This window comes from Fundulus heteroclitus, chromosome 20 (assembly GCF_011125445.2).
Source record: "Fundulus heteroclitus isolate FHET01 chromosome 20, MU-UCD_Fhet_4.1, whole genome shotgun sequence".
Lineage (NCBI taxonomy): Eukaryota > Metazoa > Chordata > Actinopteri > Cyprinodontiformes > Fundulidae > Fundulus > Fundulus heteroclitus.
This window is the reverse complement of record NC_046380.1, coordinates 35,319,017-35,458,412: the sequence shown is the minus strand read 5'-3', so window position 1 is coordinate 35,458,412 and position 139,396 is coordinate 35,319,017. Positions and strand designations below refer to the sequence as shown.

Genomic DNA, 139,396 nt, shown 5'->3' with positions numbered 1-139,396 from the left:
CAGAGAAGTGCCTGTTTTGCATGGGAGCTGTCAATTTCAGGACCCGCACAAGAAAAGCCTCAACTGCCATGCAAATGGGAGGCAAATAGTATTCAAATCAGGCCGATGTAAAAACAGGATGGGGCGAACAGGTGACACCGTGTCAGTGTTTTATATACTTGTATGGTTTAGGGCTGGGGAGCGCAGCAACCTTACGTCAGTTTTGTTGACTTTTGGCTAAAAGGCCAGACCAGCTTTGCCACAGCGGCCCTCTGGGGAAGGACGAACTGTGACGTCAGAACGGGGGGAGCAGCTCCCGAAGACAATAGTTTACTGTGCAGGATGAGGGCCAAGGCGTGGCCTTGGTGGACAGAGGCTCCTCTCAGGGGACCGGCCCCAGCAGCTGTCTCAGCCTCTGGATCTCCGATATGCACACAAGATTTCAATTCAGCATGAAAGCTGAAAGGATCCATGTTTAATCCCCCCCCCTGCGCTCAAGTTTCCCTCCACGCGGCGTGTGCGTGTGTGTGTGTGTCCGGGCCATTGTGTGTTGGTGCGTGAGCGTGTCTGCGAGAACACCAGCCGTTCTCTCCGGGCTCTCAGGAACGCGGGGACGGAGGTGGAGTAGGAGAGCCCCGGGGAGGAAGAAACGCAGCTCATGAACACGAGCAAAACAAAGGAGCAATGGACAGAAACCCTTCGCCCTCCCGATGCTCGCTGAGATAAACGTGAGAGCGTGTGTCCGCGAACAGGACACTGTTTACTCTCTGTTTGTGTGACACTGAGCAACTCAGCCCGACCTCGTGGCAGAAAGCCATCACGGTTTTGCGGGCCGTGGCACGGAGGAGTGAAGAAACTCACCGCAGAGCTGAATTTCACGTTAGGAGAGGAACGAGTTTTGTGTGAGGGATGGGAGCTGAAATCCCCAGAGTGTCAGGGGGGGGGCCTGCCTGGGTTTAAGCACACTGGTGGCAGCATCATGCTGCTGTAGCGCCGTTTTTTTCTTTATTTTTTTTGGCAGGGACAGGGAAGGTGGCTGGAAGAGGAAGGGAGTTAAATACAGGTCAGTCTCATAAGAAGGCCTGTCAGAGGCTTCCCAAGACTTGAGACTGTGGTGGAGGCACTGAGCTATATCATACACTGGAGAACTAATCGCCCGCTGTTAGAACGAGTCGCTTTGAAGCCACCAGCCGCCATATTGGTACTCCCTATTTCCCCCCAGTAACTAGGGAATATGTGCGCTGCAGCATCAAATAACGAGGATTTTCTCATGTTCAGGGGGGGGCTTAAAACTTTTAAAATGTCAGATGCCTTATACTTTTATGTTGTGTTCTAAAAATATCAAGTACTGAGAAAGTCATGTGCTGAAAAATTTTGCATTATATTTATTTAAATATACATATATAACATTTATAAATATATAAATAACAATATACAAAAGCATATATTTACATATATGTATACATATATATACATATATACATGTACAAATATTTATATATATATATATGTATATTCAATATGAATAACATGTAAAATATTTCAGCACATAATTTCCTAGTAGTTGATACTGTTAGTACATCCACTGACTGTAGAATTACCTATGAAACGTTTTCACACAGCCAGAAAACTGCTTGTTGTTGCAACCAAATCCTATGGGATTCTGTGAGAGTAGGGAGTAGCAAGATGGCGGCCAGTGACTTCAGTTTTTCGGCAAAATCAGCACTCCAGTGTATTATATAGCTCAGTGGGTGGAGGGTCGTTGACCCTAAACGTTACAGGGCTGCCTTTATAGGGACTGGATTTATATGGGGCTTTTTTTTTTAGCTAAACCGCCACTCAAAGTTCTTTAGATTTGCTCCATTTTTGACACAACACACAGATTCACACACCAATACACAGATCTGTAGGCAAAAGACCTAAAACTGGGGAAGAGGTTGACCTTCCAGGAAGTCAACAATCCTAAACACAGTCGGAGCTACGGCGGAGAGTCAGATCAGAACATGTTCCTGCCTTAGAATCACCCAGTCAAGACCAAGACCTGAAACTAACTGAGAACCTGTGGCGAGACTAGAACATCAATGTTTGCTCTCCCTCCAATCTGACTGAGCTTGAACTGCTTTACAACGAGGGCCGGGGACAACATTTTCATCTCTAGTTGCAGAAAGCTGGTAAACGTGCAGCTGGAGGCTGAAAGTGTATCCCCAGAGCATAAGGGACGTACCACCTGGGTCGTCAATAGGGAGCAGGGCCGGTCTTCTTTTTTTTCTTTTTTTTTAAGCGACAGCTCAATATGAGATGTGCAAACAGTTGCTGAGCATCATTAAGCATGTATGAGCGGTGCATTAACACAAAACCCACCTGCCCTTCAGCTAAGGTCTAATGACAACAAACGCAACAAAAGCCTTGGGTGATACTCCCAGCCTCGAGGGGGGCCGGCGTAGCCGTCTATTCAGCCTCTCATTCACCTGTGAGAAGGGCTCAATGGGGCCTCGTGTTATTAAAAGCTTTCACGCATGTGGGCTGATAGCATTATGATTTGCGTAGAGGACACCCGCTCAAACCGCGGCTGGTTTCCACACGACGATCGAGCTTTTGTCGAAGCATCCAGCCTGGCTGCGAGCTCTCACCGGCTCAAGGACACCAAACATCTGTTGTTGCTTTTTTATATTTTTCATTTATGGGCTATTTTAATGTGATACTGTCATTTAGCAGAACTAGTAATTTTCCAACGTGGATCTTGTACAATATTCACCACCCAAAGACACGTATGTAGAAAATGTAGACAATACACGTAGACATTTTTTTTCTTTTTTTATATATAAAAGACAAATTGGACTTGTTCAATTGTTTGATTAACTTTAATTAAGGTAGCACCATTTTAAATCTAGATAAAAGCAGTTAGATCATGTCAAGGGATCTACATTGAATCTTTATTCTAGCATCATGATTTTGTAACACTGTGAAACCTTTATGGCAGGTTTTACATACCTTCAGGGTCTCATACCGGCCCATCTTATTGGCTGATGAATGCCTGAGAATACTCCAAGCCCTGCTGAACATTTAACGGCGAACACCAACATGCCCCAGACAAACCTGTCGTCTGTGTGCGCTCCCTCTGTTTAAAATGCAAACAAGCACGCGGCATCGGTTTTTTTTTTTTGCCCTAAGGCACAAAGACTTGGGTGTCGATAATGTTTTCCATCAACAAAATAATGATGTGGGGGATTCTTTGGAAGAGGTTACCTGTGGGCGAGATGCTAAGTTGTCAGCTGAACAATAACATTAATATCACATGGAGTTTTTTTTGTTTTTTTTTCTATATCCTAGCCCAACAAAGGTGACTTTCACAGAGAAGCAGGACTCCCATGAGGTGGTCTGAAACTTGACCGTCAACGGTGGGCATGCTCTGCTCCTTGCTGAGCTTTTTCTCACTATAATCCAGTCAAGTGTTATGGGGGTAGTTGCTGTTCCTGTGATCATGTGACAATTTGGTCAGGAAGCAGATCTGTCCTCTGACTGCTGTCAGGTCAGGGTGAACCGTGTGACCCCTGACACACAGCTGCTCAGGGTGAGACAGGCAGGCTCCAGCTTGGTCCTGGCCTCAGCATCAGCGAGGATATGTTCAGCTGAAGCCTGGACGCACACACCACGATGACACACGTGGTGCCAGGCAGGGAGTAATGTCAACCTTAGGCCTTCCAGAGCTGTGCAGACTGCAGCACGGCTCGGCTTGGTCGCAAAGCTGTTGCTGCCATCTAGTGGTGGAGGAGCGCTGTTGGTTCCAAAACACGAAACATTGCTTCCTAAAAGGGGAAATTATTCATTTCTAAATAATAAAGCTACAAATACTAATAACTTTAAAAAAAAAAGTGTCCACTAACAATTTAACACCCGTCATCTCAGATCAGAGCATAAACTGAAGAAATTGGAATTGAAATTTCGCTGTGCAGGAATCATTCGGTGCAAACAAAAAGCCTGAGATGCTGACACACACCAAAAAAAAAATCTGTTTTACACAAAACATGGAAAGTCATGGAAATGTGTCCGTGGCTGTCAACACATTATTGAGAAATTTAGCTCATTACTTCGGTTCAGTTCATTAAGGCTTGCAGAGAGTTATTGGTGCGCAACTCTCATAAAGTCCCATCACAGGGTTTAAATCAGGTTTTGTGAACTTTAGTGGGACAAATCAAGACTTTGTTCCCTTTCTTGTTCTTCTACAGTGGCTGACCGGAGCAAACATGCAGTGTAGAGAGGATGGATGGACTTGCTGCTGTGTTCGGGATCTTTCTCCCCTTTTCATGACCCGCTTTCAGCCAACTTTCAGCCGGCAGACCGAAGGCCCCCAAATTAAACTCTGGAACGCTTTGGTGGCCTGTATGAAGACAGTCACGGTCTACACAATAACTGCAAGGTGTCCAAGTCTAGTTGCAACAAATCGAGCCCAAATCATCACCCCGCCACCACCGTGCCGGACAGGTGGCTTCACGGGTTTTGTCCAAACACAGCATCAAGAATTACGGCCAAAGTATTCAAACTCTGGTCTCATCTGTCAAGAAGTCTGGTTCATCTTTTTAGAGAAAAGAGTCCGTCTTTTCAGCAGACTGCTGAAACTCCTGCTTATTACAAAGGTGGTCCCGTGTGCAGATGAACATTCACTGAAGTCCCTTTGCTGTGTTAATTTCTATTAAATGCAATGGAAACAAGGGCATGCTTAGTATTCCCCATGATTGTGTTGCCGGATTAATCTTGAGCTAAGCTTTTATCACAGATGCATAACTCAGTTTAGCTCATCACATTTCAGCTTTTCCTGATCTTTATTTGGGCAAATTGGTCATTTTAAACAACATAGCTAAATAACAAAAGTTTTACAATTAAGGCTAAAAATGTTTTCTTTGCACAATTCATGCTATTAAACTGCTCTGATACAAGTCTGGCATCAGCCATAATACCTCCGGTAAGGCTTCGTTATGGATTTAGTGTTGTGTAATGCCACGGTTATACTTCTATCACAGCAGTTATAATCTAATTAATTAACAGACGCTGTAAGTGACAGTGAAATGATTTATTTCTTGGAAAAATGTATGTTTATTTCAGATTATGTATTTTAAGTTGTTTAGTTCAAATTTTGAGGTTTATGTAAAATTATTGTATTTTATTTCTTTTGAAACTATTTGTTGAAAAGTTATCGCGAGATTTGCGTATATAAGAAAGGTAGCGAGATTTGCATGAGAGGAGCAGAAATCTGGGAAAGAGTAGCAGTCTCGTATTTGCTGTAGCTGAAAAGGTATTGTATTTATGTTTGTAATATTTTGTAAATTTATTGGTTATGGTGTTTTAATTACTTAATATTTAATTTAGAGTGGACAAAGAAGAATTAGTCTATTAAAGACCTCCGAAGTGGCAGGCGGTCACGAGGTAACTTTGTTACAGTATGTGTCACCTGACTGTCTGTAAATGTATCCATTTCTAAAGCTTGTCTTTATTTTTGTAGTTTTCACGGCATTTATTAAAGAGCCCGTTTTGAAGGAAGCCGTGCCAGTGTTGTCACTTTGGAGCAACAGACGCCGATGTGAAAACAGACACCAGTGAAACAAAAAAAAGCCACAACACGTTTGATCTTTATTACTGGAGAAGGTGGGACAGTTTGTTACCAGCCTCATGTTGTGTGTCCTGAGGAAGAGACTGCAGAACATGCACTTTTTCCTCAGACTTGTCTGTACAGTCGTTATTTAAAAAAAAACATTTAGCTGTTCTGTTTCATACCCAATAGTGGTGTATTTTTTTACCATGACAATCATAAAAAAAAAGGGGGCAACACAGAAAACAAATTCCAACAAATACTGTACAAAAAGACATTTACTCAAGGCCGAGTATCAAAATGGACTTCCATGCTATTAGAACTACTCCACATAAAACTATACTCTACGGGAAAGTTTCTGCTGTCTGCGTCTGTGAGGACGGGCCGAGCTGTGGGTAAAAGAGAAGAAGAAAAGCAAAGGAGGACGCTGCTTCTTTTATCCATCTAACAACTTGAGAATGCTTTCCCTCTCCTTCAGCGCCTTCCACGCCTGATCTTTCTCCTTCTTGGTCGGCGTGCGCTTCTTCTGCCTGGCCGCCATGATCCGCCGGAATCCCTCCATCACCTCGTTGTCCGCCACCCTCACCCTCTGCCTCAGCTCCTGCTTGCGCATCTCTTCCTTTGCCAGCCTGGGGGGGAGACAGCGGCGCAGCGCACGGTCACGTCAACGTTTCACCGAGGAGAACGACAACAAGTAGGGTCCTCACCGGAGCAGCTCCTGCTTCCTGGCTCGGTTGTGGGCGATCAGCGCTTTGAGCTCCGCCTGTCTCTTCTGCAGCTCGGCGAGGACCTCGTCCTCAGAGTCTCCTCCTTGTCCGGGTCGCTCCTCGGAGTCCAGCAGCCCCTGAGCTATCAGCTCCTCCTTGATGCGCGCCTCCAGGGACCGCGTGTGAGGGACGCTGGGAGGAAGGAAGCACAACGCACCTGGATGGAAACTGCCAATGCGCCACCACCACAATTACGCCGATGCCATCCAGTCATCAACCTTTCAAATTGATGAACAATTTGAAAGATTCTCTCTCTGGAGTAAAATTGTCATTTAAGAAGTTTAATTTTTTGGATCCACACAGGGTTATGCACATACGCTTTACTACAGAGATGCGTCCTTTGTGACGAAACACACTGTTTACAGCCACCAACGAGCTTCTGGCCCCACATCCACCCACTCTTCCTGGCAGAATTTGTAAAGAGTCCAAATAAATTGGTTGATTTTAGACACCCGACTTAAGGGCTGAGATGAAAACAGAGTTCCTACAGCATAAGACTTTTTAAGACTGTTTAATGCCACTTGAAATAAAAAGTTAAGACCAACTTCACGATAAACAAGATAAACCTGGTTGCGACAACTTCACCCAAATGTTTATTTTAACATAAACCATTACTTTCTGGCCCAGTAGACATGTTTAAAAATTTAAAAAACATTCCATATAGGAAGAAAGCTAAAAAAACACAAATTACACATATTTTTAACAACTACTGAACTGAACTCACAAACTTTGTTTTGTTCTCTACTAAAATAAACTATAAATCAGTTTTAAAAAACCACAACATAACCGGTGCCAACTCTTTTTCACAGCTATGGTCCGGCCGCAACAGTTTTTATTGGTTCTATCGGGACGGAACCAATAATGGTTACATTGAGCCATTCATTAAATTAAAAAAATATATAATTGTGTCAATTATTCTACCGTTTGGTAAGGATTACAAAAATAAAATCCTATTTATGACCTGGTAACAATTTTAAGACCTAAGAAAGACTGATTTAAGACATTTTAATGCTAATTAAGGCCTTAGTTTTATATTACAGAATTCAATGCCTTTTAAGACTTTTTAAGGATCCGCGGGAACCCTGGAAAAGAGCTGAACAGGATGTTTGAGTAGAGCGGGGCCAAGTGGGGCTGGTGGAAAAGGGGCTAAAGCGTGTGGCTGAAATGCTATTTGCTACGGGACAGCCAACCAACAGGTGGGTGTCCCTTCAGGGTCAATTTTTAGATTTAAACCTGTACGTGTCATTTTGATCCTGTGTGTACAAGAGAAAATCCACAAATAAATCCAGCTTGTATGTTTCCATACAAGCTGTTATGTTGTCTTAAGGCTGCTTCACGGGGCAGGATAATTAGCCGGAGAAATAAAAACGGCTTAAATCGTAGTGCAGCAAACCTAGAAGCCCCCGGTCGCATCGTCTCCACTCCTTTAACCAACAGCTTTTCTTTCCGTTATTCTTTTTTTCTCTGTTAAAAATAGCCCACAAACTGCCACCACACGCTGTACGAGCAAATCTGTTTTTATCGTTATGTGTGATGTCTCTCAGGCTTTGAAAAATCGGCAGACTATTTTAAAATCCTGTCGTGTGAACCAGTCTTTATTTTGTGGAAGGGTTGCAGAATTGTTTTGCTGCACCAGGAAATCGACCTGTAATTAACGAAAGACACTAAACGGTCTAGTTATTATCACAGTTCAAGGGAAACAAGAGACTGGGTTCAAAAATGGTGGAAAGGGGCGTTTCACAGCTGCCGGTATCTGCTGATGTTGGGCCGATTATGTTCTTGTGCTTTCATTTGATGTTGCAAATACCTAAAAGCTTTCCCCTGACTCCGAGGAGAAGTCCCCGCTCCGTCGTTAGCATCCTTCCCTGAAATGTCCGGTATGGGAGAATCCTCCATGGGGGATATAATGTTCTCCTGAAACATAACAAAATGAATGAATGAGTGAAAACCCGCTGCAAACGTCGAGATGACACGTGTAGATCTGACCTCCTGTTCTTTTACATTCAAAAGAGGAAAAAAAACAAAATCCCCCAAGCTTTCTGCTCAGGCTTTTCTTTAGATACCAGCGATCACATGATTTATGAGCGTAACAAACGTGAATCTGACCTCTACAAGGGCCTGAAGCAACCGCTGGGTGAGAGGACCAAAGGGACAACCATCTTCCGGCGAGTCGTGCTGGGATTCGGATTTCTTCAGCAGCGAGTCTACGTCTGCGTTGAGCACAAGGAGGACGACTGAAATGGGTATCCTGCCGTGTGCCAACGTTTGAAAAAACAAACAAAAAAAAAAAAACAAAGGCAGCGCCACCTCACCTTTTGCGTCCAGCTCGGACAGCGGCCCTCCCATGAGGCTCTTCTTCTTGTCATTGGCTCGGGCCCCTTCCCTCTGCTCCTCCAGCAGGTCCTCCTGAGCCCACCGCTGCGAGTAGTGTTTCCCCAACGCCGGAATCTGCAGCGAACACAAGCAGGAAGCAGAAGCTCAGTCCGCGCCGGCTGGTCGGCCATCGCCTTCGACTGGAGGAGCGCCGTTTGTGTTCGGCGTCGCACTTTAAAATACTCGGCCTCGTCCTCCGGAGGTTTCAGAAGCTCCTCCAGCAGTCGGATCTCTTCGTTTGTTATGTCGGCACAGTAAGGTTCAACCGATGCCCAGAACCTGAAAAAAAAACAAACAAAAAAACAGTTTCTGGTTCAATAATAAAGTAGCAGAACGGCAGCGGAAGCACTTCGTTCAGTTATGACCGCTAACGTGCCATGCTGAGGAAAATCCCTTTCTTCTTCTAGGCCAAGGCGGCGCTGATTACCTGTTGGGAGCGTCGTTTTTTGGAGTGCGGGGGATGTCTTGCGGATCATCCGTGAACTCGTATTCTTGAACCTTGGGCTGCAGGTTCTTGGATTTGGGCCTGCCGGGCCCGGGGCCTGCTCCGTGGCCGCCCTTGCCGTCCAGCTTCTGCTTCTTGGGCTTGTGGCGCACCGGGGCGGCCGGGGTCCGGGTCCTTGCTCAGCTTCAGAAAACGCTTGTCTCCCTTCTTGTCCTGCCAGTCCGTGAGGATCTGGGCGGCGAAGGCGAGAAATAGTGCATAAATCAGACAGTGGGAACTGGATACATGGATTTATTTAGTTCGTTTTTTTTACCCCCAAATGTTTATCAGGAAATATTGACATGCACTTGTACTTACAGATACTTCCTAGCATTATCCACTGCAAGAAACTGCCCTAACTCAACATGTGTGGTGGAAATCTTGACACTGGACCAAACCATTGCACCAAAAATTATGCGTATGGCAGACTTCTTTTGTTGCATTTATTTTTTTCTAATAATGTATGAGGGAGATAAATCATTAGGAAAAAAAAAAAAACGTTTCCACAGTGATTTCTGCCTACGGCGGTGGCAGCATCATGCTGTGGAGATGCTTTTTTTTCAGCAGAGGAAGGAAAACTGGTCATATTTAACGTGGACGATGCATGGCACTAAACTGGCTGTAATAAAAAAGGCAAGGCTGGGGTGAAGATTCACCTTTCAGCAGGAACACTACCCTAAACATCAAGCCAGCACAACGTTGGACGGCTTTGGAACCTGTCTACTTGTTAGAAGGGCCCAGTCCAAGTTCAGACGACAAACACTGGAAAATAGGTTCCCACAGGTCTGACTTGACAAAAGCCAGAGCTATTTTAGAGAGAATCGTGATCAAAAAAGCTACTTGCCGTTGATCTTTGACAATAAATCCAGGTAAAAACGCATTAAAGTCTGTGGTCAGTAATGGAACAAAATAAAAGGTCTCTATGGTATAGAGGGGGAATATAAAGCCCTTCATAAAACGGGTGAGATTAAGGATCAGCGTGGATAAAGCCTCCCACCTGTCTCTGCTCCTCCAGGGCCCGGAGGCGGCGGCTGGCTGAAGACAGCAGGGTCTCCAGCTCCAGCTGCAGGGTGTCCAGCTCCTCGATGCCGATGCCATCGTCCTCGGAGCGGCCCAGCACGGCGGTGTAGCGGGGGCACAGCTTCACATGCTCCACCGGCTTGAAGTCGTAGTATTTCAGCGGGGGACAGTCCTTCAGCTCGCTCATGGTGCTGTGTGCCGGCGGCGGCGGCGGGCGGATGAGGGGGGCGTCTGATCACAACGGGCAGCGTGGTTAATTACACACCATCAGTCCCACGGACACACACACATAAACACAAACACACACACACACAGAGAGCTCAGCGCGGCTGTGCGCTTCTCATTGGGAACCCGAAGCACGTACAAGCGGCGCTGCCTGCTTCACACGGCCCCTCGATTACGGTTCCATTCTCCCGAAGGCCAGTCCACGGTTCCTGCGACGCACCCGGCCAGCAAACACGCGAATGTATTCAAGAACGTTGTTCTAACACGTCCGGAGCGGACAGACGCCCAGTTTAGACGTTGAAGAAGGAGCAATATTTACCGTCAGTGAAAAGAGTCCATGATGGGAAAATCCATTGCACCGAGAGGGGTGTCTGAAACGTATCCGCGAGACGTCATGGCCTTGCGTGGATATTAAAAAAATATTTAAAAGTAAAACAAGATATGACTCAATACGTGTTAAATAGTTCGCTTATTGCAATATAGTGTGAAACTAGTGAGCTAACTTAGGAAGTTAGGACCTCAACGACTCGCGAGGCTAAAGTGGTATATTCAGCGCAAACCATTTTCCCTCCAAGGTGTAACTCCGTCGGTATTTCACCACTAAATCTTTAACCGCAACCTTTCTAACTCCTCTGTACTGTGCAACATGAGAACTTGGCGTGAATAAGTCCCTTAAAACGTCGAAAAGATCCTAAATCGAACCGCCAAAAGGCAACGTCTTCTCCCTTAACGCGGAGGAATGGAGTCGTCCCGGTGTGTGCTCGTTTTATTAAAAGACACGTGTCGCATGGGCGGCGCTATAAACCGTAGCCATGTTTTTTTTAGGTGGCCCGAGGATACCCGCCCCTCCAGAGAAGGAATTTGTAGAAAACAAACGCGGCTTAGCTGTACTCTACTATGTAGGATTTACGGAAGAGTCGTCCCAGGCGTGGCTGAGGAACTTCCTTCTTGTACAGATCAAAAATGGTAAGTCTCCTGCACCACACGTACCTTTATGTTTCAATATTTAGTCGTTTAATTCAGCAAATGGCGGTTTCGATCAACGCGACGTTAGCTAGCTAGCTAGCTTCTGCGAGTGTTGGCCGCCGGCTGGAGTAAAATCAAAGCACGGACATCCTTGATGAGCCGATATGCAGAAAACTAAATGGGGATTTAGCTGAGCTGTCTTTTTTTTTCGCGGAACCTCATTCCTCTCATTTCTGTTGCGCGCTTCTTTTCTCAGAATTTGCCCATCCCACGGTGAAAATGCGCGATCTTTCCATAGTGTCGGGGCTCCGCTTGAAGAATAACGACGAGCTACCGTCACCTGAAGGCATCACGTCCACCGCTACGAATAAAACCGACTACTTCCTTAAATCCACACGTAGCCTAATTATATCTTAGTAATTGGCTTTTTCCTTTGGTTTTCTAATATTCGCATGGTTAAATGAAATCTAAATGTGGAGAGTAAATAAAATCCGGCCATTTAGGTGTAAATTGTGTCCCTGTATCTCATACCAGTCAAAGCTGACCTCAGAGGTCACTCTCTGAGCTGACAGGTTCACTTGGTTCCTACCCTGATCTACACAACATAACTTAGCAGGATCCCTCCCCCCCTCTGCAGCCTCTGATCATCTCCCCCTCTTTCTCCTCAGACGGCGACTCTGCGCCCCTACCTGAACGCTGTGAGGGCCACCCTGCAGGCGGCCCTCTGCCTGGAGAACTTCTCCTCTCAGGTGGTGGAGCGTCACAACAAGCCCGAGGTGGAGGTCAGGTACGTTCACTGGCACCGTATTATGTGGGGCGACCCAGTTAGTTTGTTTTTATTTATTTATTTATTTATTTATTTTGCTCCCTCCTGTGGATAATCTGCAGCTCTCCCGCAGGTATGGGCTTGAGCTGACTTGCATAAGAAAGTATGGAGACGTAGCACGGGCGTGAGCAAGGCTCCTGGTTTTTTGTTTTTTTGTTTTTGCCTGGAAGGGGCTTGCCGCAGCCTGTTTGCAGGTGTCTGAGGCATCTGTAAGGGATGAATTATCTGAATGCTGAGAATGTTTTTCTTTTTTTTTTTTTTACTGATGTGGTTACAGGAGCAGCAAGGAGCTGCTTCTCCAGCCGGTGGTGATCAGCCGTAACGACAAGGAGAAGGTTCTCATCGAGGGCTCCATCAACTCCGTGAGAGTCAGCATTGCTGTCAAGCAGGTCGTTTAGCACTCTCCTCCTCCTTTTTGTCTTTTTTTTTTTTTTTTTTTTTAAGTCGCTTTCAAATCTAAAAGGCACTTCTAATCGATCGCAGGCCGACGAGATCGAGAAGATCCTTTGCCACAAGTTCATGCGCTTCATGATGATGAGAGCCGAGAACTTCTTCATCCTGAGGAGGAAACCAGTGGAGGTGAGCGATTAAAGCCAAGAGGGGAAATCCTGTTTGCTTTTTGGTTTTGTTTCTAGATGGACCTGAACCATACGCACGCAGAAGGTAAAAGGTGGCTTTGTCAGCTTGTTTTGAATTGAAATGAATCCCATCCCCGCCGGCGTGTTGCTGAGGAGGGAGACGCGCTTGGTTGCGGATAAGCAGCAGAATTTGAATGACCTTTGTCGCCGCGCCGACCGCCTGTCACGTCCTCTCGTCTCTTCGCCAGGGATACGACATTAGCTTCCTGATCACCAACTTCCACACGGAGCAGATGTACAAACACAAGCTGGTGGACTTCGTCATCCACTTCATGGAGGAGATCGACAAGGAGATCAGCGAGATGAAACTGTCCGTGAACGCCAGGGCCCGCATCGTTGCCGAAGAGTTCCTCAAGAACGTAAGTGGTGCTTTTCACTGCGCCTGGAGATGGGCCGGACGGAGCTGCCGAGACTAACCCCCCCCCCCTCCCCTCCCTCCGTCTCTTTCACAGTTCTGATGATGCCGTCGTCTTTTGGACTCTCCGGGGGCCAATCAAAGCACGAGCGGAGAACGTCAGGAGCAAACGGCCAATCAGCAAGGAGATGAGATAGTTGTGACCAATCCGACACTCTTTGTGTCCATCTTATATATATATATAAATATATATCCCTGTGTTCATGGATATGAGTTCCTGTATATAATGAAATATCTACCAGTTTCATTTTCAGCCTCTCTGAACAAATCCCCAAACAAAGGCGGGTCCTTAAAAGTATTAATCCGGTCGATAGCCATGAACACAGGGGCCACCGAGGGTTTCGCCCGTCGCGGATAACACGACCAGGTTTTTGTATCGTCTGACAAGAGTCTGTATGTTTCGTCGCTGTTGCTTCAAATTTGCCTCCAAAGTTGTTGTTTTTTTTTTTGAACAGGAACGTTTCAAGTGGTGCGACCCGTGCGGCATTAAGCCCGCGCCGCGAGAAGCGTCTCTGTAAAGTTGCCACGCTAACCAGTGTAAGAAAATAATGAGAGAGAAATAAAGTCGCTTGTTTATACGCGTGTGTGTGTGTGTGTGTGCTGGAATTCAGATAAGGCCATACATGGCCCGCACTGCTGCTGCACCTATAAACGGTTTCACCCAGGCTTTTGAGGAAGTCGTTTATAGAAGACAGTGAGGTCACATCTCGCATCGAGCGCCGTCGATGTGAGGAAGGGGAAGTGCTGCAGACAGCGTGTGAACATGCAAGCTCTTTTTTTTTTTTTTTTTTTTTGTTTAAGCGGGGTCGAGGGGAGGAGTCTGTAATTGTCAGTGCCCTGCCTGCAAGCGAAGCGCTGTCGGGTTAACTTCAGGTTGAAGCAGTGAGCAAGTTAAGCTCAATAGGACGGCATCTGAAGCTGCATCCAATTGCTTCTGTCGCAGCTCCATGATGGAGCCTCCTGCTGGAATTCAAGGTGCGCTTCCCCCGGTTTTGTCCTAAAGCAACTAATTCCTGGTAGCAAAAATGAGTAATAATCTAAAACATTGACAATACACTTTTGAATTTTTTTTATTTATTTTGGCACGTTTGCTGCAGTCCTCTGGTCAAACAGTGGGGGACACAGAGACGAAGACCATTTCATTTTTAATAAGAGCTCGCCAAACCAGGAATTTCTAAAGAGGACCTATAAGAGTTAATTTACCAACATTTACAATGATTGAAGTAGACCTGTACAAACCTTTCGGTACCAACAACCCATACACACACGGGAACATCCCTGATGATGTTGCTCAGCGGACGTGATTTACTCGTACAAGGAAATTGGTTTGTGAGAGTACAGGGCTCAAAGCGGTAAAAAGGAACACCGTGTGAAAACGCGTCAGATCTCGGTCGTAAAAGGAGTCCAGCTGGATGTCGTGCTGATGTGGAGTGGGCAATGCGTCCGGCGCAAAGGGACGCCGCATTGACCCACAGACGGGTTCATCCTTCATCACAGAGAAAGTGAACCTGCTCTCAGCTGTGAAAGGAACAGGGCGTCAGTGCTGAACCATCCAGGTCTGGTGTTTTCTGGCATGTACCAGCTGAGCTCCATGGTGCTGAATAGTGAGCCCAGGACCTGCTAGAGAACATCGGGTCTTCAGATCACCCTCATAAAGTCTGTTTCTAGTGGCTTGGTCAGAGACGTTCACTCCAGTGGTCCGCTGGAGGTCCCTTTGTAGGGGCTCCGGCAGTATTCATCCTGTTCCTCCTTTCAAAGAGGAGGAGATACCGGTTCTGCTGATGGGCCTGGAGGAGATCGGTCCTTGTTCCAGCTCTCCTAGAGCAACCTGCCTGTCTCCTGGAATCTCCTCCATGCTGTTGAGACGGTGCTGGGAGACACAGCAAACCTTCTGGCAATGAGACGCGTTGATGTCCTTCCTGGTGGAGTTGGACGGCCTGTGCAACCTCTGTAGGGTCCAGGTATCACCTCATGGTACCAGTAGTGACACTGACCCTGGTTAATGCAAAACTGCTGAAGGGCAGTCAAAGAAAATGAGCAATGAAGCTTCCACCTTTGAAACTAGTCCTTTTTTTCTGAGGTTGTTGCTCCTTTAGTGCTACTGTTGTTAGTTTCATCAACACTAGATCAGCCGAACCCGCTCTACTACAGAACTGACCAGATCAAATACTCCACAAGCTTATCTGTGATATTATACTCTTAAATGCTGTTTTATTTATTTTTTTTAGCTGTAAGGTTTAAACTACATGAAGGGTTTTAAGTTAGCTATTTTAGGTTAGTTTGCTGTTTCAAAATTCCCTTTTGAAATAGTTTGACTCATGGGTGAGAATGTCATCCTGGTTCCCCAAACAGACTATTTCAAAGAAAAGTATTTAAAACTGGAGTTAAAAAAATATTAGCGGTAATATCGCATATATTCTAAACATCGCCAACGTCTGTGGAGACGAATCACTCGTCTTCTGCGGCAGATCCTTTAGGTCATACTTTTTAAACTTTTTTTGTTTAATGCTCTACAAGCGTATGAGGAACACACGCTCAACTTCCTGTTGGAGGTAAGGCCAAGTTATTAAACAATTCATTTAAGACCAAAGTGGGGTCACTAGACATCATAAATCTTTCATGTACTTGTGTAGAACACACTATTCAGTGATAAGCCTAATTAAACAATGAGAATATTTGACAGGTATTACCTTTTGTTCAGCAGACGAGCAGGTTGGGTTTTTTTTTTGTGGGGGAAAAAAAAAAAAGAGTCTTCAGAAAACACAGTGAGTGACTCACTAATAAAATAAAAGAGTGGTTTAAAAAAATAACATCTTTATTGCAGTAGAGTCGGAACATACATTTTCAAGTCAAGATCAGCACAACCAGTAATTTGGCTAATGATCCTCTTTGCATTTCTATTGCTTAAATGTGTTGCGTCACAATGATATTTCACAGGCGGCCTTTATTTTCACCCAATCCAAGCGACAGTGGCGCTGCTCTGCTCCGTTCTCTCCTACCAGCACGGGGCTGTTTTTTTATTTATTTATTTTAAAGCAGGTTAAAAACCTACAAAATTGCACAATATCACTGCGGCCACCTTCATGTGAAATTATGATTGCACAAAGTCAAACATGCAGCAGACAAAAAAACAAAACAAAAAATCACATGATTATTGGAGTAAAACCACATGGTTAATATTCGAAAACGTCACAGTAACTTGCCAGTGTTAACAACTGCTGTGCACGACAACAACACACTGAAAACGCGGTGAGTTTAAAAACCATCGGAGCGGGCCTCGAGCACGATGGTCTGCAACTTTCACATATGAACATTTGGGTCACGACCGATCAAAGTGTTCCGGTTAAGCTCCTTTTTAACCCCTCGAACAGGACAAACACGGGGGGGGGAACAGGAGTTATACATGGCGTGGGCGGTGGCGTGTCGTCCTCCCCATCGGTCAGAGGAGGCCGGGGTGACTGGAAGGGTGAGAAACCAGCACGTCCGTTACGGGGCAGGAGGCTTCGACTTCAGCGATCACCGGAGAGCGACACGACAGGCATCAGAGGTGAGCAGGGACCGTCTGCAGGGCGTCTCTAGTGGTGCGATGGATGTCAACGTTCTGGAAGGAGGAACGCATCTGGGTCAGAGGACTTTTCATGCACAGCTGTGTACCAACAGTCGTCGGCGCTTTGCAGCCAACGTGCATTTACTATCCAACACTGTTTTGGCCAGGGGGGGGGTTCACTCATTGCACAACATCTTGTGTTTTGATGAGAAAGTTTTATGAAAGGTTAGCATAAAGGCAACGAGTTTAGATCAATCCGGATAATTCACAATGGTTTGGTTTTTCTCTGAGACACATTAGTCTGTTTGCATCAGAGGATTTCCTCTATGGGGGATTTTTAGCTTCAGAACGCCACACACGCCATTGGAGCCGTGGTTCTCTGCTTTCGTCTTTGTTGCCGTTAAAATAATCATGACTCCGGTCACATTATTTACAAGTCAAAACTAAATGCCAGGACTATGCCGAGCATAATTCAGCAGCTCTGAGCAGACAGGAGTCTGTTGTGGGCACAGTCAGCGTTCTGTTCAGGCTCAATGACAGCGCTGTTATTCAACCCCAGAGGAACCTTTGTGTATGAATGAACGGGAAGTAGCCCAGTCCTCAGTGAGAGCAGCACAGGAGAGCAGTATGTGGACAGTGGAAGGTATCAACTATATTGCTCTCCTCCACCCCCCCCCCCCCCCCCCCGATCCCCCATCTCAAAGTAATCTCACTCAGAGACCTGATTTTGTAAATAGTAATCGCGCCTTCATTAAGTCAGTAAGGCCCTATATGGATACATGTCTTTATCCAGGCCGCCCTGGTCAAAATGGCCGCATGAACATAAACTAAAACATGTTTGTTGTCAGAAAGGTCAAAAGAAGAAGGCTGGAATAAAGTGATTACACACACAACATTCCTTAGCTTTCTATAAGGAGGGTACTATTGTATAAAAGACAGTTCTATTAGGATATACATGTATTTTGGTTCCAGTTGGTGAACTCCTTTATTTTTTTACCTTTATTTCACACACACACACACACACACACACACACACACACACACACACACACACACACAAAAAGGCAAAATTAAAATAGAAAGGAAAGGGGGGCTAAATTAGACCCCTGGGGAACACCCTTGCGCAGCTAAATATTAAATATTTGGACACTGAGGTCTAGCAGATAATTTGGTACTTTACAATAAGCTACCCTTGTAGATGGTTAATAGCTTAGTACATATGTTATTAACAAATCTAAACACTAACTCATTCATAAGCGTTTATTGTCCAATTAAGGCCGAGCAAGAGCCTAAACTGATTACAAGCAATGTAATGTTTCTGATTACAAGGTAGTAATTTAGGCTGAAATGTCTAATATGAGCAACTCTAGATGAAATATATAGTTGAACAGATCAGGCTCACTATCTAATAAGAAACCGCTCAGTTTTATCTCTGGCGTTCCCTTAATTAATGCAGAAAAAGCACTTATCACTTATAAAGTGTTTACAGAAAAAATGAATAACATCTGTAGCAGCTATTTGTTAGGCCTCTATAAGGGGAGCCTTATTGTAAAGTGGTCTAGATTTTATGTATTTTTAACAATTTAGGTTTTAACCTCTAGACAAAATAATATAACAGCAAGTCTATAAAACAGAAATGAATACTCTAAACAAATGCTTTAGAGGAAAAAATAATAATGTTGCTACCCGTTTAGTGATTGTATGACTTTTCTTTTGTTGTTTTCCTCTGTCTCTATCAGAGCAGCTGTCAATGGAGAGTTTTTTTTTTGTTTTGTTTAAATGAAGCACAAGGAGAGTTTGGTTTGGATCAGACGATGCTTGGGTCAAGTTTATTTAGAAACAGCACACAGAAACATCTTTCTCTTCATTCTGATCATCAATATGGATATACTCTAAGATCTTTAACATTTATCAAAAATAACAACATACTTGTATATCCAGAATCTTTAATTTAACACTGTTTCACAGACTGAAAATGATTGTTAGGCACAATTTTGCAACGTTGTGTAGACAGATTAGAGTTTTCTTAAAAACTACGAGGCACTAGTAAAAAAGAAACTGACATTCTTAACCCAGATCTACAGACAAGATCAGTGAATAAATTAGCTACACATAAAGGTGCTTCCTCAGACAAGGTGCTGGAGCTTCATTGCTTCATAGTTTGGAGTGCAGTGTCATTTAAAAAGACCTTCGCTTGCTTTTCGTCCGTTCTCCAAAAATGGGAGAGCGAGCGCGACGGGATTCGTGATAAGGTTAAAAGAAATAAATAAAACATCCCTCCTTACTTCAAAAAAAAAAAAATGTTTTTTTTTGAATCTGGAATCCAGGTAATTACCACCATCATCAGGTCTTTAAATGAAAGAGGAAGAAAAACAGAAGCCAAGACCAGAGGAAGGAAGTTCAATCAAGTTTTGTGCGTTTTAAGGGTTCATTGTGCGTAATCATGGCTAATGGAGGGAAGGGTTGAGGGTGCTGAGGAGGGCTAACTGCCTCACTGGTGAGCTGGCACAGTAATCAAAGCCTCCTCTGACATCCGACTCACTTCTACGTTCTGTTTGACGAAAAACAGAAAGAGGTGGAGGAATCAAACACAAGGGAAACATGACATCCACTGACACAAACAATCTGAAACCAGGCAAACCTTCCCAGTTCGGTTTTAAAGAATCATCTCCCTCAGCCGTGAGTTAACAATGCTAGTCAGGACGCTAGCGCCTCGTGGATACTGCCATTTATTTGTGAACTCCAACAAACCTCATTCAGAGGCTTTATTGGTTATAAACAAGTAATAAACAAATACATTCATTCAGCATCTGCTGCTGTTCAGAATAAAATCATTTTAAATAACCTGCATGAACTGTAGGAGTGGGAAAAAGAGATTAGCTTTAAAATGGTACAACATGTTTTTGGTCAAACAAACAAAAACAAAAAAACATGGTGTAAAGGTTTCTTTGAGCTCATTGTTCTATGTATTTGCAGTTTGCACCCTGCAGAGAAACTGTTCTCTGCAACTACCATGAATAGCAACCTATTATTAAACCCTTTTGGCTTGGAAAAAAAAAAAAAACACGGTCTGTTTTTGTGATGTAACCCACCTCTGGTTTTTCTCTGTGTGTGTTGACCGCCTCCACATTTAGGCTGATCGACTCCACTTTACAGCCTGCGTATTGAGAGACAACGATTGATACAGTTGTTGGTAAAGTGATTTTTTCTTCCAGTGCATATCCACTCGTGAGGCCTATCAAACAGGAGAAAGCAGCCGTACCGTAGGCCACAGGCGTCAGCTTCAGCACAGTGTGTAGGGGGCACTTCAGGTACGGCAGCTCCTCTAGAGCGACAAAGAAACCAGATCAATGAAAAGACCACACTGCAAGAAAGGGAGCACTGAACATTTCATTTGCATTCTTAGAAAACAAACAAACATGGAAGACAATTTTACTTTGACTGGTTTATTTATACACGGGATATGTTATCAGAATACTTCATCGCCAGCCTTGTTTAAGATAAGGCAGAAATGCTTTGTTCCTGTCACTTGTTAAGAACCTAGCATAAACACGGCCGTGAGGAAGGAGGTGGCGCCATTTTTCCGTCATGATTCGTGAACAGACGTGTGCAGAGAGGTCAGCTGGCCACTAGAATTGGATTTAAGGCAAGGGTCTACATGGAGACTAATGGTCAGCTGATCCAAAACGCTGCAGCAAGAGTTCTGGTAAGAAATTAAAGAGATATGTCTCTAATGTTAGCCTCCCTTCATTGGCTTCCTGTTAAATCAAGAATAGAATTTAAAATTCTTCTTCTAACATATAAAGCCCTTAATAATCAAGCTCCATCATATATCAGAGCTCTGATTACCCCGTATGTTCCTAACAGAGCACTTCGCTCTCAGACTGCAGGTCTGCTGGTGGTTCCTAGAGTCTCTAAAAGTAGAATGGGAGGTAAGATCCTTTAGTCCCAGTTTTGGTCCATGAGGCAGACACCCCGTCTACTTTTAAGACTAGGATTACATTTTTCCTTTTTGACAAAGCTTATAGTTAGAGTGGCTTATGTTACCCTGAGCCATCTCTGCAGTTTTCCTTTACTGCAACTAACTGAATGCGCTCTTTTTCATCCTCTAGATTTGAAAACTGACTCATAAGCTTATCCACTAACTCGTTCAGGGCTTCTGTGCGCTTTTGTATATCCAGTCTTCTCAAAGAACCAGGCGGTTGTGGTAGAGGGCCGTTCACATTAAGACGGTTAATTTTTTTTTGTGTGGCACTAGTGGTCTTTATTTAAAAGTAGGCTGACAAGAAAATGGGACAGAGAGAGAGAGAGAGAGCTGAGGAAGACATGCGACAAAGGTCCACATGCCGGAACTGAAACCAGAGATGGACCCATTGATAACTGAGGCCTCTACACATGGGTCACCGCCACGCTCAACACACTGAGCCTGGTTCTGATGGAGGTTTCTTCCTGTTAAAGAGGAGTTTTCTTCTCCACTGTCGCTCCATGCATGCTCGGAGTGAGGGATTGCTGCAAAGCCATGGATGCAGACGTCTGTCCACTGTGGCCACATGCTCTTTTAGGAGGAATGAATGCTGCTCATCAAGACTCAATGGCACCTGCTGGGTTTTGGGCTCGACACACTGGGAGCGACCAACGACCACAACTAATGGCTTTCATCGACACCGTGGTGAAGACCCGCGATGGCAGCGTTTCAAATCACGCTGTTGGATCGCTTGTTTCCCAGAACTTTTATTGGTTATTAAATTGGAGGGCTTTTGATATTTCCAAAGCAGTCCATGTGCAACAAAGACAAAGAGTCAAGATATTTCCAGAATTGACTGAAATCTTGCATTTATGTCTACTCTACAAAAGAAAAATACAACCAGGTTCGTCCAGCATGAAGAATGTCATCATTTATGGCGCACCTCACAGCTGATCTGGATAAATGGCTGTAGTGTCAAGCGACAAAATATCACGTGTACGAGCTTGAAAATTTCACATGCACGAATTTCTCCGGTCGCTTGGCTGGAGGGGGGAACTGATTGTTGCTTCATCGTATAAATTCCATAAGTAGTGAATGGAGAGGGAGCGACATCGCTCCCCGTGTGTGGAGCCCGTTTCCTTTGACAGAAAACGTTTAAACTGGAGTGGACTGACTTTGTAAAGTCCATTGGGATGATGTGTGTTGTTGCCGCTGCTATATAAATAAAACTGAACTGAATTAACGCTAGCCGTGATGAGCATCCTAGTCATTAAAATGAGGTGCTAAGAATGGCTTAAAATTTAGATGCTCCAATTATTTTGTCTTGAAGGAATGTTACCCATGTAGTTAGAGACTGCAAGAAAGGGGCCAACGCGAGAGTTCAGAGCCTGATTATTAATATATTAATATGTGTGGCAGGTTTAAGGCTATTTAATACTCCGGGCCAGCGATTGAACATGTTATAGTTTTCACGCAAAATCAAGCAGATGTTAACCACTTACACATGACGATTTAGTTCTGGGTATTTCACACAATGCTTTATAGATTTTATTTTGCATGCATTGTTTGTCTTTGTCGTCCACTTAAAGCACCTACCTGCTGTCTTGTCCAAAAAGTAGGCCAACAGACAACGCATGACGGCCTGGTGACAGATGACCAGCACGTTCTCCTGCCTCTCCAGCTCCATGATGACCGGCTCCAGGCGCTGCACCAGGTCCTCATAGGACTGAGCATGACATCACGTTAAAGAGGCTAATCAGAACGTCGACTAAAAGGTCAGAGTCAATCTGCTAAGGTAGACGTTATCTATGCGTGTAAACAGACCAACATTTAATCAGGGGGGAAAATGGACACTCACGGCCAAATGCGTCTTGGTCTGTGAGCTTAATGGAGGGTTAATGGGGTGAATAAAAGGTGAGAGCTGACCATCGGGCATTCAGCCACAGTAGGAGCAACTAATGAGAAACGTGGTTACTGTGATTTAGTGAGTAGCAAAAGGCGCCTGAAAGGCTGAGTCTCATTAGTGAGGAGTAAGCGGTAAGCAGCTATTTGAACAATGTGTTAGTCGTTCATATATTAACAAAGGAGAAAAGACGTGACAGGATGGAAAACTGAATCTGAGTCGCATTGTCCTTGAATATACAGCAACAGTTAACAACAGCAAATAAAAACACCTTTACAGATGAGTGTGCAACCAGGGGATAAAAAAATGATCTCGCTCTGGTTTACAAAGTATTTCTAAATATTAAAATCTGGGCATGTTTTTATTGGTTTCCATTGCGCAGATGTGTGACAACAAACTTTAATGGCTGCGGATAATGTTGTTGCTTGTACAACTTTTTCTACCAGACTTTTTCCCTTCGCTCAACTTTCCATTATTAAGTTTAGATACAGCAGTCTGAACCCACTGCTGCTTTAGCAAAGACCTTTTGGGGTTTCGCCTGCAGGGAAATCAAGCTAGCAGACCTACTCAAGACAACACGTCTAGGCTAAAATTTCTCTACTAAAATTATTTCCCCATTGGTCTCACATTTTATATCCTAATATTCTGGAAAAACTACATTTAGATTTTTAGCTAGCGGTACACCATATTCATCACAATTATCATAAATAAATATTTAAAACAAATCATTATGTGTGTAATAAACCTAATATGAGTTTAGCTTTTAGAATCGAACTGTTTAGATAAATTAACTTCTCGAATATATTTACTGATATGCACCTATGCATCAGACCATTGGGTTAATTTCTCGGCAGGGCCTTTATCGTAACACGTTCGGTACGATATTAGGTTTCTGGTTGTTATAGGCCCAGTCAGAGATTACTGAGTAATCTGCCATGGCTGCCTCAGACTAAGCTGCCCTCAGCTCTACCTGATGTCTGTGGTACGTGTAGATTTTGCTAAAATCAGGCTTGTTTCTAAAGTAGCCTTCTTAGCATTTTTTACCCCATAAGCCTCTGGAACCATTTGCAGACAAACAAATGTTCCACATCTGGTTCCAATTGGCTCAGAAAGGGGAACAGAAAACCACAACGAACATCCAAAAATAAACGAGACGAGAACATCGTCACGTTGAAGTTTCAAAACCAGTCAGCTGTAAAACTCTATAAAGTAGCACTTTGTCTAAAAACTCTGAATGCAAACTGTGCGTGGCCTCGCTGTGGCCGTACGCGTCAAAACGTCCGAAGGCGTAGCTTCAATCAGAGAATAAAAGCGTGACCAAACAACAACAAGCTCTGTTGACCTCTGACCTCTCCTTTTGGGTAGCGATAGCGGTACTTGTCCTGGTCCCTCAGGGCGAACTCCAGAGGATAGTTTTCCTGGATCTCCTCATACATCAACTCCTCGCACACACCCTAAAAATGACAACGCAGACCAGTTAGACAACATCAATAATGCATTAAAGGTGTAAAACCAGAGTGTTTGGGCAGATTTTGAGGCGGCCGATATGCCTCTACGCCCAGGGCGGGGTACCACCCAGGGATGACGATGGCACTTGGTCCCTTTGGTCAACGCCACCAGATATTAGCTTGCTTATTAGCATTTGCAGTTTACTTAGTGGCTGTCCCGTTTGGATGGTGTCTAATCTAGCTCTAATGCTTATGCTATGCTTTTTTGGCCTTAGGACGACATCGGACAGTTTCAAAGGTTTTGTGCCACTACTGGCCTTTCTTCACAGCAATCAGACTGAAATGGGGAAAGAGACGAGTGGAGAAGACATGCCCCAGGGTTGGGAATGGAACCATGGATGGCTGCACCAAAGCTTTAAGGCCTCGGTAAATGGGCTATGCCATGTACCACCCTGACTGGTCCAACTTGAAAGGATCCCTTCATACGCATTTAGACCCGGTGTTTCTTTGTGAAAACAAAAAGAACCGAGGATTGGGGTTCATGAAAGGGAAGCGAATAAGCTGAAGCTTACCGCATCGATCTCATTGAGGACCTTCCACTGCTCGTAGGGGGCATTGAGGGCCTCTGCTGTCTGGATGGTTCTCTTCATCTGGCTGGTCCACACCTTCAGTTCGCTTATGTTCTGTGTCTGGATGAACTGGTTCAGCTTCTTAGCAAACTGGACGGAGAAGAGACAGGTTCGCTTTACTCTACTAGGAAAAGAAAAGAGGACGACAACATTTCCAGAGACGGATCTCTCTTATTTTAAAGTCTCTTCTACCTCTTTGCCCCTTGGCGTGAGACCGGAGTCTCCTCCGATGCGACCCTTGACGTTAAGCTCGCTCTCCCCGTGGCGACACAGGTAGATCGATCGCGGCGTGATGTGGATGTTCATGAGGTAGTAGACGATCCGGCTCTGGATGTGGTCCAGCACCCTGTTAACCAGGTAACGCTGGCCTACATCCATAATTTTGATGAAGGAAAGATCCCTGAAAGGAGATGAGAAATCAACTAAGACCTTCGTTCCACTTTTATAAATCAGAGTCAAACAATGAGCAGAAGACGAGCAGACGCTAGCTGGATATGAACATTCATTTTGGGCCTTTTGTTCACCCTCACCTGTCTAAAACCTCATCCAGCGTCTCATAAGAGTTTTCATAACACTTGATCCTCTTCATAAAGTCCTCCACAGCTTCTTCTGTGTCACAGTTTGTGTAGTCAGGGCTTCCCAGCTTCACTTGCTAAAGCCGAGGAGAGAGTAGAACGTGTACAAAAGTTTATTTTCTCCAAGGCAAAATGATCTGATATGATCTTTTTTTTCCACATTTCAGTCTTTTTTAACCACAAACATCAATGCATTTAATCAGGATTTTATGCAACATAACAATAATGAATCCTAACGTGATGATGCCGCCACCACCGAGGGTCACCCTGGTAGTGGCGGCGTCATGCTGCAGGGATGCTGTTCTTCAGCAGGGACAGGGAAGCTGGTCAGAGATGGTGGAAACACGCCGGGAGCTAAAAACACGAAGGGAAGGGATGCTTGTGTAAACACAGCTACTTACAACTATGTTTTCCTGTATGACGTCCGGGTCTTCACACACAGACTCCACAAAAAAAGCCTGAAAGCAGAGGGAGCCGACTCAGACTGAGCACAGCCGCGGTCATTAACAGCCTCAGGCTTTAAGACGGCAGGTTTACCTTAAAGCCGTTCTGTTCCGCAAACTCCAGGATGGTTTCCCTTCTTTCTCTGGTGGTGTTTGTTGCATCGAACACCTATAAAAGCCCAACACAGTGGAGCCCTTTAGCATCAAATAACATCCTTTAACTACAGAAAAAAAAAACAACCTCCAAAATCAGAACATTTAACTTACAGCAACTTGGCCTCCTTCCTCTGTTAAATACTGTCGCACATCGTTCAGGGCCGCCGAAGCACACTGCCTGCACAGATTGCAAATATGCCCGCTCTAAATATCGTGTCACTGCAGCTTTAAAAAAACAACAACAGATCATTGGAGACAAACGCTCCTCGTACCTTCTGATCTTTAAGCCTTCCTCGTTGTCAGGACGGAAAAACTCAAAGGACTTGTAGATCTTCAGGAACTCCCTCCGGTACTGCCCGACGTTGAACTCTGCAGGAAACAGAGCGGAGAGGTGAGGATACTCCCGGCCTCGTGTCTCTTGACGTCTCCGGGGCCCGTCGGCCTCCGTTCACCCCGCTACTCAAAATGCCGGGTAGTCGTACCTCGGGTCGGCACGCCGATCCAGTTCAGGTAGCGGGTCAGTTTCTTGGAGATGTAAGTCTTCCCTCTCGCGGGAAGGCCCACGGTCACGATCAGGGTGGGACAGTTGGTCATACATACTGGAAAAAAAAAAAAAAAAAAAAAAACCCTCTTGTCATCAGGATCCGCTTTTTTTTATCAGCATGGAAGACATACAAAAAGAATTTGGTCTTTAAACCCGATCAAACACCAGTGTAATCACCCCAGAATTATCTTCACGGCTGTAAAAAGGACAGCGTGCCTAATTATTGCCTTTCAGGTTACATAATTAAACAAGTATCTCATGTTTGCACTGCATTGCTTTTATCAGAGAAGATTATAGAGCAGAGGTCACTCTGAATCCTGGATGCGAAAGGATGTCTCACGCAGGCTCCTCGCTCTGCTGATCTCCGGTAACATCACTCCACCTCAACATCCTACCCCGCTAAGCGTTGATGGCTCCGAAAGCCGGCGTCTCAGTCGCGCCGCTTGGTTAAAGGGTTATTTCGTCGCTTTCAAAGACTCCGGACAAGATCTAAAACATTTACAATGTTTAGATCTAAATTGACTTATACGCGCTATTTACATATTAACTAGAAAAGGTTCTGATTTGTGAAGAAAATAACTCATTCGAGGAGAGTTACAACAATCAATCGGCAATTTACCACTCAATCGGTTCTTGTTGGGCGATTGACCAATCAAATCCTGAAGAAAAAAGAAAAGAAAAAAAAAAAAGATTCTCTTCTAGGATAATCATTCAATAAAACTAAATTTAGAACTTCTTGGTGTACCCCACCTGCACAGATGGCCTGCTAGCCTAAGGACCCTAAACAGACATCTCGGTTCGCTTATGCCTTGGGCTGGCTATACCCCATGTGTCCTTTAATTTGTGAATCATTTTCAGCTATTTCCATTCTATTGTCCATAATTGTGATTATCTTGACTTATTATCAGTCACAACTCTACCAATACTTGCCCGATTTTAACAAGAGATATATATATATTTTTTTTATCATTAAAAGAGCTCTGTTTGTTAAACCAAAAATATTTAGCCTGTGGTTGCCGAACCGGACGCCAACTTCCGGCTCGTTAGGTTGTAGCCTCTTAACCCCCCTCTCTCTCGCCACAATGAGGTGTTTGTATGCAGATTGAACGAGTGATGACATCCGCGGGAGAAGGCTTTTCGCAAAGATACAGTTCCCGTTTATCAGCAACCGGCGCTTCGTTTGGCACAACAGCGGAAAGGAGACGGACATGAAGAACAGTGCGAGTCTTTTCTCCTCTGGGTACATTATGTCAACCCTTACATAACCGTGTGAACCAGACAGCAGGAGCCGCACAGCACCGCGTCTGAACCCTGCGCCTCAGCCTTTAGCTCCACATCACAGCAGACGGGCTGACGCAGAGCTAATTCACCGGGTTAAAGAGCGACTTTTCACCAGCACGAGTCACTCGGCGAAGAGCTGCTGAGCTCGAGCTAACATGGCAACGGTCGCCACGTCAACCCTTACGCACCCTTTCGATGAGAAATGTGCTTTTCGGGAAGGCCATGCTTATTCGGCATCCATATCTTCTTCAAGGGGTTTTGGGTTAGCTCCCGCGGACTGAACGTAGGGTTGTCCTCCATGTCGCTCTGCGGCGAGGCTGAGGCGGCCGCAGCAGGGACACAGACCCGGGGCTGCTTCCCGTGATGCTGCTCCGAAGGTGACCGGTGCTTCATCGGTGCGGCTTAGTTCGGACGACCTCGCAGCTGCTGCTCGCGATCTCTCTCTCTCTCTCTCTCTCCCCCCGGTGCGCGTGTGTGTGTCCCTGTCACGTGCTCTCAGTTTCACTTCAATGGAACCCAACGGTCGACTGTATGGCAATACCGATGATATTTAATCAGATGTCTCCCCACAATGACTTTTTCAGCATCAGAAGTTGACCATGGTTCCACTTTGTTCTGAATGTACAGACATTTCAAATTATGTACATATAAAATTGGTGGGAATTATTTTTCTTTTTTTTTTTTTTGCAAAATACAGCAATTGTTTCCCTCAGTCAAAATAGCATTCTTAAAGTAAAAAATAAACACTTTTACAACAGCATTACCAGAACAAAGGAAATGTTTCTATGTGATTCCAATTCTGAGATTATCAAATGTATTGTAGTTTGACTTGCCATACAGGCCGTAACGCGGAAGTAGCTTCCTGGTCAACCATAAGTAATGTATGAACAGAACAGTACTGTAGTTGGGTGAGGCGCAGCAATTACCTTGAATAGTTGTTGTATCACATAAATCACAGACTCATTCAGTCATAAACGATTATAACAGCACGATAACCACAGATACAACTATTAAAGCAGTAAGGTGAGCAGAAAGGTGATGTTAGGTAAAATGCACTTGTGCACTGCCTATAGAAAAAGTATAATACCAAGTTAACGTTTTCACACGTTGTCACATTACAGCTGCAAAGTTTAATAGATTTTTTTTTTTTTTTTTTTTTTTTTGCAATTGACCAACAAAAAGTAACGCACAGTTGTAAGGCGGAAAACACAGCAGGACAGCAATCCTAAACATACAGCCAGCGCAACAGTGGAACGGTTTAGATCCCAACACAGATGACTTGCGTGGACCAATCAGTTATCGCCATGAAAGTATTTTCTAGCTGAGTTTAGATTTGTATGAATAATTTACATTATTTTGGTTTTGTCTCATTGCCTTAATGACTGTTAATCACGTGACTTTACATTATATTTGTTTGCAATAAAACAGTCTCCAACCAGTCTGACTAATGTTTTACTTACCGTATTTTTCGGACCATAAGGTGCACTTGGATTATAAAGTGCACAGTGAATTAACGCGTCTTTGTCCACATATAAAGCGCACCGGATTATCAGGCGCACTAAATATTCTTCCCAAGAGTGTAATATCACTGCACCCCTTCATATACATAGCTCTCTATCCGAGTAGTTGGACTACACTGCCCTGTTTTTAAGGCCAAAATTCAACTATATTGAATTAACTTACTAGGTCTATTTTTGCTAGGGCATACTCCGGGCATGGGCTGCCTAAAGGCTCCTACATACTCAGGCATACTGTGCCGTGCGTCTACTGTGAGCTTGGTGGACTCCGCGCTGACTCTCAGCGGACGTTTTACCCTTCATAGTCAAACGTACTGTTGCCTACATTTCTTGTGGCAAATTCCTACAATTCCCACACTTTCTGTCAGTGGGACGAAGCGGCAGAACGGGTGGTAAAATGTGTGATTGGATAGCTGAGCACCTAGAGCCGTTTCTTTTCCAGCAGGGTCCCACCTGTCAGTGAGAACAGAGAGGAACTGTGATGCCGCACGTCCTGGCAACCGCCTGCTTGGATCAGCTCAGTGTATCAAGCTGGGTGTCACATTTGATGTAAAGAATTCTTGCCTCCGAGAAGTTTATAGTGTGACACGTACCTGTACGCTCAGAGTCCGCCTTGAGTATGCGCGGACCACCTGAGTATTTGGGGGCCTTTACATGAATGCACTTCTAGTTTCTACATTACAGTCAGGCACTCTTGTAGACAGCTCAGGGGTCTGATCACGTAGTAACACAGTGTACCGTAATGCTCCAAATATCCATTGAGCGGAGTAGCTTTGTTGCTAACCAAAGTCGTACTTACACATTTTAACAGATTTTTGAGGACATTTTACCACATAAAATTGGTCAGTAAGCCCAACTTTAATCATATATAAGGCGCACCATCGACTTTTGAGAAGATTTAAGGATTTTAAGTGCGCCTTGTAGGCCGAAAAATACGTTAGCTCAAATGACTTGCCTTTCCAAGTGCAGCAATGCTTGTTGACTCAGCTAGGTCTAACACTTTTTATGCCACAGTTTTTCATTTTTTTTAAAAAAAAGGTACATGCTTGTAAACAAATCTCCGTAAAGCTGTTATATAATTATAACAACACATTACCTAAACAAGGTACTATCCTTTTCTCATTCTTTCCCTGATCTGTCTTTGGTACTTCGTGTGTATGCCCTACATCCCGATCCAAATAGTTCCGCTTTTGACTCAGTCCACAAAATATTTCCCCAAAAGTAAATATATCAAATATAAGATGCTTTAAGAACACATCCCACAAAGTGTGCTTTTCGGGCAGCAGTGGTTCTAACCTTAGAACTTTTTCCTTGATGCTAATTATAGACATTCCCTTTTTCTACTGGGCTAAGTCACATACAATGAGTTTTTTTTTTATATATAAATTTCTAGTTTACTGTACCGAAGTTCAATATGGTTGCATACAAAGAATTTATGAATAAATTATCACAGCCTGTTGGCTTATTATATTTAATTTCTGTATAGTAAACTTTGTTTTTGCTGTATTTGTTAATACCCTTTTGTGTATATTTCTTATAGCAAGACCACGTGGCCAGAGGTACGACATTGCGCATGCGTGCAACGAGTAAACAAGGAAAAACAATGAAGCCAAGTTAGTCAACAACTCCCAGCCGAGGTGTGAAAGGAAAGAGGAAAGGTCCCAGATTAAGTGGGATCAGGCTGATCTTCAACCACGGCGAGCTGTCACTTTAATACGAAGCATTGCAGGGCGGTCTACTGGCTCTCACAGTTGCTGCGTCAATTGTCGTCATCTTGCCTTCTGATAGTTCTGGGGTATTGCCGGCAGATGGCACAACAAGGATTATGTCTGCTGATTGTGCCCGGTGCGAAAATTATTTTCATGCTCAAAAATAACTAAGGCTGCACCCGAATACGTCTTTTGGGTGAGGACTCTTCCGCCAAAGCGGAAGTGAGTCAGCGGTCGCCATAAGTGCTGTCCGAATAGTGCAGTCAAGGAAGGAGGTAGGAAAAGGAGCCTGTGTGCTTCCTCTCACAGCTCCTTTAGCAAAGGAACCTTGCGATGTCCCTTACCGGTCCTAAGGAGCTGTAAGGAATCCCACAATCCTTTGCATTGCATGATGTTTAAGCACAGCCCACTTGACGTATATTAACTAAAATGTCCAGAGAGAAGAGAATGTGCACTTTTGCACATTTTTGGAAGGTTGAAGACCCGGACTCACATCTTCTTTACTCGCATCATCCATTTACGTTTCCGTTGCGTAATGACGTACGAGTTAAAGGTTGTCCGAAATCGCCACAGCAGTCCGAGGCTCCATTCCTACCCACGATAGTGTTCTTACTGTGGACCCCATGAAAGGTCAAGGAACAGGAGGTAGGAGCAAGAGCTATAATTAGACATTTCTAGATGGAGCCTCAATAAACACTAAAGCATTTGTTGTGCTTTCAGCCAAGTAGAATAAAATCAGACTGTTTCTAATGCTATAGGAAGCTCACTCTCTAAGGAACTGCTCCATCACAGCAGGGTACCCACTGGGTAAAAGCCTAGCTGCCCGGAACAATCGCCCTCTTTTTGCCCGCTGTTAGTCAGTAGCATCAAATAGAAAAGAGCTCTCTTTCTCTTTTTCCATGGGCCCTCGTGAATAGCCCGTCTACACTGAGATTTGCAGGTCTCTACTACAGAGACCTGCAACCATGTGCAGGCTGGACCCAGCTAAGTACAGCCTCCCTTACATTAAAAGGGAAAGTAGACTGTAGAAGTGACTTCTTCATTCCATTAGACATCTTCAAGAAAACTGACAAGGGAAAATCTGCTGCAAGATCTCTGATGCACCCACACAGACCTGAGTTCCTGTGAACTTTGTGAAAGTGTGAGAATGCAGCATGCTAAGATGGAAGCACTTTGTAGAAGATTGAAGTAGCTTTGTAAAAGATTGTCAGATCCCCCTCACCACTTGTAATTTAGGAGTCAGGAGTAGAGCCAAAGTGTAAGAAGTATGTGTGTGTGTGTGTGACAGAGAGAGAGAGAGAGAGAGAGAGAGAGAGAGAGAGAGAGAGAGAACCTGTATTGCTACACCATGCGTTGTGTTTCACATTTGCTTTTCCGAGCACAGTGTTATTACATCAGACGTGACGCCAGACCATGCTTGCCTGTTACAACAGAAATATCTTTGCAGAATGGAATGCTAGCCTTTAAAATCTGAGCTAATCTCGCAGCACAGCTAATACTTTCAGAGCCAACCAAGAACAAACTCGGTGCATTCGGCCTATAAGTGGGATTCAGGTTGAAAGATCTCTGTGAGACATGAAAAGAAAGAAGGTGGATAGTTTTAAAAAAATGTTACCCATGTGTGTGTGGGGGGGGCACGCACGCGCGCATATGCGTGTGTGTGTTGCTTCAGAGTGAGTTTTTAGCAGCTACACTTTTTGTCAGCTGCAAAAGCGATAAAAAAAAAGTGGAGTACCTTGCAAAGTATTCCTACCGCATGTTGCATGTGTTGCACCAACAGAAAGTGGCACCAAATTGTGAGGTGGAAGGAAAATAAGATGTAGTCCCCAACTTTCCTTGCAATTAAAAGATGAAACGTGTGGTATGTATTTCTATTCATCCTGTCTGAATCAATACTTTGTAGAATCTCCTCTTATTATGATTACAGCTGCAAGACACTGAAGGTTTTGTCCATTCTTTTCTTTCTCCTGACAACTTTGTTGGCATAAAGTCTATAGAGTTACAAAGCTCCACTTTTCTTGTACTTGCAGACATTGGCCACGAGATGGCACTAGTGCACTCCCTTAGACTGGAAGAGGTGACCTAAGTCTGCTAAGTTTCACTAAACCATTGGCACAAATATGTATGAACAAAAGTTGAAACAAAGTCCATATCTGTAATAAGTGCAACACGTACAATTTCATTTTATCTTCACATTAAGTCTTTGTTTTATTTTAAGAAGTTTTTTGAGAAACTCTCATTGTATGTAGCCAAGCGCAGCAATCTGAAAACACTGCGCACACATGCACACACACACACACAAAGCAGGATTTCTCCCCAGCATGACCAGATTTGCGCAGGTGTATCTAAAGTATGTGAACAGTCACGTTTCCAGGTTAGTAGGCCTATCTGTTTTGTGCTTTTCCTTACGTGCTGCTGATTATATTAAGCTCTAAGTCCGTCTCGCAGATGGAGCAACAGGGCCTGTGACCTAAATGTGGTGAGCTGGAGGTGTTTCTAATTAAATGACTTCTATAGTCCCTCACTGCTGGCAGATCGTAATTTATGTCAGGTTCGTTGGGTCCACAAAGAAAAGTTGCTCTTGTAATTCACAAAGTATTTTTAGAATTTCAGCCGGGCAAAGCAAACATGCTGCAGAGCTTTTATGATCCTGTACAAACTGAGACACTGAGATATCGGCATGGGCTGATCAGGTGGATCATATTTTTTTATTTGATGGGCTTAACCTCTATTGAATGGGGTGGCTTGTGAAGCTTTCTGTATTTTATGTGACAGACCAACACACGGTAGCGCATGATGGTGAATTGAAAGGAAAATAATATACGGTCTGCATTTGTGTTTAGCCCCCTTTTGATGTAATATCCCTACAAAGTTAAAAATCCTGTGCAACCTCGATTGCCTTGAAAAGTCACTTGATTAGCAAATCTCTTTTTGTAATTTAGTCCAAGCATATATCCAGCTGTTCTGTGGAGGCCTCAGGGGTTGGAGAACTTTAGTGAACAAAGAGCATCACGAAGACCGATCTCAAGCTTGGAACCTTTCACAGAACGCTGTTTAATCCATCATCTCAAGACAAAAAAAAGGCATGACACACAGCTCCAAACCTACCAAGACATAGCCGCCAACCCAAACCGAGAGGGGAGCATAAATCAGTAAAGCAACCAAGAGGGTCGTGGTAACTCTGGAGGAGCTGCAGTGAGCCACAGCGGAGAGTCTGTCGACATGACAATTTCAGTCCATCCTTTATGGAAGAAAGGCAAGAAAATAAAACCTGCAGTTTGAGACAAGGCAAACTGAAAAACGTGGATCCGCTTTTTTTTTTTTTTTTTTTTTTTTAAGAGGGGGATCTGATCACATGAGACCAAAATGAATTGCTTTTTGCGCTACATGCAACGCTAAATTGTTTCTGAACAAAATGAGTGCAGCACATCACTCCGAACACTTCATCTCCACTGGGAAACATGGTGGTGGCAGCATCATGCTGTTGTGATGCTTTTTTAACGGGGACGGGGAAATTAGTCTGAGTTGATGGAAGGATAAATAGAACTTTAAAAAAAAAAATAACAAAAAGAAAACAGAACCTTCCAGAAGAAAAACCTGCTGATATCCAGGTTCACCTCCAGCCAGAGGTACAATAGCATGGTTTAGATCCAAGCATGTTCATGATTTTAAGTCAGGCCAGTTAAAATATAAATCCTAAATCCTAAATCCTTGCACGTGCCCTGATGTTCACAAATGCTATCCATTCAATCTGAGTTTACGTTCTGTAGATGTGCAAAGCGTTTGGAGACACGCGGCAGAAAGTGGTGCGAGAGAACATTTCCACAGGGGGCTGACACAGATGCACGCCACACTTTTAAGATTCATATCTCTAAAACAACCTATGCCAAGCATGCAATTTTCCCTCCTCTTCATAATTATGCCCTACAGTTTGGGTACACGGCCATCTAAATACAAATGCACTCCACACTGTTTGTACTGGAAACAAACCAAAAAAAAAAGAAAAGTACACGTCACAGTTCTGCACTGCATTTTGGAAAAAGCACACAAGAGCCCTAAAAACACACTGAAGCGTGTGTTGGCCTCTGTTTAGTATTTTAAGGCCCTTTTGGACAGCTGCTGGTGTTAGAAACGGGCCAGATTCTTCAGTGAGGTGTCTTGCATAGTTTACACCAGAGCCTGAACAGGAAACAGCGCAGAGCTCCACCTCCTCCTCCTCCTCCTCCTCTAAGCAGCTGCCAGGCTCTGATTGCAGCTAGCTGCCTCTTAGCCTGGACAAATCACTTCCCAATATAGACGCCTAGCTGGGACCACAGTACCCTTCAGTGAGGGGATTCAGCGCCGATCTGGACCCTGCATCGACATCCCCGGACGTGTTGCATCTAGTCCAACACAAAGAGTTCACAATCACAACAATCACAACAAACAGCTGGAAACGCTCAACCCAGATCCATAATAATAATAATAATAGTAATAATAGCCTTAAAGACAGAAAGATCAGCCTGAAATAGACCTCTGGTTCTGTGTGTTTTCTATTATTATTCTAAATCTAAAGGGTTAGTTTGAAGCCCAGAGCAACCCGCCTGCCTCTCCATCCTCTGTTGTGATCCAAGCCGCTGTTACAACCAGGCTGCTTACTATAAACAGCAAAGATATTGTCTGATGCTGAATGTAGGGGAAAGGTGAAGCAGCCAGCAGCAGCAGCAGCGCTCTTGTTTACGTCTTTAAGAGCGGCTCGACGTGCAGCAGCAGCAGCAGCAGTCCCCCCCATCCGCTTCCTGTAATCCCGTCAAAAGGACGCCGCCGAACGCGCGGATCTGCTGTTAAAAAGGCGACGACTCTTACCCGCCTTGCCCTGGTTCTGCGTGGACTTGGGTCGGCTGGAGCAGCCTCTCATGGCTGGTGGGAGAGCGTCTGATGGAGCGCAGCGGCGCGGCGGTGTGGACGTGCCTCCAGCAGCCAGTACGCAGGCGGACCTCTCCGGCGATGCTCGCCGCGCACACTCCCACCTCTCTCTGCGTACGTGAGAGAGTGTGAGGGAGCTGGAGGAGACGTCTGCAGAAAGTGGACGTGGTTGAAGGAGTTGCCTCTCTACCTGTGTGTCCTCCGCAGCCTCCTTCACCCCACCCACCAGCTCAGCTGGCAGCCTGGGGGGGTGGGGGCTGTCCCCGCCACTCGGTGGGGCTGGACTTCTCAGGCGACGCGGGGAGGGAAACTCAAGCATCTGCCGAGGATCCAGACAAGCCTCCAAGAAAAATGCATCTTGAACTAAGTCAGCATGATCTCTCACTGGGGGGAAAAATGAGGAAAAATCCAACTTGATATTTTTTATTTTATTCAGTAGAGAGAACATGTTATACTAGGAGATCTTTTATTTATTTATTTTAAGCAATCCCTTAAACCAAATGTACCTGGAGCTTTTTTAAAAAAAAAAATCATAAATCGTTTATCTAATACTTAACTCTTCAGTGACGGACAAAGTTTCTAGGAACTATCCATGAACGATTTTCAGTTCTCCTGGTTTAGAAATATGATGTGACACAGAGAGTCGTGGTACCTGACAGGCCCGTATTAAGACAATGTGGTGCCCCTGGGCACCATACTTCAAAGCCCCCCCCCCCCCTTACCTGTGCTGTCCTCCGGTCAAAAACATCAGACATAATCAAGCGGATTTCTGTAATGTAATTAACTTACACAACTACATGTAGGCATATGAGCAGTGAGCAATATTCAAATATCTCATTTTAAAATGTTGAAATCAAAAAAATCTTGATTTATTTATCATTTATTATTATTGTGACATCAGTGTTCACAAAACGAATAATGCATGTTCTTTCAACAATTTCAAGTAAATAATATAACAATTTATGAAAAATATATTTTTAAATCATGTGTCAGCCATGTCTGGCCTCCACACACAGTGAGCAGAGAGCAAAGATACCCCCAGAAGCTCACTGTTAGAGAACTGCAGCAGAAAGTGTCCTCTCAAGGTCACAGAGTCTCCATGACAGCCATGTTAGGCTCCTTGTAGGCTGCTGCACCAACTGGCTGTTTGGGAGTGATGGCAGGATGGGGGGAAAAAAGCCTTCTCTGTCCTACCATCGCAAACATAAAGATGATTAGTTCACTAAACATTAAGTTGGACTTTTACTCAGACTGTGTGCTTTGGTCAGATTCATTTAGGATTTAGCTTTTGAGTAAAAAACAAAAACAAAAAACACTCCATGCAGAATTGGTGGGAAAGATGAGTTGAGATAACTTTCATCACTTTTTGAGATGGAGCGTTGCTTTTATCACTTGGCAAAAACAATCGCCCGTACGGCATACACAGACTGAAACAGGAAACAAAAGACGCAAGCAGCAGCTTCATAGAGTCAATGTACTGAATTCACTAAAATCATTAAATCATTTTTTTTAACAGTGTGTCTATTTCAGGTATTCCATGTTGAGAATGAACACATCCGAGGGGTTTTAATGACATTAAGGTCAGTGAACCATGTGGAAAAGCACCCACCATTAAGCACGGTGGGTGATGCGTGGTGCTGGGGGGCCGGTTTCTCTTCCAGCGATACCGGAGAATTTTTTTTAGAGTGTATTCTGTCATGAAGTCAATGAAATACCAGATTTTAATTAAAATGCCGATTGCCATTGCCAGGAATGGGTGGTCGCTGGATCTTTGAGCAGGATACTGATCCAAAACACGTGGCCGAATTACGTCTGCATCTGACAATTATCTGCGCCAACAAGGATTTTTTTTTTAAACAGTTCTATATTCACACAAGCAAAAAGTGGCCTTTTGGGATTTTAAAAATGATTAACAATCCTTTATTTATACAGGGAAAACCGTCTCATTTCCAAGACAGACCTTTGACATACGTCAACAACATAAAAACAGTATTAATGCAATCCACTAAACACTGAAAATCAATCAGTACCGGACAACACCAGCAGAGCTTTCACCGAAAACAAGTACAAGTGCCTCCAGACGTTTTCCCTCCCAATCCTTTTGTCAACAAATTGAACTCCCCAAGTGTGACCAAATCGGAGAGCTACGTTCCAGGTGCAAGAGTCGAGTTTTTTTTTGCCAAGCTCAGAGCTACGCACTGATGGAGCGCTGATCCACTCAAGTCTTGACCCACTCTTCCTTACAGCGTTGGATGAGTGCTTTAAGTTTGCGAGAGCTTTCCTTGTGTAATTGAAGTCCCTCAGCCAGTATTTTAATCAGGCCAGGGTTTGAATTTTGGCGAGACCACTGCACCGCCCCATTCTGTCTCATTCAGCCATTTGGATGTAGATTTACTGCTGAACCCAGGATCATTGTCACAATGCATTCGCCCCCCTGAGCTGCCGCATAGCTGGCCTCGCCTGTGAGGCGAGCGCAATCGGCGCCACTTTTCTCTGTACTGCAAACTTAGTGCAAATCCTGTGCCCGAGCGACAGGTTCTGTGTGCCGTTCAGTCGTCGGTCGGCTCCGTCTGAGCTGGAGTTGCAAAACAAACATGGCGGACGATGCGTGTGATTCACTGGAAGTGAATCAGAAGTCCAGGTGGTTTTAAGTTTGTAGGAACTTCAAGTTAGGCTGCAAATGCTAAAGCAAAATTAAAAGGTGTACTGGTAAATAAGTCAGTAGTTTTATCTTATCACCCACCCACCAGCTCCGTGCTGACTAATGCGGCACGGTATGGTTGCACAACTGCACTAGTAGTCATGTCTGTCCAGGGGGAAGTTTTCCAGAAACCTGGTGGTTTGTTCGGATGCAACTTTTGAAACGTAAACCCTGCTGTCCAGTTCATTTTAGAGACAGAAGTCTCTACTGACTCTCTCTCTTTTTCTAGCATCGAGCTATAACATTTTATTTGACTGTGAGGCCTGACCTCAGCGTCAACCTTTCCTCTCGTGCATCATGCTAACTCATCTGAACATCTGAGACCATCTTATATAAAGACCCATCTCAATAAATCTCGTGTTTTTTGTTCATACGAGCTTAAATTGAGCTAGCTTCAGGGCCTGGTGAGAACATTGTGGACGAAAGAGGAGGACGCACATGGGGACGCACAAATTCGGGAAAAGGTGTTTTCGAAGTTTCTTAGAAAACGTAAATTCAAAGCCGACAAATAGTGGCTTCTCCCCATGCATCAGTGAGCTCAGACGTAGCCTGTGCCAGCTTGTTATCGTAATCGTGTGACGAAAGAGCAGATCTAACACTATGGCAAACACGTCTAAGAGGCCAGGACAGGCAGAAACACATGCGCCGAGGTCCCAGCGCCATGGCTCTCTGAAGATAATAAAGCGTCACGTGAGCTGTCTGTGAGGACTTGAGGCTATTTCCGTTAGCAGCGGCGCACGAGAGAAACCATGGCACTGACTGCAGAGCCGGGGCGCCTATGCGGTCTGGGAGGGAAGGGATTTAAGGAGTATGGAAAATAAAAAAAATGAAAGGATTGAATAGCATCAGGATATCTGGGCTTTGTGCATTTGAGCCTAGTCTAAATGATTTCTCCCTTCATCCTTCTTTGAGTCCTCCCTTTCTTCCTCGCATCATTCCTTCTTTCTTTAAATAATCTTCGTGCGTCCTCCTTTTCTCCGTTCCTTCCACCCTAATCTATGTCCTATCGTTCTCCTTCCTTTCGTCCTTGTGACCTTCTCTCCTTTTGTCCTTTCCTTCCTCAGGTCTTACTTTCCTTCTCTGCTTCCTTTTTTTTCTCTTCTCCTGCAGGAAGAAATGTGGTCAATGGCCCGGGGTCAGGAATGAAACCAGGGGGGCAGCTGTGTCATGGACGGTAGCCTCTGTAAAGTATACGGTGGGGCTGCTCTGCCACTGAGCCTTGCAACGTCCCATGTCTTTCATCCTCTTCTCCTTCCTCTCTTTCTTCCTTCCTTTATTTCTTTGTCTTATGTCATGGTTTGCTTCCTTTCTTTTCGTCTTTCTTCCCTCTGTCTCTTTGCTTAATTTGTAGCGTCCTGCCTCTGTACCTTCCTTCCTTGTCTCCATCTCCTACATGCCTGTCTCTGTCTTTCTTCCCCATCTTCTTTCATCCCCTTCCTTGCTCCCTTCCCTTCCTTCCCTAGTGTCATTCCTCCTAGTTTGTAAATATTAAATTGAACATGAAAGAACTCTAGAAAGTTGGGGTGTGGAAACGCGCAAAACGTGTACAGGGCAACGGTGCACACTGCAAAAAGGGAACTAAAAGTAAGTAAAAATTTCTTGAAATGAGTGTATTTTTCTTTGATTTGAGCAGGTAGATAAGACTATTTGCCAATAGAATGAGATTTTTGCACTTAAAACAGGAACAATTCATCTCTAAATTAACATAATTAGACATCCTGGACATGAAATAAGACAATGGAGATGAATTGTTCCTATTTTAAGTGCAAAAATCTTATTCCATTGGCAAATAGTCTTATTTACCTGCTCTAATCAAGGAAAAATACACTCATTTCAAGAAATGTTTACTTATTTTTAGCTCTGTTTTTGCAGTGCAGGAGCCCTGTCAAGCAAAGCGAGCGGCTGCACAGCTGAGATATTTAATGAGGCGGTCACACCAGGTAAACAAGACTAAAGGAAAGTTATCACATGCTTTGAGCCTGAACACAGAACCAAAAAAACAACAACAAAAAAAACACACAGCCTGAAGGCGTCAGGGAAAGTTCAGACAGCACGGACTCGGGATGACAGGGAGGGCAGGGCACAGTTGTAGGTCACAGAGCATCCCCCCCCCCCCCATCCACTCCAAACACATTCTTTCCTAAAGGCCAAACTGATCAGTGTCCCTGCTTCACCGACGAGAAACTCCCGACGTCATCTGCAGCTCTGCACAGAGCAGAACATACCAGTCCGACAGGTCTGTCAGCTTGAGATCAAAGCATTCAAACGTTGCCATGGAGAGCGACCGTACGGATCAGGCCAGATCACCGGTAACATCGGGGAATGTCAGGAGTTTCAACATCACATGATGGAGTGTCCTTTTTTCTCTCCTTGGACACACAGGCCCGGCCCTCAGGCTAGCTTTCATGTTTACCTTTAGCCGCAGGGTGGGGGGGGGGGGGGGCAGCTTTTGTGGAATCTAGCGAGAACGACGTTTCACGACGCACTGTTACACTGAGTTAACTATGCAACAGTGATGGAGTAAATGACGTTATGACGGCCAGCCCTTTCTTCATAAAATGATTCATCATCACCACAGACAAAAACATCCTACTGCCAGCTCTTCATGACGAAATCCATGACTGGAAATCATTTGGTGAAATTCCATGAAGAGAAAACCCAACGAGTGTAAGAACAAAAGAAAACAAACAAAACAAAAAAAAGCCAGCAACACTTGTGTGCCATTTATAATTTCCTCCAAATACATTTAAAACAGTTTTTTCTTTATTAAACCAAGCTCTAAAGAGCATAGAGAGCTTGTAATCATAGTCAACATCCCACATGTCCTTCTGGGGAGCCTGGGTAGTTTATGGAGTCCTAACCTATACCCCAAATACTGGGCGACCATGTGATGGAAGTGGGGGAGAGGTTCTTTTCTTCTAAACATAATAAGGTTGACCTTTTGGAGTCCAGTGGCACGTCAGATGGCCGGGTCCCAAAAAAGGGGCTTCACAGCAGCTATTTATACACACCTAACAAATCCTGACAGTCACAAAGTCACAAAGCGGCGCGTTCTGCTTGGACCAGGGAACATTGTTAGTTTAAAAAAAAAAGAAAAAAAAAAAAGATTTTATTTAAAAAAAAACAATTAAAATGCCTCCTGTAGTCAGGATTCCCATCAGGGAAAGTCAGAGATGCCTGTGCATCTGTCTTTGGTTCATCCCAAAGACAGAACACCCAAACCACAGCCCAGCGGCGTTGTGTGTGCGTCCCATAGCGGCTCAGACCGCTCAGACTCCTACATCGGGGAAACTGAACAACAGCGACATAAACGCATGGCACAGCACTGGAGGACCAGCAGCTCGGGGCAAGATGCAGCAGTCCGCTTGCACCTCAAGAACAAACGGCACTCTTTTGAAGACGATGATGTCCAGTTCTTGCACAGGGAGAACAGATAATTTAAAGAAGGGGTGATAGAAGCCATCTTGGTCAAAAGAGAAAAGCCATCACTAAACACAGGGGGAGGATTGTGCTTCCAACTCCCCACTGTTTACAGCTCGGTCCTCCAACACCAGAGAGATCACATCAGCATCTCATCATGATTCAGGTGACCAAGTACTCCACTCACACCAAGCAGTAGCTTCTAATGACCCAGGACAGTGTCGGTGGGTCATTGATCTGCATCTGACTTAGAATGCTCCTTGGAGGATGAGACTCCATGTCCTTAAAAACAGCAGCGCACCAACTACAGGTTGCTCAAGTGTGAGATACCAGATTCCTGGATAGGTGTGAAAACATCTTCAGAAAGAACTGAACGAAAGTCCGGTTGCCTCCGATTTAAGCCTGTTTGCTGAAAAGTCAGAGAGCCGCGCCTAACCTGAGTTCAGATTTAAAATGACCGCTGCACACAGCGGATATCTTGAAACTTGCAGGTATCAGCTATTTATTAGCGCTTCTGAAAGGCTGTATCACACTGAACTCAGATGTTCCTCCGTTTTAGATCCCAGCCTCAACTTCTGAGACCAGTCCACCAGGAAAGTGTCGACCTTCCCAGTCAGACTTTCAGGGGGATTTCTTGCGACATGAATCCCGAGCCTTTTACTTTGAAGCTACGCGGATTCAAACTCTACCCGGACTGCATGCACCAGACATGGGGTCCAGGAGCAAAGTATAGGCGCCATTTACGAGGAGCGCTTCACCTAGCAGCCAAACACCCGAAAGATTCAGAGTTTCTTAAGTGAAATGTCATAAATCCATGTCACACAACGATTGGCAACCCAGCCATTGTTACGTAAAGCTCAGCAAAAAGACAGACTTTTGTTGCTCCATTTACAGGAACTAGCAGGGTTCTGCAGAAAGACCACAAAGTAAAAAACACTGTTTATTGCTGCTTCAGTGAAAAATATTCCTTCAGATTGAGCTGTAGGTCCGTACGGAGGCTACAATTCAATAATTAGGCAGTTGGTGTGAGACTGTGCTTTAATTAAAAGGGAAAACAGCTAATAGACAATATCATGACATCACAGGCGATAGGCAGCGCTTCACAGTCTCTTTCTCTCTCCTCTCTCTCTGCAGTTTGTTTCTTTGTGATCTCTACTTTAAGCAATCCAGCATAGGAATGCAAAAACATATCACCGCAGATGCCTCGTGTCTGCACACAGACACTCTTATAAACAATCTAGCTCTAAAAAAAACAAAAAAACAAAAAAAAAAAACTGCACGGATAAAAATAATTAACACAAATAGACGCACAGAAAGCAGAGCTGTTGATTTCTGCCACTGACAGGAACAAACGTCCAGCTATAATTCTCCTTTTCTGCCCTCCCCCCTCCCTGGATTTTAACTTCCAGTCTGTCGAGACTTTTTTGAGTAATTTCATCCAACGCTTCCTCTTCCTCTCTTCATCGCTGACGCCGTTCGGTCAGGACTTTTCCACAGAGGCTCTTCCTCGTCTCACTGACTCTGGCAGACCGTGGAGCCGCCCTTGGCCCCCGCGGCCGCCTTCTTGCGCCTCTTGTTGAGAAGAGGGTTGCTGGATGTGTCGAGGTCCTTGATCTTCACCTGGTCGTAGTCCACGCGCATGGTCGCCAAGGCGCTGGTCATCTCCTCCTGTGAGAGACAAGGAGGATTTTAGCTGCAGTTCTTTAGGAAATTATTTTGGCACGCTCTCATGTTTTTCCAAATATTTTCCTTCAGAGTGAGAAGAGACACTCCTAGCAGACGTTAAGCCAGTGTATTTGAGGACTTTAGTCATTTTATGAACCCATAAACAGTTGAACAAGTTACAACATATTCCCCGCCCTCGAAAACAATCCCTTTTAATACGGTGCCTCGCAAACGCCTTCACCTTTTTTCACGTTTCGTCTCTACGCAGCCGCAAACATCTGCGTGTTTTGTTTTGGATGTCGCGACAGACCAACGTAAAGTACGACACCGTTGATCCATCGCAGTTTGATGTCAGCATAAATCCAGCCGTCCTCTGCAGGCCTCGGAGGTTTGTTAGAGAACACGCTGCAAAAAGGGAACTAAAAGTAAGTAAAATCTTCTTGAAATGAGCGTATTTTTCCTGGATTTGAGCGACTGAATAAGACTATTTGCCAATGAAATAAGATTTTTGCACTTACAATAGCAACAATTCATCTCCATCGTCTTATTTCAAGGGCAGGGTATCTAATTACCTTATTTTAGGGGTAAAAAGTATTCATTCCATTGGCAAATGGTCTTATTCAGCTGCTCAAATCAAAGTAAAATATACTAATTTCAAGAAAATTTCGCTTACTTTTAGTTCCCTTTTTGCAGTGCATCGGGGATCGAACAGCCTCACGAAGACCACGGCATGCCGGGCCAGAGAGAAAGCTTCGGAGAAGTTTAAAGCAGGCTTACGTTTTTAAACAATATTCTCAGCTTTGAGCATCCTACAAAGCGCTAAACAGCTATCAGTGGTGCGATCCACAAATCTAGTCTCTGTGGGAAAGGGGCAAAAAGAAAAGCACCGCTAAAATAAAGCCAAAAAGAAGTCCTGCTTGCCGTTTGGCATAAACCATGCAGGGGAAGCAGCTGATTTCTGACTGCTTAAAGAAATATTTATGAGTCCATAGCCTTGCTGCTCCACATGTCATGGAGTGACGAGCTCATCTCTAGCCCCTGAAAGGTGCCTCTGCACGTCAGGAAGAGAGGAGAAGGTCTCTGACCTCGGAGTCCAACGGGGGTGAAGGGGCAGAAAAAAAACAGCAGGAGCATGTGTGCAAGCAGGCAGGCAGGCAGCGGAGTATGAAATGTCGAATGCAGCAGGTTGCCTTGCAGCCTAAATAGACCGCCTAAATCGGTAGGGTATGCTCAACAAAATCTACAAAGAGTGCGAAGGATCGCACGAGAAGCTTGAGCAAAGCTTGAGTTGCATGCCTGAACTAGCTTGCAGACGTCCCCTATGTATTTTAGAAATCTAACGCTGCACATCGCCCTGGATACACCATCCGCATGGTGAAGCATGGTGACAGATTGATGCTGTGGGACTCTTTCCTTCAGCAGCGACAGGGAAGCCGGTCAGAATGGGGTTAAACGCAGGAAAACAGAAAACCTGTTAGAGTCTGCAAAAGACCCGAAACCGAAGCACAGGCTCACTTTCCAGCAGAACAATACTTAACATAGAGCCAGAGCAACAAGTCAAAGCAATATTCACGTGTTACAATGGCCTAGTCAAAGCCCAGATCTAAATCCGAGTGAGAGCCCCAGGCAAGCTTGAAAACTGATCTTCATGAGCTCCATACTCTTCATCCAATCTGGCTAAGAACGGGAGTTTTGCGAGAAAGAATGGGACAAAAATGCGACTCGCATCAATCAACGGTAGAGTCAGTTGGACTGGATACCAATGCATGGCGCGCCTTTCACATTTAGATATAAAATGTTCTGAAAACCCTGCATCTTTTTCCCCCCCCACTCAGTTCATAATTATGCAGTACTTTTGAGTTGGTCTCTAACATGAAATCCCCGCAAAAATACACAAAGTTGTTCGGTTGTAACGTAACAAAATGTAGAAATGTCCAACGGGTGTGAATTCTTTGCAAGGCACTACTTGCTACAAACCCCCCCCCCCCCCCCATAAAAAACAAAACATAAACATCACCAAATAGTTTGTGCAGAGCAAAATAAGCAAAGGTGAATATATATATATATATAATATTTTTATAACATAGGTCAAAGGCGTCCGAGCTGAGGTCCAGGGAAACTGGAGCCCATTTGTCAGCCACAATCCACTCCACCTGTTTAAAAAAGATTGTATTCTTCTAGCTTTGCGCCTTTTTTGCGCAGTTTGTCTATTTTCTTTACGCAACACAGCAGTGGTTGGTTGCAACACGGGACGACGACCCATTGTGAGCGTCTCGTTTCAACGGAAGGTCTTTTCACCCTTTATCACTGCAGCCATGCACATTTGGTTGTTGTGAAGGAATGTGCAAATATCCATCTGAACATTTTGCTCAGTACGTGTAGAACCAGCCCTGCGTGACTCCATGAAAGCATGGAGCGTCTTATTTCTTTGTTTATAACCAACAGAAATAGCTGGAAGGAGGAGCATGTTCACAGTCACTGTTAATGTTTTGACTGGCTCGTGTTGCAGCCTGGGACCACTTCCGCCACCTAGTGGCAGATCAGGAATCCTCAGCGTGAGACAAAAAGTTTACCAGGAGTCAAGTTCCTTTTTTTAAAGGTTCACTACAGCTGTTCTGTACATATAATATAGCTGAAAGCTAAATAAGGGCAATTAACTGATTAAAAATGTTTTTTATATCCAATAAGGGTGAGATGACAGCAATTTTATAGGCATTTAACTTGCATTTTGAAATTTGAAGAGTAACACTGCAAGCTTAATGGAGAGGTAAACGTTGCACCCCTGACTGAGTCCTCCATGTTTTTTTTGTTTTTGTTTTTTTTACAAAGGACACAATTAAGGTCAAGGGATCGTGTCAGTAATAGTAATGGCAGAGTATGACCAGAAGGAGTCAGTGTTGTCAGTTCTTCAGCTTACTTTCACGTCCTCCCACAGCTCCTTGTCTTCATTCAGGACACGGGTGGTGTGCAGCGGCGTGGAGGGAACCATCATGGACTGCTGCGGAGCGGGGGAAGACACAAACACACACGTCCAGGTCAAGAGTGAGACAGGCGGGTGACAACAGGAGGCAGAGTGTGGGTGGGTGTGTGGGTGGGTGGGGGGCTTACGTTGATCCAGGGGTGGTTCATAAACTGAGTGATGGTCATTCTCTCGTTCGGGTCTGTCTTCAGTAGCTGCTGGATCAGAGCTTTAGCTGAGGAGCGAACACAGTGCGAAGGTAAGATTAGCCGCTGTTAAACAGGAGAATTATTGCATCTCTGGGGGCAGCCTGGCCTACTTCTACGACTTACGGTAAGTGAGCCAGAATCACCTCGCACTTGAGTCTGAACACAACTCTGCCAACATCCGGGTCCATTTCGGGGACACACCGACACCCCCTATTGATCCCCTCCTATCCCCGTCACGGACAGGCTTGTGAGTGCATGCCACAGTGGGAGCACAGCCGTCTCGTCTTGTTAAAAAAAAAATCAAGGCACGCACATCGAAGATTTGTAAAAGAATAGATGTCAGTGGTTGGAAACTACAAAACCGTGGCTGACAACGTAACCTCAGGCTTGGTTACAAGAAGGACACGAGATAAGAAAAAAAAAAAAAAAAAGCTCAGGGCTTTTGGCACAATGCTGCAAACATCTTGCAGATCAGCTGCATCCAGGGCAGCTTTGTTTGAAGCCATCTGTTGAGGCTGCATCATCAGGACCAGTGACTCAAACCAAAGCAACCACCAGATAAGGCTGGGGATGTAATTGGTCCTTTGTGAAAGCATTCATGCGCTTTGAGCTCCTTCCCATTTGTTTACATCGCAGCCACAGGACCATGTGCATTTTAATGGGATTTTATTTGACGGTCACACAACGGCGCATTATTTTCTACTGGAGGGAAAGTGATGCCCGCGTGTTCGTTAATAATGTCCAGACTTATATCTGTAAAGCGTGACACGCATTTGTACTCAGCGCCCCCCCCCCGAGTCAACTCTTTGGGAAAACGCCTTCTGGCTGCAGGCAGAGTTCCACGTCTTCCAGGGCATGTCTCTACCAGCTCTGCACATCCAGACACATGTTGGCCCATTCTTTGAGGCTTAGTCAGGTTGGACGGAGAGGAGCTATCCATGATTTGCACGTTTGGCTGCAGAATCTCAAATTTTGATTTAGGTCTGGGCTTTGACTGGACCGTTCTAACTCATCAATAGTCTTTGATCTGAACCATTCCTCTGTGTGTTTAAAGTTGTTTTCCTGTTGGAAGGGGAAGCTGGGCTGGCCTTTTGCAGGACTGGCCTGTATTTAGCTCCCGCCGTCTTCCCATCGACTCTGACCAGCTTCCCCGTCCTTCGCTAATGAAAAGCAGAGATAATGCCTCCGCCGTGCTTTACTCTGGAGGTGGCAGTCCGGGATGATGTGCAGATTTAGTTTTTCGGTGAGGATTTGACTCCAACCACGCTTGAACTACTGGGAAGCGACTCTATTTGCTGACGGACGTCTTTTGGCATCCACTTGGCTGCACGCTGAAACGTGCTGGTCAGCAAATAAAGTTCTTTCCCGTTACTGCAGCTGCAAATCTTGTTCAGACTCAACAACAAGGTGATTCTGGCCCGTTTACTGTAAACGAAACGAAGCAAAACTTCACTTCACCACATCTTTGACCCTCTCCACACACTCTTTGGAGTCCGTGTCAGAAACTCTTGGAGCTCACATTTAGTTTTACACCACATGTACGATTATAGGGACAACAGTTTCATTTTGGTAAACTTAAAATAGGATTTCTTAAGCCGTGTCTCGTATGGTGCCAAACACCCTGTTCCTTTTCAGGTGATGGATTAACTAGTCTGTGCGACAATTACAGCTTAGAAAATTGTTTTAGAACTCAATCCTGGTTTAAAGTTCGCCACAACTTTCTCCCACGACCCGTCTGATGTGCTCCTTGGTGGTCGTGATGCTGTTTGTTCACTGATGCGCTCTACCAAACCTCTGACAGCTTTACAGGACAGCTGGATTCATGCTGAGATTGAATTCACATAGCTGGAGTCTATTTGGTGACTTCTGAAAAGAGTTAGTTAGATTGGATTTGATTTAAGGTTATCATGGTAAAGGGGGGTGAATTAAAATGCGCCCCAAATTCTCTTGTTCCTATCTGTAAAAAATCATTGAAAATCATGTATTCTTTTCCTTATACTTTACAATTATACTTTAGTATGTACTGGTCTAGGACACTAAAGCCAAATATAATATTTGAAGGGCTGTGGTTCTCATGCAATAAAAAAAATAAAAAGTTCCCAGGGTCAAAATACTTTTACATGCCACTTTAGATTGTAGAAGGGAGGAATAAGTCAAAAGACATATTTTGGCATGTTTCTACTAAATGAAAAAGGTTTAAAGTTTTTTAAAAAAAATTGTTTCTTGTTAATAGTAGATATTTTAACAATATTTACACTACAATATCACTATAATTTGGAGATCAACTCAAGAGGGATTTCAGAGAAAGAAAAAAGAAGAACAAAAGAATCGAGTCATGCGCTGTCATTGTTGGGTAAAAGAAGGACATCAGCTGCTTGAGCTAAGAGGTGAAAGAACCTGATCTCCTACACGAGGTAAGAGGTTTCAGAACCACAAGACCCTAAACTAAAGTAGATTTAAGTTAACTAAAGTAGACAGCGGATCTGACCCAAACCGGGCAAAAACAAGCCTGTTTTTATTCAGAAGCCTAATGCAGGATGGAAACGAGTCAGAGTTTGTCAAAGGTGAGACGCTTTCGGATGCGCGATCACGTGTACGGCCGAACACTCTGTAAGGTTCTCTGTAAGTTAGGAGGCAACTCATTAAAGCTGCCGAGTCATCCTGTGCAGCCCCATGGTTTCCTGTTTCTGGTGCTGCAAGCTTCAGAAGAAGGTCAGCACCACACAATGGTGAGCGTAATATTCACTATAAGGCCTTTCATAGGCTCCTTTAAAACATCCTTTGCCGACTTTCATTTTAGACATTTAACTTTAATAAAGCAGGGCTAAAGATAAGTATGCTTTTTAAAAATGGAAAAACCTTTACATCAACAGAAACTTCATTACTGTTTTAGAGACAGTTTTTCCTTCCCTTCATCATTTTTCTCAATGTTTCCACGTTGACGTGACGCCTGCCTGGTAGCTATGAACTAAAGACCAGCAGCAACATCCGGAAGCAGCTTGATCAGTTTGTAGCTTTTTTTTTTTTTTTTTTTGCAGACTGTATTGTCACTAGAAAAAAAAAAGAAAAAAGGAAAAAAGAAAACAACCTGTGAAATGAAATGAATAATTCACCACACCTTAGCAGACCCCATTGTAGAATTCACTGCAGTTATTAAGTGCAGAAGAAGTTGGCAAAACCATTCGGGTTTTAGGCAAAGCTGATAGAAACAGATCTCATAAACTAAATAAGAGACTTCTACCCAGGATGCACTGGGTGCTGTGCTTTCAGACCATGATGTGTTTATGGTCTGCAGGGCTGTGCTCAGTGTAAGGTCGTTTGTGTCACCCATGTGCACTGAGCTCACTTACAGTTAAACTTGGGTCCACAGTGTCCTCTAAAAAAAGACGTCTCACCCCCCCAGAGTTAAATGTGTCCAACTAAACACACGCATGCGTTGGGCATGCTAAAGTCTCCCAAACCCTGTGAGCCTCAGAGTGACTCCCCCCACCGGTATTCCGGACTACTTCCTGTTTGACTCAGACGTCGTTGCTGTTGTCCTGGAGGAGCCTGAACTCTAAGTTTGTGTCTTTTATCCTACAGGATAGCTCGACCTGTACGCCCCAGTTCTTAAATATATATTTTTGAGGACCCCTACCTTCCTTTGAAACCTCAGACCACTCTGGAGTAGGGAACTCATACTGGCCCATTCTGATCCTTCTCTTCATTCCCGGAGAAATAGCCTGACCGGTGTTGGAGTAGAAGGGAGGGTAGCCACACAACCTGGGGAGACAAACGCAGTGAGGAGGACTGATACGAGTGTTTTTACCTGGTGTGCTTCTGCCGGACTTATCCGCAGTACCTTCCAAAAGTATTTATCCCCTAGAACCTTTTTTTTACATTTTGTCGCATTACATACGCATGCTGCTCCTGTCTGAGGCGGTTCTCTCCATTGGTATCAACGGTTTTGTTCCATATTATTTTCTGCCGACGTCGTTGCTGTCTGCACCTTTCTGTTTGCAGGTGTGCGTGGTTGTCTTTCCCCGGTTCCCCCATGGTGGCCATAGGAGGTTTTTTTCTTTTTTATAGCAGCTGGTTGTCTGGTTTTGTAATTTCTATCTATATGTTTTCTTTGTTACTTCCCTGTCATCCCTCTTCCGGTGTCATGTTTGGCATCAGTCTGCATATAATTCCTTCACGGCAATAAAATAAATCATCTTGGGTTGGGCGTCAAAGGAGGATTTTTTTAGGTATAAAGCCTCCCCCGGTGAAGCAAATGTGTTTTGCATAACCACGGCAGCCTTGCTATGAAGCTGGACGTGACAAGAGAGAGAGAGAAAGAAGAGATTTTTATCAAGCCACAGCAGACGCAACTACAAAGTAGAAGTAAGTGCTCTGATTGGATGAGACCAAAGTGGAACATTTTGGCCTACATGCAGAAATGCTACGTGTGGCGGAAAATTAAGGCCACGGATCACCCAGCGTACACCACCTCCACAGTGAAAACATGGTTATAAGCAGCTGTAACCAGAGCTGATGAGAAGATAAACGGTACCAAATACAGGGCGATCCTGGAAGAAAACCTTTCAGAGGCCGCAAAAGGTGTCCGCTACAATGGAGCGATTTGGATCAAATGTGTTCGAATGGCCTAGTCAAAGTCAAGACCTGACCTAAATCTAGATGAGACTCAAAAACTGATGACAACAGACACTTTTTTATCTAAGCTGACTGACGTCGGGCTATTCTGGGAAGAAGGATAGCCAAAAGAACTTGACTCTAAAGCTGGTGGAAACGTAACGGAAGAGACACGCAGCAAAAAAGAAGATTTTTATCTCTGAAATTATTTGAAAACCAGGTCATTTTCCATTTCTATGTAAACCTCCCAAATAAACACATTAAAGTTTGTTAGAAATTTTTTTTTTTTGAAAAGGTTCAACAGCTGTAAATATATTTGGAAAGCACTGCATAAAACATCATTACCCTCGTCCAATGAAACCCCCTGAATTTACCACCAGTACTTACAGGATGTACATGATGACGCCCAGAGACCACATGTCACATGACTTGTCATACTTCTCCGGACCCAGAACCTCAGGAGCTTATCGGTGGGAATACACCCAAAACAGAAAACGTAGTGGTTAATATTAGCAGTCAGAAAAAGAGCTCAGCGACCTCAATGTTTTTACTTTGAAGCAACAACTGAAACCCAGAAATCTGTCCAGGTTTTACACACTTCAAAGAAGCCATAAAACGTCTTACCCACATAGTAGGGTGTGTAGCAGGGGGTCTGCAGGGGGTTATGTAGCGTTGTCTCTTTCGCAAAGCCGAAGTCTGTCAGCTTGAGGACTGCGTTTCTAGCTTTAGTGGTATAAAGCAGGTTCTCCGGCTAAAAGACACAAGCAGAGAAATAGAGGGTGTGTTCCTCCGAAAAGCAGAAGGCGCAGCCCGCTTTAGGATCTGGAGCTTCTCGTTTTGATCGCTGCCAGTGGCGGCTGGTGAAAAAAAATCGTGGTGGGACTGGCCAATAGATTTCCCTGCCTAACCCAGAACATGCCATCAAATTAAAAGTTGGAAAATGACTACGATTCCACAATAAGAATTTAATTCCCTTTTCAGAATCAGCAGCTTACAGATACATTCAACCATTTACAGCTATATTTGGTCTTATTTTGGAAAGGAACCGTATTATATACAACACTAAAATTCACTATTTGTCACCAAAGTAGGCATACACCATACTGTGCCGTCATTATCTTCAGCCAACAGTTTCACAATGACACAATTGATTTCACAACACAACAGAAACACAACAGAATTTCAAAATATGAAAAATATTATCATTTTAGCGATGCTGATTGGCCAAATATTTATAAATTTTCCCTAGCAACATTATTCGATTGGTTATTTCGCTACACTTGTGGGGCTCCTTGAGTGACAGCCCTACGGGAGAAATGCTACGTTCTGTTGGTGGAAATGCACTGTTAATTGAGAGTCAATTGGTAGAGTAAATTAGTAGAAGTGTTTTAATAATTCACATTACATGTAGCCACATACTATTAATTAAAAACTGACATTAATAATACTTTTGAAATCTAAATATATTTTGACTTTTCCCCTCCACATCTAGGGAGGGCAGCGCCCGAGCGCCCCCTATGGGCCAGCCGCCACTGCCCGCTGCGTACCTTGATGTCTCTGTGGGCGATGTCGATGTTGTGCAGAAACGCGATGGCTGTGCCGATGTCTCTCATGATCTCAGACGCCTCTGGGAGAAAACAGAGAAGCAGACTCTCTCAAACAAGAAGCAAATCTGACACAGCGGGAAAGCAGAGGGAAAGCAGAGGCAACACCTGGGGGTGACCATGCCCCCCATGCCATATCTTGGCCACCCCACTGGCCAGTGTAAATTGTAGGCAGCTGCTCTTCCTGAGCTTCTATCACACTGTTATTTGTATCTGCCAGTATCTACTATCCCCTAGTAACTGTTTTGTTTTCCAATAAATGAATAAATGTATACCTTATTCTAAATTTAATTACACAATAAAAAGGAATTGTTGTTCAACTCAAAATGTTAACTGAACTCTTATTGGTCTATGCACATTAGATCATTAAGAACATTAAAAATCAAAAAAAAACAACAACATTAAAAACCAAAAAATATTAGTAGGCATTTACTTAAGTCTGATAGCTTTACTACAACAGTAGAATAAAATCCTGAAATTATGGCTTTTAGTTTCAGTGCCACCCCAGTAGATTAAGTGGCTCCATCTGGCCATCCCTATGAAACATTTCTGGAGGCGCCACTGTTGGAAAGAAATCATGCACAAGTCTAGTTTAGATTCAGTCTGGCTGTTTGGTAGAAGTTTCATTTCCTATTCTTACTGGTACAGTGGTCTCCTTTCTCACACTAATAATTTGAAAGTAATCTAATCTTCACAGATGAGTTTATTAAAAGTCGACTGAAGAGTCACGGCTGAATTGTCAGGATTCAGGCCGAGCCCTTCCAAGAGTTCACTAAATTTCCAGCTGCTCTCTGTGCTGAAGAGCATCTGGCTGCACGGTTCAGACCTGTTTACTCTGTCCTTTCCTGTGTAATGCTGACCAAGATGAGTTGTTTATCTCAGGGTCCATTCTCACCTTTTTCAGTGAAGGCCTGGTCTCCTCTGGCCTGGATTCTGCTGAACAGCTCTCCTCCTTCCATACTGAAAAAAAAAACAGAGACCAACACATGAGGTGTATTAGGTTCGCACGGTAGAAAGAAAGCCAGCTTTCATTAAAGAAACTAAAGAAATATAATTTATTGAGACACCAACATGATCTTTTTTTTTTTAAAAAAAGCCCTGACAACTCACAAAGTACTTTAATTGGTTTGATCAATCCTAGTCCTCCGTTTGTTTTTAGTAAATCTGAGAGAAACTGGACTAAGATGCAAAAAGATAAAGTTTCAGTTTGGCTGCTGTGTGTCAGGTGTAAATTTTGGTGTGTGTTATTAGGTTAGGTGAAATTAACTCTTATGTTGCAGAGTATCAACAATTTCATGCTTCCAATTTTCTGGGGCCAATTTTGGGACGGCCCCTTCCTGTTCCACCGTAACGGAGCATCAGCGGATAAAGCAAGGTGCCTAAATGAGTGGAAAAGTGAGTTTGGTGTGAAAGAACTTGACTGCCTCCACAGAGTCCTGACCACAACCCGATCAAACACCTTTTAGATGGATTAGGGCGACGTCGCAGATGCTCTTCTGAAAAAAAATGCTCAAAGTTCCCATAAACACAGCACTAAACATTTAGTAAAGCTGTTTTAGAACAGTTGAAGCTGTTATTGCTGCAAAAGGTGGATTAAAAACGGTGCGAGGGACGACGGGCACACATTTTATTTTATTTTTTTACAATAAAGTCACGGTCTCAGAACAAACTTTGAGCAAAGGCATATTTAAATTATTGCCATCTGTATTACAAATTATTGCAATACCAGAGACATGGTTAACTGATGAAATCAATGTTCAAATTATTTTTGTACGGTTATCGATGGTTTAATCATAGACGATGTGACAGAGAGCTTGACCATTCAGATACACAATGACAAAGATGATCTATGTCTATGTTGTATTTATAGAACCTCCGGATCACACATTGAACAATTCCTAAATAATAAGTCAAAGATGTAAGAAAACTAAACAATAAGAATGTTTTGCATGTGGAGATTTCAATATTGATTTACTAAAGTGGAGGACACATAAACGAACAAATGATTTCATAAATGACATGTTTACATATGAATTAAGACTTATAAATGATAAACCAAGCCACACAACTCGACAATGTGCTACTTTTAGAGATAACATTTTGATTTTCATTATTTCATGTATGGAAAAATAATAAGTGGCTTACTGTTAAGTGACAATTTCCCAATTTTAGTGAATATTACAAATAAGGATGGAGCTTTTCTAAAGCCTACATGTAAACCAGTGAGGAAGATCCAAATGAGGCATATGATGTATTTGTATCCAAATGTCTGCAATTTTACAACAAACATTGCCCAGTAAAAATGATCTGTCAAAAACATGTAAGTAGAGAGATGGCACGGAATACAAAACGTCCGCAACAAGCCAGCCACATGAAGAGTTGACCTTATCTGAAGTGTCTAAAACATAGAACTGGTGAAAATCAAAGTAACTATAGGTTTTATAAGAACACATTGATTTCTATTGTAAGAAGACAAAGAGATGTGGTAAAATTTATAAATAGCACAAATACAAAAGTAGAAAATCTAGAATCTAGAGTTGAAGAATTTAATAGCTATTTTGCATATATTGGACCCAGACTAGTAGATAAAATTACTCTGATGGGAAAAAAAACAGTCTCTTGTAAACATAAATATTAAATAAGTGGGGTTATTCAGATTGTTAAAGCATTTTCAAACTAAAGATCAACTGATATAAATCTTATGGACATGGAGATTATCAAAAAGTTATTGGTCTTATTGCTAAGTCTCTAGTTTATCTATATATATATATATATATATATATATATCTATATCTATATATATATATATATATATATATATATATATATATATATATATATAAAATTGGTCTTTTCAAAAAAGAATCTTTCCAAATCACATGAAGAGAGAAAAAGTTATATCTTCAGAAACTATGATAAACACAACTCGGAAAACTGTAGACCCGTATCTCTTCTACCACAAATTTTGGAAAAGCAAAATCAAACAACTATGTATGCAATAATGAACATGATAGAGGGGTAACCACTGTCCTGGATAAAGATTAATACAGCATGTATGTTGACTTAAAAAAAGGTTTTGATACTATTGACTATAAACAGTTGTTGGAAAAACTTGATAAGAATTGGATAAGAGGAACTATTCATTCTTCGGGAAAAAGTTCGGGAAAAATCGACAACAGTGTGTTCAATTAGAAAATACAATCTGGATTTAGGACCACAACGTGGAAAACCACGAGGCTCTTTCATAGGCCCAAATTATTTTCATTAATGAATTTGTAACATTTCTAATTTATGCAAGTTTATTATATTTGCAGATGACACAACAATAGTAAAAACAAATAAATACACTTTTGTTAGTAATATTTAATAAACTAAAGTTATTTAAAACTTGGTTTGGTATTAAAACTAAATGTATGGTTTTGGGGAACAAAAAAAAAAAAAAAGAAAACTAAATGTAAATGGGGTTTGAAATCTAAAGTTTTTTGGGGTCATAATTGACAGCAGGCCAAAATGGGGGCAGCTAAATAAAGGTAAAAATATCAAAAACACGTATTTTGTATTAAACTAAAGACTTGATCAGCTATAATGACCTGTTTACCTTTTACTGTACCCTGATACCTCCATATATGACATACTGTGAAGAACTGTGGGGGACCAGTTTTAAAAGCATGGTCAGTGCTATAGTTATATTACAAAAACGAGCCATACGCCTAATAAATAATGCAGGCTACCTTGATCACACAAATCCATTACTTTTAAATTCTAAAAGTATTAACTTTAAAGATATAGTTTAGACTAAAATAATCCAAACAATGTTTTATGCAAAATCAAAGACCTTGCCAGAGTGTCTCCAAAAACATTTCTTACTGGAGAAAAGCAAATTTAAGAGATCAATGTGATGTTTATTGTACCAAAGGCCAAGAAAGTGTTAAAAAGGAGATGCTTGTCTGTTCTCAGAGCTCAATTATGGAATAAAGTTAGCATAGAGATGAAAACATGTAATTTACCATTTCTTCTTGAAAAGTAAATGTCACAAAATATAGTATTTTAACAAGTTACATGACTGAATGATGGACGAAGGTCAAAAAAATGTTTCCTTCGCTTTTCTTTTTATTCATTTTGTTTTGTAATTTCTTTAATGTTAAAGGTAACTAGTTAAATACTGTAAACGTTGTGTTGGGCATATAAGCCTCCTGCTCCTACCCTTTTTAAAAAAAAAAAAATCATCTTTATTGATTATCTTATGTGTACTTGTGATGGATGATTTGTATTTTTTGACGGAAAGGGACAAAAAAAAAAAAAAATCAAATAAGCTCAATACAGTGTTTTTTTTTTTTTTAACTAACTAACACTAGGGGTCACCTTGAACACAACATCCCCAGAGTGAATAATGGCGGCGGCGGAAGCACCAGCAGCGACAGGGTAGCTGATCAGGATGGATGGAGCTAAACTCAGGGCAATCCTGAAAGAAAAGCTCTTAGATGCTGCATACGACTGGAAACTGTGGTGAAAGTTAAGACTTGGTACACATTACCCTCCCCTTTTATCTTTTTCCAGAGCCCTTCGTTCGCCTTCAGGAATGCATTCCTCCTTTGGTCTCAGTTGGTATCTCTGCCCAGATAAGAGACTAAAGAAAGCCATGTTTTGTGAAAGTCTTCAGTATGAACTTAAACCTCTCCAGTCAATGTTTGTGAGAAGGCACCTCTGCTTTCTTAAGGAAAAGTAGGACTTTGGTGTTGCACTGTATACAGTTTTGAGCTTTTCGCCATATTCCGAAAACCATTCAAGCAGGGTCTGGTATCCTCTGGATTTCCAGGAGAATGGTAAAAAAAAAAATGATTTGCTCTCATACTCTGGGATAAAGAGCATTACTCTGTGATAGGGTGATGTCCGTGGCCTTCACATTTCTCAAATATATTAGCAGCAGTTGTTTTGCTGTGTCAGGTATCAACAAGGCAAAAATGTGTGTTCTCTAAAATGATATTAGTATTTTACTGGGATTTCCAAGTGGCCGACCGACACAAAGTAGTACATCATTGGGATTTACAGTATTAAATCTGCACTGTTTAACATGGTGGTAGCAGCATTATGCTGCAGGGATGAGAATGCAGGACTTTGAGCAGCTTGCCTGTTCCTGCTAGAGTTGATGGGAAGACGGAATGAAAGAAAACCTGTTAGAGGCTGCAAAGGGTTTGAAACTAAACATACAGCCAGAGCTACATTAAAATGATTTAGATCAAAGCACATCCATGTGTTAGAATGGCCGAGTTAAGGCCAGACCTAAATCAAATCAATAATCTGTGAAATACTTTAAAAATTATTATGCCCAGGTACATTCTCTCCAATATGACTGAACTTAAACAGTTTAGTAAAGAAAAATAAGGCAAAAATAAGTCTAGCGAACACATACCCTAAAGGGCTAGCAGCTGTAATTGCAGTGAAAGCTGACATTACAAAGTATTAATTCATCCAGGGCAAATTTGTCAGATTTAAAACAACATCTGGAAACATTAAAACATATTAAAGTTCAGTTCGAGGTTCGTACCCAATCAGTGACTGATACCTGAAACTCTCTTCTGTTTTGAGCAAAACACATCAGTTCTCATCGCTCAAATGGATGCGCATGCATTAAGTAAGGGTGTACTTTTTGTGGTTCACAGATGAGCAGATAGGTGAAGGAGAAATGTGACTGTGAATGTGTTTGGTCCACTATCTGCAGTAGACCGCACTGCCGTCCTCCCTTGAACCCCGGATCATATGAGGAAGCAGCAGGGACTCTGCCGTTAGCTGCTGCTATGAAACCCGGTTCATAGTCTAGAGTAGTCGATGTTCCAAAACCCAGTGGCGATACGCTACATCGCTGTCACGCCACCTGCTTTAAAATGTTTACGTCAAATCGCCATCAACAAGCGACGTATTATGCCAAATATAACTGCCTCGCTACTCAGCGGCTATCGAAACGAGTAACCTGTCTATCACAGTGAGCAAAAAAAGATCAATTGGGAAGGACACAATCTAATGGTAAAGCTGTTGCTGTTTAAAGGGACAGCGTGTAACTAATTTGGCTTTTAATGAGCAAAAAATCAAGTATTGCTTTCATAAATGCACATTCTGCCAAATGTCTAATAACAATCACATCAAAAATGAAAACATTCTCATGGCTTAGAATGAGTAGCTCATGAATACGCAGGTGTCTGTGCACCCAGTGGAAGACTCCATGTTGCGTCGCCATTTTTGAATAAAGTAGCCGAAAGGGGACACACTTGCTAGCCTCACGTGTTTTACTTGTGTACGAACACGTGTTGTCGGTAGAGGAGTATAAAACAAGGAAAGATGACAGAGTAAATAATCAAGAAAAGTAACCAAGAAAGGAAAAAAAAAAAAAGTAATAACCGTGAGAAAACGAGAGTCTATATCAGGATAGCTTTTATCAGGTGGAGTGTAAGGAATTCATGAGGGAGCAGGGCTTCAAAACGGATGCGGAGGTTGCAGGCTCTCTGCTGGACAGGTAAGTTAATTCAACATAACAGTGAAGTTTATTTTGTCATGTGGTCCAGTAACTAGTCCGTCCATTCGGCTAGTTTGTTTGTTAGCCAACACTGGATGAGCTGTTATTCTTCACAGAAGTCATACCAGCAGGAGACCGTACACTTCTTTCAGCCATATTTTGACCGTACATGGTCACAATTATGACACGCCGCAGCTTCGGTAGTAGTTATTGACAACGAGGCAAAAGAGATGTGCTTCTTGGCCGTTTGTAATTTATTTAGCGCACCGCTACATGGGAGTAAATCTTACACACTGCCTCTTTAAATGCTGATATGTTTTACTGAAATGGCGGTGGCTCAGAGACAGAATGGCTATAGACAAATTGGAAGTTTGACAGCAATCAGACCATTTTTAGCTTGACTGCTGACAGGTGACCAGAAACACCAAAATATATATTCTTTTCTATTCAGGGAATGCACCAGACTTAGGCACAATGGCAACCTTGTTTGTTTTATTCAGCATGTAAAGACGTGTCTGCTGTTCATCTAGGCATAGAGAGAGCAAGACATAACAGTGATAACAGGAAGGCAGGAAAAAAAAGAACAGGGAAGTTTTCCGCTTTCCACGTCTATATGCCATGAAGTTAAGGTAAGGACCTACATTCTTTAGGTACACAAATAGAGTTTGCTGTTTTACTAATGCTAGCTTGCACTATTCAATAAAATAAGATGCTAAAAACTGTCTAAATTGCCAACTCTGTGATCATTTAGTCTCTTTGTTTAAAGATTAGTAAAACCTTGTTCAACAGTGAGCATTGTCTCTTATTCTAATATAAACAATTATTGACTGCTCTCAACAGGAAAGTTAATAGCTAATCTGAATCAGCTAAAATCTGCTGGCCAAATCTTTAAAGAAACTGGAGACTAATCCGCTAAAGACAAATTGATATCCTGAATTTACAGCACATGCAGGGTTGGACGATATGGCTAAAACATACATCCCAATATATTTCTTAATTTTGGTCGATATGATATAATTGCGATATCGATATAAACAAAATAAAAGCCTCAGAAAGACTGCCAGGAATGCCCATAACAGATGCCTGTACAAACTTATGACAACTATTTTACCATGTTTATAAAACTCCTCTAACATAACATTTTTGAAATTTTTGCTTTAAAGAAATATAACATAAAATCCAGGCCATCAGTCAGTGACAAATGCTGTAATCATAGAGTGTAATGTATACTGAAACATCAGAAACGTCATATCACTGTTATTGAATAAAGTTATATTGCGATATATATTGATGCTGAATTTTGTCCACCCCTAAGCTCATGGATAAAATAACCAAGAATCAGAAGCTTGTATGCATACCCACAAATGGATTTACTAGATTATGAAGTTTGGACTTCTTCCATACTTTTTAGAATGCAGAGGTTCCTTTCCTTAACAGTTTTCCACACTGCTTTATGGCTAACATAAATAGTAATAAGCATCTTAAACGTTTAGTTTGCTCTTGAACATACAGGTAAACCTGTATTTTTGACTAGAGGCCATATCTAAACAGAGATGATCCTGTTAGAGCCAGAGGGTGTTAGTCAGGGGTTAAAGGCCAAGAAGTGACAGTGTAAATAGTATTCGCTCTGATAAGCGTTCACCCATGCACATTTAAATCAATCCTGTAACAGCATTAAACAGACTCTTCAACTTTTTCACAAAAAGCCAGTGACTCCACTATCTTGATCTGCAGTGTAAATAAATGTGATAATAATCAGCCACTGTGTAAAATTCCCTAGAACAGAAACTGTCATTTCCTTAGAGTGATGTGCCGATGTCTCTCATGATCTCATGAGCTCGCCTCTTTTCTGTGCAATATTGTTTTTCCGCTTACAATCAACGATAGTCCAGAGTTTAAGGTGACGTGTGTGTGAAAGCAGAGACAAAAAATGCCGTACAGTCATTTCTTTGAGGTCAATGTTACATTAATTTTGATTTGAATTTTAAATCCCAGCTGGAATCCCTTCCAAGTCTCACCATCAGCCAGCTTCTTCACTTTCCCTGTGCCTGTAGCTGGGATGAGTACCAAACTCATAGATAAAGAGCGTATCCTTTCACACAGCTTCCACACACAAAACTGTCCTTATGTCATCTATGTGATGATAAGAGAACATTCCTGAAGCACTAAATAAAGTCTTATCTCTGAGAAAATGCCCTGACTGAATCAAAGGTAATAGTGCTTACATGTGGAAAGATAATCACTTGAACTTTTGCCTTGCTGTTAAAACAGGACCTGTACATAAACTCAGTGTAAAATTATAAGAGCAGCAGCCTGGGACTGTACTACTGTCAGAAACATGAACATGACGTGTTGTTGAACTCTGTTCCCTTTTTAACCCTTAAATTAGTTACAATATGTTCCACCCAAGGTTTGCTGGGATTACAAAACTGGTCCCATCTTTCTATATTTGTATAAATCCAAAACATTATTATAAAATCCTTATCCTCAGAGCACTGACAAACAGAAATCAAACAACAACCTTTTAGTAGATATTACCATTCTGATATAACATTATCTCCACTTTTTATTTCTCACAAAGAGCCAAGACAGTTTTGACAGGTTTTTGACCTTTATAAATTAAATAATCATTTGAAAAGTGGATATTGTGTTTCTCCAGGTTAAAATTTGTTTATCTGAAACAAAGTGTGACAAAATTGCAAACGCAGAGTCTATAATGGGGGAAATACCTCTTCACAAAGTTGTAGCATTTTAAAAAAACCTAACTGTTGAATCTTTATTTATTTATCTTTTACAAATATTAGAGCTGTTGCTGTGTGAGTTCAAACGTGACCTAAGTGTCTAGTAAACTATGTAGTGGTCCTACCACTCCATGATGATGAGCAGGCACTTCTTGCCGTGGTGCATGTTCTCATACAGGCTCAGGATGCGAACGATGTACGGCCCTCCTGAGACTCGCCAGTGTAACTCCACCTCTCGTCTTGCCTTGGGACTGTCGTAGAGAATCTGTAAGGTCAGCAGACATGGAATAGACAGTGGTTTAGTTATGTCATTATTGCATTTGAAAAGTGGGTGCATATAAGTATAAAGATGGTTAAAGCAGATGTCCCTATAAAAAAATGTAATACAAATGTAACTAAAAAAACTGAAACAAAGATTTTTTTTTATCTGTTTGATTGCTTATTTCTGTGGGTCCAGATATCAAAATGGATTTGGTTTAACTTCACCACACCATGTTCCCAAGAATTGTATATTATTATAGGCAAGGATTAGCTTGCAGTGACATTTTAGTGCCAAAGGATGTGACTTAACTGTGGACTTAATGGATTCGATTTTTGTGGCGTCACAGAGGGCATCATTGCAATTTTGACTAGTGACTAGTGCAGTTAATCTCTCAGCTGCTATGTGGCTCCCCAATTAAAAACTACTCTGTATCACAGGTTGTGAGAAAGGAGAGCTCCGTAGACAGACCAGAGTAACATTGCTTTTATGAATCAGAGCAGAAATTACAACCCCTAATTCTAATTATTTAAAAGCTGCTAAGAATGTAGTAGTTTTTTATATTTAGCCTTTTTGGTCAAAATTAGCTGTCACTATTTCTGGCTCACCCTATAGTGCTTTTAAATGTATTGCCAGGATCCTGGTTTGCTAGGTCTCCGAGCTCTTCCTTAAAGCTATAGAAATTTATTATTATAACAGAGTTTACTATAGCTATAGAAAGCTATAGTAAACTCTGTTATAATAACAACCATCTGTATATTATGCTATTGCACATATCTGTAAAAACTATATATTTATAGTAATATCCACCTGTATATTATATTCGGTACATATCCAGCTGTAAATTTAGTTCACAATACTAGTTATCTATATATTATATTCATAGGACAAATCTATCAGTAAAATTCTGTTTATAATAGTATCCATCTCTGTATGTATTCAGTAATAACCCATGTCCTGTACTTATGGAACCATTGTTTATCCTGCACTTGCTGCTATTGCACTTCTGGTTAGACCTAAACTGCATTTTGTTGCCTTGTACCTGTACCTGTGTAATGACAATAAAGTTCAATCTAATCTAAAAATACTTTTTTGGTATACTTGGTAAAATCATCCTTCCATCCTGACAGTAGTAAATACATTATGTATTCAGAAAGAGGAGGTTAAAAAATTTGATCTCTATGAAAGCTGAAGGCCTGAAAAAAACCCTGGCCAATCCCTGCCGTTCGGTCCGAATGGCAGGGATTGGTCAGTTTTGGTCCTGCTCTCACCCCCCTCTGTCCCTTAAGTTCTGGGGGTATCACCTTATCTACTGGTTGTCCCATATGCCAATCATTCTGACGCGATCACGTAATGAAAGTGTGCGTGCTCGTTCCTCATTAGTTTCCGCTTGCTGGCTGCGCATGCTCACTCCTTGGGTTTATGTATCCAGTTAGCATAGCGGTTAGCTTTGGTGTTAGCCATTCATTGTAGCTCCGCTGCTCTCGTCGTATACTTTGAATATGGCTGAGAGATGCAAAGAGCAAGCCACGCATTATGAGAAAAAACTTTTTTATGAGAAAAACAGGAAGGCCTTAATAGAAAGAAATAAGACCAGAGATTCTCGTTTCATGCGATCCCCCTGAGGAGCAGAAGAGCAGGTAAGACGGTCTTGCGCATGCGCAGTTATTCAAAAAGGGACTAGAGGAAACTTCAGGAAAAATCGCTGACTCTACCTTTAAAGGAAAAAATAATAAAATAAATATTTTCCTTATAAATTCCCATTCAAAACACAACTGAAAAAACTCCTAACTGCGCGTTGATTAATATTATTACCTCTCGTTCTTGTGACGTTATAGGTCTCAATTACAGACTCTTGCAACTGTAACTTAAATTTTTAGCAGAACTAAATAACTTTCCATGTCTGATTTGCTTCCAATGCAGTGAAATTTGTAATCTTCTTTACACCATTTCTTTTTCAGTTGTGTGTTTTGAATGGGAATTTATAAGGAAAATGGCTGAATAAATAGTTTCCAAGGTTGTACATATAAAAACAGCTAAAAACCCAAGGTCCTAAAGACCCAACTAAAAACACAGAAACGGTCCAAGACCGTTTGTGGTTTTAAACCAGGACTTCCTAAAATAGTGATACAGGTGAACAGTCAACTCTCGCTGCTAGCGTGAGGTCAGCTTGCTGTGTGTGTGTTTCGTCTTACCTTTATATTTTCTTTTAGATTAATGTTAATCTAGTGTTTTTGCTAACATGCATGCATCTGAAAAAATTTTTTTTATTAAAGTGTGTGTGTGTGTGTGGGCGGGGGTGAAGGGGAGTGGTAGTGCAATCAAATGTCTCAATATGTTGCCTAATGTCAGCTGCAAAAGAAATACATAAGAAGGCAGCCTAGAAAATAAGGGCTTTTGCAACTATTTATTCATTTTTCTTTTTGAACGCTGCACACTACTGTACTTCCTGTGAGCTGAGGGTAGCTGCTCAGATGGTGGGACGTGTTGGCCATATGCTGGTGCAGGACGTGATCGCTCTCAGTTAAGCACACATATAGATGCACGCAGCAGGTGTTTGACTTTTGACACTCGCATACAGTCAGAGTGTATTTTTGGACGCAGCAGTGACGGAGGGACGCGCGGGGCCAAGTAAACTGGAGTTCATAACGCACTCAACAGCTTGACTCAGCCGCACATGGCAGACACACACCATAAATCTGCGCTGCGTTACAGCTGACTTAGAGCGCGTCAAAATGTTGAGGTGACCCCGGAGCACATGAGCCGCAGACCCTGCCAGCAGTGAGTCCCTGCCACAGTTATCTCGTTACTGCGTGTCTCCGGATGGTTCTTTGTTCTGTATTCTCTGTCGCGTCTTCACTTCCCTATCGCTATGAAAGCAGCAAAATGCCTCTCCCCCTAAAGAAAGAAACAAAAACAAAAAAAAAAAGAACTCTGCATCTGAAACGACAGTTTTAGGACTTTCACATTCAGCAGGCAACTGTAAAACGAGGCTTCCTGGAAACTCCAAAATGTCACAAACACCAGCCTGCTCGCGTAACGCCATGTTTCAGCTGGCTAACGCAGAAGAGGAAGTGAAGAGTTCAGAGCGGGGCAGAGCAGAGTCTTGAAAGAAGAAGTTGAAGATTTCCACTTACCTAACGTCCGACCTAACACTCTAAATGTCCCTTTTTTTTTTTAGCTTCACCCACTCTAGGTTTTATTTAAGCCGTAGGCTGGTTTGTTTTTAATTGTGCTTTTTATACCTTTATGACCTCTATCTGAGCAGGCAATTTGCAAGCAGGGTTACCTTAATTTCCTGGATATAAAAAGAGAATGGGGGGAGGGATGATAAAACTGAATTAAACACACCACTAAAGGGGGGTTGATGCGGGGTAGGGACACTGAGAATGAGGCAGCTGGTCTTGTGATGGACTTTGGTCTTAAGTGACCAGGTGGACACATAAACCAATTAAAAATGCCCCGGCACTTAAAGCCATCCGTTGGTGTCGGGAGAGGCCCAACTCACACGGATCACTCCCTTATTCTAATCGCACGGCACGTCCCGCAGAACGTTAATTACAGGCATACACACACTTCCGCTCTGAGATGTTTGCTCTGCGTTTCAAAGAGACTCTGGTGTCCGGCGTCATAAAGCTGTGGTTTATCTTTACAGCCTTTTACCAATAAAGGAGCTCTCATAAAATGAACAACAAAGTAACCCGGCGCGGGTTTAAAACATCCAATCTAGGGTTGATTCAGCAAAAAAAAAAAAAAGAAAAAGACAACCCATTCACAAAGTTTTGTACAGCCCGTATCCAAAGGTTTTCATTCCCCAACCAGCCAAGAACTTCCAGGTAGCTTCTTGTGATGTTTGCGATGGACCAACACAAACAAGTGTGTAACTGTGTAGTGGGAAGAAAATTATATATGGTTTGCAAAATCCCTCTCTCGAATTCTCAGACCTGAAGTGTGTCTGTATTCCCCCCCTTTTTACTCTAAACCCCCTAAATAAAGCCTTCACAAATCACATAACTAGTAAACAAGAGTCCTTTAATCTCTTGTGGGAGATAATTAGTCAAAGAAAACAGCATCATGACAACAAAGGAACACAGCGGACAGCTCAGGGAGAAAGTTGTGGAGATGTTAAAAGCAGAGTTAAGTTGTAAACGCTCTGAACATCATGTGGAGCACTGGTCGAGACATTATTTAAAAACGGCAAACCTAACTAAGTATGGCTGTCAGTCTTGACTGACAGGTCGGACAAGGGGAATCCGCCTATCATGTGGAAGAATCGGTCAAAAAGACAACTTTTCGTTTCACAATCTGCTAATCTGGCGTTTAAGGAAGAGTGTAAGACAAAAGCCACAGATAGTAGAAAGAAGGAGAACGAGTCCTGCTCACTGTTCGCCTCAAGCCATGCCCAGAGGCATCAATGCAGGAAGAAAACCCGTCAGAGGCTGCAGATTATCCCTGTATGGGTTGGAGGTTCACCTTCCAAAAGACAACAACGCCTGACATGAAATGGTATTGATCAAAGCGCACTCGTGTCTTAGAATGGCCTAGTCAAAGTCCAGCTCCTAATCGCGTTGGGAATCCGGAAAAAAGACTTAAAAATTGATCTTTACAGGACACTTTCCATCCAGTCCGACTGACGTTGAGATAGTTTTGCAAAGAAGAAAGGGCAACCGGTTCAGTCTGTAGATGTGCAAAGTTTGTAGAGACAATCCTAGAAGGTACTTTTAGTTGAAACTGTAGCAACACGTGTTTTCCTAAAGTCGGTTTAAACAGCGCCATTAGTAAATAACACCCATCTCAGTGTTTTCCGTCAGCTAAAGGCAGGAATGATTCACCTTAAACAACTTTCTTTTTTTCTAGGATACTATCAACACTGTAAGCCGTCATGGTTCACTGATGCATTCAGCCACGATGACACTTATCCCTAAACCTGGGAGACTGGTTAACTTGTTAGACAGGACCAGTTAAGGGAGAGGATACAAGACATAAAATCCAAGGTATTTTTGTATATTATTTGTACCACAGCCATAAACACAGCCCAATGCATTATAAGAATGTTTTCCCTAATGATAGAAAGCTGAAAACTCAAATAATTTAGGCCTATTTGTGCTTCTACCGATGTGGCGGTAATGGTGGTGCATAAAAGGCCATCCAAGCAGCTCAAGGAACCCTTTGTTTTGTCTCTAAGTGAGACAAATCTGAGTTAAAAGATGATGGTAACTGAATTACATGGAAAGGGTTGGCTCCTGGCCAGCTCGCCTGAAAAGTAGATTAAACCCAATATGCATCTATAACATTTAGGGCTCAAAGCGACTCTTAATTTAAAACCCAGAAGGACGGCTCCTTCAAATCCCCTCAACATTCAACCCTCGATCATTACTACCCCAATTCAATTTGCATGAAGGTAAAAATAACATTTAAGACAGGTTTTCTTGGAAAACTGAAGTCATTGCATTGTCATAGCTTGCAAATATCTTGCATGTATCCGTTTTTTTTTTTTATTTGTATTTTTTTAAGACTTCCATTAGGTGTTGGTGGGTGCAGACCAATGTGCATATGAGTAGGGCTGGACGATATAGAAAAAAAATCATATTGATACAATCTAAATCGAATGGATCGATATCGATAATTATCAACTTTTTAGAGAAACAACCCACAAACACTGAGTTCAAACCCAACCCTTTATTCAACCAACTTTAACCAAAACGGCAAGTTTTTAAAAAAGAAAAAAAGAACACGTGCTCTCTGAACTCTTCGAAGGGGGCGGAGCTTAGTGACAGTGTTTTTTGGGTCTGCGTTTGTGATTGGATGAGAGGATGTAGCGACTGTAGTATTACCCTACATGACTAGAATGCAAAAGGAAGGACAATTGTATTTCTATCATCGATATACGTCTATTGATTGATATATAATGTTACTGTATTATCGTCCAGCCCTACATATGAGCGTGCTAGGATAGAGATTTGACCAATGAGCGCGATGAAACATGTGACACAGCTCAGAGTGACTTGCCTCAATATTACAGCTGATAAGAGTGCGTGTGTGTGTGTTTGTTAGGGGGGCTGAGATCTGGTCGAATAAAGGTCTGACCAGAAAGGGGGCCTACGTGATCCATCAGAGCCAATGAAATATGAGGACCGTCTGGCTCCCAGACAAAGCCAAACCACACAGGGCAGAGGGAGATGTGCATTAGAGGAGTGTTTTTCTCCTCCTCGTTTTTCCGTGGGCGTGCGAGTTGTGAGAACTGGACGGTTTTGTGGCGTTTTTCCCACCCTTTGTGTCACAATTGACCCGGCGTGGGGTTAAGTGGCGAAAGCTAAAATCTGTGAATCATGCGGCTGTGACACGATGAGAGAGGAATTCAAAGAATTGCACATCACTATTTAACCTTGATAACGTCTCTGGCGAACCGCTCGCCGTATCAGTGGGAGATCTCTCACCTTGTAGCATCGAGGTCTTAGGCAACGTGCATTTCCATCTTTTCCTCCGCGGCCGTTCCAATGGGGGGGTAAATTTTTTCTGAACTTGAACACAATATTAACTCTACTTTGCCTTTAGTTTGTCAGCTTTTGGTTGTGTATTAATCTCTGCTATATTTGATGTCATCTTTTTTCTGAATTTCTAAGCGTTTCCATTACCCAACTCTGGTAGCGTCACATTCCTGCTGCCTGGTTTTGGTCACTCGGATGCAGACAGGGTGAGCATGAGCCTGCAAATCTCTGAGCCTGCGACGCTGTGGCGACAGATGAGAGGTGAACACGAGAGACCCACAGCACCTTGAAAAGTTCGTTAAACATCTTGAACTGTTTATACTTTGTGGCGTTACAACAACGAACATCAGGTTGTGGATGACTGTCAGTTGGAAGAAAAATGTTACACACTTACTTCTCAATGTTTTCCAAATGAAGATCAGAAATATTCGGCATGCATTTGAGTTAATACTTTGTATAAACTTCTGTGCGTCTTTGGGGTATTACCTTTGCACATCTGAGTTTTTTTTCCCCATGCCTCTTTACAGCATAGCCTGAACCTAGCCTGATTGGACGGAGAGCATTTCTCACATCTTGCCACAGATGATCAATTGTATTTATGTCTGGGCTTTGACTGCGCCACTCTAACATATGGACATGCTTTGGTCTAAATCATGTAGCTCAGACTGCATGTTTAGGGTTTCTGTCCTGCAGGAAGATGCATCTCCTCCCCAGTCTTGAGTCTTTTGCAGCCTCTAACGGGTTTACTTAGCTTCATCCATCTTCACATGACCTCTGAACAGTTTCCTCACGGTGATGTGCAGTGTTGATCTTCTTGAATGTAGGCCACATAGTTCCAGCTAGGTCTTATCTGAGGAGCACTTTCAACCGCATGTTTACTGTGTCCTATACACGGTTTCTGGTAAAGCGCAAACATGACTTCTGGCTTTCTATTTTTCGTAATGGGCTTTTTTTTGGGAGATTCATAGTTTCCATGGGGCCCCTAGGCTGTTTCTCTAGCAGCTTTCACAAAGATTCCTGTCAGAAACCTGCAAAGCTAAGCCAACTTTGAGATTCCTAGGTTGAAATGCTGTGAGTTAACATAAAATATGACCAGCGGTAGGGAATGACAGCAAGTGTTTCATAGCATCAACATTAGCATCATGCAGTTGGAAGTCTTAAAAAAAAAAAAAAAAAAGATTTGATACAAAAAATAATTAAAGCCCTCTTTGTCCAACCAGACAGCTGCCTAAGTTGCCGACCTGTTTGTCGTTTATTGACGGTACTCCCACCGCTGTCCACGTGCTGAAAACTGAGCCTTCCTACCGATGTGCCACAATCGGCCGATGAAACAAAAGGAAATGTTTAAATGAATTCAGTATTAGGTTTTCTCTTCAGACTATCTTAATTATATATTGGAGCGTGTCCGACAGTGAACACTACCCTTCCTTGGTTAAATAGCGTTAGCTGGAGTTTTTACAAACTAAAGTTACCATTTGATCCGTAGCTTCAGAAAGAGCCCTTTCACTACATTGCGGTAGCATTTTCTGTGGTTTTCACCTTCCAGCTTATCTGTGATCTTTGCTTATTTATCACAATCTAAGCGTTATTAGGGTAACAGAACTTTGAATGAACTAGTTTAGAACACTATTCTTTTGCCCACATTTAAATACTCTCCAGAAAATAGCTGCAGATTAAAATATTGGATCACACCTTTACTGCTGGTGAGGATCTGATCTAAACGTTGTTGGGTAGGAACATCTCCCCCTTTGTTGCTGAGGGTCAGATTTTCTTAGGCTAGTTTACTTAAAATACAGGAAAGTTGCTCAATAATGCTACTGTGGCTACTGTGCAACTATATAAGTGCTGTGCAACCTTGTGCATATTATAAATCCATCACCTGAACTAGATACATTCCTAAGTTAAACACATCGAGCAGTCTCGTCTGCTGCAGCTGCATGTTTTGCTTGTGCTGTTCAGCAAGTAGATCTAATCTACATCTCTCCTAGATAGATGCACTCAGGAAATATTTACCACATTTTTCCACACCGAGGATGTGAAAGTCTATTTTTAGTGTACCATTAAAATAGCTAAACCTTTAAACTCGCAATACCAACAGAAAACAACGTAAACTAGCTTCCAAACAGCTAATTAGTTTTGCCACATATTTGACCCTTTTTAAATTTACTTAATTTAAGAATAGCAACATTGTATTTTATAAAAAGCTATCTTACGCATGTCTATTATTGTTGTAAAAGTTGTACAGTATGATATATTTGATGCAGTTCATACAAGGAATACAGAGTATAACCATTGATACTTAAGTTTTCTCTAGGACATGCAGTGTTTACATTGAAATAGATCGGCAGGATATTATACCTTTATTACATACACCTGTTGTCTATTAACATCTCAGTTGATGGGGGATGCAGGTCAAACCAATGTCTTGTCCAAGGAACCAAAATATTTCGGCTCAGCTTGGTTTACATTTGTGCCATACGCTTTCCATGTTCAGATGATGGACTGGACAAGGATCTGTGAGACATTCCAAGCCTGGGGTGGAGTTTCCTAACCTCAGCCTGCTTTAAACTTCTCAAATATCCGTTATGTTCTTTCACAGACCTCTGTGGTCTCCTAACATTTGTTTTTATAAGAAGAGTTTAAGAAATGAGACACCGGTGGACTCTGCTAACTGCAACCCGGTTAGCAGAGTCCACCGGTGTCTTGTTTCTTAAACGTTTTGAAGGCAGCCGGTTGCGCTGTAATTTATTCTGGGGCCACAATTACAAAAGCACACCACACTTTTCAGATATTTTTGTGTAAAGCTATTTGGTTGTAATGTGAACAAATGTAACAGAATTTTAGGGCTGTGGATACTTTTTATAGCTTATTGTTGTTCTGGGCTACTTGTTTTCCTTTGAGTATTTCTGACTGTGGTCAAAATCTAACTCCACTACATATCAAAGTTCTTCATCCTTCAACAGGTTTCTCATTTGTTAGACATGGAGTAGTTGAGAGACGCATGCCAAGCCTTTCTGTAACGGTTTGTGTGAAGATGTGAAAGGTATACAAATATAAAATATCTTAGATAGACCTATAAGTATTTGAAAGACTTGTGTGACACTTTAGGAAATCGTGTTGTAATACTTTTAGATGTAATAGAGCCTTAATTAAGCAGAGTAGTGCTATTCATGACTGAAAAATATATATTAGCTATATTTGCTGTTTAGATGACAAACAATTGTGCAGGTTAGATTTGTTTTAGTAAGTTACTTTTGGTTCATAAATAAGGTTCAGATCTGCTCAACCAAATTTCCAAAATGCCCTTATCGTACAATAACACGTTTAATCGGATTTAACAAGCTGTCCTATCTAGTTTCTATAATAAACCACATGATAGGTGTCTGGTGACTTCGGTACCTTCAGAGCGCACTTCTCTCCAGTCTTCTTGTTAAAGCACTCCAGAACCTTGCCGTTGATCCCCAAGCCCAGAACCTGACTGGAAATCTTGTACTCATCAGTCACTGCGTTGCGCTTTATCTCCAGTTTGGGATAGACGGGCATGGGGAAGTGTGTGGAGCCGGTGTCCGTGCCCTTCCTGTCATCGGCTGGGGGCGCAGGCTGCGTCTGCGTCTGCGGCTCCTCCGGGCTGACAGCCGGGGGCTCTGGTTCGGATCCATCGGTCTTCGCTGGCTGCTGCGGTTCTTCCTTCCCGTTACCATTCTGAAGCATGATCACACCGACTCGGGGAGCGACTCTGGGTAGGCGATACCACCAAAGTTACCAGATGACACCACGCCGCGTATCGCGTAAAGCTGCGAGGTTCCGAACCAGCAACACTTAACCGCACATTTGCTTAACCTGGACGACAGATCCTCCGGGAAGGCAGCTCAGAGATCCGCGCTGTCTTCTCTCATGAGACGCAGCTCATGTGTGATTGAGTCGTAATTAAAGCGCTCTTTAATAGTTTCCCCTTCTTCAACTGCGCGCCTGTTTTTAAAATTCTCCTACAGGCTTTGTCGACCGGGAACGCTCTCCTCACGGCTTATAGGCGAACACTTCCCAGGTAAACCCCAACATTAAAATCCTATCGGATCTGCATGAAAGCGATCATCTGTTGACCCTCGGTGATCTCCGTTTCCCGTCGGTCTGGTTCGCGTTCACATGGTCGGTCAGCCGCTGTCGCTTTTTGTTTAAGCGCCACCCTCCCCTACGCCAAGTCGCGCTTCTCCGCTGACCTGCGAGTCAGTCTTAAAGTCGCAGGACGGAAATCCACGATCGAGCGCTTTCTGCGTCATGTGGCGACGGAAAGGGGGCGGGGATTCAAAAGTCCAGACAGAAAACACAAACAACAGTAAAGATGAAATATATATATATTTTTTTCCCCCATTCAAAAGATCTACGTTAACAATTCAAATAACAGAACAAGAACAATTTATCACACAAGCTGAGTTATATAGAAGAATCTGGCTGAGATGAGGTGTATTCTGCGGTCTGCAGCTATCATCGCTGTGGCCTGTTTCCTGGTGATGAATGCAAAGAAGAAAACATCCCATGGGTTCAGTGATCCAGCGCACAGATTAGGGCGACCCCTCGTTTGATCCAGTGTCTCGGACACTGGTCTGTGGGCAGCTCCAGGGCGGTCACGTAATTGTTGGAAAGGCCGCTGGTAGACTGGGTCCCTAAGGAAGAACAAACAGCGGTTCAGCTACCCACACAGCGCCTTGCAAAAGGATTTCACAACCACCAACTTCAGTATATTTTGGTTGTATTTCTTAAAGTATACACTGTACTATACAATGTACAGTGTACATAAAACAATGTACACTGTACATTGTTTTTACATGTACAGTGACCTCGAGTGTTTTGAAAGGCGCTTGAAATAAAATGTAATATTATTATTATTATTATTATTAAAGGGAACACCGTAAGCTACAACACATGCATGCGTCGTGGAAGGAAGATGGTGTATGTTGTCCAATTTTCTGGAAATCAAAAAAATATAAATATGAAAAGTGTGGCATGCATTTGTACTGAGGCCCTTTATTTTATCGTTCGTACATAAATTCCAGTGCAATCAATTTAAACATTCAGAATTGACTTATTTAGTAAAAATACATGGCGGTGGCAGTATTATACTGTGATGATCCTTCCTTTCAGCACAGTAATGTAATGAGCTGTTATTGGCTTTAGCAAAACAGCCAAAAACAAGGTAGGGCTGCTGAATACAAATGCAAATTTCAGATTTTTCTTTCATTAAAAAAAAACAACAACTTTAAGGCCATTTTTCTTTTCTTGCCCACTTCACAGTTGTGTGCCAAAAATATGCTGAAGTTTGGGGTTACATTGTGACGCAACTTTAAAGCATTCCAGTGCTCTGCAGGACAAGTTCAAGTTTATTTCTATAGCACATTAAAACAAAACTGCAACGTTGAGCAAAGTGCTGCCCAGAAAGGACAAAAGTAAAGTGAAGAACAAGATAAACAAGGATTCCCCCAGCCCCGCCCCCCGTGTCTGTCATGCTGTATCAAAAGTCAGTGGGTACTGATGTGGTTTTAAACGAGACTTAAAAACACGGACAGCTGGAGCCTTTCTGTACAGAGGCAGTTAATTCCAGTCTAGGAAGACTGAAATGATTTCACATTTTCCATTCTCTCTGTGTGTGTTAGGAGATCTAAATTCATTTTTCTTTTGGCCAAATGTCCGTGGTACGTCAAATGCTATGAAATACTTTTTCCCCTCACAGTCTATAGGATCTGTAGTACAGTAGATGTATAAATATTAATTTAGCCTCTGAGCAAAGTAACAAGACAGCAGAAGGTGTGGGCTCCGTGCTCTAGGTGGAAAATGCAGAGCTGCACTTTCAGTGCCTTCGTGAAACTCGACACTAACTTGAGTCTATTTTGGATGAGTAATAAAAGCACTAGAAGGAGGTGCATACAAACCATTGAGTAAGACCTTCAGCTGCCAGGCACAACATTAAGTGACAGTGTTTAAAACCTGGGCCTAACATCGATTGTGTATTTTATTTTGAAAATGTCCAGAACCCCTTGCAAATCGACCTGTCGAATACATTTTACACTGCACTGACCAGCTCGACGCAGGGTCTTGTAGACAGGACAGAGGTAGACCACAGAAGTTGGAGGTCTACGGTTGGCTTTGGGGATCAGCCAGATGACGGGCATTTGTGTGTGGAGCTCCATAGGCTTGGATTCTGTCAGCCGACCTGTCTCGTTATTCCAGCAAGCCCCTTCCAGGAATAGACCGTGGATGTAGCAGCCTATGTTAGGCATTTCTGTTATCTCTGAAACAGGCTTTACCAGCACCTGGGGGAGGAGGCGTTGCAAAAGATATGGGAAAGAAACTGGACCATGGAACGGTACAACATCCTTCACATTATTACACATTATTACACCACACTTTTCTTGACTTTCTGGATTTGTCAGTCATTTAAATTCATTTAAATATTTACAACACCAAACATTATTATATGGCCAAAATGTCAGCAGTGTGACACAAGGAAAGGAGGAAGGAAGGAAGGAAGGAAGGTATGGAGAAAGGAAGGAAGGAAGGAAGGTATGGAGAAAGGAAGGAAGGAAGGAAGGAAGGAAGGAAGGTATGGAGAAAGGAAGGTATGGAGAAAGGAAGGAAGGAAGGAAGGAAGGAAGGAAGGAAGGCTCCCGCTACGGAGGAATGACGGCAGGCGGAAGGCTAAGGTATGACGTCAAGGAGGAATGAAAGAAGGCGGCCCGAGGATTGCGGCCGGAAGGCCCTCCGGACTCCCCGCCTTCCTGCCGGCCCTTCTCCCGCCGGCCGCCGGCCCGCCCGTATCCCGGCCCGCCGGCTCTCCGTCCTGCCGGCTCTGCCGGTCTGCCCGGCCGGAGCCTCCGGCCGGCCGCCGGCCCGGCGGCCGGCCGTCGAAGGCCGTCCGGAAAGGACGTCCGGCCGGCCGGCCGGACGGCACGAAGAAGGCCGGGAAGGAGGAAATAAGGATGTAAGGAAAAAAGTACAAAACAAACAGGACAAAAGGAGTGGCAGAAAGAAAGCCCATTAGCCACAAGAATGGCTTGACAAGAAGAAAGAAGGAAAGAAAGAAAGAAAGAAAGAAAGAAAGAAAGAAAGATCTCTTCTTTCTACTTTCCATACTAATCCCAGAAAGTCCTGACATCAGATTCCAGATTTTCCAAGCTAATATTTCAGTGTAGCTCCAAAGGGAGCAGTGGACAGGATTACATCTTTAAAACTTCAGTCATGGGAATTTTAGATGGAAATCTTGAGCTAGTATGGTTAAAACAGCCTTAAAGACCTCCAAGTCGAATCCCACTGTTTCGATGGCTGTGCCGAGGCGACGGGCGTAATTCTGCAGGGTTCCAGTGAGCAAGGCCTGTGGGAAAAAGAACCCGCTAATCCAGAAAACCGGTGGAATGCCTTTGGAGATCCATCCTTGGAGGAAACTGATCCTCAGAAGAAGGTCTGACACCCAAGAAGCCAGAGGCTTCAGAGACAGGTAGGCCTGCAGAGAGTCAAAAGTTATACCATCAATGGATAGTCCTCCGTGTTCCTAGAACGCTGAGGCTTTTCATTAAAAGACAGATTTAGCACCAAAGGTCATCTGGTGTTGTGAGAATCTAAATAACACTTCAAACGTACAGGTCAGCAATTCAGCATTTCACAATTCTACAGCTGTACGAAGAATAGGAAATAAATTAAAAATCTGGAAATCCAATTTTAAAGACGACTCATTCATACATTGACGGCTATAGGATGTCTCCGAATCTCTGGTATTATTTTCTATGGATCTATCGATAAAGTCATATAATACACAGATGAGTAAGGCGTTACAGAGATTAGACATTATCAGGGAATCCAACAGTTATTTCCACTTCTCTGTCTTGCCTTGGCCTTCCACGTATCAGGCACAGTGTTGTTGAACAAGCTGAGGGCCATAATCTCCATCTTTGATGACATCACAACTGAACCTTTCAGAGCCTTCGTCAGTTCACCGAGACTCTGAGAGATGAGCCCCAACAACTTGTTGTATCTAAAAGACAACACAGGTAAGAATAAAACACAGTTAGTGTGATCATTGCACTATCCCACCTTTTCTGAACACACCGAGGCAACAGATGTGAAAGGAAGCTAAAATGAGCATAAAACATTTGGTAAATGCTAAAATTTTAAAGTAGTCTTAAATTGAGTAAATTGATTACTAGTTTTCACCGGTTTCAGTTTGGCTTTCACAGCACAAAGCACAATGGTGGTCCAAATTCATTTCAACTAATCACAGTAAGGCAGGTAATCCTGATTAAAATATGGGACAAGTTACAGAAAAGGGCACAAGGTTAGAGTTACATTAAGTTTTGATCACTGTTTATTTTTTTTTTTTCAAAGCAGCAGAGCAAAGTGAAGTACCGCTTTGGACATTGGACCGAGAAATGTAGCGCACGGTGTCTTATCAAGGAATTTGCAAAAGTATTTACAACCTTTAAAGTTTTTCAACATTTTCTCTCATGAATTTTATTAGAAATCTGTCACAGACCAACAGAAAGCGGTGCAAAAAATATGAAGTAAAAGGAAAATGATAAATGGCATTTACTAAACAAATCATTTTTAGTTAGGCCCCATTAACCTATTATCCCTAAATAAAATACGGTGCAACCAACTGCCCTTAGAGTCCATCTGTGGACAGAAATCCTGCGCTTCTGTGAAGGTTTCAGAGGTTTGTTACAGAACATTAGAGAACAAAAAGGATCACGAAGACCAAAGAGCACGGCAGACAGGTCACGGAGAAAAGTGCATGGAAGTTGAAAGCAGGGATCCCAAAACAACATCTTTGAACATCTCACAAAACACAGTACAATCCGTCTTCTAAAAAAAACACCTACCGACTTTCAAACCGACTGACAGGCCAGAGAAGGAGGGAAATAAACAGAAAAGCTACCAGGAGGCCCACGGTAGTTTTTGGAGTGCCTTCCACAAACGTGGCTCTTATGAAACAGTGGCAAGAAGACAGACAGGACAAAGGTTAAGAACCGCCGATGTCGTGGGCACTGCAATGTGGAGAGGAAGGGGGTTTGGGCAGAACTGCACAATCCTTGTGGGGTAAATAATGGTGCGTTGGGGATCATTTCCATCAGCAGGAACAGGGAGGCTCTGCGACTTGGTGGGAAGATGGACGGAGGTAAATACAGAGCAAACCTGGAGGAAACGGATTAGGGGCTGAACAAGACTGGAGACTGAGGGGGAGTTTCCCCTTCTGGACAACAACCATAGTCATTTAGCCAAAACTACACTGGAGCAGCTTAGATAAAAAGAACAACAAACCTTGCTGAGTAAGAGCTATTTTGCCAGCAGAAATGGACAAAAATATCCAGCTTTGCTGACAGAGACAATAACTGCGACTGTAATAGCAGTGAAAGAGAGTTGTACAAAGCACAGAGTCTGGACACCTTTCAGATGTCCATTTGTAAGAACCTTTCAAGAACCATGCATCATTTTCCTGCCACTTAATAACTGTACGCTACTTTATTTTGGTCTCTCGCATAAAATCATGATCGTAGTCGTACCTTGACAGAAAAGTGAAAAGGTTCATGGGCTATCAATGTTTTTGTGTAGCACTGTAGTGCAGCCTGATCTCACCTGATGACTTCGTGGCTTAGCACTGCGTGTAAGGGCTGCTCATACAGAAGCGGGTACTTTTCAGTCACCTCTTGAAGACAGAAAGGCTGAGGGAGCTTCTCAACAATGCCCACCACAACCTCCTCCACCGTCTGAACTCCAAGGGGACACAGGTGAAGTATTACGCATTTGTCACAACAATATTACAATTAATGGTAGAAGAATAGATGACGGTTTGTGCCAGAACCTCGTGAAATGTTTTGTCTCCAGCAGATCTAGCAGCAACTTGAGGCTCAAGACAAACTAGAGCTTCCAACAGGGCAAAGGTCTCGTTCTGGGCGGACCGGATATTAGCGTTGTCATGGAGACCGAAGATCTCAGGTGTATCATTGATAGGCAGTCCTCGGATGTATGCTAAATAGCCCTGGGGTCAGAAGAAGTAACATGAGAGGATCTCAGTCAGGTTGTTATTGCAAACAGAACATCACTGACAGGCTCACCTCTTATATCTCCTTGTGTGTGATTAGGGGATAAAAAGGAGAAAACATCATTTATCAGTGTGAACGTATCAGAGGGTCACACAAAGCGGAGCGTCTCATAGCATTAGACATTTACGGCGAGATCTTTTTCTGGCAGATCTTCCCCTCCGTGACTGTTTGATATGTAAATGAGAGTGCACCTTTAGGAGCTGCTTTGTCTTGAAGAATCGTTTTTTAAATACTCTTTAATTGAAGCAATGAATGACCAGGACTGTTGGTTTTAATTTACTAGGATACCGTGTTAGTGCTCAGGTGGCTGTTCTCACTGTCATTATTATGGGCTCATCTCCTTCCAGCTCTGGGCAACATTTGTAGTTTTCCATGGGACCTGATGCCCTCGCGTTCTAACTTTGAATGCACGCTATCAATTCAATGACTCTGCGTTGAACTAACCTTGATGTCCAGATTAGAGTCTACTTGCCGGTAGACACCAGAGTAGACGTGATCAGCACCAAGAACGGCGGGACAGTAGAAGTCCTCCAGCAGAGTGAGGAGACATCGTCTGTCCCAGTTATCTGTCAAGTGGCCGCCATAATTAACCTCCCCAGCGGTGTGTTTAAGAACCTGGTTGTGTGGAGGACAAAGGGGTCAGTCAGAGAGACGGTCACGCTCATAGGCACTTTCTACTTCAATGAGCATCACATGAGAGCAATATAGAGCACCTTTATAGCCTCTGAACCGACATATTACGAGCACAAGCTGGTAACTTGGCAAGCCGGATTGATTGCCGTTCTGCACATCAATCGATCTGGGTCTGCTCCCATCTGAGGAACACTCAGCAGAACTTTAGAGCTCATTGGGCGAAGCCACACCTAGCGGCCGCCTGCCAAAGGTTGGTTTTAGCCAATCACGGTATCAGACGGAAATGTAAGCAGCAGGTGCCATGAGAAAGCACACGAAGTGAGGCTGGTCGAGGCACGCCTATTTGGATAGTGACACTCGTGGATTGTGACTTAACAGGTGTGATGGCAGCAGCTAGGCGTGCGTCCTCCTGCGCCGCCATGTTTATTTTGGTTCAGCTGTGGGGTCAGCACCTCTTGTTTTTTTCTACAGTCCTGCCTTAAACCATAATACTGCAACGTCATTGACCCGACTCGTTTTGGGTCGGTCTCGAACGATTGAGGCGGGAACGGGACAACATGGATTCTCGTGTTTGTAAACGCACAAATACCGCGAGAATTCAGCTTGCAGGCAAGGTTGACAAACTGGTCACACTGCAAAAAGAGAACTAAAAATAAGTAAAATTTTCTTGAAATTAATGTATTTCTCCCTGATTTGAGCAGGTAAATAACATTTTTTGCCAATGGGATTAGTATTTTTACCCCTAAAATAAGATAATTAGATATTCCGCACTTGAAATAGGATGATGGAGATGAATTGTTCTTATTTTAAGTGTAAAATCTTATTCCATTGGCGAATAATCTTGTTTACCCACTCAAATCAAAGAAAAATACTCTCATTTCAAGAAATATTTTCTTATTTTTAGTTCTATTTTTGCAGTGCAAAATTAGTCTAAAGAATGGCGCGTTAGTCCAGAACTAACCTGACTGAGCCACTTAACCCAAAAGACTTGCAGCTGTAATCGCAGCTAATTACTGACTCAGCAAAAATCAAAATAAATGCACACCACACTGGGTTTTCTTTGTAAAATGTTACAAAAATGTTCCTTTCACTTCACACATGACGTAATTTGTGTAGGTTATGAGTGGTTTTACAAGGGACTATACGGGGCCCTGTAAGAATGCATCATACAGGACAGTTTGTTTTTTTTGTAGTTTTGAGAGATAAAGGACAGACATCTTGGGTCCAACCACCTTGTAGGGGATGTCCTGGTACTCGTCCACGAACGTCTTCAGCTGGCTTACGCAGATGTGCAGATCTTCTTCGGTGAAATCGTAGGGAATGTTAAACCCCAGAGGGCCAAACCGTCTTCGCTCCAGAGCAACCCCATGGAACAGGCAGAGGGAGAGGAGCAATGGCTTGAACTGGGATTCCTACAGAAAACAGAAAGTCATTGTAAGTACGGTGAACTACACCAACACGTGTGAATGAAACTCTCTGAACAGACAAAACAAATCCAAAGGGGTCGTATTAAAATGATGGCAAGGAAATGATATGGAGGTAAATATAAGGAGGGAGACACAGACCTTTGATGAAGAAGACATCAACTCATCGGTGAAGCTCAGGTAGGCTCTCTCTAAGCGTGCCCTGATCCCTCTTGGAGGCTCAATGACCATTTTGGCACCGTTTTGAAGAATGGACACTGGTATCTTCTTAAAGGGGATACTTGTTAGCCACAGTCGGAAATCCTTGTCCACCTGTGCTTAAAAGGTGAACCAGTATGAGAGGCATTTTGAAAAGGCCTTAGATTTATTTGTCTAAATAGTCCAAAATTACATAAAAAAAAAAAAAAAAAAACATGAGCTCTGAGTTTGGAAGGTTTTTAAAAATAAAAGTATTGTAATAAATGTAGTAATAAAGTATTGTTCAGCTTTGTTTTTGTAGGTGTACTGTGTGCAAATGCAGGTCCGTACGTTCACAGGACTGATGAGTTCAGGGAGTTGTTCTAGAGTCGGCAGCCAGTCGGGGGCCATGTGACAGTTTTGGAAAATGATCCACTGACCAGTCTTCATAGCAGTACGCATCATGGCCTCAGCTAAGGGAACCTGACGGGAACGACAGCAGAAGATAAGCAAGTGGGAAAAACGACTGGAGTAAAGTCACAACTAGGATTTCAAGATTTTAATCCTGGAGAACAGGTGGCCAGGAGAATACTCTTAAACCTGAATTAGGAAGGGTTAACTATCCCCACTTTGAAGTTAAAGCTTGCCTCAGAGGGGGTTTATATTGCCTAAACAGACAGTGCTCAACAAAGTGCATTCTGAAATCTACACAACAGACATATTTGGAGTATGCAGTTTGGAAAATATTTCCAGTAGATGTTTTTTTATTTTTATTTAAGGTACATTCATTTCATAACCTATAGACATATTATTTTAATGCTTGGTTCTCTCAATGCTGCATGTGCTAAAGTAGTTTGATTCGTTGCCTGTATTCATCCAGAAACAATAAAAAAAAGTTCATTCCTAGAAAAAAAGAAAAGAAAAATGATATAAATAGAAAGTCGGGGAGACCTGGCCTTGACCCAGAGACACGGCAATAACTTTCTTAGTGAAGTGCACAGCGTCAGCAAGCTTGTAGATGTCAGCAGCAGGGTCAGTGCCAGTAGACAGGATTAAGATGATGGGGTTGGTGGGGGATGACTCTTTGAAGATTACAGATAGGTCCGACATCTGCAGAGGGATGGAAAGACAAATAGTTATATTATCTTAAGTCGCTTATTAGACATTGTTTACAAGGCATCAAAGTGACCCAAACCGGCATGATTATAGAAAAAAAAAAGTTCTGCTGAAAGAAGGTTGGCACACTTGTATTTTTGTTTACAAAAAAGACAAATTTATCTGAAAATATATCAGGTGCTGAAAAAGCTGTATATAACTAAAGCAGCAACACTCATCACCCTTAATAAGGCAACATATTCTGAAGCTGACTACTTAAAAACTACTGCTATTTATTAATAATTAATTATTGTATATTTCTGCTTCAAAGTATGGTGAACGATCTTCTGTCGGCTTCGAGTTGCCGGGGGGGGGGGGGGTCATCTTTTCTTTTGGCTGTCCCACATGTCAATCATTGTGACGCATGCACACTTCTACAGTTTATGTGTCCTGTGAGCTTCAGTTTCAGCCGTTTATTGTAGCTCCGCTGCTCTCACCGTTTACTTTGAAAATGGCTGAGAGTCACAAGAAGAAACTGTCTTTCAAGTTCATGAGAAGAAGGGGAAGACCTCAGACGACAGAAACGAGACCAGAGTGGATTTGGGAGATTCTATAATCTCCCAAATGCGAGATAACAGGATCTGAGGAGAGGAAGAGCAGGTAGGATGGTCCTGTGCATGCACAGTTATACTAAAAGTGACTTGGGCGTTTCGTACCTAGATTTCCCGGAAAAAAAATCGTCCACTGTAGCGTTAAGTCTACAGTGCTGTTAATATGTGTTTAGGCCCTTACAGATATTTCCTGTCTCATGTAACTGTTTCAGATCATCAAATAAAGTTGACTTCAGACCAAGAAAACCTGATCAAATACAGCAGAATTTTTACGGTTTAATTTATTAAGGAAAAGAACATTTCTATGAGAATAAAAACAAATTAATTCCACTTACCAGTCCTAGGCCTGAGTACTATCTGATACGTAGCATAAAAACAAAAAATGTTGTATATAACCTGTCTGACAACATGGAAAGAGATTCAAAGCCATTTCTAGGAGTTTGGGACTCTGGTGACCCACAACAAAAGCCGTTATAAAATAAAAACAATGAACAGTGAACAGGAGAGAACTGCTCAGCATGTTTAAGCACTGCAGGCTTTTACCGTCCTCAGTTAGGCTCAGTGTTAATGATCGATCCTTAGGAGAGAGAGTGAGAGAGACTGGGCAACAATAGCATCCATGGGAGGATTACTAGGCCAAAACCGCCTGTGACCAAAAACAACATAACACTTACCAAAACCATCTAGATGATCTCTAGAACTTTGGGGGAAATATTCTGTGGACTGATCAGGAAAAAACAACAACTTTCTGAATGGTACAAGTCCCGTTACACCTGGAGTAAAACTAGCAGCATTTCACATGATAGTGACAGTCAATAACGTCATGGTCTGGATCAGCTTTTAGCTTTAGGACCTGGACGGCTGACTGTACGTGACGGAACCACGAATTCTGCGGTTTGTGAACTTTGAAGCACATCAGTGAGTTTACATGACAAAGACAGCAAGGAAAAGGAGGTTTTGGAGGGGCCTAGTCTGAGCATAGATTTAAGTCCAGTTGACATGCACAGGTCAGTTGTTTATTTAGCAGGTTATTCATGCTAAATAAACAACAACACCCCCCCCCCCCCTCACAAAAAAAGAGAAGCAGTTCTGCAAAGAAGAGCAGACTGAAATTCCTTCCCATTGATGCAAAAAGCACATTTTAGCTACTGCAAATGTTTGACCTTGGAGAAATAATATCAGTCTAACAAAGCAGCACAAGGACAGAGGTGGATTCCTATTGGTTTGTATAATAAATGCAGTCTACTTCTGCAGCCAGCAGAGGGAGACAGCTCTTTTACAATTAAATAACTACAAAGCTCAAGGGTGCTCCCAGAGAGATCAGAATAACTTCAGAAATATTTGACTCGAGAAGAAAACAAACCCCCAGGGATGAGAGGGACTCTACCTGAGGCTCTGTGTAGCGCTGCCCCAGCTGAGCAGACACAAAGTCCTGTACGCCGTAAATCAGGCAGTCAGGCCGCAGACAGCGCAGCACCAGCAACTTCTGGAAGGAGTTCAGTCTGGAATCCCATTCTCCTGGGAGCGGCTCTCTGTAGACCAACAGAGACGCAGAAAGCCACCTTATAAGACTTTGATACTTCCATCAGATTATAATAAACAAATGATGCATGTGTTTACGGCGGCCATCTTTTCATGCCTGTGGGGGTGCTTGCTGTCGACAATTCTCCTGAAGCCCTGCAGATGCCGTGTGAAGCTTTCTGCCAGTCCCCCAAAGTCATCCAGAGCGCTGAGCTCTAAAATGTTCTGCCAGGCCCGATCCGACACCCAGGCGACCACCGAGCAAGGCAGCTGGTGGACAGGCTTGCCTCCAGAGAGGAGGAACCTCCACTCGATCTGCCGCAGGAAAAGGAAAAAAAGGAGATTCAGCAAGATCAGTTTGAGACCGCACATGAGGAGGAAGAATCCCACTGACTCTCTGATACTTACGGGTTTAATCTTCTTCTCGTTCATCATGATGCGAGCACACAGAGAAAGAGCAAACGCGACTTTGTGTTTCTCAAACAGGCTGCGGCATACATTCCTGTACAGGCTGAAGGTCAAACCGTCTTTAATGTCGCTGATTCTCTTCTCCACCGTGTCTGTGAGAGTGACAATCCAGACATTAGAGTCACAAAAGCGTTTTATGTCTAAGCTGATTATACCGAATAGACCATAAAAGAGGTCTTGTTTTTTTTTTTTTTGTACGACACAAGCAATTCTCCACAGAGTTTGGCTGTTAGATTTGCTTGGTACCTGCTGGGTCACTGTCGCCAACGGCAGCCATGAATATGCCAAGGAACCATTCGAGAGTGTACTGGTACGTTGGGTCAAGATTGGACAGCTCTGACACACAAAAGAAGAGAATCTGGGCTCGCTCGGCCACTGGTGAGAACCTGAGACGGGTGGCGTCAATATCCTGCTCCGTCTTCTTCGCCGCCAGCATTTTAGCCTGCCGGAAAATCACAACCAAAGGACAGCAAATAGTGGCTTACAATTTAATACAGTAACTTGCAAAAAAATATTCATACCCGTTGAACTTTTCCTCGTTTCGCTTCATTTAGAAAAAAACTGCGATATATTTTATTGAGATTTCCATAGTGGCAGACCTACAGGGCAGTGCGCGATTATCAAGTGCATTTTTATTTCTCCACCTTTACTCCAACCATTTCTAAATAGAATCTGTCGCAACCAACGGCCTTCAGAAGTCACTGATGATTGGAGTCCACCTGTGTTTCACGTAATCTTAGGATAAATGCAGCTGTTCTGTGAAAGCCTTGGAGGTTTGTCAGAGAGAATTGGTGAACAAACAGCATTAGAAGATCAGTGACCACAGCAGGCGGATTAGGTGACGGGGAGAATCAAGCCTAAATAAGTGGCTTCACGTTCAAAAACAAGACCAAAAAACAACAACAAAAAAAACAAAAAAAAACATGACACTGGCGTGTGTCTGGCTGAAATGCTTTTATACCAGGAGGCGGGGCTATGATGACAAAAGCATCTAACCACCGATCAGCCCTAAGCCAACACTAAGATGGTTTTAAGACAATTATTGCAGAACTAAACAAGTTCATGTCAAAATGTAAAAAAAAAAACAAACAAAAAAAAAAACTATACTATAACAACAAAGTAGCACCTTTATGGCCCAGTTTAGTTAGTTTTCCTGAAACAATGTTGATTTTGGAGTGCGTTACACTTAAAGAAGAAACGTTTGCATGTTCTCCCTTCAATATGCCCGTCCTTGAGGTATTTTGCAAAGAATTAGCATATGTTTCAGTCTCTAGATGTACAAAGCTAGCAGAGAGATACTCTAAAAGACTAGCAGCTGGAACTGCAGTAAAGGTTATTCTGCAAAGTATTGACTAAGAGGGGCAGAATACAAATGCACAGCATGTTATTTCTTATTTAAAAAGGAAATGTGAAAACGGTGCATGATTTACTGTGCACTAATATAAATACTTTGTGTTCTTCTGTCATGCAAACTCACACTCAAACACGGAGGTTTGTAGTCGGAACATGGCACAATCTGTATAACCTCAAAGTAATGAACACAAAGGAATTCAGGGATGAATTCGGGAAATCCTTCTTTCAAACGGCCTGACCTTGATCTCCCCAGCTTTGATCTTAGAAGCCTCCAACTCTGGATTTAAATCTTCAGCCACAGAGTTCCCCTCTGCAGAGCCCAGATGTGACAGGATCTCATCCTGGATTTCTTTGAGCTCCAGGGCCATTTTGGCATTTGTTATTACTAGCTGGTTCTTTGCCTCCTCCAAGTCTGGAAGCTCCTCAGTTACCACCAGGCTGAGCAGCTGCTCCTCCAGGCCGCTGAATGCACACAAGACGGACAGTCAAACACAGGGACTCTAAAAAAGGCTTCCACACTGACACAGGAAATGTGTCTTTCTAATGCAGAGGTAAAACACGTAGTTTTTAAATTTGTCTTATACATTTTTTATGATGACATTTATTTGAATTAACATGTTCTGGGTGAATTGTTGCAAACTAGCAGACTTGTGAGACCGAAAAGCTGGATTTATCATATTCAGATGTACATATAATAAGATTATTTAGTATTATTGCTTTTAAATAACACAATAGTGTTATTTATCACAATGCAATTTGCAAAAAACAACCAACAACAACATTTTGACTGCATTCACACATTATGCAGGCCAATAATGGGTGTAAAATTGTTGTGAAATCATGAAGGGCATGACAACACGTTTTCAAACTCAATATTTTAAAAAATTTTTGGGATTGCTCAACACTTCCAAAGCTGCCATTTAGGATTCAGTATTACTGACAGTTTATCATCAAAATTTCTAATCCTTTCACTCCGTATTTGGATATATTTAGATAACCAACAAAAACGAAGCTTTGAGCTGTGTCTCTTTTTAATCGTAAAGTGTGTATTACCTGGGTGACACAGTGAAATTAATGAGGGTGATGCTGTCAGAAACCTCCGGAGAGTAATGTGGGTTTGGCAGCTTGGTGGTAATGTACAACTTGAAGCCCTCAGAGAACGGAACCACCCAGTCCCCCAGCCTCAGCACTGTTTTGCTTTCCTCCTCGAAGGTCTACGAGCAAGAAGTACAGATTCAACGGTTCACTTAGTCGGCCCGTGTTTGAGCGTCCGCCGATGGACATATGGGACGACTGTGTAAGCACCTGAAGCAACAAGAGCGGCTTTATAGCGGGATCAAGCTCCTCTCCTACGTTCTCCAGCAGGCAAGGTTTACCATCAACTAAAGCATTCTTCAGACCTTGGAGGTAATTACTGTCACTGAGCCTCAAAACCCTCAGATCATTCTCCCGTTCCTGGGTGGAAAAAAAGCTAGCAATTAAGAGCTATGTAACTATCAATGTAGGTTAATATGTGAACTTTGACACACTTTTATGCAATGAATCTGCAACCCCAAAATATTAAGGTATAATCTGAGAGACTTCACCATGGTTTTGATCCATTTGTTGGCTTGCCCCTGAGGATCTATAAACAGTGGCCAGCGGAGAGAATACTGGGCAATTATACTATTCTCCAATGAAAATGTGTCCTTGGGCAATCCTGAAATCTATGCAAATGGAGATAAAAAAGAAAACAAAAGCAACTTATGAAAACTAATTCCAAATATTAAAAATTCAGATCATTTGGGGATGTAAGCAAGCAAAACCTAAGCTACAAAAAGTAAAAGAAAAAAATAAGCCAAAGAGACATCTTTCCTAATCTTTTTGATCCTAGAGAATGCCATCATGACCTCTGACCTTCCAAGAGTTGATCTCGACAGGATCTCCTAAACTGTTGATCAGGTTAGCTTCATCAGTGTGAGGAAGACTCAGCTCTTTGAAACAATGAAGCCATTCTGCTACTACGGCCGCCCGGTACTCGCCCTAAAAATAAAACCAGGGTATAGAAATGATTTCACTGATACCTGCCTACAAACATACAAACCTCTGCAAAAGTATTAAACAGTTTCACCTTTTGTCTCAATACAACCAAATACTCAATATATACAATTAAGGTTTGGACGTAATGGATTAATGTAATTTAGTCCAGAATTTTAAAGTGGAAGAAAAGTCTAGATCATATTCATTTCGTTCTCAACTAACAGAAGAAGGTGAAAGGTGTGGTGGATGTTTGTATTCAGCCAATACTTTGTATGGTGACATTTTCCTAGAGGTGCAACGGCAAGCATTTAGGGCAGAGGTCCTCGGGGTCCGGTGTCCTGGAACTTATAGATGTGTCCCTGGTCCTGAATCAAAAGGCTGAATTAGCTTCTCAGTGTGCAAACTTACCGAGAAGGGTCCCAGGTAAGTGACGTATCCTGCACACAGAAGCATGTCTCCAGCTAGATTATGAACCAAACGGTCAAGATGTTTCCCTGTCTCCTTCCAGAGCTCTTCTTCTTCTGCGAGCCCATCTACCAACTGGAGAACACACAATCAACATGTGACAAAAGCTTCATATTTTCAGGATACCTACATTTTCACTGCCTCCTGACTGTTTGTTCAACTTGTTTACACGCTGTTTATGACTCTAGTCCGTTTCAGTGCTTTTGATGTTAAACTTTCCTCATTGTATGAGCCGCCATCTTTATTCTGACCTTTTTTGCTCTGACGAGTTGAGCTTCAGTCAGTTGATATTTGTTGTCCAGATCTTCCTTCTTAGCCAGACATTCTTGGTACTTGGCCTGTAAAGAGTGATTGCTTTCTTCCAGAGTTGCCAGTTTCTTCTTGACGTCGTAAAGAAACTGCTGCGTGGCTGCTAGGTCCTCTTTAGCCTCCTGGAGAGCTTGCTGCAACAGCGTTCACATTTCCACCAGTTTAGTCTCTCTCTTTTGTTTGTAAATGCAATATTTTCCGCAGTTAATTAAGACAATGTTTCGATTCGGTATCTTCAGGTTTTACCCTTTTTGGTTCCACAGCTTTGACCATAAAGTGATATTCATACATGGCTCGCACCCACTGGCAAATAGAGCTGCAGGCAATGGAAGCCTCGACAGTGGAGTCAGGCTGAAACTCTTCATCGTCGATGTAGGGCTGCACCGAACGGATCACATCATCCGGAATGTTGTCCTGACAACAGAAAACAAACACGTCTAAATCACATATTACTACTATATTGATTAAAGTCAAAGGGAAAAAGGACAGACAGAGGTTCAAGAATCTTTATTGTCATTATGTGCTACTATAATGAAATTTTGGAGACACGCCCACTCAGAATGTACATAGTTCTCACTTGCACCAACAACACTTCCCGAGAAGCTTAAAGCATTCAAATAGTCATTAGTCCAATAAGTTTAACCCTAACCCTACTAATTTTAGTGTCTGGCATCCAGCTCATGAGAGCATTTTGACAATAACAAGATTTTTACCTCAGACTGAACTCCATGTAGGATTAGCAGCTCTTCTTAAACAACACCTGAAAGCTTCAGAGCACTAAACCGCCCAAAAAAATATGTTTACCAAGCTGCTCTAACATACAGATTCATGAAGAAGGATTTAAACCCGTCGAATGTCTTCACATTTGTCACAGTCATATTTACAATTTACAAAATATTTTATTTTGTTCTGTAACTTTATTTGAATTGTTTTTAATGGACAGAAGCATTGTCATCGTGAATATCAATGTTTTCTGAACATTCTAGATGTCTCAGTATATAATATTGTGTCTGTGTTGCCCATCTTTGTGAAAAATCACTTTTTTTTTTACATTTTCTTCCATTTGATAGTTCAACAGTCTTATTCTGTCAGTTTTTCTATTGTGTATATTTCTGAAATAATTTCAGTCCATTGTTTAAAGGTTGCCGGAGCTGCCTGGTTCCACTCCCTTGTTTTTACTGCCATCTTGTAAGCCACTATTTGTAACCAATTCTCTGTCTTGCCCCTGTAGATGCTTATCTGCTCATCTATTTAACAAAGATTTTCAAAAGCAAATTGTATTGCATTTTTTCCCCAATATGAAAATTTGGCCATGAGATTTCTCTTCACTTCTGTGACCAAGTACTTATTTTGTTAATTCTTTCACATACGTTATCAGTCCTCAGTGGATATATCAGTATTTAAGTTTATCCCCCCACTTTTTCTTTCATATGTTGAGTAGAGTGTGTGTTGTTTATTGACACTGTGTAGTAAAATACTGGTAAGAGTCTTACTGACCTCCCTTTTAATGCTTTCTGGACTGAATTCACATTGAAAATCTCCATGACAGTATTTTTCTCGTTATTATAGTAACCTGTTTCTTTTAGCCATCTGAAAAATTTACTATATAGTTCAGGTCATACTTATCGCTAATTTCCAGGAAAGTTTTCCCGTTTTCCCTTTTTCTCTGGTTTGAGGAGCACTTTGTGTTTTTTATCTGTACAAGGTGCTGTAGAAATAAAGTTTACAAGTTTGTTTGCTTATTGAAATTCCAAACCAATCTGGCTCAAATGTGACAAAAAATCCAAATGTTTAAAAAGGTATGAATACTTTTCCAAAGCATTGCAGGTTGCATTAGATTAACAGCCTCTGGCTGCTACTTAAGCTTTTTTTAAAATCTGGAAGCTGTTAGGGTTTACTCTGTTTTTCCACACAGCTTTTACATTTTGATATATTTTCTTCAAATAAACATCGCTGTAGGGAAAAATGTGTATTTAACTACATCTGAGGGCTTTCTTTATTCGACAAAAGACCTATTGAGGACCATGTTGTTTCTATGTCTGCTTGTAAAGCCTTATAATTGGTGTGATAACGTTTTCATGTGCCTGTATAATATCAATGTGGTGTACCTTGTCATAGTTGTAGAGGCTCTCCAAAAAATCGGCAGGTTCTTGTAGGAGACTTTTAGCAGGTTCCAAGTAGTCATCAAAGCTGGTGCCAGGCTTCTCTTTAGGAACCTTTACAGGTTCGATGCCTTTCATGATGCAAATTGCTTCAAGCACAAGCTTTACCCCCCGGGGAAGTTGATCAGTGATTTGGACCTGTGATTTTAAAATCCTTCAGGTTATAGTTATAAAAGCTTTAAAACCCAGGACAGGGTAGCAAACTCCAGTCCCTTAGAGCTGTTGTTCTGCACGTTTAGATGTTCAACACGACTGAACTAATGGCTAAATGACCTCCTCAGCAGGTCACCCAGGTCTGTACAAACCTGGTGATGTACCATTCAGATTTGCTGAACATGGGGAACATCTAAAGCATGTAGCACACGGGCTCTTGAGGACTGGACTCTTGGTATAATTAATCTCTGTCTTAATGCCACTTACCTCAGTGAGGCTGTTTGTGTCGAGGGACTTCAGGCTAGCGAGAGCTTTATCCACAACTTTTAAAGCCTCACCCAGGTCTCCCTGTGCATTGGCAGAGATTGTCCTGGCAAAACATTCTTTCTCTGAAAGGTTAGCCTCTTCTTCTTGCACTGACTTGCGGATCTTCTCTGCGAATGCTGAATTGTTCTAGTAATATAGATTATGATGACACATTTACCACAAAACGCATCTGAACCTCTTTATGTAAAACCTTTGTCTCCTTGTTAAACCATTATTGATAGGATTTTGTTCCAGCGCATAAAGGATAGACCGTATATGGCTAACATATCAGGGTCTGGCATTTTATTTGTTGTTACAAGTGTAAGTATTGCTGACTGCTGTTGGTATTTACTTACGCAAATGGTCTCCATAGTTACTTCAACATCTTTAGCAGCCTCCTCCAAAAGAGATTGCATCATCTCCCGCTCCTCTTGCAACTTCCTCACCTCCTCAGCTTTGCCACAAAGCTGCAGACGTTTAGATAATACATGTATACATAAAACATGTAGTTTCATGTATTATTAATTTAGTAACTAATGCTCACTGAGTGTTGATTAAAGGTACATAATCCATTCTGGTAGTTATCCAGTGCCTTGCCTTGTCGAGACCGGTGTTTATGCGCTGTTGAGCTCTGCCTAGCTCTTGTTTCTTGCATCCAGTGAGATCTGTGAGGACTTTGAGCAGTTCTGTGTAGCTCTTAGGTGTGATGTAATTGTGTCGAGATAGCTCTTTCTGGAACTGCTCACTCTTCCTGGCCACCAGCTTGTGGATCTTCACACATGCCAATGTCTGAGGAGAGAATGTCATTGTGAAAGAGACTGTATTCATTAAAATGTTGCAAGAAAATTTTATTTCACTATTTTTAGACAAGACTCTATTGTTTCAGGGTTTTATGTCCACTTTGGGCATTAAAACTGGACTCATTTTGTTTGTCCTTCAAGAGCTCAACATAAAGAGGTAGTAACAGCTCAGTTGGACAGCGATAGTAAATGGAGGTCATCAGTGGATCTCTGCAGATCGACTGCAGGACTAAGGCCTCCGTACGTGGGTCATGCGCGCTAACCACTGCGCCACCGAAGCACGCCCGCCAATTTTAATCTTAGCAGAAAACTTAAACTTTGCCTCCATCACATTAGCTACTTTGCTCATCAACAGAAACATCAGCATCCAGCTGACTAAATCCCATGTTCATTATAATCAGCTCAGGCCGTTATGTCCTAGATTTAACTGAGGAGAGAGACATGGAAGGAACAGGTTTCTGTTGGTACAACAGTGACAACCTCTACGTTTATGATTGACTGCCTAGTCAGTGATGATCTGTTGACATCTTTCTTAGAAGTTCAGAAATGTTCTTCCTTAAGACTAAAAAAAAGGTGCTGTCATTCAGCCAGTTTGCGTCATTGTTAAGGTTATTTGATAACTACTGCTAACATACTGTGCCGATCACAAATAATACCCATTTGTGCCGCATGGAAGCGAGCCTATATCTACAGCGGTCATTGGGCGAGAGGTGGTGTACACCCTAGGAAAGATTGCCAGTTTATTGTATTATTAAATAGCTGTTTGTAATAAAAACATCAGAGGCACATTGGGATTACTGCTGTCAATACACTATACGGCCCCATTTTTGCAATATGACAGCATGTAGCCTTTTCCTATCACTTTCTTACCATTGTTTATGTGGTTAGTGGCAAGATAAAGAGGGATCCGTTTTTAGCCCAGTGGTCAGTAACCAAAAGACAAGAGCCTCAGTGTTACGTCCTATTTATAACAGAGGGAAAAATAAATAGTTCCTAAGAACTAAAGTATAAATGTTAAGAAATATTTTACTTGATTTGTTTTTGTTTTGAACAAACAAAAACTTTTTCTCGCCATATATTAGATGTACTCAAATTAAAGGTTAGTGTTTTCTAAAATTTTGAGTAAGAGATTAGGTTATCCCAATAGAAAATGGGGTTTAGAGGGAGAAGACAATGTAGCAAAGGTCCACAGGCTGAGGCCTCCCAGGATGGGTTGCACGCTCTATCACTGAGCCACTGATACGCCCATAAATCAGATTCTTACCAGTGCTTTCTTAGTCATGGGACTGACTTCCGGCTCAGGTAGCCCATTTATAAATGATTCAGCCACAGCCTGCAGAGCTTCCTCTGGCCAGGCGTCAAACCAGTCTATGGTGCAGCATTTCACCAGAGAAGGAAACTGCCTCAACCGTGCGCGAAATGCCTCACCTATAGGACTGAAGAGGTTTAAAAGAAGATTGCAAAAGAAAATATTAAGATTGAAAAGAAAGTATAAAACAAACAATAGCTGGAGGATTTCTGAGCATATTCAGACTAACCTCATGCAGAGAACCAGGTGAAAGTTGCTGTTAACTTTCCTCTTGTAGGCAGCCATAAGATTAGCTTCTGTCGGCTGCTGGCCCTGGCCTTCCACCACCGGCCTCATTGCTTTTAGGATACGCTCTTGTTCCTCTAGTGTGTACAGGTTGGGAACATCCCCACTGTTCAAAATGTTGCAGATATCCTCCAGAAAGGACTCCCACTTAATCTGGCAAAGAATGAAAAACCATTTATTCACTATATCCTGCTCTTGTTTGTCGAGGAAGTGGTTTTAGTAATTATAGTATCACCATAATTCACAGATACAGCAACTGATGGTAACAAAATCTTATTGTATACCTGGGTTTCATCAAAGATGAATGTGATCTTCTGGTCCAAAAGACCAGCAGAGAACATGTGGTTTTTAATATCCTTTCTCCACTCGGTTTGATCATAGTTCTTAGACACTTCAATTTGGAAAGATCGATATCCACATCTAAACATGGAGAAATCCATTGTTAAGCCTGGGCCAGCACATCATATATCTTGTCTTTGTGCAGGTTTCATAAAATTAACACCAAATTACACAAAGGATGTCAAGGATGTCAATAAATTATAACATTGTTTAAAAGTTTAGTTTTTTTTTTTTTTTAGAAATTCAAATCAAGTTAAACTCGTACATTGATTCATTACAAAGCAATGTATGTGATACATTTCCAGAATTTTTCTCTGTTACTTTTATTGTTTAATACTTTAAATGACATAATTATATAACTTTTGACCAGACCAATAAAAATATTATGGTTTAAATAATAATGAGGGTGACTGCTGAGTTGACAGACATTTTCATAATAGACAGGATCAAGGGAGCTAAACCAAAAAAAAGGCATTGCTTAAGAAGCTGGCTGTTCACAAAGCGCTGTATCCAAACATATTAACAGGAAGTTAGGTGGAAGGAAAAAGTGTGGGAGGTAAAGGTGCACGGGCAACACGTTTGGGCTGCAGCTAGTCAGATCTTCAGTATTCACCACAGAGATATATCCAGTACATGGGCCACAACTGTCCAGTTCCTTGTGTTAAGCTGCTGCTGGACCAGAAACGTCATAAGTGACTCACCTGGCGCAACAGGAGAAAAGACAAAGTCCAAAGTCCTCTTTTCAAATGAAAGGAGGGGTTTGGACTGAAATTATGGTCCCAGAGACTGGAGGTAGAGCACAGAGGCCCAGTTTCTAGTCAGTAATCATTTTGATGAGCCATGTGTTCTGCTGGTGTTGCTCCACTATGTTTTCTCAAGTCCAAAGCCCGTGCAGTCATCTAGCAGGAAATCTTTAGAGCACACAATGTTTCCCTCTGATTTCAGCCTTTATGAGGATGGTGATTTGATTTTGCTGTTTTTTCTCGGCACCGGCCAGCACTAACAAAAATACCAATGCCCGCTATGGACTGTTGTCAAGAGGAAGATGAGACTGCAGAGCCAACAATGCAGATGGGTTGAAGGCTGCTATCAAAGCAGCCTGGACCACCTTGGGCCATCAGCAGAACCACAAGCTGATCGGCTCCATGCCACAATGCTGCAGTAATTCATGCTAAAGGAGGCCCAATCAAGTATTGAGTATAGATACTGTAGATGGCATTGACTTAATTTTCAGTAAGTCCACATTTCTGTATTAGAAACAGTTATTTTTGTCTTTCTGAAAGGGATTTCTGGGTTTTCTTTAGCTAAAAGCCATAATCATCAAAATAAACAAAAATTACTCTACTTTTTTTTTTTTTACAGATTGAACTGGATTACTAAAAGAAATCAACTTTTCAATGATAGAGATACATATAGACAGTTTAGGTTTCACCCAGTGCAATTTGTGAAACTCTTATAAAACACACTATATTGAGTATACTCTTGTTTAAACAGAATATGATATAATAAATGTGATCTACAACTATGAATATAGTGCTTTAAATATGAAAAGAATTCAATAAAAAACATAAAAAACTCTTTTGAAAACGGCAAGATTTGAAAGCCATTATCTTTAGAAATGATGGTCAAAGGCATGGCTGGATAGACAAGATTACGTAAAGGTGCAAAGACTTGCTTGACTCTCACATGTCTGAGGCTAGTTTAGTGAGCGAATGGCGGCCGCTGCCATGCACTCCAAGCAACAGGGCGTGGCCGAGGGGCTGGCGTAGGATGCGGCTGATCCGACACACGTGCTCAATGGCATCCATGAAAAGCACCAGAGGCTTCCTGGTCCTGTTGCTGTGATTGTAGTCTTCGACATACAGTTCCATCACTTTTGCGAGCTAGACGAGGAAACACAATGTTTGTTTAAGATATCACAAAACACACAACTCACCCTGGAAAAATCCATTAGGTGTGGCAAAACATGCCGGAAACTTAGTTTGCAACATAAAAAGCATACGGAAACATAGTCAAAGTGTACCCAAAACGGACTCACATCTTCCTTGTCTTCTATAGCTGCATAGACATTCTGGTCGGACTCAGGACAAGCGAAGTCTCCATACAAAACAGGAAGGTGGGGTACAACGTCTTCAAAGTGGCAGTCGAACCCTTGAATGCAGTCCTTCAGCAGACTGTTGAGCCAGTCTCTATCACTGGCACAAACCAGACGATCCTGGAAAACCCGGCAGCTTTCGTGGTACCACAGGCGAAGTAGCTGTAGTTTATCCTACAACCAAAAACGCAGTGATGCTACTTATACAGTATAGTTCTATTCCCTGCTTTCTATTTCTATAGCCATAATGCGTCCCTTTAAGAGTGAAGCAAATTAAGTTGCAGCTTAATCTCTTTATTAACATGTGACGTCATCGCTACAAGATTTAATAACCACCTTTATGGTGTGTGCCTCAGCCATCAGTATGCCCTGAAAGACCTTAGACAGGTCTCGGAGGTTAAAGGTGTAATGGCACTTTGCTGGAGTTGGGAGGAGGTGGGAGGTAACGGCGGTGTAAATTTGAATAGAGGCGTGCACAAGAGACTCCTGCAGTGCCTGGATTTCTGGAGCAGGTCCTGATTTAAAAAAAAAAAAGGAGGCACAGAAAGGAAAACAGTTTAAAATCTTCACACAGTGCTTATAAGAGGCATTTAAACGAGTTTAGGAGGGTCGGATAGAGAGAGCTTTAACAAAGGAAGCAACTAAGAGGCCCGACGTAATTCTCAAGGAACAATATGCCCTTTGGCACTTAACCCCAGGTTGCTTACTAACCTGTGTATTGATGTATGAATGTGTATTAGGAGTGGAACTGGGTAGATAAACCTAAATACACATAAATGAAAAACTCTGACAAGGTTGCTGGTCAGATATTTATTCAAAGAATGTATGTCAAATGTTAGATTTATTTGTTCACAGCTACGTTGGCTTTGTAGGACTAGTTGTGCTTATGCTGTCTGCCAGCTGGCCAGCTCTAGCAGGCATTCAGAATTATCTAGCAGGGCCAAATATATTCACTGCGAACAATATTGTGATAAAATGTGAAAAGGTTCGAGGAACACCTTTTCAAGGCACTGTGCATGCCACTAAAAGCTTTGATTATTATTATTAGACGTCAACGCCTTGACTCACCCATCCAGCTTCCAAGAATCCCTGAAAAAATTGTTTTGCTGGTGTCCTCCGTGCCATTAAAGGACAGGATGTGGAAGTGCCGTGTGAAGCGTTGATTAATGGCATTTTGGCCTCCTCCTGAGCTGCCCATGGCACAAGCTAAAGTCATGTCCACTAAGTGATTGAACGTTCCTGAACAGAAGGAGCAACAACACACAAGAGATAACTCAGTCTCATGAGTGCTTCACAACTCTCTCTCTCTCATTGTCGTTGTTGTCAGCTCCACGACAATCTAAAAGGTTTTTAAATCAATCAAAGAGTAAACTGAGCAAACAGAGAACGTACCTCTCTGGGTCCTGTCGTACCAGCCCCCCTGCTCCATCCACTGCCTCAGAAGTTCAAAAGGAGGCTGAGCCCCACACATTTCTGACACGGGCATGTTCAGGTCATCGATGAAGATGATAATTTGCTTCCCCACTGGAGGTCCAAGGACGCCTTTCCGCCTGAAAGACATGTACATATTCCATATTAGAATCATTATTGATATGTTTATTTATTTCAGTAAGTCAATTCACTAAGTGAAACCCATAATATAGATAAATGACACATAGGCTGATGTCTTTATTTCTGTCAGTTATGAGCATTTTCTATTTACAGCTGATGAACACACAACATTTAAGATTAAAATGTTACATCAGACCAAAACAAATAAATTATACAGAAATGTGGGCATAATTAAAAGCATGATTAATACCTAGTATGTGGTGTTAAACGGTAGTTATCATCTGACAAACAAGCCTTATTGGAACGTACATTCATGACTTTCATCTTTGGTTTTATAGAAAAACTTCTGATTATGAAAGACATTTTTTAAAAAGAACGTTTAAAAAAATATGCCTAGACGTACTAAAAGGTTTATTACAAAAGTGTACCTTTTGTTTAGCTTGCTTTCAATGTAATCTTGAGTCTGATTGGCCGATGTGCTTGCAGAGAACACGAGAGCATGTGTATCGATTTCTGCCGGCATGTTCCCCAGCAGCTTGTTGGTCATGGTCAGGGTCTTTCCAGCACCAGCAGGTCCAACACACAGCAACTGCATCACACAGACAACGTGAACGTTGAGAAAGAAAAGACCTCTCCAAAATAATAATTAAAAAAAAAACAACCTGTAGAAAAGCAGTATCTGCTGCAGTTAGAGTCCAGTTACTTACAGATTTCCTGTTGGTAAGCAGCAAATCCATCAGGAAAGACGTTCTCTCTGTGTCAGCAGTTGGAACAAATATGTCTGCGTAATTTGCTCTTGGATTCATGACAACATTTTTGGGATATATCATCCAGCTGACCCACTGTATCTAAGGCACAGGCGAAACAGGTGATTGGAGCAAAACTGCACTTTTACCCGAAGACTGCTGATAAACAATCTAAATTCAGGGTTTACATATATAGTTACTTTTCTTTCCTCGTGGTCATCATAATCAAGCTTGTAGTCATAAACTAGACCATCCTCAGGGAAAGGTAATTGAACCTGAAGAAAACAAGTATACACATTGTTGCTTCAGCATGATTCCATCCCTACAACCTGACACAGTTAAACGGCGTAACAAATAAAATAAAAATTCCCTTTTGTTTCGTTTTTTTTTATATTTCACTAACACAGTCTGTTCGTTTTCTTCAAGCTTCGTTGTAATTTGATGATGTTTTGATTGTGCAGATAAAAAGTTCAACTACATCTGTCTGACCTGTTCTTCTGCCATTTTGCTCCTGAGCCAGGCACTGAAGCGTTGCCGGCTGTCGGCGTCTCCGGTCGCCCCCACGCTCCACACCAGCGAAAAAAAGAACCAGGGTTCTATCAGGTCAGTGAGGCGATCCAGTTTCTCTCGAGCTGGTGGCTTCTCGCCCTGAAATAGCACGAAGATCACACAGAAGGCCATTATCAACGATATTCACGCACACGCAGGACGAGTGCGTAACGACTAGTAGAGCTTAAAGGCTGCGATTCCCTGCTTCCCGTAAATATTCAGGGAAACAGCTTCTGAGTGGTGAAGTCGCACAGGTCAGAATAGTAACTTAGTTCAGCGCCTAGCTGACGCATTGGTCAGCATTTGCCTCTTTTGGTACTTTTTTATATTACAGCCACAAATTTTATGTTTTTTTTTTTTAAAAGACAAACACATGGGAGTGCATAATTGTTAAGAGGAAGGAAATGTAATAAAATGTTTTAAAATATATATCTACAACTAAAAAGCAGTTTGTGCCCCTGTGTGAATGCTCTGCTGAATCAGCTCTCAATGCGTTCTGTCTTTAGGTGTTTTGCGTTTGTCTCTACCAGCTTTGCACTAGAAGCTTAAATAGAAGGAAAATCACTTTTTATTTCACTTATTTATTTTTATTATTATTATTTTTATTTTTTTAGAAATGTTCAACCCATCTTTCTATCAACTCCAGCCATCCCCATGCTTCACTGCGGGGATGTTCTGTTCAGCCTGAGGTGCGGTGTAAATTTTCTGCCACGCAAAGACTTTACATGTAGGCCAAAATTAAAATTAGTTATTGTCTGACCAGATCATCTTCATCTGCATTGGCTGTGTCCCCTACAAGGCTTGTAACTGCGAATTCTTGTCTTTAATCGTGTCACTAATGAACAGATTTACACACATACTTGTAGCCTGTTGACAGATTTCTCCCTCCTAACCTATGAATCTCTGCAGCTCCTCCAGAGTTACCATGGACCTCTACGCTGCTTCTCCATTTAACGCTCTCCTTGGCAGCCTCTTAGTTTAGCTGATGGGCTGTGCTTTCCCAGGTTAGTGTGGTATTACAAATATTTTTGCTTTTACGGTAATGAATTGAACAGCGCTCAAGGAGATGTTTAAAGCTTGGAATGTAGTTTAATAGCCTAAGCTTGCCCTAGATTTTACACAGCTTTCTTTCAGACCTGCCTGCTCTGCTTCTTGCTGCTGCTTGTTCTCTAAAGTCCTCTACCAAACTCCTGAGGCCTTCACAGAACAGCTGGATTCACGCTGAGATTAGATCAAACAGAGGTGGGCTCTATCTATTTAGAAGAGATTTTCTGAAGACACGTGGTTGCGCTGGATTATATTTAGGGGTCTAAGTGTAAAGAGGGTGAACACAAATGCACTTTCCCCATTTTAATTTTTAGATCATTTTGGAAGCCAGGTATCATTTTTTTTTCTACTTCACAAATGCACTAAAACATAAAACCGCTACAAAACACATGAAAGTTCATGGCCATAACGTCACGTGACAAAATGGGGTATGAATACTTTTCTAATGCAGCACATGCAAAAAAAACACATGTACGGCGGAGTGTCTTCTGTATCGATGAAACGGACACCGTACAGTTTTCATCTACAAATCAAACGCAGCACTCAGAATTGGAAAACGATGTTCTGTGCTTGCCTGTCTTTAAACATGGCCGACGATTTAACGCGAACAGCTGAAGAGCTTTACACAAACCTCTTTGGTGTTGTAGGGACAAAAGAAGCAATCCATCAGTTTAAGGAGACTACAGGCAAGGTTGCTGTCCAGAGATGGGATGACCTCCTTTACTGATGAGCGCACAAACGCAACTGAGTCCTGTATCGGAATATATAAAAAAAAAAAAAGTGCATGACATTGCTTTGACTATCATTGGGTGCTAAAATGAAAGAGTTTTAACGCTACCTCCTGGTCCAAAACACACAGACTCCTCCCTCACCTGCAGGAACCTAGAAAACAGTGAGTTCATCTGCTCCGTGTACGGCCTCAAAGCCTCAGGAACCCGCTTCAGCCAGCACTCCGTGAGAGAGAGGAGACCCAACATACTGGGCTCCAGGTAGACCAAACCGCAGCGAGAGACTGTGGCTGGAGATGCCCCTGCCAGGTCCTGCGCCTCAAACATCACGGACATTTCCTACAGTGGAAAAACACGGCACGTCTTCATGTAAACGGGAGCAGAGAGAGCGACGTGAGAGAAACTCCACAGTTAGACAGAGTAAAACATAAAACTCTCCCGACATCAGTGAGATGTAGAAATTCCCCGGAGCTAAGGCATAGCTTTTTGCTGTCATCCAGAAGAGAGTTCAAGCCATCCATCCACCCAGGATCCAGAGGTCCATCCAATATGAACCACTGTGTCTTTTTGTCCACAGAAGCTGCTCCTTTGCGAAGAAGAGCTGGGAGGATACCGTCCTTCCTACGTGATTTGAGATAAGTCAAAGTGTGGGCCTCCTGTACTTGTTGCTCCGATTGTGTTTAAAGGACACTTTTGTTACCAGTGATAGTCGTGAGAGTTCGTAGAGTAGTTTCCATAGAGCTGCTGCACACTGATGGATGTTGGGTTGATGACAGAAATCTGGACGGCCCGATAAACACCGCCCTCCGTAGAAGGCTGGTCCTCCAGAGCTGTTAATGCAGCACCTAGAACCTCGTAACACTAAACAAAGTGAATTCAGGTCAGCTTTAGTGCACGAGTCTTCTTGCATTCCCAAATTATTCAACTCAAACAGCAAAGTTGGTTTATTGTGAGAATAAACTAAAAGCTGTTCGCAATCAACTAATCAATCAAAAACAATTAAAATAGCTCACAACTTATAATACTTCTCCACATTTAACACAAAGTACCACCTATTATAAATACTGAGCCCTCACAATTATTGCACCTCTTCATTTCCAGAGTTTTAGTTATTAGTAGAGCAGTCCTTTGCTGCCAACATGATCCATAGCCAAACATCGGCTTCTGGAAACACTGGTGAAGAATCTTCCTCCTCTGGTTTATATTGCATGTTGAAATCCCACAGGAGACTTTAACTCTGATTGTCACCAGTGTCTTCCAGAACCTCTTGTAAAACCCGGCCATTGTGAATTCTGATATATGTTTGGTAGCGTCATTTTTGGCTTGGTCATATTTCTAGTATGCAGAGAAATGTTACCAGCCACATTCAAGGGTTAATAATAAGTCCAGGTATTTGAGGTCTTCTGTCTGAAGCACGTCTGATGAAGCTACTGAAGCCCTGGACCCGTTGCATGAGGAGTGCTTGAGACTAGCATTAAACTTATTCTAGAGAAATCTATTCAGAGGGTAATTTTGAGATGGCAGTTGTAACTGAAAGTAGGATTTTGTGTTGAATTTAGATCAAATGCTTGTAATGTTAGATCCATTTTTCTGTTTCATCTTTTCTTGTAAAAAACGCTTGTTGTATTTTGGAAACACCTAAAAAATTTAGAATTTTATCAATGAATCTGATTTGCAGTTGGGGTCAGTTGCAAATGTTAAATGACTTAAATGCTTAAGTGTTCAGGCTAATTGAACTTTTTCGCATTTTGTCTTGTTACTGCCAGAAATATACATGTATTTTATTGTGATTTTATGTCTCAGACCAACACAAAACAGCACATGCGAAGTGTAAGGAAAAGGATGTATGTTTTTTTTTAAATGTTTTAAGAATAAAAATGTGAAAGTGTGATGTGCATTAGTATTCTGTCATTTTCCCTCTAACGCGCTGGTATTTATCTGGTTCTAAATGAAATCTGGCCTTTATCGAAGAGTGGCAAGAGGAAAGACTCTGCAGAAAAAAAGTCATAAAGTGTTCAGTTTGCAGTTTCCCTTAAGCCATGTACAAACACAGCAAACATGTGGAAGAAAGTATTCTGAAAACCCTCTGTTATTTTTCTCCCATTTCAGAATTATGCACTACTTTGTGTCGGTCAGTCACATAAAGTTGCAGTAAAACACAAGTTTGCGGTTGTAAGGTCATCAAATGTGGAAAAGTTCGTCCCTGTGAGCCTTTAAATAAGAACACTTTTGGAAGTTCTGTACCTTGGTTTTACCAGATGCAGGAGGTCCAACCAGCATCAGACCATGTCTCACCACACTGGTGCGATACAGCTGAATGCACTTGTTGATAAACTCTGAAATGACAACAATACAGTCATAGACTTGCACAGCAGAGCAAGGATAATCCTTGACATTTTTTTCGCCAAACGGGACACGAACCGTCCACATCCTTGAGGTTCTTTGCAATGCAGACATTACGCAGCGACTGCTCCAGAATGCCGTAGCTCGTGGGCGCTGTTTTTGCTTCATGGAAAAGATCCATGAGAATGGCACTGGAAAGTTCCAGGTCGTCCTGGGAAAACTGTGCTAGGCTTGTATCTCGAATTGCCTGAAGACAGATTAACTCCTGGGAACAGAATTATTGAGGAATTATCCGGTTTTATTTTTATGGTAAATTAGATCTATACACAAATAAATAAATTAAATAAAAAATAATTCTAACCTCATTCATGTCGGGGTTGTCACTCCTCAGGTTTCCAGCTACAGATATCACAGTCTTTACGGCTCTCATGCCAAAGTTATAATGATCCTTAAAATAGAAACAAAATTGAATCTATTTATTTTCCACAAAGATTGGCCCGTTACTTCTATACAAAATCTAATTGATGTATCTTCAAAACTTATACCTGAGAGCCTAGTTGTTCAAATGAGAACCTGAAAAATGCATCAATCTTTTTGGAGAGGGCTTTGGCATTAAGGAAGCCTGAGGAGTACAAGGAGATCTCGGCGATCACAGCATAATCAGGGATCATCAAGGAGACAGGGCGGAACAGAGCCTGCAGGAGACATTGAGCCATATTTTTAATCCCACTTACTTTTCCTCAGAGCTGCATAGCTATTTGGATTTAAATCAGTACTTCCTACCTTCAGACTGCCAGGCATTTCTGTGTAAGTAGAGTGACCAGAGTTCATGGTGAAGAATATGGCACAAGAAGGGACTAAAGGGATCTCCACTCCCTCAAATACAAAATGGTCAGCCTAGAGAAAACAATCACTTTTAAATAAGTTTGCTTTTTGCTGGACTTACAAAAAACAGATAAAAACTAATTAGTTATAAAGAAAACGTATACAATAGAGATGAACCAATCACTCAAACGAAGTCAGAACAGGGGAATTCATTTCAGCAAGTCAGTTACTGACAAACCTGTTTGTTTTATTTCTATTCATTAAATGAACCAAAACTAAGAACTTACACCATTTTGTTCTACAAATGAATCAACAAACAAATTGCACATGATGCACTTTTTAAAAGTTTAGTAAAAATCAGATAAAATACTTGTTTAATATAAAATGGGTATAATCTTGTTATTAAGCAATAATCTTGTTATTCCTTAATTTTCATTTTAATTCAAAAATTACTTCCTCTTTCAAAGAGCCTGCCTATTTTCTAATTTATGTCTTAGTCCTTAAAATAGAGATCCGAATTGGTAAAAAGCTGTATTGGCAGGTCAGATCTAAAAGAAAAACAGGAAATTTTTAATGGCCGGGGCAAACAACATGTGATTATAAAAGGATCTAGTAGAAAGGGAATTATCAGTGAATCCAGGTTTTGCCTGTTGCTGCTGGGCCTTCTGTATTGTGGAGATCTGTTGGGCCATAACAGAGAGAACCTCCACATCAACCCCAATGATGTCATCCAAGCAAGCCCAAGCACCAGAGCTGTAGCACAAACGACAGATAAGAAATCTTACATAAATGACAGCATGTGTTGTTTCATATTCTTTCACACTGAAAGTTTTTGTTTTGTTTTTTTACCTGGCTAGCCCTTTAAGAAATGTTCTCACTGCAAAGGTACGGAGCTGATCGGCACAGTTGAAAACTACAGTGTGGACGGCCAAAGCCTTTCCGAGATCTTTAACGGTTTCTGTCTTTCCCGCCCCTGTTGGGCCAGCGATGCCGCCCCCAAGCTTTAGGTTTAGCGCTCTCGTAAGGGCGAGGTAGCATCTAAAAGAGTCACAAGTTTGTATTCAGTGGTTGTCCGCTGTGACGAGCAAAATGCATCTGTAAACCATCACACTGAAGCACGACCTCTTAGTGAGCGGGGTAACGACCAGGCGACTAGAGTTGCCAAGATATTCGTATCCGTACAAGAATTCTGCATTCATGTCTTGGATATACAGGTCCTCTTTTATCCAGTAATATCTGCGAAAAAATTTGTGACACATATCATGGTCAAATACATAGTTGTCAACAATGTCAAGAGGTGAAAATGTATGGTTTGTAAAGTAAAGCAAACCGATAACCTAAGCTGGCTGATCCACTCAAAGTCATCGATGGTTGTCACTTGCTCCTCCATCAGTTTGGAGAGTACATCCTTTGCATGGACTTCTATCACGATGAGGGAGGACAACACAGCTTGCTGCAACTTAGTGAGATTTCCTCTCATTAGCTGCACTAAATCAGCAAGCTTCACAAAAAAACAACAACAACAAAAAAAAAAAAAAAAACAATGACAAGGTTAGGAATACAGGAAACTGTCTAATCAAGTGTGCACAATGTTCAGTTGTTAGTTCAGGAAACTGTTGCTAATCGATCCCGCTTTGTCGTTTTAGCGCTAGCAAACCTGATTCTGTAGCACCGGATGGAGACGATCAGCCAAGTCTCCCTTCTCCAAAGCCCCAGACACCTCAGCAGTCCAGAAAACCTGAAAGCTAGCCATCACCACCTGGCCAGGCCATGATAACACCCACTCAACGTGAGGTCGCTGAGGCAGAGGAAAGGCACGTACGAAGCTTTAGAAAAAGCCCTTTGCTTTTATGCCGTTAAGAAAATATCTCGTGAGATGAAACGGGAAACAAAAAAGTCTACTCAACCTACCACAGAATAATCTTTGAGAGCACTCGCAATGCTGTCCTTCAAAGTAGTCTTGATAGACTTTTCTAAGTCACTCAGCCAGTCGTCCACATTCCCAACGGGTGCTACTGGGAGGGACAGTTTGACCCGTTCCCCTTCTTTGGAGTACACATGTGTGATCTGTAGGTCTGACTCAAACTGCAACTGAAGACCAACAGAGAACTTAGTTAAAAAACGATTTTTTGTTATAGGCTATATGTGGAGTACTTCGAGAAGCCAAAGCAGACCTGTGAGATGTTCTCAAAGCATTTGTGAAGTAGTCGTTGAACAGCAGTGGGATCTTCGGACTGGGACAAGATGTCCAGAAGCTCAACGTCTGGCAGGAAGGAAAACCTACATACAAACGTTATGCACAATGTCAATGGTATGTTTAGCAGTCAATATTTTACAATTTATAGAGAAAACCTTTTTTATTATTTGAAAGGTTGTTCTAAAAAAACAAAAAACAAAAAAAGTCACACTCTGCATGCAAAGTCCTGTTGCACTTTTTAGATTTTGTTTTTGGGGAAAATTTGAGAAAACCATGTATCATTTTTCTTTTGCTTCAATGTTACACAGAGCTTCTTAAAATGCAGTGAAGTTTGTTGTTGTAATGTGACACAATTTAGGGAAAAAAAATGAAGAAGTATCAAAACTTTAGCAAGGAACGCCCAAGAAAGAACAAATGTTCTGCTTCCTTCTAGATGAAAGGCAGCCATCAGCTGAATGTTAAGTGAAATTTAAAAACATCTACATATAATTGCATACTACTTTGGCTGTTTGCACCCCAGCATCTCTTACCTGGGAAAGGAGCTTCTTTTTTCCTCCAGGTATCCAGTAACACTTTTCTGAACATTTTCCAAAAAGATGTTGCAGCGCTTCAGGTTGTTTAGCAGCTGAACATTTTGGCACAACTCAATGACCTAGAAACGCACACATAAACGCCCCTGTTCATTATTGGTGCAACGCTGCTGGGCTACATTCTCTGACCTTGCATTCTGAATTGCAGAACGTAAAAGCTCGGACGTTTTGATCGCGAAAGTCGACGCTCATGATGTTTTTCCAGCGTCGCACTATGTGCTTGTACGTTGTTCCTTGCTTCAGCTGCTGTTTGACACCCTCGGAGCTACAGATGGGCTCCATGGTCAGCCAAGCACGCTGGCATGACAGCCACTCTTCCAGAACCTCCTGCATTGAACAGAAATTGGCATCGATAGGAAACGAGACACGGGAACATTCTTACCAGCCTGACTTTTGGCTTTGTTCCGTACTTGCGTCATTCTGAGCTTTCTCTCCCAGGTGTTGAGGCGACCCTCAAGTACGTTTTTGACCGGGGAGAAGAACAGGTTCTGAGTTTTGACAATATGGTCGTCCAGCATCTGGAATATTTCATCTGGAACCTTTAGGATGCACTTTTCTATGTCCTTGTAGGGAAGCACGTCAAAGACAACCGTCGCCCACTCTTCTTCCATCTTTTCCAGAGCCTGGGGCGAGCAGGTGCAGAAAGAGGTGCAACTGTGACTTTAGTGAAGTTGGGTACAAACACTGGAAGTCAACACATAGCTGCTTTTGTTTTAGAAGAGAAGCTTTCATATTATTCAGTACAAAAGCTGATTTTAACACGTTAGATTTTGCTGGCATAAAAATGAGCAAACTAAATGAGTAGAAGAGAAAGACCTTGTGGATCATCACATCTTTCACCTGTTCAATGCTGTATTCTTTGGCAGCAGTCTCGGCCACACGAGCTATTTCATCCAAGTGGTTGAGAAGGCCAAGCTCTATGTAGCGAGTGAGATTCATGTTTGCTTTTGGTCTCACTTTGATGTTAATGCGTTCTGAAATCATCTCCCAGTGGTAACTCTTCATTCCTGGGTTCCTTAGGCACTGAATCAGAAGGGAGAACGGCTGGAACCCCTCCATCTTGTTAAGCATTTCACTTGCCATTGTTTGGATGTCTAATGTTGCATTCCAACACACACACACACACACACACACGCGCACACACACAAAACAAAGAGACAGTCAAGATACAAGATAAAAATAACTTTTTTTTACCTTTGGCAAGATTGTCTAAAATAATAAATGAGCTACGAACCAGGATTTCCACTGAACTGTTCAATACAGTTGCTCATGTTTTTTTGGGCAGTAGTGACAATGTGATCAAGCTGCTCAGCTTCGATTGAAGACAGTGGAGCATTGAACCAGATTTCATTCCAACGTAGCCAGTCAGAAATGGTGGTCCAGAGGTCTATAAAAGGCTGGCAGTCATCTACCAGTTTTGGCAGGCGGTCAAACTGGAATAAACATCAATAATTGGTAGTTAAAAAGCGACAGAGCCATGTGCTCCCTGCTGTATTTCAATCGAGTGACTCATAAAAAACGTGCTCCGGCTGAACCGTTCTCATGCACCCACGTTGGAGACCGGCAAATTGAGCAGATGCTCTCTGGTGTTGTAGGTTAGTGCCAACGTTTGGCACTGCTTGAGCTGCCTTCCTGTACGCTTCACCTTGTTGGCCATCTCATGGGCGAGATCGACGTCGGCATGTCCAGCAAACTCAGCAATGATGCTCTGTTAACAAAGGATTTATAACATTAGAACCAAGTCAGTATAATTAGCTGAATGTAATAATTAGGTAAACCCCACTCAGACATGTCTTGTACACCACTTGGAACTATTTCGAAACATTTTGCAGTGTTACAACCACTAAGTTCCATGTGCTTTATAGTTTGACTAACACAGAGTAGTGCATGATTGTGAATCACAAGGATAGAGATATACAATTACATGCAATATTAAATAACTACAGTTCTATGAAGGCCTCAGAGCTTTGTTAGAAGTATAAGTTAATAAAGGACATAATGAAACCCAGACACAGCAGATGGGTCAGAAAGATGGTTAAAGCAGGCTTAGATTACAATATCCCAACCTTTAAACATCTCACAGAACACAGTTAAATCCATCATCTGAAAACCGAAGGATTATAGCATAACTGCAAATGAAGACATGGCCTTCCACCTAAACTGGTGGACAGGGAGAGTATAGGATCACTTAGACAAGCAGTGAAGAGGCCTATGGTAACTCTAAAGAAGCTGCAGAGATCCATAGCTCATGTGGGAGATTTTGAAGCAGAGGTCGACCAATATTTTGGGCCGATAATGGCGTTTTTTCCCTGTATTGGCATTGGTGGATACGGGCATCCGTTTCGCCAATCCATTATCTAAAAACCCACGTCTGTTGTCCAGCTGGCAAGCTGCCACTGCTGTCCATGTGATCGTTCCCATGGAGAATCATTTATGCACATGAAAAAAAATTACATATTACATAAAATAATGTCCATACATTACAGCGGTGGTCAGGGTTTTTTTTCTTCTCCTCCTTCTCCCTACTAAACTAAAGAAGCTCTTTTCTCGCTGTGACACATTCTTTAAGTGCAAGCATAGCTCTGCCGTAAGTGTGGTGATTCAGGGATTTTTTTGTACCTTTCAAACTGCAGTCTGGAGCTGAATATTGGCTGGTTTAAACACAGACTTTGAGACTTGTCCAACATTTATTATCATTGTGTCATTTTTGCCATGTAATTGGAGGAACACAAAAAAATATCGGCTTCAAGAACAGGCCCCAAAAAAAAATCGGCAGCACATATCTGGTATCGGTTAGACTGATGTCAAAATAAATGGTGTTGGCATCGGCCTTACAAAAACTGTATCTGTCGATCTCTGCTTTGAAGACAGGAAAATTATCATTACAGTGAGGCAACTTGTGTGGGGATGCTTAAATACATCTTTATTTGCCAATGTAGTTTCAGTTTGGCATCTAGATTCTAATTTTATCCATGTTGTTCAACATGTTAAGAAGTCATGAGCACATCTCTACTACCTGATCAAATCAGGAAGTGAGGTAAGGGCCCCACACCTTGAAGGTCAAGGGGCATGATGGGGTGGTGGAGGGGCAGAAGAGAAGCAAGCAGAAGCAGGCTTCGCAGCCTTAGACTCACCTTTGTTATTCAATGGCTTTTTCTTATTTTTATGACTTTCTACATTGCAGAAACATAGTGAATACATCAAAACTATGACTCAAATGTGTATAGAATTATGTATCAATCACAAAATTGTAAAATATGTCAAAAGCATTCTGTATATTATAGCTTTTCCTTTCTCTCTCGATGAGTTTCACGAGGTTAGTCGCCTAAAATCGTTCACTAGCTTTCTTGAAGGAGTTTCCAGGGGTAGTAATAAAAATAAAGAGAAAACATTGAATGAGAAGGTGAGTCTAAACTTTTGACCGGAAGTGTGTATTAGTAGGGAGTAATTGGAATATTATGCTAAAGTCACTATGGCCTCATGCCACTCGGACATGTGAGCACTGGAGACACGAGTGGCTGCTGTGCTCATGGCAAGGCCACTGTCAAGTATTAGGGAGAGCCGGAAAGCAGAGAGGATCAGAAAACAGCGCTTTAAATTAGCCAGACCTCGTTGGGACGATGGTTCTATCGTATGGACTCAAAACCTGTTGTGGTTTATAAAATGAGGAAGAACACCTGGAGAGAGTCAAGTTGCTCCTCAAATTTGTTATGGTCTGCTAGTTGGATCTTGTGGAAGCGCTTCTCATCCTCTTCATGTTGGATGTATACTGCCTCCATCTGTTGGCTTATCCTTTGTGGCCACCAAATTGCTGTCCACCTGCACAAAAATGGGGGCACCATAACATCACCTGTAACTCCACAGTTCCATCTCAGACCACAAACTGAAAACAACAAATCAATCCAAAGTGCAGATTGATAATGGCTTTGTGTCTCTATAGGTGTTTGAACAACAGCAGGAGCAGAGCTCCAGTAGAAAGAGCGTCTATTTATGTAAATGGGTCTGGTTGTCCCACATGCCGATCATTCTGACGCGTTCACGCAACGCCAGTGTGTGCTGCTGCACTTCTAGTGTTTATGTATTCGGTTAGCTTCGATATTAGCCGTTCATTGGAGCGCCGCTGCTCTCACCGTATACTTTGAACATGGCTGAGAGTTACAAGAAGAAAACCACGTACAAGTTTATGAGAAGAAGAGGAAGGACTCATTAAAAAAGAGCCGAGTGGATTTGGGAGATTTTTTTCATGCGATCCCCCCTGAGGCGTGGAAGAGCAAGTAAGATGGTATTGCGCGTGCGCAATTATTCAAAAAGGGACTTGGGGAAACTTCCGGAAAAATTGCAGACCCTATCTTAAAGTCAATATAGGAGTTTTTGTAACAAATGGAAGATGTGAGCCAAGGAGAACATTTAAAAAAATAAAAAATAAGAGTGCTTTGAACTGTGCTACAAAATAAACTTTGGTAGATGCCCGATTATTACAGGTCTGCCTGTCTGCTAATCTGTGCTGAACTTCACTGCTCCGGCGATGGTGTTTTCTCTAATCAGCTCCAAGTACCAAAATGTATAGAATAGCAGTTTTAGAACCTCAGCCAGAGAACTAGTCTCAACTACATTCACTTGGTTTGACTTGTAACCAAATATAAAATGAAATCTGCCACAGAATTTCAAAGCTAACCAAATGTTTGGTTTTCTAAACATTCTTAGAGCCATACATGCATTTCTAGACAGACAGCTCCAGATTTTATAGTCAATTTTGACCAACTTTCAAAATGAAAACACAGAAAACACATGAAGCTACGGGGACATACAGTGGCGAGGTTTTGAATATGCAACTTGCAAAAACCTGGATGGATGGATGGATGGATGGATGGATGGATGGATGGATGGATGGTTATATAAAAGCCAACATGAAACCATTGTGCAAATCCCCTGCATAATTTAACATAATGAATGTTCACTTACTTTTTGTTAAGATCCTCATTTGAAATATTGTAGCAAAATTCTTCCAGCACTTCAAAATCCAGCAAGATCTTGGCAAGAACTTCCTGTTATTGACAGGTTGCAAATGTGATGTAAGTAAAACCTAGGTTATCATTATATATAAAAATGTTTAGTTATTCACTCAATTGCAACGTTTTGTACTTTGTAACTCTTGAGTTGCTTAGGTATTTGTTTCATCCATTCTCTCTTTTCAGTCAGTTCCTCGATGCTGTTGGGTTTCTCCCACAGCATTCTGCTTATGACGTTACACTTTTCACTTGCCTACACACAGAGAGTGACATATGTTATTTAGTGGCGTGGTAGAGCAGTGAAATCCACTCTTGCACACTACAGCAACATGTAAAAAGTAAAAAAAAAACGGAAAAGAAGATGGGGTTTCTGGCATCCATGCACGTCACTTACACTTTCAGTCTGCTTGCGTAGTGTCAGAGCAAAGTTTTCCAGGAGCGTGTTGGCCAAAGCCTTTCGCTTCGTTATCAGAGACTGTCGTACAGACTCGACACGCACACAAAATGGGCCGATATCAATGGAAGATGGCAGGGAGCATTGAAGCTTCTCCATTTCTTCGAGATGATGTTTGACCTGTATTGTCACCTCTTCAGGGGTCTGCTCTGCATTCTGAGACCTGAGGCATAAAGGAAGCAGGAGGAAAGAATACCAAAGCAGAAATAGACACGGCCATGCTGCGAGCCTTCACTTTGGGTAAAACTGGCCTGAAATGTATCAAATAAATAAAAAAAGACAACTAGAAACAAGCACAAGAAAACATAATGTCACCTGCCCCTTGTGCAGAATGCTGAACACCAAATCCCACTGGTCTTTTCGCCATGGCATTATGTAGAAGCCTAAAAACTGCCGTACAGTGACATTGTTCTTTTGAGTCAACAACAGGACTGTTGTTTTAAAAATGAATTTGTTTGCGGACGAAACACGATCCATTTTCATACCCTGATTTGGTCCATTGGGGATTTCAAAGCCACTCTTGCAATAACAAAACCTGACCTAATATTTTTTTTATTTGTGATATAGTTACATTATTTATGTGCAATCTCTTTTTGCAGTAACCTGTTCTACGGAACATTGAAGCTTTTATTATGAAGAATATTTTACACTTTTATTTTTGAAGGGCCAACAAAAATCCTCTTCCTGGTTTAGTTCTTAGTGTTGTGGAATTTTCCTTTTCAGTAATCTATTCTTTAAAACTGAGGATTTTGACATGAGTACTGTTTTAGAGCTTTATTTTGAATACAACAAAGTTATTCTTTTTTGTGATTGAAGTAAATCTTTCAGTACTAAACCTACTTTTGCCCCTATGTAGTTTATGAAGTTTTAATGCCGTTTGACAATATATGAATCCTTCTTTTGTCAAAATCTGCTCTGGGAAAAAAAGCCACTCTTATTCTGGATGGTAGCTATGAGCTTTACTTTGAAAGTCCAAGTTTAGACCTTCTCCTGTTAAGGGAGACACACACTGAGTACATGCAGAGCATCTGGTTGTCATGATGATTCCAAGCTTTCTGCTTTTTCAACCAAGCATGAAAAAGAAGTTTCTACATTTCAGATGGCGCTAACTAGGGCTGGACAATTAATTGTATTTTCAATATAATCACAATTTTAAAAGACTAAATTTCCAAATCACAGAGGTCTGCAATCGTTAGCTATATATATATATTTATAAATATAAAATGGATCAGACACGTCCTTTAGGTGTCGTAATACATTTATTTAGAGTGGGTTTGAGTTACGTTTAAAGAGAGTTTCAGCAGTGAGGTAATCTATTTTTATTATTTGTTTTAGAGTTTATATAACCAAAACCTTTTACCAGAAACTTTCAAGAATCTCACAATAGCATTAAGTACGGTCAAACTGTTTAATACATTGACTTGTTTGTTGGTTGCACTTTATGTTCAACAAGGATTGATGTCCAACTCAACAAGCTGTTCTCTTAAATAACAATATTCTGATTAAAAGAAAAATGTTCAGTTTCTTGTTTTAAATTGTCCTTGTTTACAAACATGTTTATCTACATTTGTGTTACTTGTGGTTAATGTAGAGAAAAGTCAAAATTAAACCACAATTGCTATTATGATTGAAAAAAATCGCAATTTTGATTTTTGGCAAAACTGCACAGCCCTAGCGCCAACTCAGTCAGGAAATAAGAGATTATAAGTGGCGCCTCAAAATCAAGTCTAAAGCTCATCTTGAAATCACAGAAGATGCAACGGTCTGTGCATTTGAACTATCAGTGGCAGCAAAGCGTGTAGCCAGGCCCGGCACCGAGGGATGTGAACTTACTTGAAAGCTTCCAAGTCCAAATTGTGTAGGTCTGAGTGTTTCTCATACTCGGCAGCATAGGCCCTGAGAGGCATAGCTGCTTCTATCAGGGTGCTCCGGACTTTTTCCTCCAGCTCTCTTACTTCTTCTTCGTAGAAACTCATTGGCTCAAGCAACAAACTGCCCATGGTGACCAATTTCTTCATCACAAACTGGTTAGAACAAGAGCCAATCATCAACGTGGAGAAAGCAGAGTTTGATTTTCACAGTGACTGCACACGCAAATGCTCGTTTTATGATTACCTTATAAAGCTGCGGAACTTTGTGCGTGACCGCAATGGCACACCTGAACAATTTTGTGATGGATGTTTCAAAATCTTCTAGTGGAGTGCTGTAATGAACCCCAGTTTCGTCCAAAACCAGATCCACATAAAACAGAGGGGTTTTTTTCGGCCTTAGTGAAGATAGATGGAGAAAATAGTTTTTCATGAAAGCAGTCGCTTCACCTCTAAAAAGAAAACACGGGTTTTACTGTGGCTCATCTTACTTGTACGGGCTACTGATCAGGTCACTACCCCAGACCAGGTCCGGAGGACGCGGCAGCACACAGTGACAAGCCTCCAGAAGGAAGTCGCTCAGGGCGCCCAGGGAATCTAGCACAAGGCTGCGCAGGGAGTTCCTCATTCTGAAGACCACCACTTTCATCAGTCTGAATACGGTGAAGTAGGACTCGTTCCGAGAGCAGCCGCTGGCTAGGGAATCACTGGCGGTGCGGATGCTGTTGCTCAACGAGATGACCCAGTTCTTCTGGATATACGTGACAATCTGGGGAAAGAAAAACGGCGTCTGGCTGCTTCTTTTTGTGTGTGATGCAGAACGGGAGTGGGAAAAAGGCATCGGGTTTTAACAGCTACAACGTAGGGACATAACCTGACTCTCGCCAGATGGATGTCGCTCCGCCTAGCTTCACTCACATCCATCTGGGACATCTCCCATAGAAAGTGATTTCTCCAACCAATTTTATTGTCTGGCCAATCAGGACGCAGGGCTGGAGTTTCATAGATGTGACGTAGTGGAGAAGCGACCGTGACGTGAGACTTTGTTGATTCAGACAGCAATGGCGGTTTGCATCGAGGAAGCAAGCGTTAACATTGATGCTGCTATTTCTTCCGTGTTGTCCAATCTACCTAATATTGTTTCATTAAAAGAACATCAGAGAACGGCTCTGAAGGCTTTTGTTGGTGGAAACCATGTTTTCGCCCTTCTACCGACCGGATTTGGCAAGTTTTGTTTTCCGGGTCCGCGTCGTTCTCACAGCGTCACGGGTTAGCTTCGGTGTGAGCGGTTGAAATAGCATGTCGATAAGGATGACAGACAAGTGTCTTATCCAATCATATGCAAGGAGTTTTGATAAGGCCCAGCCTTCAAAAAAGGACATTCCTATGGAGAGGTCCCAGATGTATGTGTGTGGAGCTAGGCGGAGCGACATCAATCTGGCGAGAGTCAGGATAGTAGGGATGCTCCTTACGTTTTTTTAATCCATTAACAGATTCTTCAATTTAGCGATTTCTTTCCAGTAGAGAACATAACATAATATTGATAACAATTCTAATTATGTTATAAAGTTCTACATTGTGTAAAAATCTGTTTTTACAACGCATTCTCCAAAAAAAAAAAAAAAAAAAAAATCAACTTCTGTTTTTTTGTCACTTATGCCAATTTTCAGACTTCATCCATGTTCCTGGGGTGGGGGTGGGTGGGGGGGGGGGGGGGGGGCTGCAGTTTAATTTCACCTAAACCTTTTTGCTTTGTCTCTCTTTGTTTCGTCTTTTTTGCCACATAATTAGTGTGGAATTTCTGAGGTGTGATTTTGGACAGTTGAGGTTAGATTTAAATAAATCCAAAAGTAAAAAGTAAAATCTCTCAAAACCCAAGAACTAATAGACGATTAGCAGGGGGAAAAAAAGTGCCTCTGTACTGACTCAGTGCTTAATTACCTCATGCTGAACTTGAGACTGGATGAGGTCAAATTCGTCAAGTCGAAGGGGTTTGCGCAACGTCACATTGAACAGCCTCATGTTTGTTATTTTGTGGCACTCAGACAAAATCCGAGGCAACACACTGATCACCTCCGGTCGGTTCAGCAAAGAGTTCAGGGCAAATTCAGCTTGCTTCTTCTCAAAGTTAAAGGGAGGAACTGGAACACATCCTGTATAGGTAAAAGATGTCAGTCTTGGCTCACAATGCATTTCTTTAATCTCGACAAAAAAAAAGGTACATGTGAATAAAAAAACAAACAACAACTAGCTTACCATTTTGCGGTACATATTCAGCGTCTCTTGGTGGCAAAGAGATCTCTGAAAACTCCTCAGAGTTTTTCGTCACAATTTTGTCAAACACCATGCGGTTCATAATCCGATCATATTCCAGTTTGGCCTCCTTCTCCAAGTCTTTTATACATCTCTCAAATCTGCACATAAAAACATCACCTTCTTTTACCCCTTTCTAGAATCCGCTTCAGATCTCTCCGCAAAACTCCACAAAACCAAGGCACAAGCGAACTGGAAATGACAACACTCACATTTTCGGCTCAAAGCCACAAGCTGACTGGACGAACGTCTTGATGCGCTGCAGACTGTCGTCGCCGAGGGACGGATTCCCCTCCCAGATGGGCATGCAGTCCACGGACGTGCTGTACAGGAGCTGAACCTCCGCGCTGTTCCTCATGCTCAGAGCAAACTCGATTCGCTCGGCGAAGATTCGAGGATCCTCGGCTTTGAACAACAGCCTGATTCTCGGCACCCAGTGCTCAGAGCCTCCGTGTAAAAGGTTTACCGCTGTGAAAGCCAAGTGTCGATTCGTTGAAAAGCGCAGCTGAAACCAGATGTTCACATATTCTGTGCATAAACACATAAAACATTTTTTTTCCCTCACTCTGACATTAAATCAAACTAAACTTTTCCTCTTTTAGGTCAGTTAGGATTACCAGAAATATTTTCTGTTTGCTCACTGCCAGAATTAAAAACAAGGAAGTCTTTGAGCAACGTTTTTGGTTTTACTTTTTACAACTTCAGATAAATTGTAGTTTCGATCAATTGCCTGAGTGAATCGTATTTTTTCCTTTTTAACCACGTTTTAAACTTTCACAATAATTTGCCGGAATAGTTCCTGTTTCTCCTGTTTTTAACTCCGTCAGCTATGCTCACAGATGTTCTTTGGTGCTGAATTTAGCACTTTGTGATGATGGCCACTCCAAAACAATGACTTCGGTGTCCTTTCGCCACTTTGTTACTAATCTGGCGGTATGCCTATCGTCATTGTCCATTCGAACATAACGATGCCATCTATTCTGGGACGTGAACCAGTCGCTTCAGCTGCAATACATCCACACATCATTACGCTGCCACCCCCTTACTTCACTGTGGGAATGGTCCCTCCTTTTTCTTCCAAATGTAATGACAACCATAGTTGCCAAACCTTTTACTTGAAGTTTCATCAGACCACAGTACATAATTGTTTTATTAATGTTGCTTTCGGGACTACTGGCTTCTCTATCTCTCAGTGGTGTTAGTACAGCACTCGTCTCCCTGTAGGTAATGACTTTCTCCTACCCAGCTTCAGCCTACGCATTTACAATGCATTGGCTTTTGTCCTGGGATTTCTAAGCTCTGAGTTTAATCGGATTTGTCAGACTGTGAGAAAAGGATGGTTTTGTATTTAATACTGATATGTTAAAGAATTATTTTTGTTCTTTGACAATGTATTTTGGGAAAAACTGGATAGTTTTAGACTAAGACCAACATATATGCTCGTGCCTGTTATGTTGCTCACATAAAACTAAGAACCACATGTGTTATTTTGCTATAACTTGTTTTAACTTGTGGTGGGAACCTATGACAATGAGTTGTGGGAAAGACTGATTCTGTGTTCCTTATTTTGCTTATATTTGCTGTATTCTGAGTTTGCAATGTTATTTTGCTTCACACACTGCTGAGATGCTGGGAACGGTTTTTGTTTTGGTTGGAAATGGGACGAACAGATCACATGGGGGAGAGAACTGGCCACTCTCGCTCCCATCTGATACTTTGTTTATTGGTATAAAAAGGAGAGAACCGCCCTCATTAGTTGAAGTCAGCCGTGGGTTGTGTGGACGCCCGGCCGCGTGGATTGTGCTTTAACCGGACTGACCGACTTCCCAGTCCTATATGGTAAGAGATGGAACAACACGCCTGTTTGAAAGCTTGCCAGGCTTTAAGTGCTTGCTACTTTGCGTGTGTGAAGAGCTTGCTGTTTTGTGTTGCTGTGTTCTGTGGGGAATAATAAATGTGGGCCTTACATTCTAACAGAAACAGTGTTTGAGTCCTTATTTGTGTTTGCCGATCTCTTCCGAATCTGAATAAAAATTTCATAAAACAAATACTTTATGTAAATAGCTGGTTTCAACAAGATGTTGAGTACTGCTATTAAGCTGCACAAAAAAGCAAACAAGAGGAAGAATTTACTTTTCCCGTGTCCTGTTTTTTCATCAGGTTGTCCTTCCTCGTCGTTCTTATTGCTGCATGGGAGGACCTTCTGCACTAAGTACTGACATTTTTCCTTACAGTAGTCAAGGACCCCAACTAAATGCCAGCTGTACTCAGGGTTTGGACTTGTTGGATCCTCTTGGAATAAAAAAAAAAAAGAAGAGACAAATCGTGAATGGAAACAGTAAAAAAGAAAACATCTCCAAATCTATAATGGAGGAAAGCAACATTTTACCCCCAAAATGTGATCACCTTTAAGCAGCAAGGCTTTTGCAGGAATAGGCTTTCGACCGGGTGATCCTTCATTTTCGCCCAGAGCAAGCCAGTCTTCTGGTGTCCGGCAGTCGTAATCCTCATTGTCAAATATCTCATAAAAGATAAAATGAAACGAAATTAACGGGGGAGATACAGCAACACATATATATGAGACAGTTGACGGAAAAACCGCAGCAGCAGCAACGCTGTGGGTTTACCTCAAGTGAAAGGAAGGGCGATGACACATTGTCTGATGCTGGAGTCGTAGGATCAGTACTGTTCAGATGTCTTGGCATCAAGCTGTTGGTCTCGATGCCTTTTTCTGCCAAGAGGTTCTCTAAGTCTAGAACCAAGTATTGTCTACGAATTCTGTTAACAGAGAAAATTAATTGTTAGTTTAGTGTCTTTAGGTTTAACTGGAGTTTGATGAAAAAGATCGAAGGTATTTACGAAACCCTTCTTTCTAGTCCGTACCACCACAGCAGCGCATACCTCTCTATCACTAACTCGCGAGGAGCGTAGCCAGGGAGGGTGCGGTAGGCAATTTGAACTTTGGGTGTATCCCCACCAATGGAGAAATACGAACTCTCTGACTGCTCTGAAGCGTAAGTGGGAATGTTGCCCCTGCACTCTTCCCAGGGAGTCTTGACAGTTGCAACTAAGAAACACAGTAGAGGACACAACAAATATTTTTTTAGAATCACAACAGGCGTATTTGAAAAATAAAAACAGCACACCTGGTTTTCCAAACCATTGAACATTTTCATTCATTCATTTTATAAATGTGACCAGGTTACAACCACAAACTTCAATGTTCTTGTCTGGTAGCGCTCGTTGTGTTATTCTATCATCATGGATCGACGCATGCAAAGAGCCCAGAAGTCTCGAGCACCATGTAGGCACTGCTATGCCTTGATGATTGGAGCGACAGAGTTGTGGCATAAGCCTTTACGAGAGCATTGAAATACATGGGCTTCTTTCCACAACTTCAGAACATTCTTTGGCTTTTACAAAAGAATATTTTGGCTTTAATTTTTTGTTTTAAATTGCTTTTATTGTTTCTTTTAAGTGTTTTTATGCATTATCTTTTTATTTTCGTATTTTAATGGATGTGTTTTAGTTTGTTGCTATGCACAGCCCTTTGTTTCAGCCGTTGGCTGGTTTTAAGCACTTAATAAATGAACATATGGTATGGTATCAATGAACTCAATTTGATGCAGGTGGCTGTGGGTAGCTCAAAGAACAGAGGGGAGGCGTGTGCTTAATTAGGATTTTTATGTAACTGACGAACATAAAATACCATATAATAGCGAAGTGGAGAAAAAAACGGAAAAGGTTTTCACATTTCGTCTGGCAAATTAAATTTGCCATTTGTATCCAGCCTCATTTCTTTGATACCCCTAAATAAAACCCAGTGTAACCAGTTGCCTTCAGAAGTCAGTAAATGGAGTCCGCCCGTGTGTAATTCAATCTCTGTATAAATCCAGCTGATCTGTGAAGGCCTCAAAGGTTTACTGGGAGAACATTTGTGAACAAACAGCACCACAAGGAGGAAAGGGCATGACAGACTGTTCAGGGATAAAGCTGTAGAGACCTTTAAAGGAGGCTCAGGGGTATGAAACAACTTCTCCAGCTTTGGACATCTCACACATCACTATATTCAATCCCAGAAAGAGTTCGGCACAGATGAAAACCTACCAAGACATGGCCTCCCAATGACAATGCAATAAATCACAACTCTTAACACAAAAGATCCTCCCTCCATAACAACACACGGGAAAAGGGTCAATTTCTAATGCAAAAAAACAACAACAACAAAGAAACATAGGTAACTTCCGTTACACTGAATAACCAAATAAATAAAATAAGTTTTTAATTTCACGGCAGAAAAATAGGAAACGCGTCCAAAGAGCAGATGTACATCAGGAACACTGTCATTAAATTAACATCCGCACATGCAGTGATCGAGCATCAGGTCATCCAGTAATGCTCACCCTTTGATGAGCTCGCAGCACATTCCGGTCGCTCGGCACAAACCGTGGGTAAGTGGACTTCCGACTCTAGGGCCAATGGCAGCGAGACTCTGTGCCTTACATAAGTAGGCTTTGGTCCAGTCGGTCTTCTGGGGATCATTGCACTCTCTGACTGCTCTGAAGCGTCAGTGGGAATGTTGCCCCTGCACTCTTCCCAGGGAGTCTTGACAGTTGCAACTAAGAAACACAGAAGAGGACACAACAAATATTTTTTTTAGAATCACAACAGGCGTATTTGAAAAATAAAAACAGCACACCTGGTTTTCCAAACCATTGAACATTTTCATTCATTCATTTTATAAATGTGACCAGGTTACAACCACAAACTTCAATGTTCTTGTCTGGTAGCGCTCGTTGTGTTATTCTATCATCATGGATCGACGCATGCAAAGAGGCCAGAAGTCTCGAGCACCATGTAGGCACTGCTATGCCTTGATGATTGGAGCGGCAGAGTTGTGGCATAAGCCTTTACGAGAGCATTGAAATACATGGGCTTCTTTCCACAACTTCAGAACATTCTTTGGCTTTTACAAAAGAATATTTTGGCTTTAATTTTTTGTTTTAAATTGCTTTTATTGTTTCTTTTAAGTGTTTTTATGCATTATCTTTTTATTTTCGTATTTTAATGGATGTGTTTTAGTTTGTTGCTATGCACAGCCCTTTGTTTCAGCCGTTGGCTGGTTTTAAGCACTTAATAAATGAACATATGGTATGGTATCAATGAACTCAATTTGATGCAGGTGGCTGTGGGTAGCTCAAAGAACAGAGGGGAGGCGTGTGCTTAATTAGGATTTTTATGTAACTGACGAACATAAAATACCATATAATAGCGAAGTGGAGAAAAAAACGGAAAAAGTTTTCACATTTCGTCTGGCAAATTAAATTTGCCATTTGTATCCAGCCTCATTTCTTTGATACCCCTAAATAAAACCCAGTGTAACCAGTTGCCTTCAGAAGTCAGTAAATGGAGTCCGCCCGTGTGTAATTCAATCTCTGTATAAATCCAGCTGATCTGTGAAGGCCTCAAAGGTTTACTGGGAGAACATTTGTGAACAAACAGCACCACAAGGAGGAAAGAGCATGACAGACTGTTCAGGGATAAAGCTGTAGAGACCTTTAAAGGAGGCTCAGGGGTATGAAACAACTTCTCCAGCTTTGGACATCTCACACATCACTTTATTCAATCCCAGAAAGTTTTTAATTTCACGGCAGAAAAATAGGAAACGCGTCCAAAGAGCAGATGTACATCAGGAACACTGTCATTAAATTAACATCCGCACATGCAGTGATCGAGCATCAGGTCATCCAGTAATGCTCACCCTTTGATGAGCTCGCAGCACATTCCGGTCGCTCTAGGGCCAATGGCAGCGAGACTCTGTGCCTTACATAAGTAGGCTTCGGTCCAGTTGGTCTTCTGGGGATCATTGCACGCTTCGGTCCTTCGCTTTCTACCTGAAAAAGGTTATTTTCAGCAATGCTGACCCGCCATCAACGCTAGGAGGCCAAGGCGAGTACGCGAAAACTGAACGGCAAAACGGTTTGCTTTTTAATTATTTCGCTACGAAATTATATATATAAAAAATCAATTTACTAAAATAAAATATGACGGCCTACTATAAACTGTTACAACACTGACAAATCTTATTTTAAATTACATAGAAAGCAAGCGCAGGCTTGAACGCAACAAATCTCGGTTTACCTGACCACCGGAGCGTTAAAGTTACTTGCCGTTGCCATGGAGATTGTGAACTCGCGCATGCCCACCTTGCGGGCCGGACGTTTCATGATTTAACTGACGTCATACTTTTGCAACGCCGATGCTCACTGCATGAAATAGCTTTTTTTTTTTTTTTTTTTTTTTTTTGAAAAGTGTGACATAATCTTAATAATTTTTTTTTCTTTGATTACAAGACTTTCCCCCTTCTTCCATTTTTCTTATGAACAAAAAAATAATAATCAGATAATGTCCAGTTGTTTTTATATTGATGAATATTTAAATGGTCGGCTTTATTCTTGGCTTTGATTTGAAGGTGTAACTCAGATAGATAGATAGATGTTGTGAAGTAGGTACCAGGCATTGTCCCTGATGACCAGCAGCTTGCTCATCATGTGCTGCTCCTCCAAGGTCCCCAGTGGCAGTAGGCTCATTCCAATCACTGACCCCTCCTTCTTCACCAGCTTATCCAGCCACCCAGCCTTTCTGTGTGCGATCCTGCCTCTCCAGCAAACAGCAGCAAACATGAGGATGCTTGCTAACCCAGACTGATTAAATTTATGTAGCATCGTGTTACAGGTCCCAAATATGGGACTGTAATAACAAATTTAAATATCCTGAAAGACAGGTGAAATGAAAGGAGATTTAGACACAGCAGCTTTCCATGTTTTCTCCCAAATTGGATCTGAGTTATTTATTCAGAATAAACCACAAAACACCTGTGCATCAACTGTCTCGCTCAAGCTCCAGTGTGGTGCACAACACACAAAGCACACAATACACAAATATACAATAGTAAATAGCAATGCATACATAACAATTCATACAAAACCACTTCTAACAAGCAGAGTGTCGGAGCTCAACATGCTATGTTACCTGAAAATGAACCAAGAGACGGCAGTTAACCGACTGCAGTACCGTTATTCCAGTTAAACCGTTATTTCAGTTAAACCGTTATTCTACTGGCTAACGGTTTACAGTAGCCTACCTCAGCTAACTGCCTCGATCAACGGCAAACTTTCTATTTATACTCTTATTGTTAGATTATAAACAACACTACAATCAGTTATCAAACAGACATGTAAAGATGGACAGTTTACCCATTACTGACCTGAAAGACAGGTGAAATGAAAGGAGATTTAGACACAGCAGCTTTCCATGTTTTCTCCCAAATTGGATCTGAGTTATTTATTCAGAATAAACCACAAAACACCTGTGCATCAACTGTCTCGCTCAAGCTCCAGTGTGGTGCACAACACACAAAGCACACAATACACAAATATACAATAGTAAATAGCAATGCATACATAACAATTCATACAAAACCACTTCTAACAAGCAGAGTGTCGGAGCTCAACATGCTATGTTACCTGAAAATGAACCAAGAGACGGCAGTTAACCGACTGCAGTACCGTTATTCCAGTTAAACCGTTATTTCAGTTAAACCGTTATTCTACTGGCTAACGGTTTACAGTAGCCTACCTCAGCTAACTGCCTCGATCAACGGCAAACTTTCTATTTATACTCTTATTGTTAGATTATAAACAACACTACAATCAGTTATCAAACAGACATGTAAAGATGGACAGTTTACCCATTACTGACCTGAAAGACAGGTGAAATGAAAGGAGATTTAGACACAGCAGCTTTCCGTGTTTTCTCCCAAATTGGATCTGAGAGCGAGCGGAGGTCCGTTCCCATGGCAACCGGAACGCAACTGCTTGTGCCATTCCTTAAAGCGACAGTGTAAATATATATATATATATATATATATATATATATATATATATATATATATATATATATATATATATATATATATATATATATATATATATATATATATGTACATAGAGATCATATTCATTTACTAATAAACATATGACCAATGTGGTCACCTGTTTTGGGTGCGCCACAATCGCCCTACAGACATCAAAGGACCTCAGCTTCCTTAGGAAGAATAGCCGGCTCTACACTGCAAAAACGGATCTAAAACAAGTAAAATGTTCTTAAAGTTAGTCTATTCGTCCTTGATTTGAGCCAGTAAATAAGATTATCTGCCAATGGAATGAGTATATTTGCCCCTAAAATAAGCTAATCAGACATTCCTGTTCCTCATGCTCAGAGCAAACTCGATTCGCTCGGCGAAGATTCGAGGATCCTCGGCTTTGAACAACAGCCTGATTCTCGGCACCCAGTGCTCAGAGCCTCCGTGTAAAAGGTTTACCGCTGTGAAAGCCAAGTGTCGATTCGTTGAAAAGCGCAGCTGAAACCAGATGTTCACATATTCTGTGCATAAACACATAAAACATTTATACATTCCATATAATAGCGAAGTGGAGAAAAAAACGGAAAAGGTTTTCACATTTCGTCTGGCAAATTAAATTTGCCATTTGTATCCAGCCTCATTTCTTTGATACCCCTAAATAAAACCCAGTGTAACCAGTTGCCTTCAGAAGTCAGTAAATGGAGTCCGCCCGTGTGTAATTCAATCTCTGTATAAATCCAGCTGATCTGTGAAGGCCTCAAAGGTTTACTGGGAGAACATTTGTGAACAAACAGCACCACAAGGAGGAATGAGCATGACAGACTGTTCAGGGATAAAGCTGTAGAGACCTTTAAAGGAGGCTCAGGGGTATGAAACAACTTCTCCAGCTTTGGACATCTCACACATCACTTTATTCAATCCCAGAAAGTTTTTAATTTCACGGCAGAAAAATAGGAAACGCGTCCAAAGAGCAGATGTACATCAGGAACACTGTCATTAAATTAACATCCGCACATGCAGTGATCGAGCATCAGGTCATCCAGTAATGCTCACCCTTTGATGAGCTCGCAGCACATTCCGGTCGCTCTAGGGCCAATGGCAGCGAGACTCTGTGCCTTACATAAGTAGGCTTCGGTCCAGTTGGTCTTCTGGGGATCATCGCTTCGGTCCTTCGCTTTCTACCTGAAAAAGGTTATTTTCAGCAATGCTGACCCGCCATCAACGCTAGGAGGCCAAGGCGAGTACGCGAAAACTGAACGGCAAAACGGTTTGCTTTTTAATTATTTCGCTACGAAATTATATATATAAAAAATCAATTTACTAAAATAAAATATGACGGCCTACTATAAACTGTTACAACACTGACAAATCTTATTTTAAATTACATAGAAAGCAAGCGCAGGCTTGAACGCAACAAATCTCGGTTTACCTGACCACCGGAGCGTTAAAGTTACTTGCCGTTGCCATGGAGATTGTGAACTCGCGCATGCCCACCTTGAGCCGGACGTTTCATGATTTAACTGACGTCATACTTTTGCAACGCCGATGCTCACTGCATGAAATAGCTTTTTTTTTTTTTTTTTTTTTTGAAAAGTGTGACATAATCTTAATAATTTTTTTTTCTTTGATTACAAGACTTTCCCCCTTCTTCCATTTTTCTTATGAACAAAAAAATAATAATCTAATAATGTCCAGTTGTTTTTATATTGATGAATATTTAAATGGTCGGCTTTATTCTTGGCTTTGATTTGAAGGTGTAACTCAGATAGATAGATAGATGTTGTGAAGTAGGTACCAGGCATTGTCCCTGATGACCAGCAGCTTGCTCATCATGTGCTGCTCCTCCAAGGTCCCCAGTGGCAGTAGGCTCATTCCAATCACTGACCCCTCCTTCTTCACCAGCTTATCCAGCCACCCAGCCTTTCTGTGTGCGATCCTGCCTCTCCAGCAAACAGCAGCAAACATGAGGATGCTTGCTAACCCAGACTGATTAAATTTATGTAGCATCGCCCTACAGACATCAAAGGACCTCAGCTTCCTTAGGAAGAATAGCCGGCTCTACACTGCAAAAACGGATCTAAAACAAGTAAAATGTTCTTAAAGTTAGTCTATTCGTCCTTGATTTGAGCCAGTAAATAAGATTATCTGCCAATGGAATGAGTATATTTGCCCCTAAAATAAGCTAATCAGACACCCTGCACTTGAAATAAGATGATGGAGATGAATTGTTCCTATTTTAAGTGGAAAAATCTTATTTCGCTGGCAAATTATCTTATTTACCTGCTCAAATCGAGGATAAATGCACTCATTTCAAGAAGATTTGACTTATTTTTAGTTCTGTTTTTGCAGTGGGATCCCTTCCTGTAGATCGCATCCAGATTAGCCGACCAGTTCATCTTATTGTCCGGGTGCTCCCATTAAGTATTTAAAGGTCTGCACCCCCTAGATAGCAACTGGTCAAAATTGGATTTTGAAAATGGTTCCCGAAATTAAAGCTTAGATGATACGGTGTTTCCGTCCAGTCCTCTTTAGATAAAACCTCTTAGAACTGCCGGAGACTAGCTCTCCAAATATCAATGAACAGCTCCATGGATCTAAAACATCATGTGAGAAACACTCTGATGTAAATTAAAGTCAAAAAGGAGCACAGGTAATGCGAAAAGTCAAATCAGAAAGTGTGGAATTTCTTACGGCCAGCCTCTTGATGTGATACACGTCACAGCTCCTCACTGTGAGAGTGCTGTGGACAGAATGCTTTAAATAGGAGCCAAGAACCAAAGGTTAAATACAGAGTGACTTAATACCAAAAAAATCTGCATATTGACATGTTTTGTTTCTTCAATTATCAAAACATCCTTGGTGAAATGTTTACTAGAGATGTTCTGGTCAATTGTCTTTCTCCCAGCAGAGCTGGATTACCAAAGAGATGACCTCACGTTAACAAGATATGAAAATAACAGAATCTTTGAGCATTTAAACAAGCCACATCTAATAATGGGATTACTAAATCAGAGTGGCCTTAGTGTGCTGAGGAAGTTATTAATGATTGCCACATGTTGCCGCTATTAAATAAATCCATGAAAACGACAGAGGTTCCAAAGAAAATCACATGGGAACCGCAAGTCTTTGATGCGGTAGAAGTCCTTGATACATAGTTTCCTACCAATGTTTTGCTGATAGCGTTTGCAACAACCATGCAGCCAGGAGGCCACCAGGGCGATGGGATCTGTATGTAAAGCTGTGGCCAGCAGCTCTGGTTGAGCCAAACTCATTAAATCTTAAAGAGCCTTGATCCACCCTGTAATCCTCTTTCTCATCAATCTACAAGCCTGGCGGGCGTTCTGCCGGCATTGAGGTCCAACAGAACGTCATTGTTAGAAGAACGTCAGGGTAAGTCAAGCTCTCATAATCACTAGACATACAAGACGTCGTCATCACGTCCCCAGATTTGCAAAATTCACCTTTCGGTCCCTTCTGCTTCGGGAGCACCAGGTTAACTAATTGCACATTAATGACATCAGCATGGGTGGCTAAGTTTAGGTTCTCTTGAAGAACAGATGTTCACCGACCGGATCAAACACCAGCTAACCCCCTCTTACCGTCACAATTGTGGGCAAGGAGCAGCTGCACTGCACACATTCCTAAAGAGACCCTCCACTGAAACTCACATTCTGCTGTAACCACAACTGTGCACTGGTGAACCCATAACGTGCATTTGGCATACCCACATGGTATGCCATGACTGTGTTTTTGTGTTTGAGTCCAGACAGGAAAGTAAAAGGGTTGCCTCAAGGGGTCCCGTAAACATTTGAATACCGGCTCTGTTCATATAGCGTAAAAACTGGCTGATATGCAGCATTGCAGGAGGAAAAAAAAGATCACTTTGCCCTTTTCCTCTTGTTCCTCAGATATGCATTGGCTTCAATATGTATTTATTCTCCAGTCCATAGCATACCACCTTTATTTAGAAAACACTTAAAATAATAAAGTGCTGTACACTACTGAACATAACTGTAAAATTAAAACGGATAGACAAGTAAAACACAGGTAAGCTACAATAGACAAACAAGATAGTTTAAAACTGTTAAAATCATTCAAACTAATTAAGAGTAAATGAAAAACAGAGTCAACCTCTCAGGATGTAAAAAAAAGGATTCTGCAAATAGCTGTGTTTTAAGAAGAGCCTTAAACTCTGAAAGATGTTCACGTGTGCACAATACTAGAACTTCAGCACAGCTGCAGAACATCAGTCAATAAACACCAACATGAAGACCAAGGTCAGGTAGAGAGGTGTGGAGAAGTTTAAAAGGTTTAAGTTATAAAAATGAATCCCAAACTTCGGGCATCTCACAAAGCCCTGTTCAGTCCGTGATTTAAAAAAATGAAAAGAGTCGGGTATAGCTGCAGACCTATCCAAATATATGACATTGCGCCTAAACTGACAGAGTGGGTAAGGGGAGCATTAACTAGAGAACCTGTTAAGAAAACCATGACAACCTCAGACAGACGGCAGTGATCCACTGCTCACGTGAGAAGAAGAAGAAATGGGAAGAACTTCTTGCAGGAAGGCCACAAGGAGTCCCATTAGCAGTTTGCCGCAAAAGCTGTCGGGACACAGCAAATATTTAAGGCAGATAAGAATTAAAAAGAGCTTTGGACTATCTGAAAATGGCTTTTCTTCAGGAGGGACAGGGAAGCTGGTCGGAGGGGATGGGAAAGATGCATGGAGCTTAGGATGGAGCACTACTGGTTGGAGGCTGCAAAAACATGAGGCTCGGGCAGAGGTTTGACGTCCGGCAGGACGATGAACCCAGACATGAGACCAGAATGAAATTGTTCAGATCAAAGCAACTTGATGTAAGAATGGCCCAGTCAAAGTTCAGACTTAAAAATGATCTTCACAGATGATCTTTGTCCAATTTGACTGAGCTTAAGAGTTTTTAGTTAATAAAAATGAACAGAGAAGGTTAGTGCAAAGCTGGAGACACCCCCTCCCCCAAAAAAAGAAAAAAGAAAACTGCAGCTGTAACTGCATGGGAAGATGCTTCTACAAAGTATTCACTCATTGAGGCTGAACACAGATGAACATCACACTTTTTAGAAGGTTGTTGATGATCCACTAAGAAACATATTTTTTTCCCTACTACCTCGCAATTCTGTATTACTTTTTGTTGGTCTATCACATCAATCCTTTATAAAAGACTTAGAGGTTTGTGGTTGTAAAATCACACAATGTAAAAAAAGGTAAAGGAGTCTGTATACACATTGTTTGATGACCACCGTGGTTTACCGAGGGGCTCACACCGGAAGAATCTGACAGCCGACGCCGGCAGTCTCCAACCCATCGCTGAGCCCTGTTTCACGAAAGGCTGCAAGTGTCCACTTAATAAAGAAGCAAGATCTGTGAGAGGCCAGAAAATGTTGGATCACCATTACAGAGTTTTAGGACTTTGTTTCAGAGGAGCAAAGCAGCTCCCATCCCCGAATGCACCAGGCTTCCTGCATGCAGGACGGATCTTTGATCTTTCCGAGGTGAGATGATGCGCTGTTGCCAAATAGTGACCTCTTCATTTAACCAGACATTTCAAATGGCCTAACGGGTTGGGTGGCATAAAAAAAAAAAAAAAGGAAAAAAAAAAAAAAGGTGTTTTTTTAATTGGCTGAGAGGGGACTCACAGCCCTGCAGCCCACTGCATCAGGCAGAAGGAATAGTCTGGAACCCCCAGGCTCTGTCCTGCGACCTCAAGCAGCTGTGTCTGATTTTTCCTCTCATTAACTCTCTTTCATTGTGTGGACTTTGGAGGGAAACCACAATCAGTAACTGTAGGCCAGAAAAATACTCCAAATGGTGAGAAAAGGCAACATAAGATCAGAAAATGAAAACTGTTTTGGATTATTAAAGCATTAGATATGTGGCTGGCTCCATCTGAGTTAGGCTGAACCCCACTGGGGGGCCGGAGGGGTTTAATTTATTCTTTCCTCTTAACTGGGCTGACAAAGTTCAGCTCTTTACTTTACATTTGCCGTCTGATGTGAGCTACAATATCCTTTCTGACTTTGTCTGAGGCAGTTAAAGTAAATCATAGCATCGGCAGTGTTAATCATCAAAGCGAGTCTGAAGCGCCAGAGCAGGAAAGCAGCGAACAGAATCTTTAACATATGTCTGTTGGTGTTATTGCAGGGAAAATAAAATCTGTGCACTAGTTTGTCTGAGTGGGAGGGTGATGGAAGGAGTTATCAGATGACTGCGACTTTGTTTGGATGTCTGCTCACTGATGCTTGTGTTTATGTGAGGGGAGCTGGTGACAAACTCAAATCTTGAGCTCATTAGCATGTGATGTAAAACATAAATAAAAGGGTCCAGCAGAGAAAAGGAGGCTCGGGGGTCCAATATGGTGAATCAGTGTTTGCATGTGAGAGATTGACATGTTGCCAAACGTTAAACACGGAGTTTAAGCGTCAATAAAGCATCCTAAACTCAGCGGAAGCTTCTTTCAGCGAGCTGCTCGGTAAAACGCTGTAAAATCCTTCTTAAGAAACACAATTATTGGGTAAAAATAGAAGAGTTTTTTTGTACAAAAAAAAACAACAACTAAGTACACCCCATAATTTAGGGATTTAAAAACAACTTTAGCAGCAATAAGGTGAAGTAGTCATTTTCTGCATGCATTTATCTCTCTCCCATAATTGTGGAGGAATGTTGTCCAAGGCTCTTATTAACATGCCTCCGGTTCTTCAGGTTTGCAGACATTTGTTTCGGTAAAGCGCTCCTAAGGTCCCACTGCCGCATTTCTGTAGAGTTCCGGTTTGGACACGGACTGGGCCTTTGCAACACATTGATTCCTTTCTCTTACACCAGGGGTCGGCAACATTTACCCGCAGAGCCATTTTTGCCGTCGGTCCCAGCTAAATAAATTTTGTTTAGAGCCACAAAAAATCCCTTTGAAACAAGAGCTTGTTATTATAGTATACTATAGAAAATTTGTTTACATTTTTTTTAACTAAAGATAAACAGTTTTTATTATTTAAACCAGCAGTATTTTTATATTTAGGTTTAATGCATTTTCTGTAATTGGACATTTGATTTTTATAGCAAATGGCATCAAAATCATGAAAAAGCAAGTCGGTTGCAACCTATTGACAAAAACATATTTAATCTATCTATAGTAAAATATTCTATACACCATCAGTTTCTTTCTTTCTAGAAATGTTATGCATATATTGCAGAAATAAAGGCATCCAAAAGCTAGCCATTTTTAATTACCTTTGCATTTAAATTTAGCAACGTTGACCAATTTATTCCCCCCGCATTTGTGGCCTGAGTTTTTAAGAGCCAATGCTGAAGCTGTAAAGAGCCACAGGTTGCATACCCCTGTCTTGCATCCGTTCCGTTGTAGATTTTTTTTACTGTTTTAGGATTGTTGCCCTGGTTTGGGCTAAGCTTCAGTTGATGGAGAGTTGCCCTTGTTGCACTTTAAAAGTCTTTGGTGACCAGTGGAACCTGTGTGCCCAGGACCTTTGTCTGCACAACAAGCCCAGATCTTAACTTTTCCACCACCATGCCATGAGTGCTGATACAACTTCCTGCGTTTTCACCAAACATGGGGCTGTCCATTGTTGGCACACATCTCTACGTTGGCCATATCTGTGCAAAGGACATTGTTTCCGATCTACTTTCACTTCATGAAGATGACATTTTACAAACTGATGTTGTGCTCCCATATTCTTTTTAGAGAGGAGAGAATTTCCACTTGCATCCCAAGTGAGGGATGTCTGTTCATCCATCCATCCATTTCTTGTCTTCTGCTTATCTGAGATCAGACCACTGTGAGAGGTACTGCAGGGGGAATCAAGAAATCCCTCCGCAGCAACACTTTCCATCTCATTCTGGGGGGTAGCAAAGCATTCTCAGGCATTAGGGATCACACAGTCTCTTCACCAAGCTCTGTGTCTGCCCTGAGGTCTCCTTTTAGTCTGAAATGTGTGGAAAATCTTCAAAAAGATCAGATGCAGTTAGATTCCAGCTAGTCATGATAACTTGGTTAAGTTGTGCTTGATATATACAAGGCTCTACACTTGATATATCTATGGTCTAGGTTCACAGGTAAAATGAGGCGGCACAGCCACTAGTACTTGATCTTAGTCCAAGAAATATTTTCCACTACGTTTCTCTTTTAAAAAAAGTCTGTTTTTGAGAAACAGAGTGACCACCTGAGAAAGAGTGGTTCCTAGAACCCCGAATTGGTCCACAGTCGACACATCCCTATTGAGGATGACGAGGGGAAGAAGTATGGATGCCCCCCATACTTCTACCGTCATCTCCAACATCTTCAGCAGGTTAAGCCCCTGACGGTCCTGACAACACCACTGGACCAGCCGATCCACTTACTGTCTATATATGGACTTGTCAGTGTCGTGGATCAGACCAATGACGGTGTTGTCTGCGAGATTCAGGGGTTTCACAGATGGGTCCTCAGAGGTGCAGTCAGTCGTGTGCAGAGAGAAGAAGACAGAGCATACCCCTGGGGGTCCTGGTACTGATGGTTCTTGAGTGAGAGAAGACGCTCCTCAGCTTCACCTGCTTCTGCCGGTCAGTCAGGAAGCCGGTGATCCACTGACAGGTGGAGGCCGGCACCGTGAGCTGAAGTCTACAAGCAAGATCCTGGCATACCTGTCTGGGCGGTCAAGGTGGCGCAAGAGGACGTGTACTCCCAAAGAAACCGCAAAATCTGCTGACCTGTACGCCAGGAACGCAAATCAGGGGAACCAGCAGAGAACCTGTGATCTTCTTCAGATACATTAACACCAGGCGCTCAGAGGGGTTCATTAACACAGACGTCAGGGCTATTGTGGCTTGCGGTAAATTAACCCTGTGATGGTGCGTTTCTTGGCGAACAGGATGATGGTGGAGCGATTGAAGCAGGAGAAAATCTCACACAGCTCCAGAGACTTGTTGTAGATCTAAGTCAAGATGGAGGCTCTTTAGTCAGGTCAGGTTTCAGGTAGAAAGGGGAAAAGGCCATCAGGTCCTGGGGCTTTCCTAGTCTTCTGACACTGAAGAAGCCTCTTTACATCTTCCTCAGAGATCTTTAGTGCAGGCAGAGGGTCAGAGGAGGGAGGGAAGGGAGTTGTAGAGCAGGATGTCAATGGAAGAAAATCAGTTAAATGGAAAGTGTTCTCTTTGATATCTCTTTTTTGTGCAGCAGTAAGCTACTTTGACTAATATTGGCAAGAATGAGACAAACTAAATAGGTCCTGTCGTCCTCATTAGCCCCAGCATGTCAGCGGTGGTTTGCCTGCATGATATCTCAGGGCCACGCTGGCTCTCAAAATGCAGCAGCAGGTTTACGATTCCTCAGAGCGTATTTTAATTTATGTTTCCTTTAGCTTTCAGCGCCATCATTGCATTGAATTAAACTATTTTCCCCCCCACAACTGTTGAATCACTTAAGCTTCGTCTCTTGACAGTCTTCTCTGTATGGTATGTCTGCACAAAAACCAAGTGTTTCTAATGGTATTTTATGCTCTCATTTTCTCTCAGTTATCATGTGAGAAAAACTGTACAAAAGAGCTCACAGTCAGTCAGATTCGATGAGAAGTATTTGCGAACATCAGCTTTCAAGTTTTACCCCAGATTCTCAATTGGATTTAGTTTCAAGGAAAGGCTAGGCAAGTTTATTTGTACAGCACATTTCAGTAACAAGACAATCTTGTTGTCCAAAGGTGGTGGACATGAACAGAACGTAAGGAACTAAAACATTACAGAGGAAAGCACATTGCAGTGGAATAATAGCAGCAGGTCAAGAGATAAGACAAGTTGGACTACAAACCTCAACATAGACATTCAAAGGCAACTCTAAACAAATAGTTCTTAACCTTGATTTATTTTAGAGGAACTATGGGTTTCAGCACTTTTACAGTCTTCTCCAATGCTGCTTCTCCAGGTTTGGTTCTGGTTCTGGGTATGCGAAGTAGACCTGCACCAGAAGACCTGAGTGGTTCTGGAGGGTTGATACACTGATAACAAGTTTGTGATGTATTTAGGTGCTAAGCCATTCAGGGATTTATAAACTAACAGAAGTATTTTAAAGTCTATTCTCTGAGATACAGGGAGCCAGTGTAACCACTGGGGTGATGTGCTCTACTTTCTTAGTCTTAGTGAGGACGCGGGCAGCAGCGTTCTGGATCAGCTGCATTTTTTTGATCAACTTTTATTTTATCAGATCTGTGAGAACACTGTTGTGGTAATCAATTTGATTAAATGCATGGAGCAGTTTATCGAGATCCTGCTGAGACATTAGTCCTTTAATCCTGGAAATGTTCTTCAGGTGATAGAAGGGCAACTTTGTAATTGTGTTTAGATGCTTTTGGAGGTTCAGGTCTGAGTCCATCACTACACCCAGATTTCCAGCCTGATTGGTGGTTACTAGCTGAAGCTGTGTGCTAAATTTTGATCGCTCATCTATTGGTCCAAAAATCATTGCTTCAGTTTTGTTTTTATTCAATAGAAGAAAAATGTTGGCACATCCATACATTGATTTCTCCTAAACATTTACTCAGCGCTTGGATGGGTTTGTCATCACCTGGTAACATGGTGATGTAGAGCTGTGTGTCGTCTGCATAGTTATGGTAACTGATGTTGCTTTTTATGATCTGGAGCATGTAGATATTGAACAGGAGACGTAGGATGGACCCTTGGGGAACCCCACATGTGATTTTTGTTGTTGCTGATGAAAAGTTACCTATTGACACCAAAAATTCCCTGTCCTTTAAGTAGGATTTAAACCAGTTGAGTGCTGTACCAGAACGGCAAAGCCAGTTTTCCAGGCGCTCTAACAGAATGGAGTGATCAACAGTATCAAACGCTGAACTAAGGTCCAATAATACCAGCATTGTGGTTCTTCCACTGTATGCATTTATATGGATGTCATTAAACACCTTGATAAGGGCGGTCTCTGTACTGTGGTGAGCACGGAAACCTGACTGGAAAACCTCAAAGCGGCTGGTCATTGTTAAGAAGGTGGTTAATTGTTGAAACACAGCTTTTTCAATAATCTTACTGATAAAAGGGAGGTCTGAGATGGGCCTGTAGTTCTGCAGTAGTAGTTTGTCCAAATTGTTCTTTTTCAACAGCAGTTTGATAATATCTGTTTTTAGGGACCGAGGGAATACACTTGACAGAATGGACGTGTCTGTTATCTGAGTCAAATCAGATATTATGACAGGCAGAACTTTCTAAAAGAAACATCAGGGCAGCAGTGGGAGGAACTTAGCTGGTGAACAATTTCTTCTAAGCTTTTGTAGTTTATTTGGCTGAATTGGGACATTTTGTCAAATTCAGTTCTAGTTGTAGACAGCTTTGGTACTGAACTTGATATGGACAGACTGCCCCTCTAATCTTTTGGATTTTCTCAGTAAAGAAGTTCAGATGTTGACTTTTTAAATACATACATTCTCTTTTCCCTGGTGGGGAAGGAGCCTGAGCTTGTGCGCGAGGTTGAGAGGTTCCGACTAGAGATAGTCGGACTCACCTCGACGCACCGCTCTGGCTCCGGAACCTGTCTCCTTGAGAGGGGCTGGACATTCTTCCACTCTGGAGTTGCCCATGGTGAGAGGCACCGAGCTGGGGTTGGCGTACTGGTTGCCCCCCATCTCGGTGCCTGCACGTTGGGGTTTTCCCCGCTGAACGAGAGGGTGGCCTCCCTCTGCATTCGTGTGGGTGGACGGGTTCTGACTGTTGTTTGCGCTTATGCGCCAAACAGCAGTTCAGATTACCCACCCTTTTTGGAGTCCTTCGAAGGGGTACTGGAGAGTGCCCCTCCTGGGGACTCCCTCGTTTTGCTGGGGGACTTCAACGCTCACGTGGGCAATGACAGTGGGACCTGAAGGGGCGTGGTTGGGAGGAATTGCCCACCTGATCTGAACTCGAGTGGTGTTTTGTTGTTGGACTTCTGTGCTCGTCATGGATTGTCCATCACAAACACCATGTTCAAGCATAAGGGTGTCCATATGTGCTCTTGGCACCAGGACACCCTAGGTCGCAGTTCAATGATCGACTTTGTTGTCGTCTCCGGGAGAACTTTAAACACGTCCTGAGGGAGGCGGGGGACATTGAGTCTGAATGGACCATGTTCCATTCAGACTCAATGTCTGTGGCCGCAAGGTTGTGGCCGCAAGGTTGTCGGTGCATGTCGCGGCGGCAACCCTCGAACCCGCTGGTGGACACCAGCGGTGAGGGAAGCCGTCAAGCTGAAGAAGGAGTCCTACCGGCCGTTTTTGGCCTGTGGGACTCCGGAAGCAGCTGATGTTTACCGGCAGTCGAAGCGGCAGGCGGCTCGGCTGGTCGCCGAGGCAAAAACTCGGGCGTGGGAAGAGTTCGGAGAGGCCATGGAGAAAGACTTCCGTACGGCTTCGAAGCGATTCTGGTCCACTATCCGGCGTCTCAGGAGGGGGAAGCAGTGCAGTACCAACACTCTTTACAGTGGGGGTGGTGTGCTGCTGACCTCGACTCGGGACGTCGTGTTTCGGTGGGCGGAATACTTCGAAGACCTCCTTAATCCCACCAACACGTCTTCCATTGAGGAAGCAGAGCCTGAGGACTCTGGGTCGGGTTCTCCCATCTCTGGTGGTGAGGTTGCCGAGGTTGTTAAAAAGCTCCTCGGTGGCAAGGCCCCGGGGGTGGATGAGATTCGCCCTGAGTAATTTAAGGCTCTGGATGTTGTGGGGCTGTGTTGGTTAACGCGGCTCTGCAACATTGCGTGGACATCGGGGGCAGTTCCCCTGGATTGGCAGACTGGGGTGGTGGTTCCCCTATTTAAAAAGGGGGACCGGAGGGTGTGTTCCAACTACAGAGGGATCACACTCTTAAGCCTCCCTGGTAAGGTCTATTCAGGGGTTCTGGAAAGGAGGGTCCGTCGGATAGTCGAATCTCGGATTCAGGAAGAGCAGTGTGGTTTTTGTCCTGGCCGTGGAACACTGGACCAGCTCTATACCCTCAGCAGGATTCTTGAGGGGGCATGGGAGTTTGCCCAACCAGTCTACATGTGCTTTGTGGATCTGGAGAAGGCATTCGACCGTGTCCCCCGGGGGATCCTGTGGGGGGTACTCCGGGAGTATGGAGTACCGTACCCTTTAATAAGGGCTGTCAGGTCTCTGTACGACCGGTGTCTGGTCCGCATTGCCGGCAGTAAGACGGACTCGTTTCCGGTGAGAGTTGGACTCCGCCAAGGTTGCCCTTTGTCACCGATTCTGTTCATAACTTTTATGGACAGAATTTCTAGGCGCAGCCAAGGTGTTGAGGGGATCCGTTTTGGTGGCCTTAGGATTGTGTCTCTGCTATTCGTGGATGACGTGGTCCTATTGGCTTCATCAGGGCGTGATCTACAGCTCTCACTGGAGCGGTTCGCAGCCGAGTGCGAAGCGGCCGGGATGAAAATCAGTGCCTCCAAATCCGAGACAATGGTCTTGAAACGGAAAAGGGCAGAGTGCCTTCTCCGGGTTGGGGAGGATGTGTTACCCCTAGTGGAGGAGTTCAAGTATCTTGGGGTCTTGTTCACAAATGAGTGGAAGATGGAGTGGGAGATCGAGAGGGGGATTGGTGCTGCGTCTGCTGTGAAGCGGGCGCTGTACCGATCCGTTGTGGTGAAGAGAGAGCTGAGCCAAAAGGCGAAGCTCTCGATAGACCGGTCGATCTACGTTCCTACCCTCATCTATGGTCATGAGCTTTGGGTCGTGACCGAAAGAACGAGATCCCGGATACAAGAGGCCGAAATGAGTTTTCTCCGTAGTGTGTCTGGGCTCTCCCTTAGAGATAGGGTGAGGAGCTCAGTCATCCGGGGAGGACTCAGAGTAGAGCCGCTGCTCCTCCACGTCGAGAGGAGCCAGTTGAGGTGGCTCGGGCATCTGGTCAGGATGCCTCCTGGACGCCTCCCTGGTGAGGTGTTCCGGGCACGTCCCACCGGGAGGAGGCCCAGGGACACGCTGGAGGGACTATGTCTCCCGGCTGGCCTGGGAACGACTTGGGATTCCTCCTGAGGAGCTGGCCCAAGTGGCTGGGGAGAGGGACGTCTGGGCCTCCCTACTGAAGCTGCTACCCCCGCGACCCGACCCCGGATAAGCGGAAGAAGACGGAAGAAGACGGACGGAGACGGACGGACGGACGGACATTCTCTTAAACCTAAACCATTATTTTTGTCACTCTTCTATAAAGACCAGATTTGAAGAATACACACCCAACCATTGTCCTGTCGAGAGATTTTCCCAACCGAGCTGTGGTCTGCTGCTCCTCCAGAGTTACCGTATGACACAGTACCATCCACAATTTTTAAAAGAACAGAAAAAAGCGCCACTGCGGACATGTTTATATCAATCATTATTAGGTTAGAATTGCAGACGTTTGATGATGACCTGTCTAGGATAAGACTGATGTTGTTTTAGTGTGAAATTTCGGGGACCTGCACACATGATGTTTGCTACATTCTCATGTAGGACCCATATTAGTTATGGCTGCTGGCAGAGATGTTTTAAATGGGATCACGTTGGAATCTGTGGCCTCCGTGTAGAGAGGTCAGGTAAGCA

The 139,396-nt window shown here is 42.5% G+C and overlaps 5 protein-coding genes across 22 annotated transcripts; 1 reads left to right on the top strand and 4 right to left on the bottom strand.

Moving 5' to 3' along the window:
* Positions 1 to 5,581: 5,581 nt before the first annotated feature.
* Positions 5,582 to 11,156, bottom strand: tada3l (transcriptional adaptor 3 (NGG1 homolog, yeast)-like). The gene is given in 9 exon segments (XM_036151402.1): positions 5,582 to 6,192; positions 6,271 to 6,462; positions 8,138 to 8,244; positions 8,437 to 8,540; positions 8,643 to 8,778; positions 8,877 to 8,982; positions 9,131 to 9,306; positions 9,308 to 9,379; positions 10,185 to 11,156. Coding segments are annotated over 9 exon segments (1,296 nt in total). The 5' UTR covers positions 10,395 to 11,156; the 3' UTR covers positions 5,582 to 5,999.
* A 119-nt stretch (positions 11,157 to 11,275) lies between these two features.
* Positions 11,276 to 13,328, top strand: arpc4l (actin related protein 2/3 complex, subunit 4, like). Its single transcript, XM_012862157.3, has 6 exons — positions 11,276 to 11,398; positions 12,067 to 12,185; positions 12,502 to 12,613; positions 12,708 to 12,803; positions 13,051 to 13,221; positions 13,315 to 13,328. The coding sequence occupies exons 1-6, from the start codon at positions 11,396 to 11,398 to the stop codon at positions 13,318 to 13,320; spliced, it is 507 nt and encodes a 168-aa protein (XP_012717611.1). The 5' UTR covers positions 11,276 to 11,395; the 3' UTR covers positions 13,321 to 13,328.
* A 2,743-nt stretch (positions 13,329 to 16,071) lies between these two features.
* LOC105926012 (6-phosphofructo-2-kinase/fructose-2,6-bisphosphatase 4) lies at positions 16,072 to 36,123 on the bottom strand. Of its 4 annotated transcripts, none has more exons than XM_012862153.3 (14): positions 27,956 to 28,208; positions 26,425 to 26,541; positions 26,215 to 26,311; positions 26,054 to 26,120; positions 25,881 to 25,955; positions 25,745 to 25,801; positions 25,299 to 25,420; positions 24,961 to 25,168; positions 24,712 to 24,858; positions 24,041 to 24,145; positions 22,385 to 22,514; positions 20,087 to 20,149; positions 19,917 to 19,981; positions 16,072 to 16,878 (listed from the first exon to the last, which is right to left on the bottom strand). In XM_012862153.3, exons 1-14 carry the CDS (start codon positions 28,158 to 28,160, stop codon positions 16,819 to 16,821), a joined length of 1,518 nt encoding a protein of 505 aa, XP_012717607.2. In that variant the 5' UTR covers positions 28,161 to 28,208; the 3' UTR covers positions 16,072 to 16,818. The 4 variants fall into 4 exon arrangements, with proteins under 4 accessions (XP_012717607.2, XP_012717609.3, XP_012717608.3 ...); XM_012862155.3 differs by lacking the exon at positions 27,956 to 28,208 and adding an exon at positions 35,839 to 36,123 and having other exon boundaries at positions 16,075 to 16,878; XM_012862154.3 differs by lacking the exons at positions 16,072 to 16,878; positions 27,956 to 28,208 and adding exons at positions 18,626 to 19,375; positions 35,839 to 36,123.
* Positions 36,124 to 43,039: 6,916 nt separating this feature from the next.
* Positions 43,040 to 73,290, bottom strand: mapkapk3 (MAPK activated protein kinase 3). 3 transcript variants are annotated; one of them, XM_012862222.3, is made up of 11 exons: positions 72,896 to 73,289; positions 72,466 to 72,802; positions 62,445 to 62,584; positions 53,966 to 54,030; positions 53,014 to 53,093; positions 52,091 to 52,217; positions 51,854 to 51,929; positions 50,490 to 50,614; positions 46,793 to 46,878; positions 46,602 to 46,682; positions 43,532 to 43,687 (listed from the first exon to the last, which is right to left on the bottom strand). In XM_012862222.3, exons 2-11 carry the CDS (start codon positions 72,775 to 72,777, stop codon positions 43,532 to 43,534), a joined length of 1,248 nt encoding a protein of 415 aa, XP_012717676.2. In that variant the 5' UTR covers positions 72,778 to 72,802; positions 72,896 to 73,289. The 3 variants fall into 3 exon arrangements, with proteins under 3 accessions (XP_021171892.2, XP_035980526.1, XP_012717676.2); XM_021316217.2 differs by having other exon boundaries at positions 43,040 to 43,687; positions 46,602 to 46,679; positions 72,466 to 73,290; XM_036124633.1 differs by having other exon boundaries at positions 43,040 to 43,687; positions 72,466 to 73,289.
* Positions 73,291 to 73,400: 110 nt separating this feature from the next.
* Positions 73,401 to 126,304, bottom strand: dnah1 (dynein, axonemal, heavy chain 1). 13 transcript variants are annotated; one of them, XM_036124623.1, is made up of 78 exons: positions 124,163 to 124,245; positions 123,409 to 123,668; positions 121,299 to 121,514; positions 119,797 to 119,962; positions 119,523 to 119,673; positions 119,302 to 119,416; positions 119,029 to 119,187; positions 117,108 to 117,363; positions 116,839 to 116,996; positions 116,524 to 116,735; positions 115,074 to 115,351; positions 114,830 to 114,980; positions 114,548 to 114,738; positions 112,655 to 112,877; positions 112,394 to 112,513; positions 112,214 to 112,296; positions 110,929 to 111,070; positions 108,804 to 108,959; positions 108,486 to 108,684; positions 108,092 to 108,345; positions 107,662 to 107,874; positions 107,417 to 107,578; positions 107,192 to 107,313; positions 106,639 to 106,744; positions 106,376 to 106,555; positions 106,122 to 106,262; positions 105,802 to 105,965; positions 105,587 to 105,700; positions 105,314 to 105,502; positions 105,112 to 105,217; positions 104,423 to 104,536; positions 104,185 to 104,334; positions 104,001 to 104,087; positions 103,718 to 103,904; positions 103,541 to 103,632; positions 101,997 to 102,157; positions 101,740 to 101,917; positions 101,441 to 101,635; positions 101,200 to 101,319; positions 99,462 to 99,620; positions 99,173 to 99,247; positions 98,934 to 99,074; positions 98,655 to 98,815; positions 98,068 to 98,225; positions 97,744 to 97,914; positions 97,012 to 97,190; positions 96,619 to 96,849; positions 96,267 to 96,463; positions 94,526 to 94,661; positions 94,186 to 94,394; positions 93,912 to 94,083; positions 92,445 to 92,636; positions 92,204 to 92,314; positions 91,809 to 91,994; positions 91,335 to 91,526; positions 89,473 to 89,640; positions 89,169 to 89,360; positions 88,861 to 88,992; positions 88,330 to 88,455; positions 88,020 to 88,139; positions 87,739 to 87,888; positions 87,487 to 87,647; positions 86,673 to 86,895; positions 85,327 to 85,522; positions 85,021 to 85,172; positions 84,731 to 84,927; positions 84,479 to 84,623; positions 82,337 to 82,495; positions 81,737 to 81,868; positions 81,350 to 81,520; positions 81,017 to 81,196; positions 79,596 to 79,766; positions 78,911 to 79,087; positions 78,685 to 78,815; positions 76,942 to 77,086; positions 76,352 to 76,558; positions 75,137 to 75,371; positions 73,401 to 73,727 (listed from the first exon to the last, which is right to left on the bottom strand). In XM_036124623.1, exons 2-78 carry the CDS (start codon positions 123,413 to 123,415, stop codon positions 73,606 to 73,608), a joined length of 12,480 nt encoding a protein of 4,159 aa, XP_035980516.1. In that variant the 5' UTR covers positions 123,416 to 123,668; positions 124,163 to 124,245; the 3' UTR covers positions 73,401 to 73,605. The 13 variants fall into 13 exon arrangements, 12 of the variants coding, with proteins under 12 accessions (XP_035980516.1, XP_035980513.1, XP_035980514.1 ...); XM_036124620.1 differs by lacking the exons at positions 123,409 to 123,668; positions 124,163 to 124,245 and adding exons at positions 122,657 to 122,789; positions 123,037 to 123,211; XM_036124621.1 differs by lacking the exons at positions 123,409 to 123,668; positions 124,163 to 124,245 and adding exons at positions 122,657 to 122,785; positions 123,037 to 123,211.
* Between the last annotated feature and the right edge of the window lie 13,092 nt (positions 126,305 to 139,396).

Bases quoted from the DNA above. Each gene is read 5' to 3' on its own strand.
- arpc4l (XM_012862157.3), top strand. The intron at 12,614-12,707 runs GTCGTTTAGCAC...AATCGATCGCAG, and splicing joins TCAGCATTGCTGTCAAGCAG to GCCGACGAGATCGAGAAGAT. The intron at 12,804-13,050 runs GTGAGCGATTAA...TCTCTTCGCCAG, and splicing joins TGAGGAGGAAACCAGTGGAG to GGATACGACATTAGCTTCCT.
- dnah1 (XM_036124622.1), bottom strand. From the start codon at position 125,978: ATGATCCCCAGAAGACCAACTGGACCGAAGCCTACTTATGTAAGGCAC. The intron at 88,456-88,860 runs GTAAGTTTGCAC...TTTTATTTTTAG, and splicing joins CTTACCTGGGACCCTTCTCG to GGCGAGTACCGGGCGGCCGT. The intron at 79,767-81,016 runs GTGGTTGGACCC...CCACACAACCAG, and splicing joins ACCAGGACATCCCCTACAAG to GTTCTTAAACACACCGCTGG.
- LOC105926012 (XM_012862153.3), bottom strand. From the start codon at position 28,160: ATGAAGCACCGGTCACCTTCGGAGCAGCATCACGGGAAGCAGCCCCGG. The intron at 26,542-27,955 runs GTGCGTAAGGGT...TTTTTTTTCCAG, and splicing joins GCACATTTCTCATCGAAAGG to TATGTATGACCAACTGTCCC. The intron at 25,169-25,298 runs GTGAGGGTGAAC...ATCTCCTTTCAG, and splicing joins CTGGATGAGGTTTTAGACAG to GGATCTTTCCTTCATCAAAA.
- mapkapk3 (XM_036124633.1), bottom strand. From the start codon at position 72,777: ATGCTTCAGAATGGTAACGGGAAGGAAGAACCGCAGCAGCCAGCGAAG. The intron at 50,615-51,853 runs GTAAGTACTGGT...TTGTCTCCCCAG, and splicing joins GGCGTCATCATGTACATCCT to GTTGTGTGGCTACCCTCCCT. The intron at 46,683-46,792 runs GTAAGCCCCCCA...CCCGCTCCGCAG, and splicing joins TGAACCACCCCTGGATCAAC to CAGTCCATGATGGTTCCCTC.